Genomic DNA, 130000 nt, shown 5'->3' on the forward strand with positions numbered 1-130000 from the left:
ACTGAGGAATACCATTCTTAGGAAGATAATATTTTGGAAAGAAAAACCATTGGGTAGATGATCCACAATTTATGGTCACAGATGCAGTGAGAAAATACTCGAACTTAAATGGCCACCACTTGGAAAGCCCCTTTCCATAAAAAGGCACCAAGGCTGCCTACCCACATGCTTACTTCCTCATTCTCTGTCTCCTGGTAAGTGGGGTTGGGGGCCCGCCCTGCCCACTGGTCAGCTCCTCTCCGTCCGCTTGAACTGCTGACTCCCTCTCTGCTCATCCCTGGCTTCTGCTATTCCTCTCAGCATCTGTAGCTGGCTCTGCCTTCTTTTCTACCCCTCTTTACAGGAACCACCCCTCTTCCTTTGCTCCCCAAGACTTCAGGAATACAAGGTGGTTATGCCGAAGTTATGTGCAGCATAACAACATTTTAGGAAAGAACATACCACGTATGTGACTGGGAACCCCTAAGATTATAACAGCTGAAAAATTCCTGTTGCTCACTGTTTTTACGGGGCTTTTCCTGTGTTTAGATGCACAAATAGTTATTATTGCATTACGATTGCCTATGCCCAGTACAGTAGCATCCACATAGGTTTGCAGCTTGGGAGCAACAGACTTTGCCATGTAGCCTAGGGGTGCAGCAGGCTACACCGTCTAGCTTCATGGAAACATGATATAATCTATTGTAGTTATACCTTGACGAAGTCACCTTCCCACATATTTCTCAGACCACAGACCATCACTAATCACGTGACTGTACTAGAGTCTTACTGAGCACTTGGGGGAGGGCAGGGACCAGGAAAGTGGAGCATTAAAAATAACTCTGAAAACAGCATTGAAATGAATGTATGCTACTGTCTGTTGCTCTAACCGGTTGTCGCCTTCCCTCAGTGGGATTCTGGTGCCAACTATGAAGAAAGTCGGGTGTCTTTGCCCCGTCAGTGAACAGAATCATACCCATCTTCAAACTGAAGAAACGCCTCGCCAATGAGGCTGCTGGTGTCCGCCGCCGTAGGTGGGACCAAGAGCTTTGCCGTCTGTGGTCAGGCCCGGTTTGAGGGGTAGATTTCTGCTGTCCGCTGCGTCTAGGGGGTTCTCAGTTTGGGCCGTCTTAGTCAGGTCAGAGTTAACATCCTGAGACTAACTGGGGCTATGTCTTGAGCCCCTTTCCACAGGCCAGAGAGGAAGTCAGATTCTCCAGTCTCAGCTTCATGCTGTCCCAGGGCCGCATGAGGCCAAATGACCCAGAACTGTGCCTTTCCCAGCCGTGGTGCGGCCCTCACATCCAAGTGCCGGAAGAAAGACGAGTCATGTGGCTCTGTGCCCTGGTCAGCCATGTCCACAGGCTGTGGGCGGCACTCAGCAGAGGGCAGGAAGTGACCCCAAGTTGCCCACCACCATTCGCTAGTGGGGAGCAGAGCCGCGGTGTCTCCAGGGCATCTGAGGGGGCAATCTTATTAAGCCTCTTAATAAGCACGGCTTCCTTATTTGTCAGGGTAATGTATTCTGGCCTTAGAGAGAGAAAGTAGCTTTTATTTTTCGGGACTATTTTTATAACTTATGATTTTTCCATCTGACCTCACAGCTGCGGACCTAGGAGTAACCACCTTGCTGTCACAGGCCTGACCTTCACTGTGTGGCAATAAGTTCATTTCCCGGTGTTCATTTGGCCCAGTCCTTGGTTTTTAAAGTTGTTTCTGAATGATGGCTAAGGAAATTGTAGTTGGAAATTGCAAACTCCCTTCCCAAATACTGCCAAGGTACTTTGGAGAAGACAAATTCCAACCTCATTTTCCTTCTGAGCATCTCTTCTTGGGTTTTATAGATGAGCTGTGAATTGAGGTCATCAAAATTTTTATTTTTTTCTAGAATGAACTTTATCCCTTCAGGTAGAAAAACTGGCAGGATTGACTCCTTCTCTAAAAATCCCTTGGTATTCCATGCCCTGGCCTGTTGCGGGCTGGGTGTAGTTCAGAGAGAGTCTCTCTCTGCCACAGGTGCCAGGCCCCCACAGAAGTGTGCACCAGGGAAGCTAAAGTCACCGTTGAGTACACATGGAAGAGGTCAGAGGTCACACATCATCACTTGGTTACCAGTTCGGCATTTGCACCTGGGGAGAGAAAGCAGACTGACAGAGTAGAAGAGTCAAATAGAGTGGACTCAAGCCCTCTGGGCTGCAGGACGGAACTCTGGATTCAGGTGTGAGGCCAGCACCGTGTTGGTGTCTTGTTAGGGAAAGCTGGTGCCCGGCACTCTTCTGTGCCAAGCAGTTGGGTGGTGAAACATCCGAGATTGGACTGAGCTTTCCTTTTAGCTAAGCTTGGCTGAGGAGGTATATTTTCAAGTCTTACTATTATATTGAAGTGGTTTAAGAATCAATGGTCTGTTGGCAATGAATAGGGCCAGCTGAGTCAAAGATCTCCTTGGCACTCAGGTCCCTGTGAGGATTTCTCAGGACTTCAGACTGTGGAACATCTCTCATCTGGGAGCCTCTGTGAGGTTGCAGAGACCAGCTGTATCCTCACTACTTGAGGAAGCCCCCAATAATGGAAACACAGGTAAGCAAGCAATCAAGATGTGTGCTAAGCAGTATGCTGGGTGCTAAAAGTTTGTAGAATAATACTTAACATGTGTTAAGCATTCAGAAAGACTCAAGGGACCATTGCTATTCCCACTGTCCTGTGCAGAGAAATAGGCAGAGTGAGTGATGTGAAACAATCTCCCAGGACATGTAGCCTGGGAGCAGAGACCTGGTTACAGATGCTGGGGCCCAGCAGGAGGAAGATGTGGGAGGTCCTTCACTCACCCCTCTAGAGTTTCCTCTAAGATCCTGAATCTTGTGGCAGATGGGGACTTGCCTTTCATAAATTAGAAGGGAAAGTGTGGATTCATAGAAACCATGTCCTGTTTGATTCAGAATTCAGATATTTAGGTTTGGTTTTGTAACAATGCCGCTATTATGACTATAAGGAGTTTCTGAAGGCATTTACACTTCACTGTTCCTAGCGGCACTCAAAATGTACTTTTATTTACTTCATTATCTGTTTGTTCATCTAGCACCTGCTGTGTTATCTGGATCAGGTTTATCTGAGAACTCCAGAGTGCTTTTTTTCCACCCCTACATGCTCCAAATCCCTGACGCCAGGAGTTTGATGTTTCTGTCACCTGGTCCTTGTCTCAGTTTCTCAGAACTTGGTTTCTCACTGTGAGAGTGACTCAGGCCATGCTTAGTCAGCAAGCCACCTGGGGAGAGAGGGATGCAGTCAACCCTGGAGCTGATCCTGTAAGGGAAGATGGCTCTGAAGAGAACGGAGCCAGACACACAGTATGTTGGTGACCACCATTGAAGAGCAAGAGAGGTCAGGCAGTAGACTATAGAATGAAGAGAGTTGTCACAGAGAGAGGTGTACATCATTCCCTGTGACGCCCTCTGTCCTTCCTCTCACGCTCAGTGCAATGTGTCAGGGATCGCCAAATATCCACCCTTACATCGTACATGGGTGATGTAGGCTCATCCCAACTGACTCCATGCATCCAGGAAGACAGAGCCTGGTCTTCTTCACTCACTGCTGCATCTCCACAGGCACAGTACTGTGTCTCACCCAGGGAAGTATGTAGTAAGTGTTCATTGAATAAATGAACACATGGCGGCCGTTTCTTCCTGTAAGGAACCAAGGTTTGCATCTCACAAGCTGTGCAGAGCCTGATGTGGGGTGCATAGGGATATGGAGGAGAGAGACTCAGTAATGAGTTACAGGCAAAGTACCCATGGGTGACTTCTGAATTTGGTGTGGTGCATTCCTATTTTTTAAGAAAGCCTTTCCAATAACATACTGAAATAAAGTATCTTAGTTACTTTTCTACTCCAGTCGTATTATACAATGACCAAAGCAACTTAGAAGACATCGTTTACTTGGGCTTACAATTTCAGTGGGTTAGAGTCTATGACCATCATGGTGGGGAGCATGGCAGCAGGCCAGCAGGCATGGCACTGGAGCAGTGGCTGAGAGTTCACATCCTGAGACACAACCATGAGGCAGAGAGAGAGAGAGAGAGAGAGAGAGAGAGAGAGAGAGAGAGAGAGAGAGAGAGAGAGAGAGAGAGAGAGAGAGAAACTGAGACCATCATGAGTCTTTGACATCTCAAAACTCACACTCAGTGTCATACCTCCTTCTCTAAGACCATACCTCTCAATCCTTCTGGAGTGGTTTGAAAGAAAATGGTCCCCCAAAGGAGTGGCACTGTTAGGAGCTATGGCCTTGTTGGAGGGAGTGTGTCACTGTGAGAGTGGGCTTTGAGGTCTCCTATGCTCAAGCTACTCCCAGTGGGACAGAGCATTTCCTGTTGCCTGCAAAATGTAGGGATTCTCAGCTCCTTCTCCAGCACTATGTCTACCTGTATACATACCACCATGTCACAAGATGTTGATAATAGACTAAACCTCTGAAGCTGTAAGGGAGCCACCCCAATTAAATGTTTTCCTTTATAAGAGCTGCCGTGGTCCTGGTATTGTTTCACAGTTAGGATTTAGAAATCCTAACTGAGACACCTTCCCAAAGAGTTCTACTAACTGGAGACTAAGAATTCAAACATATGAGCCTATGAGAGGCATGCTCATTCAAACCACCACTATAAGTAAGAGAAACATTGATAAATTTGACAACACTGAAAATAATTAAAACCCGAGAATGTTATACAGTGCCATAAACAGAGCTAAAAGGCAACAACACGAAAGAAAGCAATTACAGCACATACAACAGGCAACTGATTTAGGGCATATATAAGTAAGAGTAATTCTTAGAAGTTAGTGAGTAAAAGAAAGTTAACTAGGAAAAAAAATGGGAGGTAGAAGTAATATCAGGGTTCCCCGACATGAAAATGGAGCTGGAATTCACTGGCCACCAGAGATGTGCACATTCAAGCAACATCCTTTTCTATTGTGTGCATTGCGAAATGATTGTTAGTGTCTAGCTGCTGGGGGTCCAAGAAAAGAGCTGGTGTCATATGGTACTTAGAAAAGTGTAAGTTGGATGAGCTTATGTGGGAGAGCTGGAACTTTAAGAGGCGGGGCTTTGTTGGAGATTTGTGATCACTGGGGGGATGTTCTCCAATCAGGTAGCAGGACTCCATCCCCTCTTCTGACTCTCTTTTTCAATTCCTGGCCATGAGTTGAGCAGCTTGGCCTCACATTTTCTTATTATGCTCTTCGGCCGCACCTCAGGCCCAAAGCCACAGGGACAAGCAGCCATAGACTGAATCTCTGAGAATATGATCTGAAATAAACCTTTCTTCTCCTGAAGTTGATTATTTCAGGCGTTTTGTTAGAGCAGTAGAAAGCTGATTAACACAGAAGGCAATTTGGCAATATCCATTAAAAAACTCATTCAGTCTTATCTAGTAATTCTCCTTATCAATACTGTAGTGAAAAACTTGCTTGCAGGCCAAGGAGGCACACTCAAGGACAGCCATTAATAGTGCTTTCAATGCATTTCAATATTGATTTAAAGTCTTTGTGTATTTTTTAAATGGAAACATGAAGTAAATAAAACCAAATTTATTCCATCACTTGAACCATAAGCTAAAAAATAGGCATGCCTATTTATGTGGACAAAAAAAATAATGTTAATGCCAATGGCATGGTCTGGGCCTCTGTGGAAGTAGCTCATATTCAACAGGTGTGTTTCTGCTCCTTCAAAACAAACTTTAAAAAGAAAAAGGAGCCAATTACTGGAAAAGACAGATGGTGTGGGGAGGGTCGAGGTGACTTCTAAAAACATAGGGGCACGTCTAATCCCCCATATGTGTGGACTGGGTCCCATCTGGGAAATGTTTGTAAGCACACTGGAGAGGTGCAAGCCTCTGGAGAAGAGATAGTTCTGCATTATTGTAGGAGGCACAGGTCGCAGGACCAGAGTCTTAGCAAGTGATAGAAGGCAAGAAGTCAGACATAGCAGACTGGATGTCAAGTGATGGAGCCGCAAGGGAGCGCCCGGAGCCACCAGAAGCTGGAAAGGACATGGAAGGATTGGTTCTTAGAGCCTTTACCAGGAGCATGGCCCTGCTGCCAAGTTGTCCTCCGACTCCACATATGTGCCATGGCACATGTGGATACACACACACACACACACACACACACACACACACACACACACACACACACCAAATAAATCTTTAAAAAAATTAGAAAGACTTCTGCCCTCCAGAAATGTCAGAGAGTAAATTTCTGCTGTATTAAGCCATCAATTTTGTGAAAATTAATATAATAGTTAATACAAAAATGTGGCATTTGCATTTAGTAAAGGGTAAACTTGCTTTCCTTTTTAAATAAAGGCATTGTCCTTCTAGAGGCTGATTCATCTTTTCCTCAGGAGTCCTGAAAAGACCTTCGTTGTATGTGTAAGAAGTGAATTAAGACTTTCAGGACCCAGAGACAGCACTGAGTTCTACATTCCTAGATGCTAAGTACTCTGTCGATGTCCCAGAGACATTGTCTGTTGAGTGACAGATAAACTGGGGATGAGAATACATGGTTACTTCTTCAGTTTACTCAGATTTGAACAGAAAGCCAAACAATAACACAGGGGAAATGTGCAGGTGAAACTTTGAGTGTTATCTCCTTGGGGACGAGGAGAATCAGAAATGACCCAGCTCCAGCAGGCTGATGCAGCTGGAGCTTCCACCCCTTGGGTCAGCCATGTACCTCTACCTGTGATCTTGGCTTCCTGTAGTCCATGTGAGAACCCTCTCCATTCCAGAAGAAGGCATTTTCATTCTAATCTGTAAGTATTTCTATAAAATCAGGAATGATGAGCCTGCCAACAAAGACAGCCATGTGCAAAGAGGAAGTGAGATTCACGGACATATTTACCAGGATTTGGGACAACTGTCACTATAAAGCAACCATGTCTGAATACACATTGATTTTTGTGCCACTCCCTTTTATAGGCTGATAATCTCTGGAGCAGTAATATTTAAGGGGGACTTTGGAAGGTGACTATGCTGTGAAGAAAGAGCCCTCATGAAGAAGATTCTGTGTCCTCACAGAGGCGAGCTTAGAGAAACCCCTTGCTCTTCCAACTGTGAAGACAGAGTGAGAAGGTGGTCATTTATGAACAGGAAGCAGGAAGCAGGCTGTCATCAGATGCTGCATTGCCGGAACCTTGCTCTTGGGTGTCCTAGCCTCCGGAAAGGTGAAGGATACACTTCTGTTGTTTGCAAGCCATCTTGTTTATGGTATTTTGTTACAGTACTTCAAATGAACTATGAAACATCAACAGGGAACAGGAAGCTCCAAGTATGAGAAAGGAACTTGTAGAGCTTATAAAATGCAAAGCTTATAGAGAGAATTGAAAACTGGGTGGGAATTTTTAGTAGTAGGTGGACACAGGCAACAGTAGATAGTGAATTAAAAGATAGGACAGAAAAAAGTCTAAAGAAAAACCTGGAAAATATACATGAGATTTAAAAGAAAATTAAGAGGGTCAGCCAGAGGGCTCAGTGGTAGAGACACATGCAGCCAAGCCTGATGATTTGAGTGCGATCCCCAGAACCCACATGATGGAAAGAGAGAGCCAACTTCCACAAGATGTCCCCTGATCTCCACACTCTTCCATGTGGGGACGCAGGGACAAACACACACACACACACACACACACACACACACACACACACACACACACACACACACATACTACCACCACCACCACACCAGATAAATATTTAAAAACAATTATAAAGAAGGTTAACACAGGAAGTTCTAAGTAATTTGAACTGTTTTAGTAGAAAGAGAAGTAATATCTAAGAGACACTGGAAATTGCTTACTAAGAATGGAAAAGAGACACCATATATTAACTCAAGAAGGTCGGTGTACTGTGTGCATCATAAACAAAGAGAAATCTACACAGAGACACACAATAGGGAAAAGGTTAGGACTCCAAAGACAAAGAAAAGATTTGAAAAGAAGCCAGAGAGAGAAAAAGTAAGTTTGCTTTAAAAAAAAAAAAAAATGTCAGTGGATTCCAGGTATCACGGGAAGCTAAAGGACAGTGGAATATTTTGAATATGGGGGAAATATTTGCAAACATGAAATTTTCTTATCTACAGTAAAATAGAGGGAGCTTTCCCATACCTGACCTTCATCAGACAAAATTACTCTGCATATGCTCCAGATAGAAGTGATGTCAGAGGAGAGTCTACGTGCAGAAAGAAACAGGGAGGTGGAAACTGCTAATATGTGGGCAAGTCCAAAGGCATGGATGTGTTAAAACTGAAATATATGGTAAAAGAGTATGAGAGTCTTTGGGCTGGGTGTTTTATAAAAAGACACAGTAATAAAGTTTAACTTTGCATATGCTAATGTGTACAGCAGCCTTTAATAGAGACAGCATATTTTACTTTACCTGTAATTGAGGACAAATCTTGAATGCTGGAAAACAATCCTGAAGAAGGCAAGAAGGAAGAGAAAAATACACATACAACATGTGGGACCAATGAACACTAAATAAAATGATAGAGTTAGACATAAACATGCTAGTAATTACAATGAATATAGCAAATTGATCATCAGAGATATAAAAACTAAGAATATGTTGTTGTTTGAAACATCTAAAACATAAAGATACTGGTAAGCTAAAAGTAAAAGTCTAAAAAAAAAATAAGAAAGACATAGCATCCAAATGCTTTTCAATTAAAAATTTTCAAACAGTATATTTGATCGTATTCTCCCTCCCACTCCTTTCAGATCCTCTCCACCTCTGTACCCCGCAACTTCAAAAAGCTAAAAATAAATTTATGGTACCATCTAGCTGTGCCATTCCTGGTCATATGCCCAAGGGACTTGCCATCTTACTCTACAGATAGCTGCTCAGTCACGGTCTTTCCCACTGTATTCACTGTAGCCACAACCTAAGGTCCATTAACTGACAAGTGGATAGTAAAAGTGCGGTCTGTGTGCCCTATGGAACACTCTTCAGCTGTCAGGAAAGATGAAATCATGGGATTTGCAGGTAAATAGATGGAACTAGAAAATACCATATTGTGTGAGGCAATCCAGCCACAGAAAGACAAATATCTCTCTCCCTGAGGACTAGCTTTCATGGCACCATGGAGTGCCATGCGAATTTCCAAGGGAGAGAAGCAACCAATACTTATACCCAGTTATGACACCTATGAACTGAAAGGACCAGCCCAGCACAGCACAGCATCCCTAAGGTTGTCATAGTGGCACACATATCTTGGTTGTACCCAACAGCTCTCTAATCGGACTTAAAGCTTGCTTAACAAGAAGGAAATCATATCTGGTACCAGAAAACCTAGCCAACTATTCAGGGCTAGTGAAATCATGGATGTTAGACAAGAACATACAACCACTACTTTACTAAAACAGCATAATTCCTCTTTTTTTTTTTTTTTTTTTAAAGATTTATTTACTTATGTATACAGTGTTCTGTCTGCATGTATCCCTACACACCAGAAGAGGGCACCAGTCTCATTATAGATGGTTGTGAGCCACCATGTGGTTGCTGGGAATTGAACTCAGGACCTCTGGAAGAGCAGCCAGTGCTCTTAACCTCTGAGCCATCTCTCCAGCCCCCAAATTCCTCTTTATATTCCAAATATTTATTCTTTTTTTTTTTTTTCAAGACAGGTTTTCTCTGTGTAGCTTTGCGCCTTTCCTGGAACTCACTTGGTAGTCCAGGCTGGCCTCGAACTCACAGAGATCCACCTGCCTCTGCCTCCCGAGTGCTGGGATTAAAGGCATGCGCCACCACCGCCCGGCCCAAATATTTATTCTTATACCCACAGATAAGAATCTGTCTCACCCCTCATCAAAGAAATGTCTCCCTACCACAGAGAGAGACCATTAAGAGAAAACCACAACTGATTCAAAGGAAGGAAATAAGTGACCTTGTGGTGCCCAGCCCCAACTGATTCATCTATGATACAATTCCTGTAGCTGAGTCTCAGGGGTCATAGTGGAAGAGGGGATGGAAAAATTGTAACAACCAGAGGAACAGGAAGCCTGCTATGAGATTATATTTCCTAGAAATGACAGGGAACTTTCCCCCATGATACCCCAACAATATGGCTGCCGAAATAAGACCTGAGTAAGTACAACACCAATAGATACGCTAACACGGAAGGGCGAAATCTCATGGGGCCCCACCATAGGAAAAGAGCTGCATGGAGCTAAGGAATATTGAGGGTGGGAGAAACAATCTTCCCCAGGCAAGAGCTCTTAAATTTGTGTATCCACTATCAAATGGCCAGCCCTGAAATCATATATATATATATATATATATATATATATATATATATATATATATATATACACACACACACACACACACATATATACATATATACACACACATATATATATACATATATAATACATACATATATCTCACATATACATATATCTCACACATATATACATATATATCACATATATACATATATATACAAGTAACATATGAACTGAGCAGGTTATATTTATATCTTTAGGAATGAGTGTGTGTGTGTGTGTGTGTGTGTGTGTGTAACAACAATTAAAGAAACAGAGGCCCTGAGTTTGACAAAGAGCAAAGGGGTAGGGTATAGGCGAAGGTTGTAGGAAGAAAAAGGAAGGGAGAAATGATGTAATTACATTTTAATTAAAAATACTGCTTACTAAAGAAACTTCTCCTAGTAATGGATAGAATAATAATACCAAAACCCGATAATAATGCAAACATCTACTGATACAATTACTGTATGGCACAGTGGACACTTGGAAAGCACAATTTTCAATGACTGTAGTGCTCACTTCTTTTCAAGACCCTAAGAAATATACTAAAACTTTTCATCATCTATTGAACTGCAAAGAAGTCAGAACAGAACCAAAGACTGGAATTCATGCAAATCATGTCTTCCGACCACAGTGAAGTTAAGCTGGGCCTTGGAAAACTAGAGACAACACGTCTGAAATCTCTAAATGTTTACACACACAAAATACAGTTCTAAAGATCCCATGGGTAATTCAGGAACTCACAAGGGAACTCAGAAAATAGTTTGAAGTGAGTGACAGAGAAAATGGTGCATTATACACCTTTTGGGTACTGTCGAGGCAGTTTTTTTCTGGGGGAGGCAGACGACAGCCTTAAGTAGAACAGTAAAGAATGTCTGGAAATAAATAGATTCATCAATGTTAAGATGTTAGACAGAGAAGTGGAAGGAAAGAGGTGGTACTAAGTGAGGCTGTTGCTGTGATGAACGTGACGATGAGGTTCTTAGGCCTTTGGAAAGGTTTTCTCGGGAAGGATTGTGTGGAAGAGTTTGGAACTTCAGTCTAGAAAAGACTTAGCATGTTGTAAGCAGAGCTTCATAAATCATTCTGGTGGGAGGTGAGAAGACAAGAATTCAGAGAGGAAAATGCCTAAAAAAGAGGTCTAGCTCCTAAGGTTTCAGAGAGGCCCGTTGGGTGGGGGTAACTCGAGCTATATTCTGCCGAGGGCTCCGGCTGCGTCCTGCCCATCTCCTAGGAACTTGAGTGGGCTAGTTCGTGTGGAAAAGGACAGACATATCTAGACGGAATGACACTAAGGTTGTGTCGCGGCTTCTGCTCATTGTTTTTGGTTTATAGTGAGAGGAGTAATATGAATGGCGCAGAAAGAGGAAAAATGTGCAATTTTTGGGTTGGGGGTAGTGAGTTCAAAGTTTCAGATAATGCAGAAACTGAGAAAGAAGCTGCAGTTTCTCAAGAAATGGGGCCCCAGTGAAGGAAACTGCACGCGCTTTGCGCGGTTTGCATGGTTTGAGCGGTTTGCGCCGTTTGCGCGCTTTAGAAAAGGAATCTTGAGGGCAAGACCAGATCTTTGTGCCAAGGTTCCTGAAGGCCACTGGGGCCAGGTAATGTGTGTCAGGTTCAGAGTCTCTGTAAGGAGGCTCTGAGGGGACGTTTTGTAGAGTTGTGAAGATGAGGTTTAAGCTTAAATAGAGAGCCCAGGATGTCAGAGATGCCAGGGACACCGGACATCTGCTGCAGAAAGCTGTGGGCATGCAGCAGAGCCAGCCCAAGACAGGGGTTATATATGCAGGAGACAGGGCTAGAGGGGCAGGGCTCCCCAGACGCTTTGGATTCCAGATGATCTCATCACAAGTCCCAGACCACAAACATGGGCCTGCAGGATTTGGTGTTTTTGTCCTGCTGGAGTTCTGGCTCACTGTTTCTTGCTGTGTCCCTATTTTACTTTCTGGAATTGGGATTTTTTTCATGCCATGCCAGGGTACATTGGATGTGTGTGGCTTCTTTTTTATTTCATAGGAGATTGCAATTAAGAGTTTGCCTTGAGTCTCAGATGAGAATTGGACTTTGGACTGTTAAACATTGCTGGAACTGTTAAAGACTGTGGGAACTTTTGAAGTTGGGCAGAATACATTTTTGCATTATGAGACAGGCCCTTAGCCTGTGGAGACAAGGGATGGATGGTCATGGTTTAAAAGTGATGTATTTGAGCATCCAGTTGGCAAGAGATAGATTTGTGATGGTTAATGTTGATTCTCAGCTTGCTAAGATCTAGCATCACCTAGGTGACAAAATTCTATAGATGTCCATGACAGAGTTTCTAAATTGGATCAATTGATCCATCCTAAATGGGTGGCACCGTCCCATTTGTTAGAGACTCAGACTGAATAAAGCAGAGAAAGCATGTGGAGCACCAGGATCCATCACTCTCTGCTTCCTGATTACAGATGCAATGCAACCAGCCGCCTCGGGTTCCTGCTACCACATCTACCTGTAATGATAGACTGTATCCTCAAACTCTGAGCCTCCTCCCCCTTCCTCCTCCCTCCTTCCCTCCCTTCCTCCCTCCCTCTTTCCCTCTTTCTGTTACCTTTGTGAGGTTATTTTGTCCCAGCGATGAGAAAGTAACCAATATAGAGAGAAATAATAAATACACAAGCAGAAATTAATGAAGTGGGAAACAGATACATAGTGGAGAGAGAGCAACAAAACCAAAGGATCATAATTTGAAAAGACCAATAAATTGAGAAAGTGTTGCTAGGATTAAGGGCATGCGTGACAGAGAGATTAAGGAGAGAGGAAAGAAAGGTAAAAATAACTAATATCGTGCATGAAAAGGGAGCTATTACTACAGATCTTGCCTGTATTAAAATAAGAGGATTGTGTGAACAATTTTATGTCAATATACTTGAAAATTCAGATAAAATAGAAACATTCCTAGAAAAACACAACAACTAAAATTATTCAAAAAGAAAAAAAAACCCCTTGAATAGCCTTATGCTACTAAAGAAATTTAATCAACATCCAAAAACTCTCCTAACAAGAAAACCCTATGTGGAGACAGCTTCATCAGAAGTCTACCAACTGGTCAGTGCAGAATCCAGAATGACTCCAAGTCTTCCTGAAAGTGCAAAGTGCATGTCAATGTCCACAACTCACTACCAGAAGCAAATGCATTGTTGATATCAAAACTGGACCAATACAGAACAGAGGAAGAGAAATTACCAAATAATCTCTCTTGAAATGGATGCAAAAACCTGAAACCAAGTCCAAAAACATAGAAAAAAGGTAAATACCAAGTTGACTTTCACAAAGTTGAAGAGCTTCAGGAATGCAGTATGATTGATCACATTTTCAGAATAACATAAAAGTCATATTTAAAAATACAGAAAACATGTTCACATTTAATATGGATGTATAACAATGACATAAAACTCTTCAACTAGGAATAGAATAAACTGAATATGATAAATACCATCTGTAAGGATCCCTACCCCGGGCAATATGGTGAACATGAGAAATATTTCTTTTGAAAGCAAAGAGAAGCCAATGTCTCGTCTTTTTTAGGCAGCACTGTGGTGGAAATTCTAGGAAATGGAGTAAGCAAGGATTAGAAAAGAAGAAATAAAGCTGTCACTGTCTTCTGTGACATGTGCACATACACACAGCCACACAGCCACACAGCCACACACACACACACACACACACACACACACACACACACACACACCCCCAGACATATCTCACACAAGTAAATAAAATAAAATAAAACACAAATTCAAAACAACAATCATTAAACCAGGAGCAGAACTCCCTTAGTATAGGGGCCATTGGCCACTGTGTCAGATGGTTTGACAAGGTAAGATGCAGATGCACACAGTCTGAAGAAGCTATGCAACGTATCTCACGCCATCATCTTTAGTCTGTGAGGAAGTGGGAAAACGTATGATCTGACTCGGTTTATATAGGATTGGAAACTGGGCAGATTAAACTACTGTTTAGAGTAGGTGCACAAGCTGTAAAAAAAATTAAACAAACCAGGTGGCAGTGGTGCACACCTTTAATCCCAGCACTTGGGAGGCAGAGCCAGGCAGATCTCTGTGCGTTGAGGCCAGCCTAGTCTACAGAGTGAGATCCAGGACAGGCACCAAAACTACACAGAGAAGCCCTGTCTCAAAAAAGCAAAACAACCAACCAACCAACCAAACAAACAAACAAACAAGGAGTATCATAAAAACAAGATGAAGGTAACTAGGCAGGCTTCTTACACGTCACCCAATTTTCTTTGCTCCTATTCTTGCCCCTCCCCATGAGTATATATTTTAAACAGGATTCTGATAGCTGCCCATTTCCTTACTCATAGAAACACCATGCTCTGTGAGATTGTTCAAAGCTGCTGCCCATCTCACTGATTAGGCCATTTCTGGTGCTCAGGGGCTACCTCTGCCCCTGGTATCCCAGGATCCTGTTATTCCCTTGACATTGAAAGAGCCATCTGTCAATCACGTGTAAAGAGCAGAAATCCCTGGACTTTCAACAATGCTTATTTCCCCCTCACCAGCTTATTTCTCATCAGCTTGGTTAGTGACCCATCTTCCCTCTAGAGAATGCTGGGTCATCAGAGCATTCCCTCATTCCAGTCCCTCTAATTCTTCTTTGCTGAGTTCACTGTATCATGATGGGCCCTCTAATTCACTTACTATGGGCCATTCTTCTATTCTAGGCCTCCAAGAGTTATGGCAACAGTGTCCTGGAATTGTCACTTAGGGCCCTTGCTGGGGTACATCCCTCATCCAGACATTCACTGTGCCTGTTTTGATCCAGCAGTCCCAGGATTTCCTTCCAGGGATGTGAACCAGGGCTTGCATATCTCCTCTTTCCTTAGCAAGCCTCATACTTTCCCAGTCAGATTCTTCTGACATTGACCCTGCAAAGCACCTAGTAGCCAGATAGGAGCTGGGGGGAGCCCCTGAAGAGGGTAAGCATATGAAGTTGCCAGATCCACAAATGAAAATTCAGTATATGGGGCTGGAGAGATGGCTCAGTGGTTAAGAGCACTGGCTGTTCTTCCAGAGGACCCAGGTTCAATCCCCAGCACCCACATGGCAGCTCACAACTGTCTGTAACTCCAGTTCCAGGGGATCTGACACCCTCACCCAGATGGACATGCAGGCAAAACACCAAAGCACATAAAAGAAAAATAAACAAATAATTAAAAAATACAGTATATAAAAGTCTAGGGCACTAAACTTTATTCATTGTTAATTTAGAATTAAAATTTAACAGGGTGTTCTGCATTATATATGGCAAGAGTATTTGCAGAGCACTGGCTCACTGACTCCTCCTTAGAGCCCTCAAGCCACGGACAGGTCCTATTTCCAATAAGAAGTTTGCCCCATCTACAGACCCAGAGAATTCCAGATTCCCATCAGTTTCTCAGCTCTGTCTTCCAGGGTGCATGCTCTCCCACCTCAGGGAACCAGTGTCCCTATAACGCCATGAAAGCACTCAGGCTCTCCCATTACTCTTCTGTGATGTTTTCCCTCTCTACACAGAGTCAGTGGTAATGACTGACAGCTATCCAGTTCTGTGGTCCTTCTTTCCAGTCCCTTTCCCCTCCAGCTCCTCAAATATGCCTCGACTAGATCATAGCTCCTAAACCTATCAACGCAGAGCAACTACCTAGGAGCTCCCCCAGTGCTCATACCTGAGTCCTGCTCCAGGAAAGGTGATGTAATTAGCCTCAGGTGTGGTTGGGCTTAGGCAGTACCCTGAGCCAGTGGTCCAGAGGACTCTCCTTAAAGGGTGCCGCACCAATTACAGCATCCCATCACAGCTCACTGCAGGTAAACGTCTCAGAGACCCACTACCCTGGTGTCATAGTCTGTCACTGTTGCTACCACAAAAATCACCTTAGAAGGAGTAACTTGTGAAGGACAGCGATCCATTGCTTACTGCTCAAGAGACTGGCACATTGCAGGTCTGGTGAAAGCTTGCTCTGTTTCCTGGCACAGAGCTTTCTTGTTTTGTCCCCACATGGGAGAAGGCACAAAGATAAAGGAACTATGGCCCTCCCTTCAACCTCCTTTATAGAGGCCTAACTCTGTTCCCCAGGGCAGAGCACCTATGCATTGATCACGTCCCCCAGATCCCCACCCCTAACAGAGTTACTGTGGATGGCAGGTTTCAGCATATGTGTTTGGGAGGATACATGCATTAAAAGCAAGGGGCATCCAGGTCATATCAACACCCAGTTGTTCTGGTCTGCCATCTAGTTCAAAAGCCAAAGACCCAATCCCACCCTTAGCGTCTCTTTCGTAGGATGCCAGCGGGCATCGGCTTCTTTAGGTCAATCTCTCCTAGACGCAGAGCTTCAGGGGATGTTATCCATGTGATGTCTGTGGAGTTAGCTAAGGAAAGGGGAATAAGGGAGGCAGCCATAATTCAGGGATAAAGTCATCAAGAATGTGATCCCAGCTGGAGACCAGCATTAGAGCCTCATTGCCTGTGTGTGTGTGTGTGTGTGTGTGTGTGTGTGTGTGTGTGTGTGTAGCTACAGCACAGCAATTCTACCACAGTCAGCCCTACCTTGAGGCAGAAGGGGTGACCTTTCGTACCCCTACATTAGTTAATCATTGACTGAAGTCTGTCCTTCAAGGTGTGATGGAAGCCTGGAGCACAGCTCCTTAACCAGGTCCAGGCCTTGGGGAGGAGAACAGGATAACATTTGAGTGAGTTCCCCACACCCCAGTAATCAAGATGATGTTATTTTAATGTAATATTTTGAATAAATCAAATCAATCCAAAAAAGTCATCATGAACAAAATCGAATTTTAAAGCCGGACTAAAGGCCTAAGGTAGAAGCTTCCTGTTTGACCAAGGTCAGTTCTCAGAGGGGAGGGAGCCGTGGGTTATCCGTGAACATTCTGCCTCTGGGGGACCGCTGCCCTGGCCAAGTGAAGTGAGCCTGGGTGAGAACCAGTAGCATCCATTTTTGTACTTTCCCCCAATTCCATCGTCTGAGTTTGGCTTGAACCCATTCCCCCAGGATTCTTTGGAGACAGCCGGGGAGAACAACACCCCAGCCCAAGTAATAATGCTAAAAATCTCTGGCTCTGGAGACTGCCTCCAGAACTCGTGATCCAAGCAAGCTCAAACAGCTCTCTCTTAAGGAGAGCTGCCTTGGAACAAACACAAAAAGTGCTTAGGGAAACAGAAGCAGGGCTTTGGGGTCATCTTCCCTAGCTGGTGACAGATACTAGTTTCCTAAAAATCCTCTCCCCCTTGACAACAGTTTCTGATTCCTAAGTCAAACTCCTGTACACAACAATCCCTTCCCTTAGGGGAATTCTTTCCAAGACCCTAACCACTCAACATTCATCTGACATCACCTCTATGCAGGCAAGTTTTATGCTAACTTGACACGGATAGAGACATTTGAAAGGAGGGAACCTCAATTGAGAAAAATGCCTTCATAAGATCCAGCTGAAGGGCATTTTCTTAATTAGTGATTGAGCGGGGGAGGGCCCAGCCAACTCCATATCCAATAGAGGACTGATCTCTAATATATACATAAAGAACTCAAGAAACTAGACACCAACAAACCAAATAATCCAATTAAAAAAATGGGGTACAGATGTAAACAGAGAATTCTCAACAGAGGAATTGTTAAACCGTCAAGAAACATTTAAAGAAATGTTCAACATCCTTAGTCATCAGGGAAAGGGAAATCAAAATGACTCTGAGATTCCATCTTACACCTGTCAGAATGGTTAAGCTCAAAACCACAAGTGACAGCTCATGCTGGAGAGGATGTGGAGCAAGAGGGACCCTCCTCCACTGCTGGTGGCAATGCAAACGTGTACAGCCACTTTGGAAGTCAGTGTGGCGGTTTCTCAGAAATCTGGAAATCAATCTTCCACAAGACCCCAGTTATACTACTCCTGTGCACATACCCAAAGAATGTTCAATTCTATCACAAGGACATTTACTCAACTATGTTCACAGCAGCTTTATTTGTAATAGCCAGAATCTGGAAACAACCTAGATGTCCCTCAACCAAGGAATGAATAAAGAAAATGTGGTACATTTACACAATGGAGTATTATTCAGCTGTTAAAAACAATGACACCGTGCCGGGCGGTGGTGGCGCATGCCTTTAATCCCAGCACTCAGGAGGCAGAGCCAGGCGGATCTCTGTGAGTTCGAGGCCAGCCTGGGCTACCAAGTGAGTTCCAGGAAAGGCGCAAAGCTACACAGAGAAACCCTGTCTCGAAAAACCAAAAAAAAAAAAAAAAAAAAAAAAAAAGCAATGACACCGTGACATTTGAAGACAAACGGATGGAACTAGAAAAAAATCTTCCTGAGTGAGGTAACCCAGACCCAGGAAGAGAAACATGGTATGTACTCACTCATAAGTAGATATTAGCTGTAAAATAAAGGCTAACTATGCTACAATCCACAGGCCTGAGAGACTAGGTAACAAGGAGGGTTCATGGCGGGGGTGGGGATGGGGGTGGAGGGGAACCCCTGGATCTCCCTGGGAAGGGTAAATAGAAGAGATTTCTTGCATGTACTGAGGGCAGGTGGAGATGGGAACATGAGCAACCAGGTTTTGGGATGGGGAGGAGAGTGCTAAAAGAGACTGTTGGAAGGGGGGCATTTCAGGGTCAGGTAAAATCTGGTGCAAGGGAATTTCCCAGGAATCTACAAGGATGACCCCAGCTAAGACTTCTAGCACTAGCAGATATGTAGCCTGAACTGGCCATCTCCTGTGACCAGGCAAGACTTCAAGTGGAGGGAGTGGGACACCAACCTTCCACCTACAGTCTGTCCTGCCTGTGGGCTGTGCTGGGATAAGGCTTCCCTAGGAATTGAGGGAGTGGTCAACCAATGACTGGTCTAGCATAAAACCCATTCCAGCAGAGTTAGCCCACCCCTGAGACTGTCTGGAGCACCAGGATCCACAGGCTGGATGACCCAGAGACCTAGGATAGCACCAAATAGGACTGGAGGGGGAAATGTCAACGCAATGATGTCTGATGAGATTCTGATGTACTCATAGGTTGATGCCTAGCCCAATTGTCATCAGAGAGGTTTCACTCAGCAGCTGATGGAAACAGATGCAGACCCACAGTCAAACATTTGGTGAAGCTCCGAGAATCCTGCAGAAAAGGTGGGGGAAGAATTGTTGGAGCTCGAGGGGTCAGGGACAGCACAAGAAAACCCACAGATTCAACTAACCTGGACTCATAGGTGTTCACAGAGATTGGACTGACAGCCAGGGAACCTGCATGGGACTGACCTCGGCACTCTGCTTATATGCTACAGTTTTGTAGCTTGATCTTCTTGTGGGTCTCCTAACAGTGGGAGCAGGGACTGTCTCTGGCTCTTTTACTGGCTTTTGGAACCCTATTCCTCATACTGAGTCAAGTTACCCAGACCTAATACATGGGGAGGTGCTTCTCTTACTGCAACTTGATAGGCCATGTTTTGTTGATATCCATGGGAGACCTTCCCTTTCCTGAATAGGAATGGAGGAGTAGTAGATTGGGAGGGAACAGAGGAAAGGTGGTGGGGAGGGATTGGGAGGTGAAAAGGGAGGGGAAACTGGGCTGGGCTTGAAAAAAAAAAGATCTGGCTGTAGAGCATTTTCTTAATTAGTGATGGAAGGGGGAGGGCCCAACCCATTGTGGGTGGGACCACCCCTGGGTTGATGGTCCTAGGTTCTATAAGCAGGTTGAGCAAGCCATGGAGAACAAGCCAGTAAGCAGCATCCCTCCATGACTTCTGTTCCTGCCTCCAGGTTCCTGTCTCCAGGTTCCTGTCCTGCTTGAGTTCCTGCCCTCACTGCTTTTGATGATGAACTGTTATGTGCAACTGTGAGCTAAACCAACCCTTTCTTCCCCAAGTTGCTTGTGATCCTGGTGTTTTATTACAGCAATAGTAACCTTAACCAAGACATCCCCTCGCCTCATAATCACTTACAACTCTCTTTTTGTAGAACCAATTGGTACCTCCTCACCGGAGCCCTAGACAACTAACACAACAAACACTGCCCCCATGTTCTGCTGCACCCTTAAGTTCCTTCTGTTCAGAGTTAAACAAACAAACAAACAAACAAACATACAAAAAACCTTTCCATGTAGTGTCAGATTTAGGACTGGATACAAGCCAGGCAAATGTGGTATCACTGAGCCACACCACCGTCTTCCTTATGTCCTTCTACTAGCTGACGTCTATTACTTCTTTTGGCTTCCCTTGCTTGTGCCGGCTCGCTTTATGTCATCTTGACACAAGCTTGAGTCATTTGGGGAGAGGAAATCTCATTTGAGAAAATGTCCTCACCAAATTAGCCTGCAGGCAAGTCTGGGGTAGACTTCCTTGATTGATGATTGAGGGTCCAGCTCACTGTAGGGGGTACCACCCTGGGGCTGGTGGTCCTGGATGCCAGAAGAAGGCAGGCTGAGCAAGCCATGAGGAGCAAGCCAGCAAGCAGCATTCTTCTGTGGCCTCTGCATCAGTTTCTGTCCTGAGTTCCCTCAGGTGTGGAACGTGACCTGAAAGTTGTAAAGTGAAATACACCCTTTCCTCCCCAGTGCTTTTGGTCACAGCAGCAGGAGAACCCTCGCGGAGACACCTAGTCTTCTTAAATGACTTTGGAAGATTCTGAAGGTCACTTCAAGCTTTCTTTTTTTTTCTCACCAAGACAATGTCTATAGATCTAAGATTTATGTAGTTTTATTTATATGTATTTGTAAGAGTATATGAGCACCACATGCATGCAGGAGCCCATGGAGTCCAGAAGAGGGCATTGGATCCCCAGGAACTGGAGTTACAGGTGGTTGTGAGCTGCTATGTGGGTGCTGGGAACAAACCCAGGTCCACTGCAAGAGCTGTAGGTGTGGTTAGTGGCTAGGAAACTGCCCTTTCTCTACCTTCCTGTGAAGCTGATTCCACACACAGGGCCCAGCTCTGTGCTCCGTCCTGCTGCTGCTGGAAATGATGGTGATGGACAGTGACAATGATACTGCCATTACTTGACTCAGATTTGGAAAGAGGTGTTTCCATTGCTTCACCCCAAAGATCAAGATTTTCCTTACATATATTTCTTACATGTATTTCCTGCTGCAAAGAAACCATTTTAATACTCAGGGAGATGCAAATTCTCAAGACTCACTGATCTGCCCTCTGTTTAATAATTCTTACAACGCTCTTTTCCCCCTTCTCTTTCCAACCAGAACACTTTAAGCCCTGGGGACATTCATGCATTTTAATATGCATGGCTGGTTTGGACAGGGATTATTTTTAACATTAAAGGTGGCATTCCTCCCCCACCCTTCTTTGTAATTTGCTAGCAAGAGTCTTACATATAACCCTTAGACTTAAGAGTCTTGGAGTCCAACAACTACATTGAAGATTGGAGAAAAGAAGGAGTGAATCAATACAAAGAGAAAATGTGAGAGAACTCATTTGTTGGGGTTACTCCTCCTCCCTTTCTTTTGGTAGGATGGACCTGATGTTTTCCTGTCAAATGGATGCAGCTTGACTATTGATGAGGTTGGAAGGTCTGAAGCCTGGGGGCAAATATTTGAAGTGTGTGGTTAAAAAGTGCCAGGTAGACTGGTGGAAACAGCATGGAACTAGTTTGTATTGCAGTGAGCACAGGACCCATACCCCGACACGTTCCAATAATAAGCTTCAGGTGTACGTCTGGTTGGCAGTGATCTGAAGAAACAGGGCCTGATGGCCTGCTCTGTGCTGTGTGTCTGATGGTCCATGACTGATACTAACCCCTGCCCTAGTTCTGGGCTGCCTCTGTGACGGACAAAACATCTTTTTCATCTTGGTGACTAAACCCAAGAGTATGGTTTCTTACTCTTTGTCCAGTTTGCCGACTCCACCTGGATCACCCAGTTTCCACTGCTCTCTCTTCACATCTTTGGTCATGGAGTCCATCTGGCCCCTTCCCAGGTCGGACAAGCTTAGGTATCTGGATCCATGTGGAAGTGTCATGGTGCTTTTCCTAGTTCATTAACAGGAATTCTGTTCTTGTTAGGCTAATTGAGCCAGCTTCCTAACTGGCTTCCCTGCCCCCAAACATGGCTTCCCTCTAGATAATGGTCTTCTAAAATCATCCCCAAGAGCTTCTGCCCTTGGGATGGGATGCTACTCCTTTTCCCTCAGCCACTTAAGTTACTAAATATAAATTAATGTTACATTTAGTAAGGACAGAGCCTCCTGTCACTTTAACAGAAAGTAGATACTCTTAGAGGTCAGTGGGGGAGGGGGGGGAGGAAATTGACAAACGGAAGCTAAAGAGATCCTGGGAAGGTTGCCTCTGTCAGTGGGGGCGGGAAAGTCTGGAGTATGTGGTAAATTCGTGAGTCATCTCTGGTGGAGGGGCTGAGAGACAGACTTCACGTGAGACTGATGTGGGAGAGATGATGGGAGTATTTCTGGCGTTCAGAAGGGAGGCCAGGAGCTTCAGGGCTTTGGGTAACGTGAACGAATCCACACTATGTATGGGCGTCTTCTCATTTTCGGTATGCTGGTACTCACCCACCATCCCCAGCCCCACCCTGCGGAAACAATGATCTAACTGCTCTTGGATGAGACTCTTTCCCTTTCCCTTTCTGTACCCTCCTCTCCCTTCCTTTCTTTTCTCCCTATTTAAACTATAGTCCTCATTTATTGTTGCTGTTCCCTAGCAGCCATGGGGATCGAACCCAGGGTTCTTGCACATGCTAGGAAAGCACTCTATCACTTAGCTACTTGATTATCACATCTTCAGGATTACCCCCGATTTCATGAGGTAAGCAGGCGTTATTACCTACAATACAAACAAGGAAACAAGAGTCAGAGGGGCGCAGTTCACAGCCAGGTCACATGACGCTGTCATGTCTGACTGACTTCTTGATGCTCATTCTCCAGCTCTCCTAGCTAATAGGAAGAGGGGAGGGACGGACATCATGGCGGTGATAAGGACCGAGTTCTGCTCATGTCTTTCTCTGCTATCTGGTGACCTGTTTCAGAAAATAGGAGGGCTGTTTGGACACTCTGCACATTGTTCCCCTTTCTGATAGACTGTAGGGAGAACTTCATATTTTTCCTTCTAGTCTGGCCATCTAAGGACTTCATAAATTCACAGTGTATGATTGTGGAATCAGTGGCACACACACAATCCAATCATAAAGGGAAATCACAGCTACACACAGTGAGTCGAGCCAAGCTGACAGCATAGATAGGGTGGAGGACCGTTTTCTCAACCAAGATCATGTCTGTTTTTCAAAGGAGTGTTTTCATAATCATAATGCAATACTTTTATCATGTCACACTTGTTTACAAAACAATCCATTGTGTTTGTGTATATATAAATAGGGAAGACAGGGGTTCTAGAATAAGGAACATTTTGTTTGTCCTGGAAACATTATTAGTAGTCAGTATCTATGGTTGTCTCAACCTTACCCTTCTGAAGTTGACACTTCATGTATTCTTAAAAAATCCTTAAAAATACTAAAAGACATGTCAGGTGTGACTCTTCACAGGCCCTGGTAAGAATTTATTAGTTACTGTAATTTAAATTATAGATGAATAGGAAAGAATTTGAAAAGTGGGAACTCTGAAGTGCTGATTCATAACATGCAAAAGCTACTGATTTGGGTCTCTTCACTGTCTCCTTCATCATCCACACCTTTTACCTTTAATGTTATAAGAAAATGTCTTCTTAAAGAATAAGTAGCCAACATTCAGAAGCGACTGTGTCCACAGGACTGTAAACTCATGCAGTCAGGTCCAGAAATCTTGCCGTAAATGGGTCTTTTTCCTTTCTGTTTCACCCTGCCAGACCTCACACATCCTGGCACATGCCTATCTACGAATATTTGTTCTTCGTTTCTTTCCTCTTCAAACCCTGCTTCCCAGTCCCTGTGGTACCTAGCCTTCATCTCCTAGGAGGACAAAGGACTGTCAGGACCATTCTTTGACTTCTAAAAGTACATGACACCATGAAACAGAAGCTTTTTTCTTTAATTAAGGATTTTATTAAAATGGAGCAGTAGGTACATGATACAGTTTTCCCCTCTGAGTAGAGGGCTACCTAATCTAGTATCCCCCTGCTGCTGGCTGGGAAGAAAAGATCTGGTGGGAACACTCATCCCTTTAGAGGCCAAATGACTGTCCTGTTTGTTCAGAGCAGTTTTCCTGGGTGAGTAAATCCAGGTCATATTTAGAAAGACGGCTGCATGTGAGCAGCATTCCTCCATGCTCCGCTTCAGTTCCTGCCTCCAGATTCCTGTGTTGAGTTTGTACCTGCCCTTCCCTCGATGGTGACCTGTAACCTGTAAGCCAAATACACCATTTCCTTCCCCAAGTGCTTTGGTCAGCATTTAATTATACTGTAGAGATGTTCTATGATCCAAGGGCATGGGGTCAACTACATGTTGACCAGTTTTGCCAGTAGAGTGGTATGTGGTCTGATAGGATTTGTTGTGTTTTAGCTTTTTTTTTAAATAGAGGGCTGGGGAGATAGCTCAGTCGGTAAGTAAAGTGCTTGCCATGTAAGCTGAGGACCTGAGTTTGGATCCCCTGAACCTACATATAAAAATGGTAAGAGGGTCCTCGCAGCCAGGTGCTTATAATCTAAGGACTGATAAGGTGGAGACAGGAAGTCCCCCGGGGCTCTCTGGATCGACAGCTGAGCCAAATGAGTGAACCCCAAGTCCTAGTGAGAGAGGCCTTGTCTACACACACACACACACACACACACACACACACACACACACACACACACACACCAAATGAAGAAGACTGCAATAAACAGCGGCAAATGGTGAGAAGTATTTCAGAACTAAGGAATAACACAAGTGGTTGGCAACTCAGATAACAGAGGCCAATTAAACCCAGGGGTAGCACGGTTTCCTAACAGAAAGAGAGGGGAAAATAAGCTTGGTAAAACATTCGGTTTAAAGTCATATTGTTGATGACACTGGATATAAACCTGAAGGCTTGGAAGTGTGTCTAGGGACAGCATGGGACTCTGTATTTGTATCTCCTGGAGTGAATACGTGGACACTGAGAAAACTCACTGTTCTAATCTGACACAAGGAAAATTAGAGGAGGAGGGGCTACTTTATCTTTCAATACTAGGCTACAGTTCATCATTGTGGGATGGTTAAGGCAGAGGCTTCAAACACTCGTATCACATTCCCCACCAAGAACAGAGAGAAGTGAATGCATGAACACTTACTCACTTGTTTGTGCTCAGCTAGCTCAGTTTCTCCACTCATACAGTCCAGGAGCTCCTGCCTAGGGATTAGTGCTGCCCACAGTGGGCTGGATCTTCACATATCAATTAATTTAAGACAGTCCCCCACAGACGCACCCCCAGGCCAACCCCGTGTAGGCAATCTCTTATTTAGACTCTTCCCAGGTGATTCTAGGCCACATTAAGTTGATAACTGAAGCTAACTATCACACTAACAGTATGGATAGAACCGAAAACTGATGCAGTAAAAGAGTATGGGGTTTTGCCATTATTCCATTTTAGAGATGAACAAATTAAGTAATTTATCCAGGGTAATTTAGATTTGAACCCAGATCTGTTTGAATCAGGAAAATATATTAACATGGCCATTTCTTTTTTGTTGTCATGTGTCTTTTTGATTTTATTTGTTTGTACATTTATTTTTAATATCCTGAGTCCAATTAATGCTGTCTATACACACATGGGTGTGGAATCATCCACTGGGACATGGCCACCTCCCACAAGGACTTTTTCTTCTCCAGCAACCAGCAGCTGCCCATAGCTCTTCAACTAGGGATAGGACCTCAGTAGGCCCTCCCCTTACGTGCTGGAATTGTGTGCAGGTAACCATGCCACTGCTGCTGTGAGGTCACATTTGAGACTGGTCCTTTTCTCAGTCATCTTAGCAAGAACCTTCTGGCTTCTTTTGAGTGTAGTATATAACCAAATCTGCCTGAATAAAGGGTGCATGTGCGCGTGTGCATGTGCAGACACACACACATACACACACACACACACACACACACGAATTATAAGGTTGAGTGTGTCTATGGAAAGGCTTGTAATATCAGAGTGGCATGGCTAAGGAGAAAGGAATGAGAGAGATAACTTTATTCCTTTGGGAATTTTGGTTGGAGTCCAGTGGGAGAGCCAGACTGATCAGTTGTGTGGCTCTTGGGATGAGTCGACAAGGGGCCCCCCTGGGGGAGCGCTTTCCTGACCTGGTGGTGAGCAGGAGGGTAGGTTTGGAAGTGGCTTCCGAGGGAAAGGTCAGAGGGTTGGTGTCAAAGATGACTCTTGGCTTTCAAACTTGGATTAGGAAACACGAGGACAGGACGCTGCGTGGGTGAAAGCCGCTTCAGAATGGCGGAGGAGGAGAGGGGGAGATTTCAAAAGAATACCAGCAAAAGGCAGGCTACAGGCCGCAGTGAGGGGGCAGCAAAGACATTTCATTTTCCCTGTGACCAAATCTCCTTTTACTCATCACATCATGTGCTCCCTTCACCACAACTTCTGACTTCTGGAGTCACCACCTCCGGGGGCTGAGGTTGCGTCGCGCAGGATGTGGGCTAGGCCGTCAAGCCGGGACAAGCAAAATGCTGTCCCTTCTACAGCCAGGGCAAATAGAAAGTGGGGTGTCTGAGTGTGGGGTGGGGGACTAAACAAGAAAGGGCTAACAACAGATGACTCTGACACCTCTGTGATTAGATGCATTCACGAGCAAAATGGGCACAATATCCCGTGAGCTATGTCTCAGAGTCCCCGTGAGGATTGGGTGGAGCATTAATTTAGAAGGTTTAGAAGAACCGAGTACCTGATAAACAGGCAGTGTTAACTAGTACGTCGTTACCTAATGGCCTCCTCCAACTCTTGCTTGCTTTCCCCCTTCACCCCCAGACTTGGAGCACAAGTCTAGAAAATTTAATACACAAAGGAGAGATGTTTTCACTAAAGGGTGTGCTAATGTTCCATTTAGACTTCAGACAACTGTGTTTTGAGGCACTGTCTTCAGCCTGGGCTCCCCTGATGAGGGAGCCAGACACAGCCCTGCCCCCCATAGTCCAGACACTTTTCCCAGTTCTGGAGTATTGTTGGCTTTTCTCACATTATTTTTGTGTGACACATATTTTTATATTATTGTTTTATAATCCAGGTGTTTTCAGGAAACCTTTTTACATTAAGCTTTTGCTTAACATGCACAGACGATCATAATTTAAAAATTGCTCAGTATGAAAGGTTACAAACTAAAAAGTAAGTACTGTTTCCTTATTCTGAGGTTCCCTAGTGGCAGTCAGGAAGTCGATCTTACTCAATTTTTAAAGATGTCTCATTATGGAGAGATATATTTAGGCAAACACAAGCCTCATTTCTTGTCCAATGGGTAGAGAAGAAGGAAGAAAAAGAGGGTGTGGGAGGAGTCCGGGACTTTTAACCACAGAATTATGAAGGGTGAGTAGGAACATTAGCCCATAATGATACTACTGACATGGAAGGGGGAAAAAAGTGAGCCTGGATAAATGCAAGAAAACTTTATTGGAATCTACTATGTACAGAACATGTTAGTAACCAGCCAAATCCTAACAGTCTGCACAGGCAGGGGCGAGATGTATGAATGGAAACATTACAGCCTGAGCCTTACTAGCAGAACAGTCTACAACCCTCCAGGGCCCTTATATAGATTATAAAGAGCGATTTTTGCTGCTCGGTCTTCCCAAAGTCCTCCTTTGAAGGGCCAATCCGTGCCCGCTGGGACATCTGCAGACTAAGGTAGCCTCGGAGTGTTGTTGTTTCCTGCTTTTCCTAATTCCACTAACCCATGAGCTGAAAGAGTCCTAGACTTCCTCCCTCATGCCGTCATAGCGACTGCTTTTCTCCTAAACTCTGTGTCCAGCTGGATGAAACATGGAGATCAAGACACCTGTTGACCACCAAGACAATTGCTGTCTGCATCCATTGGGACATATCGTCCATCTCTGGCTTCTTGACTTGGCCAAGGATTGGGAGATCAGTCCATCCTTCTCTGAGAATTGTTGGTTGGACTCTATTGATTGCCCCTTGTTTTGAGTGTTTTACTGTCTTATCCTTGTACAGCTGTCTGCAGACCATCGCCAGCATTCCATTTTTCTCAAGAGGAGAAATAGGCCTCAGGGCTTCTAAAATGTCTTGTTTTCTTCAGTGCTGCCTGCAAAAGCTTGTTAATTGCTGCCTGATTAGGTGGATTCTCCCAGTGTCAGCAGCAGCCCAGATGGAAGTGGCTCCTGGATCCATCACTGTGTTTCTCCATCTCCCAGCATTGAGAATTCGGTGCTAACTCTTACCTGTGCATTACTTTGGTCATCGTATTCATTACTGATCCGGACAGAGGGGCAAGTGTTCCTTATAAGTGGCGGGCCTTTCTCTAGAGCATAGTAATTATGCTACTATAGTATATGCTCTTTTCTATTTTAAGATATTAACACGACCACATCAGACAACATCATCAAATACACCACTCCCATCCTGACTGAAGAGGTAGTTGTTCAGGCCCAAGGATACAGGATGGAGTGAGCCATCACTTTAGAATTCAAGACAGATAAAAAAAGCCAGTATTCCTACAACAAGGAGTTCCATATAAAAACACACTATGACAAATTAGGAGAGGGATCCGATCTAAAGTAGGAGAGGTTGATCCAAAGTATTATTTCCCATCAAGGAGCCATTTCAGTGCCCTAGACCTGAATGTGAACTGAGTCACACAAAGCAGACAGAGAATTAGTGTCTGCTTCTGCATAGGGGACAGAGCTGGCAGGGTAAGGAACTGTTTTTACCTAGAGGGAGTCGTAGAGCACCACCTACCCTAATAATTACATTATCTTGTCTTCTAGGAAATCAGAGAGGTTGCCCAAAAGCTTGGAAAGGAAAGGGGATGAGATATGCACACCATTCAGAATTTTGTTCTTTAATCAAGTGTAGTTCTCTGGTCATCTGAGGATGTTTTTGGATTGTGAACAATGCCGAACTTCTTACTTCAGGCACCAAGATTTTTATTCTGGGAAAACACAACAAAACAAAACAGAAAAGAGACTGGGTGAGATTTCACAACAGGACCACTTTCTTTCGGTAGATTTCAAACATGAGACATATGCAGGCGACCATTATAATGTCAATGGATAGAAACAAAGTATTGAAACAGAGGATGGGAAAGCAGAAGGGAGGAAAACTAGGCTACACTGTCAGCCAAGCTTCTACCTCAACAACTACCCTTCGATGTCCCCTGGCCCGGGTCCTTACCTTGCCGCTGTGCGGACACTTGATGCCTTCCTTCTGCACGCCCTTCCAGAACATTTCTGAACCCAGTCTTAGGGGGCCAGCAGCACCTCAATGACCTTGGCTCTCTACCACAAATTGCTGGAGTGAGTCTTGTTGCTAGTGCCTGGTCAGTTCTGAGCTCCATGTGGCCTCTGCATTCTGGGGTTACCGTAATTGTCTCTTCAACCAGGCTCTTTTTAAATTTTTTTTATTCATTTTACATACCAACCACAGATCCCACTCTCATCCCTCTTCCTGCTCCCCCCCACCACTCCCACCTCCCCATCCCTATCCCCTCCTCCAAAAGGATAAGGCCTCCCATGGGGAGTCAGCAAAGCCTCAAACAGGCTCTTTTATAGGAAACTTTGATCCCATGGCCAGGCACTCAGGGCCTTGGCATTCTTGAGCTCTCAGCTCCTCAATGGGCATGGAGGAACAGACAACCCAATTGTGTCATGTTATCAGAGGACTGGTCACCAGAAACTTTCAGGTGCTGGTGCTGGGTATTAGGGTCGGCAGCACAACAGTGCTCAGTCGTGACGGTGTCTGCCTTCTGTAGAGTTCAAGCAATAGTGTTTTCTAAGGTCATTTCAGAATAGAAAGCAAGGAGCCACATGATACTGTAGCAGGTGGACAAGATTAAGTTTAGGGAAAGGTTTTTTTTTTTTAAGAAAGGGCTGATGGAGACAAGAGCTGAAGAACGAGGGAGAAGAAATGGTAGAAGATGCTTCCAAGTGGTGGGTACAGCAGGCACAAAGGTACTGAGATGCTGAGACTGAAGAGAGCATGCTACTTTTGTTTGTCTGTTTGTTTGTTTTGTTTTTCGAGACAGGGTTTCTCTGTGTAGCTTTGGCACCTTTCCTGGAACTCACTCTGTAGCCCAGGCTGGCCTCAAACTCACAGAGATCTGCCTGCCTCTTGTCTCCTGCATGTGCTGGGATTAAAGGCGTGCACCACCCCCCCCACCCCACCCCTGGCCGGGAGCATGCTAGTTTTTGCCTGCTTCTTTATTTATTCATTCTGTATAGCAAAGAGGCTCACTAGTGCAGCCACTGTTAGGTGCTGAGGTTGCCATGGTGAATGAGATGTGGGCTATGTCTGCCCCATCACACCCTGTGCTTTGCTTAGTCCTTGACCTTGACTGACTCGGCATGTCCGCGGGACATTGCGGTGGATACTGCCCTCTGTTTACGGCCGCTTTCCTCCACGCGCTCCCTTGTCTTGCAGTCTTTCCTGTCCCCATTAGCTTTTTTGTGAGTCCCAGCATGCTTCAGGTTAAAGCCTGTGCAAGTTGCAGGCAGGCACTGGGGGATCAAACCTCCCTCCTTCAACAGTGCTGCCGCTGGGACTCACCTTTCTCCAATCTCTCACTCTCTTCACTCTCCATTTTGATTTCTGAAAGAGATCGAAAACAGTTTCAGAAGCTGCATCCCTCGTAAGCATGGAAAAGAGGGGACGTGAAGAGGCTTCAAAATCCTGGGTCTCGGAGAGGAATTATGACTAGGGGCTGGGAGGACTTCTTTGCATCCCCAAGGTAAAAGCCTTTTTTTGATGTTGGACATAATCCCACCCCCATGTAGCAGTATCCTCACTGAAATGAAGGGGTGTGGGGGTAACGCACTCAGTTTCACTGGTCTTTTAATGACCAGAGAAGAGTTTCTAAAATTTGAAATCTAAGTAGGTTCAGAAGGTGGATGAACGGCATTCAGTCCCAACGATGCTGATGTCTAGACGGTTAGCCGGATGGGGCTGCCAAGTAATACCACATGTGTATCGTTGCATGGACAGGCTAAAGTAGGAAATCTCCAGTCAGCTAGGTCTCCAAAGGCCCAATTACTCCCTGAATGGACTTACTGTTGATGCAATTTGGGGTTCAAATTTCTCCAAGTTGATGGATGGGTTGTTAGTAATGCCCTCCCACGAAGAGACTCATGGTTTGTTCTCCTGGACATCCATGGAAAACATAGGGACCACGCAACAATACCCTGATGGTTTTGTGACTCAGCCTGTCCTGGAGTCTTCCTGAACACTTCCGGTAACTTCTTTTTAGTGTGCGTGCGTGTGTGCGTATTTAAAAATGGCCATCTTCATGGAGGGATATCCATGGACAAGATTTATACTTTTTGAGTAGAAAGATTGTTAAGTTTCTTTTTTGAGATAGGGTCTTACTACATAGCCCAGGCTGGTCTCGAACTCAAGCCTCCTGCTCCCACCTCCTGAGTGCTAGGAATATAGTACTTTATCATCATACCTGGCTCCGCCTCTGTTCCTCATTTTCAAAATCATTCTGCCAGCTATGGATTATTTTTTATAGAGTCAGCCTTTTAATTTTTACTAATGAGTCCTCTAGCCATTTGATTGAGATTGCTTTGATGCACTGATCAATCTGGAGAAGGTAGTGACAATATTTTGTCTTCTAATCCTTGAACACAGTATTTGCTTCCATTTATTTAGGTCTATTTCAATTTCTACCCATAGTCATGTTGTATAGTTTTAGGTGTTGCATTTGTTTTGTGAAATGTCTTGCCGACACCTTATTATTACGTGATGGTCCTAGAAACTGTATTGAAACATTTTCTCAGTCTTTGTTTATTGTTGTCTATGGAATATAATGGACCTTGATTTTTTTTTGACCTTGCATTTCGAGACTTAGTTCCTCTTGCTTATTAGTTCTAGCAGCCTTTTAATAGTTTTAAAGGCTTTCTACAAACATGATCATGTTTTCTGCCTCAAAGATGGAGTTTTTTTGTCCTTTCTTTCCGGTCTGTAAGCCCTTCTCTTTTGAGTCTTTTCGCACTGGCTAAGACTTCCAGCACAATGCTGAAGAAAAGCAGTAACCATGGGCATTCTGGTCTCCTTCCCATCTTAGGGGAAGAACAGTTTGTCCTTTATCACTATGATGCTATCAGAATGGTTTTGGTAGACGTCCCTTGTGGGCTTGAGATATTCCCCTTGAATTCCTGGTTTTTGAACATTTTTCTTTCTCTTTTAAAATTATGAATGGGTGATAATTTCATCAAAAGCCTTTTCTGTATCCATTGACATGACCACATGGGGTTTCTTTCAGTCTATTTGTTAATGACTATCACTCCTTGGGTTTTGAATGTTCAACTCTCCTACCTTTCCGGAATATGCTCTATTTTATCACAGTGTAACATACTTGTAATATATTACTAGATTTTAATTTCTTATTTTGTTAAGATTGTTGGCATCAGTGTTCATATGGGATTCTTTTTAGGATTCTTTTCTTGGTTTGTTTTTCTAGTTTGGGGTACCAGGAATCTCCCTCCTTCAGAGTAGCCTGACTATTGACTACAGGCAGTAGCTGTGAGCAACCACAATGCCACCTTTTCTCAGCTCTTAGTTACAGTTGCATTTTTCTGTTGCTGATGCCCAACATCTTGAAATAATGGTTTCACTCTCATTTTGTCTGGTTTCCAGTTGTCTGTGGCAGGAAGCAATTCATGAAGCAGTTGGGAGGAAGCAGAAGTCATTTTTTCCCCCATACAATTTCAAGAGAGCTTTAGCTTTAGACAGGCTACTCACATTTCTTCATATTTTATAATCTTCCTTTGCTGAGATGCATTTTGGATTACAATCTGGAGTCTGACCTTTGCAGTTGGAGACAGCTACTCCTTTGAATATTTGAGAGCAGGCTCTCTGTCCTCCTTAGGCCTATTCTCAGGTTAAGCATTCTTGGTTTATTTGATGCCCTGGTTTCAATGTGGTCTAGCCCTAAGGTCCATGTGCTTGGAAGCACAATGTGGTGGCAAGGACAAACAGAGTAACCTTGTTGGAGGGAATTTGGTCATGGGAGCCACACTTGGGAGAATTAGTATGTACCCCTTGGGAGTGAGTTGGATCTCACTGGTGACTGGCACTGTATAAGCAGGTTGTTATATAAGAAGCCCAACTCCTTCCTTTGGTCTTTCTCCTGCACACATGTGCATCTACACACACTCCTCTTACATGTGTTCCCACCGCACTGTGCAATCTGCACGTCATGATGCAGTGTGATGTGACTGCCTGACCTTGAGCTTTTCAAACCATAAACCATGACAAACGTTTCCTTTAAGCATCCAGCCTTTGGTATCTTGTTATAGCAATGCAAAGGGACTGAGGCATTTGAGTGCTTTCTTATTCAAGTTTCCAGATACTTTCTAAATCGGATTAGATTTTATTACTGCCCCAAGTCCTCTCAAAAATCATGGTGCTTTATAGCTGGATATATTATCCCAGACAAATACAGAACACAAAGTAATCAAATGATCTTTTCATACCCATGACAAAGTCAGCACAGTTACAAGAAAGCCCCTGTTTAAAAATGAAAGCCGACAATGGGGAGACACCTCGTGTGACCCACACTTTTGGAATGGATGGTAACTTCAGTATTTTGAAGTGGAAACGGGGTTAGATCACCAACTTTCAGTTTTTAAACACTGTGGAGGTTCCTGTTTAAATGCTGGTGAAAAACCAGTCACTTTGGAAAAGACACTTGTCCTTGAAGGAATTATAACTAGCTAGGTATGGTAGCACACACCTTTAGTCTCAGCACTCAAGAGGCAGAGGTAAGCAGATCTCTGTGAGTTTAAGTCCAGCCTGATCTACACAGCAAGGCCTGTGCTAGCTAGAGCTACATAATGAGAACTTGTCTCAAAAAAAAAAATTGTGACTGTGAGAACCAAGACTCTTCTACCTTTGCTGTTGGGGGACAAACTGTAAAACCTGTTGGCTTTCTGAACACTATTATATCCATTTTTATATACAAACAAATCCTCAAATGGACAAACTGATAGGGTTACTTCAGATTGGATGAAAACAATAATTCAGAATTACACATTCTCCTGCCTTTTCTTTCTTATTAATTCGGGGGAGGGGCAGGGTAGAAATCACCTATGTAAATTTGATATTTCCTTCTTATTCATTTAAATGGCCTAAATAGGATAAATTTACGTAACTGAGACACAATAGACTTTGGCCAGAACTTTTAATGCCAAGTTAGTTACTTAGAAGACTGTCTCCTCTGAGAAGTAGATTAATGTCATGTTGGAAGGAGTCCCATTTGGGGATATACTCCTACTAGTTGTCAATGAGGATGGGTCAAAACTGCTCAAGTATCTGTCTGGTGGCAGAATTCAGTTCCTTGAGGTTGTAGAACTGAAATCCTCATTTCTTAGCTGGCTGGCTGTCAAGTGAGGACCCTTTCTAGCCTCTAGAAGTGATCCAAATTTCTTGGTTCATGGCTTTCTTTTCCCAATTTCAAAGCCAACAATGATGGACTGAGCTTTTCCCAAATCTCGTATACCTCCTCCATCTTCTAACGGAGCTCTCTAACCTAGCTGAGTAAATTTCTGTGGCTCACGTAAATTTTTTTTCTATAAAAGATAACCCATGGAGGGTCTGGAGTGGTGACTCAGTGGTTAAGAGCACTTGATGCTTTTCCAGAGGACCCCGATTCAGTTCCCAGCACCCACATGGCAGCTTACCTGTAACACTAGTTCCAGGGGAGATGGCACTCTCTTCTGGCTTCTAAGGGAATGAGGCAAGTATGTAGTACACATACACACATGTGTGCAAAATGCTCATACATATAAAATAAAAATAAATAAATCTTCTTTTCAAGATAATATAAAATTTTAGGTATAGGAAGTAGAAGTTTTGAAAGGGGCAGTATTTTACTTATTGCAGCCAAGACCAGAAGAATGCACAAAGCAAGGATCGTTACTACAGAACTCAAGTTCATGAGCATCTTGTAACCACAAGGTTTGATTTTCCATGGTATGTCCCTCTCCTGGGGATGTCAAGGATCCTTTCTTGGACCAAACTCATTGTCATGTATAACTGACCACACAACTTTTGCTATCAATACTTTTATCACATTCTTTTGGTGCTATCCTCTTCTGTTTGCTGCCTTTTGGTGACATAGTTTAATGTGACCATCTTACACACTCATTTAGCTTCTCTAAATCCCCTTCTGACTCCTTTCTTACATGTACATGTGTCATCCTTGACTTCCTTATCTAGTCTCAAATATTTCTGGTTGCTTTATGGGGAAAGAAACTTTCTTTTCTTTTTTACTCCATCTCTCCTTTGTTTCAGTTGCAAGTTGATCATTTCATTGTAAAAACAAACCCAGGAAACAGCTCATTCCCTTCTAGAAATTGCTTTTACTTCTATGGCTCATTCTCTTTCTAAGTGCTATTGGAGACTAAGCTTTCTAAGTGCTATTGGAGATTAAGCCCCCAAGGAAAGGCCGCTCACTAATCAAACGCCTAAATAAAGTCAGAAGTGATGCATATCCCAACAGATATTAGTTACACCACAACATGGAAGCACAAGAAATTTGGAAAAACAAGGTAACATGACTCCTCCAAACGACTACAACTCCTTAACTTGTGAGCACAAAGATATTGAAATGGCTAGGCAAATAATCGAAAAGTCTACTCATAAAAATGATTAATGACCTCAAAGAAGGCATAAACAAACAGATGATGTAAGGAAATCAACTCAGGATGTGACTGAGAAAGTCAACACAAACAGATTTTGAAGGAAAAAATGAACAGAAATGCTGGACATGAAAATCCAATAAATCAAATAAACAATCCTGCGGAAAGCCACTGTACTAGACAAGGCAGATAAGGCATAAGGAGGAACATCAGGGGCGTGGGAGATGGCTAAGTGTGTAAAAGTGTTTCCTGTGCAAGCACCAGGATCAGAGTTCAAATCCCTAGAAGCCATGTAAACCACAGATGTGCAGCAGGAGCGTCTGTAGCCCCGATGCTTCTGTGGGGTGATGGGAGCTGGAGATGGGAGACTCCCCAGAGGCTCATGGGCCAGCTAGCCAAGAGTACATGGTGGAAAAGCAACAAAGAGGTACTGTCTAGCCAGGCGGTGGTGGCTCAGGCCTTTAATCCCAGCACTTGGGAGGCAGAGGCAGGTGGATCTCTGTGAGTTTGAGGCCAGCCTGGTCTACATATTGAGTTTAACTGGCAATAGCAATAAACAAACAAAAAACAAACCAAACATCAACAAGCCTAGGAGAAAATCTAATTCAGAGGATGAAGGACCTCTAAAATGAGAACTTTAAAGCACTGAAGAAAAAAAGCAATGAAAAGAGATATTAGAAGAAGGATTTTCCATGCTTACATGTGGGCAGAAAAAAACATGAAAAATTGATGTATTACCAAAAACACTGTGCAGATTCAATTCAGTCTTACTAAAATTCCAATGACATTCTGCACGTAAATAGAGAAAACAATCATAAAATTAATATAGAAGCAAAGAAAGACCCCAAAATAGTTGAACCATATTACAATATCTGATCTCAAGTTGTACTGTCTAGCCACAGTTACAGAAACAGCATGATACAGGCACAAAGATAGACATGTAGCCCAGTGGGAGAGAACAGAGAGCTCAGAATTAGCCCCATAAATACAGCTGTTGGTGTCTATTTTTTTTTTTTACAAAGGTGCCAAAAATATATATTAGAGAAAAAGAGAAAAAAACGGTGCCTCGAGAACTAGATATCCACATACAGATGACCACAACTATAATCTCTATTTCTTACCTGGTAAAGAAAAATCTATTTAAAACGGGTGAAAACCTTAGTTAAGACAAACTGCCTTCTTTGATGCTTTGGAGGAAAACATAGGGGAAAACCGGAGCTAAGGCCCCGACAAGGACTTTTGGAGAAGGACTCCTCTAACTCGGGAAATAATAGCATGACGTGACAAATGGAACTGCACAGAACCCAAGGACTGCGGAACAGCGAGGCTGACAACAGAATGAGGAGATAGCCTACGTGACAGAGAAAATCTTCGCCACTGAACGTGTAACAGAAAATGCATATCTAAAACACAAAGAACCTCCTCTCTTGTTTTTGTTTTTGTTTTCCTTCAGGAGCACAGGTTTCATAGCCACCTGAACCAAGGAGGGGACCTTGGCCTCACCTGAACATTGTAAACACCTCCACTGAAAGAGAAAGGTGGCCAGAACAAAAGGGAGAGAGAGAGAGAGAGAGAGAGAGAGAGAGAGAGAGAGAGAGAGAGAGAGAGAAAGGGCAGGAGGTATAAACCAACAAGCCACTTCAGATATATAAGTCCCAGTGCAGAATAAAAGCAACACACACACACACACACACACACACACACACACACACACACACACATACATACACACACACATACATACACACATACACACACATATACACATACATACATCATACATACACACATACACACACCACACACATACACACACACATACATACACACATACACACACCACATACATACACACACACACACATACACACACACACCCCAAAAACAAAAAACAAAAACAAGACAGCATATCTTATCCACAACTTGCTAATCTCTCTATATGGTATGCCTCTAATGAAAACAGCCCGAAAGAACTTCCAGACAAAGGATTCCAATGATTATAGCTATGTTAGACAACACATAGCAGATGTGAATAAACTCCAGGAGAAACAAACCCCAAAGTTGAGTGAAATAAGGAAACTCATCAGAGAGGCCCAGAAGTATCCAAAACAGTACAGGCTATGGCTGTTGCTCATAGTTGCTATCAGAACTGGATGGTTTAAGACTCTACTGCTGAAGACACCACATACTTGAGTTGTAAGACACACAGAAATCCATTCTGAACTGCCCAGGAAACTGTCTCTCTGCCACATAGCTTCCATAGTGCTGGAAGGTGCTATGAAGGCTACTGGGGGAGAAAAGCCATCAATGGTCTTATCTAGTGCTGGTCCCTGCCTGCTACAACACCCACTTTCCAGACCAAATATGCCCACTAGCGCAAACGGTGGTAAGACTCTTTATGGAGATTACCAACTGATCTCTTGATTGGATTTGAGGTCTGCTCTACAGGAGGAAATTCATGCCTAGTACTGTAAACAGGATGAAGGAAATCACAGACCTTAGGGGAGAATCTATTGATGTTGTCCTTTTAAATGGCTATGTTATCAAACTGCCTTCTAAATATTTATATTGATATCCACAGATTTATGTTGCTCCCAACTTTGGCCAGAGACGTTTCTTATTGCAGCGGGTGGTGGTTAATGCAGAGACACATCATTGTTCAAAGTGCTGAGAATAAGTGACTTTGAATGTTCAGCCATCAATGAGACCTCTATATCCAAACCCAACCCCCAAGGCTCAGGGAACTTCACAGAAGATGGAGGAGAAAGAATGTAAGAGTCAGAGGATGGACAGCAGGGCTGTGAGATGCTGTCTTCTGAACATGACATGACTGTTGTACTCATGATCCCCCAGCAGCTGGGGTGACCTGCACAAGATTTGTGCAAGGTCAAGCCAATCAAAATTTTCATCATCGATTGATGAGGGAGGGGCTTGTGAGGCCCCAGCCCTACTTGAGAAGCTATTGGCAGTTGATGATTCCTTGGAGGGAGAGTCACTTGTTTTTAGGAGTATGGCAGTGGAAGGCTGTCTGTGCACCTGTGGATGACCCCATGCCTATGTGTACACGGGCAGCTCTAATTGGACTCAATGGGTTAAATAGGTAAATAAATTATAAAAGGGACAGACTTTGGGGGAGCTGATGGGAGGAGTTCTAGGAAAATTGAAGTTAGGGAATGAGGAGTGAATATGATCAGGAAACATTGTCTTTCATACATGTAGGGGATTTTCCAAAAAATAAATACAAATTTAAAAATATAACACAAAAGAAACCCCCAAAGTACCCAATTAATAAATAAATTGAATAGTCACTTCTCAAAGTATTAATGGCCAATAAATAAACACACACACACACACACACACACACACACACACACACACTTATGTAACATCCTTAGCCATTAAGGAGATACAAGTCAAAACTACAGTGAGATTCCATGGCACCTCAGTCAGAGAGGCTGTCATCAGGAAAACAAAGGACAGAAAGAGTGCAAGGAAAAAGAAGGTCTGCACACTGCTTGTGAAAATGCAAATTAGGGTGGCCACTACTTTGGAGGTTCCTCAAAAGGCTAAAAATAGAACTAACACGTGACACATCTACACTATTCCTGTGTATATAACCTAAGAACTCTAAGTCTGCACATCACAAAGATATCGACACATAAACCATGTTTATTATGTCACTATTCACAGTAGCCAAATACAGAACCATCAACAGATAAAAGAGTAAACATGAGTTATACACACACATATATATGTACTATAAAAACACTTTTCCTTTTCAGTATTGGAGACTGAACTTGGCTTGCATGTGCTATGTACCATTGCGCCGTCGGGCTGCCTCCTCGTCTGGTGTGCTCATTAAAAACAAACTTTAACTGGTTATCTTCAGACAGGACAAAGACACTTGTCACCTTTCTAAGAGATGCCAGGCTGTTCCTGCTTCCTCAGGCATTTTTTTACCAGGAGCAGCAGCAGAAATCCAAGGAAGACCGCAATAACGACAATGGCACCTGCAATCCAGGACGAAGTTTCCTTTTGACCACTTTGGGGCTCTGGAAGAACTAGAAATGGCAAATTTTCTGTCAGTAAGAAACTCATTTATGAAAGGCTTACATTTGCTGCCTGCCTGCCTACCTGTCTGCCTCCCTCCCTCCCTCTCTTTCTTTCCATCATCCCCTTGGGTTCTAGGGCCATAGGAAACTGAAATCAACAACAGGGGGCTTGGAAAGTCCCTGGGTGATGGTTCCTCCATCCACCATCATCTAGAAGTCAGTCTCTAGATCACCTCTCATCTGGGCAAAAAGAACATCCTCCTCATGGGCAGCTACTTTGACGTGTTCGGTTATTATTTCCACTGAGGTAGCCCAGGATTCCTCAGCTTGCTTTTTGGCATGCCTCCTCTGTTAGAAAACCTTTGATATTTCCTCCTTCTCTTGAAAATCCAATCCTCAAAGGCCAGAATTACTTCCTAGAAGAGGAGTGCCTAACTGCAGTCTGGGAAGTTGATGGGAAGTTGAGTGGCTCACTTTATAGACATTTAAAGGAATAGTTCTTTTATTTAATCCTAAATTATAGGAAAATTAGGGTAAAAATCTCCCATAGTTTAGCTACAATTTGTAAGCATGTTTTCTGTCCCTAGAATAATAAGGTAAAGAATTAAATAAATCATGGACCATATTTAATATCTTTTGAGTGTGTCCCTGTTTGTCTCACTTGAACCTATTTGGAATTTCTAATAGAGGAGGGTTATACTTTCTATTGGAAGACTTCCACTTTTTGATACTCAAAGAGATTCAGTAGCTAACCGATGTCTGATCAAGGCATAGATTAGGGACAGAGAGATACAAGCCCTTTTGCTTGTATCTAAGGTAGCTAGAGCTGAAGCTTTTCTGAAGGTGGTACCTGGGGAAGTTCTAATCTAGTTGACAAGTTGAGGTGATGAGTGTATGGTGTTGATCAGTCCCTGCTCATTTGTAGACAAGGGTGGCGCGGGGGTGGGGGTCATGATGTTGGTGGCTACATGACGGTGCTGAGCTTCAGGAACTACTTAGGGTGTCTTCTGTGTGGCTAGGAGATGTTGCAGTAGAAGCTACTGGGACAGCTGGGTAACTCCATCTTTCACTAAATTCTCAGTGACTGAGACATTTGAGTAAAAGGAAATGAGTACCAGGAGAGGGAGTGTGGGTTTAGTTGTAAAACTGGCTGTGTGCACTAGCCGTAGGGATGTTTCTAAGAGTATGTCCATAGGCCAAGTTACTGAGGGAGGCACCAGGAGCAAGGAGGAGGCAAAGTCAGGGGGATGCAGAAAGAGATGGATGGAGCGATGCCATCAGAAGGGGTAAATCATAGGGAGAGGGCTGGAGAAGGGGCCGTAGAAACAGAAGGCAGATGGCTGGGGGATGGGATTAGGTTCAGAATAAATGGGGGTCAAGTGGGTACAGGGTGCCTTTATTCTAGGAGGAATGGTTGCCTCTCAAAAGTTGAGTACAGGTGTAGATTAGCTCTCAACGGGACAGAACTGGCACTGAGTTTCAACTTTTTCTTTCATCAGCATGGAAGCCAGAAATGCATCAAGAATGTGCTACAAACACTCCTTCACTGGGTCTGCCTTGAACATACTTCCTGCTTCTTACTAGGTACAGCAGACTCTCATCTGCCGAGCATAGTTGCTACCTCACAGTTTTTCTGTGTGGAAAGTCACTGCAAATTTGAGGGCCTTTCATTTAGAACTCTGTCCCCTTTTTCACCATATTTACCGAGCCCAATAATCCATTTTACAGTATGATAAAACCCTAGTACCTTTAGGAAAGTTGACTTTCAAAGCTCTTGCCTGCCTCTGAATGCTCACACAGCTGATCATCAGCTTGTTTTAAATGTAGGCAATTGTTTCCACGAACTATAATTTAGACTTGAATTTCATCTTAAAAAATTCAGTTTATCATCTAAGTATGTCATAGAGTTCTTATTTTCCGGGAAGAAACTCAAGAATTAGAAGACATCTTTTACCTTTGAGTTTTCAGCCTTATAATCAACAATGCCTAGAACGATTCCATATGCACAATAAGTACTGTTGGGAGCCAGGTATAAACATAGTACATATGTATGTATGTGCATGTTATGCATTTTATTCAATTGACGGCTTCTTGCTAGGAGATATCGTCTATTTTCTGACTACAACACCTCATCATCCTCCATCCAAGAGTAGCTCCAAAGTCTGGGTCAGTTTCGGGGCTAAGACCATGTTTCTTCAAGTGTAGCCCAGATTCATAGACTCTTGGGCCTTGGATCATGCAGATGTAGCAGGAGCCTTCTATTTGGGTCCTTCCTACCGGCCTGCTGGCAGGTTTCCCCGCAAGCAGTGAACGTTGGATGGTTGGGCTAAAAGGTCTGCATGTAACTCCCAGTGAAGTAAGTAGTCTTGGGAAGCAGGCTTACCTACATAGTGAGGTCTGGAGACAATGTTCACAGACGCAGTTTCCAGAACACACAAGACAGTCACATTGAACACGTCTTCGGGGAACGGCATAGATAGGCTAACGGAAATGCTGAACAGTTCTGTGACATTGTCTTGCGATATCTGCATGTCCTCATCATGCTCATTAGTTGAGTTAGCTATCCAAAAATACATCTTTATAGGTTTTGGATAACCTTGCTTAGACGAGCAGGTCAAATTTATGCCAGAATGTCTTGTTATATTCGGAACCGACTCTATTTCAGGTTCACTGAAGTTAGCTGGAAGCAGAGTAGAGAGGGAAATGGTCAGTCTAAACGTAGATGTGTTTACAAAGGAGTGGTAAGTAGCTAACGGCAAATTCCCTGATTGGGGGACACCTGACATTCTCAAGGTGTAAAAAGTGTGGGTCTCAGCCCGTAGGGAAGGCTACATGATAAGCCTACATTTATCTATCAAGAAATTCACTTAACTCCTTATCTAAGTCAAGAGAGTGCTTTCTGACAGACAAGCTAGCTGAAATGGTCTCACCAAGGTCTGTAGTGAAGCAACTATTCCAGGAAGTGGAGTCTGGGTGGAAACCTGCTCTGACTATTGGGCCCACATTCCCACAGGGAAGCATTTCAACTCTCCACCCAGGGGGTGGAGCTAAAATTCCACCAGGAACTCACAGGGTTTACAGACCTTACATGCTCTGGGTCTCATCTTTAAGAACCTAAGAATAAGAACAAGAAGTGGGAGTCTTGTCTTTGTGTTTACAAACTCAGAATACTGTTTTTTGACACGATTAACATGGTCTCATCATCATGCATTATAACAGTGGTTCTCAACCTGTGGGTTGAGACCCCTTTGGGGATTGCACATCTGATATCCTGCATATCAGATACTTACATTATGATTCATAACAGTAGAAAAATCACAGTTATCAAGTAGTAATGAAATAACTTTTCATTATTGAAAAATTATGTGGGGTCATCACAACATGAGGGACTGTATTAAAGGGTCACATGAGGAAGGTTGAGAACCACTGTGCTCTAAGAATTCATCCATCTGGGGGCAAATTCTCTCACCTTTGTTTCCCACTTCGTTTTCAGGGCTGAAGTGCACTGGCCCATAGAACTTGGACCTGACAAATGTCCCTTGCTGTTCTTCTATAGCTACTAGGGTGTTTGCAGATTCTATATATTAATTGATAATTCAGTATGGGGCTGGAGAGATGGCTCAGCCATTAAAGGCTAGACTTATAACCAAAAAGTTAATGCAATGTATTGTTTCTAAAACGGAAGTCACAAACATGTCATCTTCTTTGAGTTTGGCAATATTAACAATGTTCCTTGACCATCCTGCTGATGCTTGCTGAGGGCTACCAGATTCTATTTAGCTTCATCAACAATGCCTTTGCAGTCGCGGGTTAAGTTGTAGCAGTAATACACATTATAACAAATAGACAACCAGTTTTAAAAGTTTGTCTGTGCCCCGCCTGAAACATACTGTTTCTCCAAAGGTGCCTGCCATGCACAGAGAACACTGACTTAGCACTTGGTTAAATGAAAGCCTGGTAGTCTTGTTTGAATCATGTTGCACTCAAGGGGAGTAGCACTCCATTCTATGGCTGTTTTTGCCTGTTCGATTGTGTGGTTTTAGAAAAAGTTCCTTCTAGGAGGAAAGGCTGCTTCTCCAAAGTTGTTGGTCTGCCTTTTCCAAGTTCATTAAGAACTCATCTGGATCCAGCAGTAGCATGTCTAGGTATCTACCCCAGAGAAATACAACTTAGGTCCACACAGAAGCTGACACTTGAATGTTTACAGCGACTCCATTTGTAACAGCTTTCCAACTGGCAACAACCCAGTGCCTTTCAGTGGTTGAATGGATAAAGAGTATAATGTAATTCATCAATTAAGAAAAAAATAACAACTTCCAAATTGTTGATACACTCAACTTAGGTGAAACACACGAGGCATTTTGCTGAATAAAAGAAGTCAGCCTTGAAGATTAAATACACGATTGGCTCTGTGTCTACAATATTCTTAAAATTGACAAAAATCTAAGATCCCAAAGCAAGAGCTATGGATGAAAAGAGAATGACTCCGAAAGGAACTATCCCCAAGGGAATTTTCCACTGTGATGGAAGCGCCCTGAATTTTATCTATACAGAGTCTACAAAATTAATAAAAATTTTGCACTTAAATGATAGATAGGTTTCCCTGTATGCTGGTTTCGAAAGTCTGTAGTGACATGCAGGCCTTCCTAAGCCCGGTGAAACAGAAGCTGGCTTATTGGTTTGTGGGTTCTGTTCAGTGGGTTGTTTCCCTTCTGTCTGCTGGGCTCATGGTTGGGGCAGCAAAAACTCAAACGATCTATGGAGAGTTGGAGGGAAAGTCTGAATCTGTTAGCTGCCACCCTTGGTAGGCCTTCCAGACCACAGGCTGTGTGTGTGCATGTGTGTGCCTTCATGTGGTGTTTGAGTGTGCGTGCGTGCGTGCATGTGTGTGTGTGTGTGTGTGTGTGTGTGTGTGTGCGTGCATGCTTGGGTGTGTGTTTTGTACACACGTGGAGGTAAATGTCAGATGCATTTCCTCAACCATCTCCATCTTCTGCCTTCCTGTCCAGTTCTTTCAAATTCCCAGCCTTAATGTTTCCCTGTTCATTTATAGTCTCATGTGAGCAGGCCAACTATCTGAACACAACATTGACCACATACCGGTCACTGACAGCTCCGTATCTGTCTGCTGGAGGATAACCGAACCTTTGGGTGTTTTCTCTTGTATGAAACAATCATATGAGCCCGTGTCCTTGATCTGAACATTGTGAAGTCGTAGAGTCCATTTATCTCCGTCAAAACTTGTGCGGCCCAGATACTTGTCAGCCACGCTGTCGAGTTTCTCTTTGCCCAAATAGTGCTCATACAGAACCGACTTTTTCTGGTCCTGCCAAAATATGACCAGCTCACTCAGGCTTCTATTTTGAGCCTTTGTAAATGGGCATGGCAGGTACGCAGTCCTATTGAAATAAGCTTGTCTCTTCAGGAGAGCAGCATCTAAAATAGAAAAACTGAGAATTAGGGAAGAGGAAACAGGAAGGAAGAAATTCCATTCCCCCAACACAACACCCAGCCTCCGGCTTTCCAGCGAGCGATGATCCTGGAGAGCCGAATGTTAAGATCTAGAACTGGACGTCCATGCTGGACATCTGGGTCAGACCCTTGTTCTTGCTCCACTGTTCCCTTGTGCAGACTACAACCTTTATGAGTCTCGGTTTTCTCACCTCCTTAAGGAAGTGGTCTGAAATAATGTTCTAGGATTCTTTCCAGCACTACGGTTCTGTGGATTTCTAAACCAGAGTATTGACCATCATCATGTGGTTATTATAGGCTTCCATAACTGCTATGCCACCACCCTAACCCCTCCCTGTCCCGTGCCATCCTCTTATTCTTTGGTTTGCTATTGTAAAAAAAAAAATGTAGTGACTCTTGGGAGATTGTGTGGTCAGAGTATTTAAGGAACATGAGTAGAATGTTGGGAGTGAACTGTAGGTGGGAAGGTGAGGAGGTGCTTTATCATATTGGAGAAACCCCAGAGAAACTGACTTGCTACTCCCAGGCTTCATTGCCTCTGCAAACTTTTATAACCCCAAAGGAGCATGCTGGCAAAGTTCGGAGATAGGACATTCTGGCATAAGCCAACTTGTAGGACCTTTTGCTGGGCCACAGAGCTCCTTGAGAGAGGAAAGTAAATAGAGGGAGCTGAGAGGTGAAAGGCGAGGTGAGTGGGTTGTTACTGGTTCATGCGAAGTTGGATGCTGCCATGGGGAGAAGATTGGAGAAGGTTCTGCATAAAGAGCCGTTCATCCTTCAGGATTTCAGGAAGGGAGGAAAGGGAGGATGAGAGGGGGTGGGAGATGAGATGAGTCGCACTCAAAGTGTTGGTGGTGCAGGAAAGCATAAATTGACCTCATCAGTGGGCCTCCCTTCAAACAGGACCTAAGTAGACTGGGAGCAAGAGAGTGTACTTGGCAGAGCTGAACTACTGCAGACCACCCCACGAGAACCTATGGCCAAGAGGTTGCCAGTGATCTCAGGGGGTACTCCACACACCAGTGAAGCATAGCATGCGTGTCTGGGCTGGAGGGAAGAGGGAAAACACTGGGTTCCCACAACAGTGAAAATGGGATCTAAGGACAATTTACTCCATCCGGCTTTCTGTTACACCTTTGGTAATCTCTTAAGTGAGAGGCAAGAGTGCCACCTACTGTAAATGTTCCCAGTGCTGTGACGGTTGGTGTGGGCAGGACTCTGGGGAGGGCAGGACACATTCTTGTTTAGGTCTAATTTGTTGTGTGATCCTGGGCAGATGATCTAATAGAGAAGGCGAACAGGCAGCTAAAGCGTTGACCAGCTATCGATTGGTGTGACATTACTGCTCAGCTGTCAGTCACATTTTCTCGAACTGAAAGTGAATTCACCCTGAGTTTCTTACATCTTCTTGACACCCAGGTTTTCTTTTCCTCTGTGGAGACTCACAGTACCTACTTTCCTTTCTATCCACTCTCTCTACTAACAGACAAGTGCAACGTCTCCTACCCAGGCCCCTTCTCGAAAAGATAACCGAGACTTCCTCTTCACCTCAGCTCCCTCTTTACCTGCAAATACAAAGCAGACCAAAGCCATTGGCCTCATCTGGGGGCTGGTCAGAAACTTAGACTCTCTGGTTCCAACCAAGATCTCAATCAGACTCTGCATTTTTACCAAGAACCCCTATTTGGAAAACTAAGGAGATCAGAGACAACGGCCTGGACACATTCATTTCTACCTTTTCCAAACCTCTCCTCCTCTCCATGGGGGTGGAAATCACTCTGTAGCCATTCTAAGTGGAACTGAAAGTATTTCACAGTCTACATGCTTTGGCTCATCCCCAGACCCGGGTTTTCTTGATGTCACTCTGAATCAGGAAGGTCCATGTTCTTAACTGTGACCATATGGGGAAGATGTGACACAAGGTCTGTTCTTTCCCCGTGGCTTCAGGCCTCCCCTGTTCTGGCCCCCAGAACTTGGGGCCTCTAAACAAGTGAATTCCCTGGGATTCCGTTGGTGGTGGAAAGCACAGAGGATCCCTCCCTCCTCTAACACTTGGGCAAGAGAAATGGTTTGATGATGTCAGGAGGCAGGCACATAGGAATTTAGCCATACATCTCCCCGACTGGGAATAGAGATCAAGAATACTAAAGGACTTCTGTAGGAAAACAAACATCTGAGTGCCACCTGGAGCCCATGGTCTGAGAACTCTGCGAGTCTACGACCCACCAGAGCATCAGTCTTCCCTGGTCATTACCCCAAACTCGGGCAATGCTTTAATCATCTCTTCCTCGTTTTACTATGCCATTATGCTCCAAGTTTCTTCTTCTTTTTGTGAACTTCCTCCAAAGCTTTTCTAGGCTTGCTGGAAGTCCTGTTCCATTGTACTAGACTCCATGATAGCTGAACATCTTCAATAAATATACATTTAAATGTTCTTTCCATGATATCTGGTTCTACTCAAAGGACTCTGTGTGGCCCCCAGACACTGCTGGCTTCATCAACAAGGACCTGGAGCAGCCCCTCTTCATTTAGAGGGATCTCTACTAGTCTATGTAACCTATCTCCCTGTTGCGAACCATTAATTATTAGTCACTACCTCGTCATTCAAGGAGGATTTTGGCATTATATTCAAGGCTGTTCTTTCTAACCAACTTTCAACATAACTGTCAAGATAATCTAACAGTTTATCCACCACCGAGTCTACCAGCAACCTTATATCAAAGCTGCTTGACTTCATCAGCCACAAAGACCAATTCAGAAGCCTTCTATCTTCCATGACATGATCCCAAGCAGAGTCACCTGAGGCTGAGGACCTCAGATCTTAGCCTCAAGACACTCATCTCTACCCATAACCCGTGATTCCTCCAGGTTTCACTCTTACTTTCTCTATATCTAGTCTTCAATTTCATTGAGACCTCAATCTTGTCCCCACACTGCATTATTTCCCCCAACGGATGCTTTGAGATGAGAAAATTCTTATGTGGTTTTGAATAATGTGGTTCTCGAATCCTTGATAATTGGTAAATGTGACTGAGAAACCGGATTATTTTTACAGTGCTGGAGAGAAAAATTGAATTTTTTCATCTCATTTAATTTCAATTCATTCAAGCTTAGTAAGTCACATATGGCTAGTGGCGAATACACTGAACAGCACAGAAATAATACAGCTTTTTAACCATTTCTCGCCAGTAAGGCCAGTAAATATGCCTCTTTGCCTTAGTAGAAGGCATACTGAAGAAACCACTTCGGGTCTACAGATCTGATCTTATAACCGGACGTATGAGCACTCTTAGAGGAAGTGATTCCATTGAACAGACAGGTAACATTTGAAATTTGTGATGTTCTATTTCTCAGAATGTGGCCTTCCATCTTACCACCCTGTCTCAAAATGATCCCTCTGCCCTTGCTTTTCATTTTAGTTAGAGTCCCCTAGTGAGCAGAAACAGCTCCCCGCTCTCCACTGCTCACCCCCATCTCTCCTGAGACTTTCCCGATAAGAGATGTTAACAGCTCCCACCAGGGCAGCCAAGTGCTCTTTCTGACCTCACCCCATCGGACCATACCATCCAAAGTCGCTCAGTTTTGACATCTTGTCTTCTTGGAATGAACTTCCTCGGTCTGACTCCCTGGTTCATGTGCTATTCTCACTGGGATTTATTCTGGATGCCCATTGGTTCAACCGCTAACAGAGTGATCCAATCTGTTATCGATTCAATGACCTAACAGATGCTTATCTGCAGTCCACAGCCTTCACTGGAGTCCCAGATACCATACCCAGTGGCCCTCTGGGTGCTTTCCTGTAGACCCTCTTCTGCCTCTTAAATCTTCCTCCCCTATCTCTAAGAGTGGCTCTCCTACTCACTGCCATCCCATCCATCACCTTTTGATTATCTGCAGGAAATGCCCAAGAAAGCAGCCACAGACATTGCCCCGGATACCCAGAGGTACTACAGCCAAGGGCAGTGAGTGACTATGAAGCAAAAAAAACGAGGACTATCAGAAAAAGAATCTGGGTTTGCCCGGAGACTTTGGGGACATTATCTTTTATGTTCCCCATTACAAGGCAAGGGTGGTCCATACAGGAAGGGTTTGTAAGTTTCATGTCCGTGACTAGAAAAATCAAACCAGGGTCACCGATGCTAGCCCTCCACACCACCAAATCCAAACCAGCTTGTTATCTGACCTTGCAAGAGATTCCGAGAATGAGACACCCAAACTTCCCAAACTGGCTGATCAGCACAACAGCGAGACTCCCTTAATGTATGCACCACACATCCTTACACGAAACAATAAGGTATTACCCAGTACAGACTGGTTTCTACTGTTCTGCCTCTACCTTACGGGAAAGTATCACTGAAATGACCAACCCCTTTTTTTGGTTTCTGCTTTTTTTTTTTCAGCCTTTCTCTCTCCATGAAACCAACCTCTTCTGCTCAGCCCTTGAGGGGTACTTTTTCTATTTCACAGGATGGAGTGATGTGTAATGCTAGAATTATCAAATAAAGCCTATTAAGATCTTCAAATTAGTGTGAAGTTGGCCTTTGATGCCACAAACATATTTGATACTGAGGGGGGGTCAAATTCCAGCTTATATTTAAAAAACAAAATTAAGGTTCCCTTGCTCAGAAAGAAAAAAATAAACCAGTCTCAACGTCCTGTTTGTTCGCAAAGGAGCTGGTCCACCAGGAAGGCCTTGCTCTTTCTTACCAATTTCCATATTACTCCTCAACAACTCCCCTCCTCATCCCGGATCTCTCTGGGATCCGCTAAAAATGAGTGACTAACTGGGGTAAGACATGCCCTACTGAGAAAGATCCCTGCATTTGAAAAGGCTGAGCAAAGCGACTCTTTGGGCACAATAGGTTTGAATTGTTGTTTACCCCAAGTACTTGTTTCAGTGACCAGTCAACAGCGGCAAGAAATAGGAGCCCAAGGCAAACACATAAATGCTATTTCATCCAGCCATCCAGGCCAGAACCTACAGAAATCTGGGGGCAGACGGTGGGCTTTTTCCACAGAGCACGGAATCAGTCTGAGCTGTGTTGTACACATCAAGTAAGGAAGACTGGACCACTGCAGGGTTGTTGAGTCAGATGCTGTTGGGGTGACAAGAGAATTCCAGAACCTGGAGAACCCTCAGACAAAAGGAGAACAACAGTCAAGGGTCCAACCGGACCAGGCACGGTGCAGGCACCTGCGGCCATAGCCACCTGAAGGCCGGGCTGGAGGCTCCCTGGAGGGAAGGGACAGTGGGAAGGCTCAGAAGGTGGCTGCGCATGTCTGGTATCCTGAGCTTGACCCCCAGAACCCACATAAAGGTGGAAAAAGAGAAGCCATACCACAAGGTTGTCCTTTGCTGCCACACCAATTAATTAGGGGCAGCAACAAAGGTATCTAATTTCTAGGCAGAGAGAAGATGTGGAAGGTGTGGGAAGAGGGACAGAATTGTTTTGCTCTGTGTCTTATCTATCTTCATAAATTACCCAACTTTGCACCCCCCCACCACCACCCCCGTGGATTATTAGTGCCGATTTCATCTCGTTTCTCTCTTGGGATGTCTGACCCGTGATAGGTCTCTACTCCCTAGCTCAGGGAGCAGAGGTATGCCCTAAAAGGAGAGACAGACTAATTTCGAATAGGTTTTTTCTACATTAATTATGGCTGGCTTTTAATTTAACGACACATTCTAAACCCGTTTAGTGCTGTGCATATGCACGTGTATGTGGGTCACCCACTGGAGCCATAGATATCAATGTCCCCCCCCTAAGAATAGTGACTCTCTCAGTGGCCATCAACTCCCGTTAGCTCTTCAGCTAGGGGTGGGGCTGAGCTCCTCCCTGCTCCTTGCCGGAACTTTTAACTTTCTTGATCTTGTGGTTGTCTTGTGCAGATGACCACGGCTTCTGCCAATCCACATGTCTAGCAGCTGCGTCATGTCCAGAGACCAGCGGTTCACAACTCTCCTCTCTTACATTCTTCCCACCTCTCCGCTCTCTGGCTGTACTCAACGAGCCTTGGGGACTAGGGTTGTCGATGCAACTGTCCCATGGACGCATAGTCAAAGTTGAGAGGGAGACGGAGGTATTTTAGGGGGGCTCAGGGAAGGAGTGGGGTGGATATGACCAAGACACACTGTGTACATGTTTGCAATTTTCAAAAACATTTAAAAAAAGAAGTACACTTATAAATGATTAACACAGTGAAAAAAAATGAAAGGTTGGAAAACGGATTGCAACTATCTTGTCATTACTTTTAGTGATGAGTGAAATACTGGCGAGTTTGTTTTCTAATGGTTGATGCTGTTTTCCTACCTTCTTTAAATCTGTTCTTCCCTAACATATATCTTCTTCGCATACATCCCCTCACTACCACGAAGCACAATCAGTTAACATTCAAGAGTTTTTCTTTTCTTTTTTTTTTCTTCTTATGGTTTCAACATCATCACCTTCCTTTTCAGGAGCTAGGAGTTTCCACAGTTTCAAAGCAGGTCAAAAGCAAAGTAACACCTGCCCTTGGTTTTGGTGGGTTTCTCAACTTTGCTTGCTCACTTTCAAAGGGCAGAGCCAGGAAGTCTGGGGACAGGGAAGGTGTCTCCATTAAGTTGATACTGAATATTTGCTTCCAGGACGTTTCTTTCCCAGACCCTAAAAGCTAGGCTTGCCACCATGACAGGCAGGGCTAAGATCTAAGCCACAAGGCCATCTGAGGTATGGTTCAAGACAAGAGGAGGATGGGAAGGAGGCGACTTGCGAGCAAGAAAGGACTAAGTTGAAGCAGTATCCTCCACCAAAGCTATTTGAGTCACCAAGAAACAGAGCCGGTGCCTCAGGAGCAGGAGTTGGGAGAAACAGCCTGACGTCACACGTCAGTGACGTTCAACCTGCACCACTGGGTATGCATCTGGACTCTCCCATTAGGAGCTGAGTTGCTCTTCAGTCAATTACTTAAGCTTCTCTGCACTTTAGGGACCTTGTCTTAAAATGGGGAAGAATGACAAGGTCTAATGAGACAAGTCATTGGGATTTTTAAATGAATTGCTATTTACAAAGTGCTCAGAGAAGTACCTGAACACATACACACACACACACACACACACACACACACACACACACACACACACACACACACACAGACATATATGAATGTACACACACACACAGAGAGAGAGAGAGAGATATGAGCACCTGTGCGCACACTCACACATGTATACACATGCACAGTCTATCTTTACCTCCCCCACCTCTGATATCATTGCCTTTCTACCTCCCCAGGAACTGAGACTCCAGGTCATCGGCCCTGGCGGGTGAAAGCTGCTCTTCTCGCCCACACTGCTGCTGATGGGTGGATAGGTGAGCATCTGTAGATTTCACCCTGGTAGCCTTGGCAAGCTTTGGTGCTAAGCAGAAAACACAAATCACAAAAGGCCTGTCTCCACCCGCTGAGGTCTGAAAGAATACCTCTCCACAGTGCCCAGCTCCTCCTTACCCAGCCAGGGCTGGGAACAGTGGCCAAGGGCCTGTTGTGTGACCATAATGGAGGAGGTGGTTTTGTGGTTGAACTGGTTAGTCAGAGGCCAGGTGGTCAGGGGTGGCCTGCAGATGCTTCTGGCACACCGCCAGCTCAGCTACCCTGCCTGCTTGTCACCAAGGCTGAGGTGGCTTCTCTGACAGCTGAGGTGGAGAAATGAGTAACAGGAAAGGGTGGGCCAGCAGAAATAAAGCAGTGTTCAGTTGCAGGATTCACGGTAGGGCCTCCAGCCAGCTGCTTAGAGAGGCATCCCAGAGAAGAGCAATGGACTGGGAGAGGCTGAGTTCTGGGAAGCCTTACAAATCTAAACTTTGGGGCACTATTAAGAAAAAGATCAGCCGGGCGGTGGTGGCGCACGCCTTTAATCCCAGCACTCGGGAGGCAGAGGCAGGCGGATCTCTGTGAGTTCGAGGCCAGCCTGGTCTACAGCGCGAGATCCAGGAAAGGCGCAAAGCTACACAGAGAAACCCTGTCTCGAAAAACCAAAAAAAAAAAAAAAAAAAAAAAAAAAAGAAAAAGATCACACAATTCAAACGCAAAAATGTCACCCAGCAGGAGGAGACTGGATGGGGGAACATCATTCGTGTGTGTGTGTGTGTGTGTGTGTGTGTGTGTGTGTGTGAATCTTAATTAATTGTGGTTATCTAATCCATATCTTACTAGGTCACAAGACATCCATTGTAGTGCTAGGGGCCTCCTGGGGTCTTTATAGGTTCAGAAAGGGGGAATCTGTGCAAGGGGAACCTGTAGCATCAGCTTCCTTGGCTTCAAGATACATTGGCTGGCATGATTAATTGGAGGTCCAGAGTCACAGGTCTAACGTTTGAACTAGGGCACAGGTGAAGGAAGAAGGGTGTGGGCAGGAATCAGTGCTGCAAGAAGCTTTGGGAAGCCCACCAGCTGTTTCCCAAGGGCCTGAGAATACTGGAAATGAGGGCAGGAAAGACCAGAGCGTGTATGTGTGGAGCCAAGTCAGAGGTTTCTCTGCAGTGGCCTTCTGTAGCCCTTCAGAAGCCTTGGATGGGACACTCCACCTTGTGCTGTGTGTCTGGATCCTGGGAGTTTGATGGAAGAGCAGGGAGATGTCCAGACTACACCTGGTCTTGGTCCTGACCCTTCCTTGGTCTCTAGGAAAGTTATTTGCTATGGAGTCTAAGGCAACTCGAATCAATCCTGAGCAAACCCCACCAACTCTCAAGCCTGGGCTTGCAGTGGTTCAACTCCCTGAGGGACAGCAGAAGGACTCCAAGACTTTACACAGGAAAAAAGGTTCTTACCTGAGAGCACGAAGACCATTACAAAGAGGATTCCCAATCCCATGGTGCTAGAGTGTAAAAAGACAAGATAAAACGTAGTTAGAAAGTGAAATTGAAAACATTTGTTCCCCAAAACACGACCTGGAAATGGTATTTGGAATTCATGTGGGTCCCAGGGGTGGCAGAGTCAATGCATACATTCACTGAGGCCATTTTTTTCCCCCTTAGCTCCACACACAGGCTGTATTACCCAGCCTCCTCTGCAGTGAGGCAGGTCAAGCAACTGAGCTCTGACCAGTGGAACTGTGGGCAGAAAAGATGGCTGCTAATTCCAAACATGGTAACAGAGGCCGCCTTCCTCCTCCCTCCTCTCTCCTCTTCCTTCCTAGACTCAGGAAATTCCAAGGAAAAGTCCAAAGGTAGATAAGATGGCCAAGTCTCACAAAGGCAGAGACCTGGTTTCCAGAATGAAGTAGTAAAACAGTGATCTCTATCCCTCCACACCCTCCCCACAACTGATCTGGACTGTGGCCTTAGCAGGAGGCATTTCATGTCAGTGGAGGAGGCTCGGGGACACTCTGCAGCAGAGCACAGCGTTCTTTTTTCTCCAGCAGCGCTGGGGGTGCGAGGGAACACAGTCATTTGAGTAAAATCAAACTGCCTTTGATTTTTCCTGTGGTTTTCAAACTTCAGTGTGCACACAAGTCACCCGGAGAGCATGGGAAACACTTCCCTGGGCTGGGCACAGAGAATTTCACAAGAGGTTGAGATGAATCTTTTGTCTAACAATCCCCAGGGCCACACTTTGAGAATAACTGCCCCACCTACCCACTTCGTCTGCAACATGATCCAAAGAAAGCGTCACACAGGGCTTTACAATCTCTAGCCTTCCCTTCCTCTATTTTCTCTGTGTTTCTCCACTCACCCACTCACCGTAGACCCCAGTGACCATGGGGCTTAGTGGAAACACAGGGTAAGGGCCAACATCAGAAGATGGTGGAAAAAGAAACCAATTACAGCAGTTTGGAGCAGATCCCAAGACAAGGCCAATGCTAAAGACTTACCATGGAAATATGCCACCTTGTGTTGGGTGGCACACAAGTTTGGCTTGTAGCTTTTTAACGGCCCATGTGAGAAGGAAAACCTAGCAGGTGGATTAATACCCGGCTTTGCACATGAAAGGAAACGAGTGCTTAGGGAAGACACACTATTATTTACTGGATAGCAAAAATTTCTTCCTTGGAAGGTGGATTGTCTAAAGCTGTTCTCCACCCTTCAGGTGGTATATGTGGACACTCCCTCTGCTCTTACAGTGCTTAGCACAGAGCAATGGGCTAAAGCGTGTTTGTGTGTGTGTTTCAATCCTTCTAGACTGCAGTGTTTTAATTAAGAATTTTTAGAGATTATACCTGCACATAACACAAAAATTTAAAAGGCCGGGCGGTGGTGGCGCATGCCTTTAATCCCAGCACTCGGGAGGCAGAGGCAGGCGGATCTCTGTGAGTTCGAGGCCAGCCTGGGCTACAGAGTGAGTTCCAGGAAAGGCGCAAAGCTTCACAGAGAAACCCTGTCTCGAAAAACAAAACAAAACAAAATTTAAAAGTAAAGATGAGTGGACTTGTGGCTGTGGAGCCCCCATGGGACTGGACTAGGCCCTCTGGACACGGAAGATGGTTGTTTGGCTTGAACTGTTTGGGGGGTACCCAGGCAGGGGAATCGGGATTGGTACCTGGTCTATGGGCAGGCTTCTGGAATCCGGGGCCTGTGGTGTGACACCTTGCACAGCCTTGGTGCAGTGGGAAGGGGCTTGGACCTGCCTAGGCTCAGTGTACTGGGCTCTGCTGACTCCCCACGGGAGACCTCGATTTGGGGGACGTGGGGATGCGGGGTGGCTTGGGAAAGAGGGCTGAGGGGTAGGAGGAGGGAGGAGAGGGAGGTCTGTGGATAACATGTGGAGTGAGTAGAAGATTTCTTAATAAAGAAAAATGAAAAAAAAGAGAAAAGAAAAGAAAATTAAGGCACAGAACTTCCCACAGTGAAGAAAAAAATGGCATAGAAATTACTTCCTTTCTTATGAACTTAAAATTCATATGTCACATGAGCCATCTCAAAGACAATATGCAAAAACTTGAACTGTTATTTATGTGGAAAATATCATGTAAAATTTATTTATAAATGACTATTGCACACCTAATAAATATTTATCTCAATAAAAAAAGTAAAGATGATTCTTGGACACGGTAATCCATGCATTTAATCCCAGCACTTGGGAGTCGGAAGTAGATATCCACCTATCTCAGCAAGCCCTAGGCCAGGGTGGTCTAAATGGTGAGTTTTAGGCCAATAGGGGTCCATAGTGAGACCTTGTCTTTTTTTTTTTTTTTTTTTTTAAGTAGAGGTGATGTATTTAGTTAATTCTCTTGTTGTACAACAACAAATCTGATAAAAAGCCCACAGTTTTGGGGCACAGTCCATCATAGCAGGGAGGGCATGGGGGTGCGAGCTTGAGGCCCCTGGTCACATTGGACCCTCTGTCAGGAAGCCGAGAGAGGCTGGTATTCATGCTGCCTTGTCCTCCCTATTCAGTCCAAGACTCCAGCCCATGGAATGGTACAGCCTACATTTAAGATGGGGTGCCCTACTTTAATTAGCCCAGTCAGAATACTCACTCACAGACATACTCAGACATGTCTCCTAGGGGACTCTAGATCCTGTCAAGTCGTCAGCCGTTATTAGCTATCACGGCGACAAACGGTAGAAAGTAAGTCTCTCTCTCTCTCAGCTCTGGTCCCTGGCCATCTAACTTTCTTCCAAAGATGTGCCTGGAATGACCAATATTACCTGTTACCAGTTTCTTGCCTTTGCTTAGGTTTATTTTAGACACACACAAAAATAATAATAACAACACAGATCCATATGTATTCTTATTTCATTTTAAAACACAAATAATAGTACTCAGTACATGGTGTTTCACTTGCACTACCAAATGGGGGATAATTTTATAGCTGTATTAATTAGCACCCTCATATTAATAGTTGCATATTATTCTACTGTAGTCTACTTGATACAAATAGCCATTTGACTGATACTTAAGTTGTTCCCGATCTTTTATTGTAATGAAAAACCCAAAGTATCTCATACCTGTAGGAGCTGGCTGTTTCCCAGAAGCAGAATTACTTGACCAAGGGTTGAAGGGTAATGCAATTTTAGCTTTCACAAATACAGAATGATTGTCTTCCCCATTATACACTAAAACTTCCATCAACAGGTGACTGCTTATTTTCTCATACTTTTTTGTATGTTTTCTAATTTCTGATCTGTATCATTTAAAGGTTAAAATGACATATCATACATTTTTGACAGTGCTTGGAATTGAACCCAGGGCCTTGTGCATGCCAGGCAAGTGTTTCACTAATTGAGCCTCTCATTGTAATTTTTTTAAAAATTACGTTTAGTTGTGGTAAAAAATACACACAAAATTGACTAGACTGATCATTTCCAAATGTGCAGTGGCATGTAATAGACTCACATTGTGTAATCACCAACACCATTATCTTCTGAAGTCTTTTCATTTTGCAAGATGGAAACTCTGGAGTCAGTAAACAGTGATTGTCCCATCTGTCACCCTCTCAAAGAGCACCTTCTGCCTCCATGGATCTGACTTCTTTAGAGTGACTGGAATCTTACACTATTTAGCCTCTGTGGAGGATTTGCTTCACTTAGCGCGGTGCCGTAGGGGCCCCTCCATCAGGGCCCATCTGTACTGTTGCACCTGCCAGAGTCTCCATCTTCTAAAGATGCTCACCCTGCGCCTAGCTTATCTGCTCATCTGCAGGTGGCCGCTTGAACCACGTTCACCTTCTGAGTACCGTGAAGGACGCTGCTGTGAACGTGGCCATACAAACTTCTCCCCCGTTTTCTGCTCTCACTTCTTCAGACGCAAACCGAGAAGTGGAAGAGGAGGTCATATGGAACTTCTATTTTAAACTCCCCGAGGAACCGCTGTACACCAGTAGTTCTTTACATTCCCATCGAAGGCACACAGTGGCTGATTTCTCCACATCCTTGCCAACACTTTTCTGACTTGGTTTTCAAAGTCTAAGCCATCCTTATGGCTGTGAGGTGATTTCCACTGTCATTTCAAAACACAATTTTCTCAAGAATCTGAGTATCTTGTCAAATGACTAAGACTTTCACATTTCTTATTCCATGTACTCGTCACACATTATTATTATTATTATTATTATTATTATTATTATTAATATTTGCCCTGTTTTGAGTCTGGCTTTCTTTTGTTGAACTGTAGGAGCTTTTTTACATATATATATATATATATATATATATATATATATATATATATTACATATATAGAAAGCTAGCAGTTTGTGATAATGTTACAAGTAAGTTCAGTTGCTAAAATATTAGATGTTCGATGTATGAACCAATGTCTGGTGTCCAGTAACTTTCTTCTCTCCTTCTCTCTCACTCCCATCTGCCCCTCCCCCATCCACTCTTCTCTGTTTCTGTTCAGAAAGCGGCTGGCCTCCCATGGGTGTCAACAAAGCATGGCGTACTAAGTTGAGGCAGGTCTAAGCTCCTCCCTTTGTATCAAGGCTGGGCGAGGCAACCCAGCATGGGGAACAGGTTTAGCATTGTCTGTTGAACTCAGGCTGTCATGGCACGAGGGCGGAGCCTGGGAACGCTTTTCCATCTTTTCACTCTAAGTCACTCAGCATCCTACTTAGCACAGCTCTGAAGGCTGGGGCCTCTTTAGGTCTGAATTCTTACCTAAATACAAGAGTCTGTTTTAGGACCTGAAAAATCGGTACGTTTAACCTACTCAAAGAAGTTTTCCCCACCCGACATGTCGAACAAACAGGGACACAAAATCAAATTATGCTTTTTTATAAACGAAACAGATTAGTTTAACTCAAATCATTGCATAAAACCATTACGGCAGTGGTTCTCAATTTGTGGGTCGCAACCCCTTTGGGGGTCAAATGACTCTTTCATGGGGTCACCTAAGATCATTGAAAATATCAGGTATTTATATTATGATTCTTAACAGTAGCAAAATTACAGTTATGAAGTAGCAACAAAAATAATTTTATGGTTGAGGGGCATCACAACATGAGGAACTGTATTAAAGTGTCACAGCGTTAGGAAGGTTGAGAACCACTGCATTATGGCTTTGGGAAATCTTGAACAAATAGTCCCTGTAACTCACTGGGTGGGGTGAAGCTCTGGCCCTATCCAGGAAGTCCACACTGATGCAAATTTCTCCATTTGGAAGCCTTTTCTTTCCCTGAGCAGAAGCAGCAGCCTCCTGCACTTCCTTGCATTGATAACCAGTTTTGTGAGTGGTTTTTGTTTTTGTTTTGTTTTGTTTTTTTGCAGGGTGGGGATTTGAGACAGGGTCTTGCTCTATGGCTCAGGGTTGCCTCAAACTCAGGATCCTCCTGCCTCAGTCTCCCAAGTACTGGGATTATAGACTTGCACAACCACACCCAGCTCAGTACTGGCTTTATCCTCTGAAACTACCTATGATAAGCCCCGCCCCCATGCCAGCAAAAGCCCTTTAGGGGCTCCAGGACAGCAATCTTCTCTCTCCTCATACCCTGGCCTAACAGGCAGCCATGGTTCTTCAGGGATGCATCCCTAATGCTCACGTGGAGACTTCACACCAGCTTGGCAAATGCTACAGACATCTCCAGTGTCCATTTCTTTTTTTTTTTTTTTTTTTGGTTTTTCGAGACAGGGTTTCTCTGTGTAGCTTTGCGCCTTTCCTGGGACTCACTTGGTAGCCCAGGCTGGCCTCGAACTCACAGAGATCCGCCTGGCTCTGCCTCCCGAGTGCTGGGATTAAAGGCGTGTGCCACCACTGCCCGGCTCCAGTGTCCATTTCTAAAACACTGACACAACCTTCCTTTTAGAAAGAGTGTGTGAGAATGTGTGTGTGTGTGTGTATGTGTGTGTGTGTGTGTGTGTGTGTGTGTGTGTGTGTGCCTAGGTTAGGAAGCCAGTTCCTCTACTCTCATTGGCTCAGAAGAGCAGAAATGTCACTTCCCCAGAACTGAACCGCCCCCCCCAACTTCAAACACAGTTAAGACTTTTACCAGGTGGCGTAAGAAATGGAAAGTCTTACTTTCCGAGGGAGCGCTCGGCAGTGGCAGTGGGAAAGGAAAGAACCTAAGAATTTTTTTGGGGGGGGGTTCTCTGACAGATTTCTGTCTCTAGAAGCAGAATAAGAATAAGGTCTGAGAGGTGGGTGAGCTGGTGATGAACCTAAAAAGCAATAGCGTTCACATAAGAAGAGTGACATTCTAGAAACCAGAGCGCCATTGTCACTGGCTTTGCGTACCTGTGCCCTCACAAAACGGAAGTAACAGTGGCCAGGTGAATGACTCATTACCCTGCTGTGTTTCATGGCGAGGTGACATTGTTCACCCCCATAATACAGATAGAGAACCAGTTTCAGGGCCTGAAGATACATGGTTCAAGGCCATGTACTCAGTAACAGCAGAATTGAGATTTAAACCGATCCAACTTGACTGACTTTTCTTGAACACAGCTTGGCTCCTTTAAAAGTGCCAGTCAGATTCAGTAGTGCATAGGTAGCAAGCAAAAAACAATTCTGAATCTGGTGGGGTGAGAGGAGGCATCACACTCCCAGAACATATCCTAAAACCACTATGTGACTCTTGGGGAAATCCTGGGATGGGGTAGGATGGGGTCAAAGCATCCATTTGCATCATGGGGGTTTTGTCTTAATAGACCAATCATTGCATAGACTCTGCTTGAGCATCCCCTCTGCCAGGCAGTGAGCAGTACTGTGCTCTGCCCCTCACAGGCAGTGGGCTGAACACAGGCACACCGCAGGGATTCTGGGGGAAAAGAGGAGATGGGCAGAAAAGGGAGAGGTAAAAAAAAAAAAAAAAAACCAGACCTCCTCATGTCTGAAGGAGTGTATGAGTCTAGTTGAGGCAGAAGAGAGGAGATGAGGTTGACACAGAGGACTCCACTCGTGGGAAAGAGGAAGTAGGAGAAGGGTTCCCTGGGAGAAATGGAAAAGACGTTGTCTTGAACATAGTGGTAACTGGGGGTACTAGGGAAATGCGGGTACATGGGCTATTGTCTCCGCAAGGTTGTTCATTCCCACAGTCCTTCGGGCAAATATTTACAGAATATCTTCATCATTAGAGTGCTTGTAAAGGTTTGGGGAGATGTAAAGATGTGCAGGTCTGGGTCCCTCATATAACATTGGAAAGGAAGACAGAGTGTCCACGAATAAGGCAAGCTGAAAACCATTGCAGAGCGTGGCTGCATTTAGCTTCTCCAGAGTGTGCAGCATTCTTGCTCCAAACAGAAGCAGATGCCACAACCACTGCAGGAAGGACCAGGTCTGATAGTTCAAGTGCACCAGGGCCCAGCCACTGTTCTATGACCATGTACGCTTATGGCTGGACAAGCCGACTGCTGGGCGGGTCCACCTGCTGCCTGAAGGACACAGATCCCGAGGCCGCCCATTGCTGGAGCCTCTGTCGGCCTCTAGTGGGACATCATGTCCTGAGGTGCTTCAGAGAGTCCCAAAAGCTGAAGTCACATGCTTACAGCAGCTAGCATGGTCTTTGATATGAAGTTTCTGAACTATGAAGAATGGACATTGCTGGAGGTCATGTGCTTTCATTCTTAACAAGGCTCTGGCACAGTGACATGTTTTGAGAGCAGTATGGAATCACTGCCATCAAGATTCAGGTGCTTGTTAAAGCATTCATGTGTTTCAACAAATATTCATTGAGCCTCACACTGTGCTCAGTGCTGGGGGCTGAGTGGTGGGTGAAGTCAGAAATGGCTCTCCTTCCTGCAGTTTGGGGAAGGAGCAAGATAATTATCAACTGAACATAAATAAATATTTACAAAATTTTTACTATGACAAGTGCTACAGAAGAGAGGTTCCTGGTGCTTGAGAAACTTTCCATGAAACTCGTTTAAACTGAGATGTGAAGGATGGTGTGGTGGACTCAATATGGTCACCTGTCCTCAGATATTCTCACACAAAGACGTGGCGTCTAATCACTCCTCCTGCCTCCAAGGCTGGCTCGCAATGGACTTGCTTTGACTATTAGAACTCGGTATAAAAAAATGTGTCGGGGCTTCTGAAACTAGGTCAGGAAAAGCCTTGAAACTCCTACATGTCCTTTTAAGAAGGTATTTTCTAAGGATCTGAGCCCACCATGTAAGATGCTCCATTATCCTGACACTGCAGTGGCAGAGAGCCCATGTCTAAGTTTGGGTCAACTGTCCTAGCAGAGTGCAGCCTTCCGGTCGGATCTGCCAAGCTACCAGATAGATGACTAAAATGCCCTCCGTTTACTTCTGTCAAATGAATGCACTGATACTGTGGAGAACCCCCTGAGGCCTAATTCCTGGCCCCCATAACTATAGGAGTAAAGTGGTCGCTGTTTTCAGCTGTGCCTCTGGGAAAAGTTTATAATGTAGTACGTAGTACGTATAAAGACAACAGACCCAGATTCACTAATTAGGCGGAGAGTTGGGTGGGGGTGGGAAGAGAGAAAGGATTCTGAACAAAAGCAATATCATGCACAAAGGCACTGAGGCAGCGAGACCCTTGAGAAAAGAGTCTAGAACGTCCGTGTGGTTCAAGTGCAGGCAGGTGGGAGACAAGGCCGAAAAGCTCAGCATGGACCAGACAGAACACACTCGCTTCACAGGCCAGTTAAAGATTTTGTTCTTCATCTTGACAGAAATGTCCACCCCTAAAGAGACTACACCAGAGTGACATAAGCAAAATTTTATACTAAAAAAGATTTTTTTTTTTTTTGGTATAACAAATGGACAGCAGAGGAGCCTGAGAGAGGCAAGAAGCCTACAACGTTGGTCGATATTATTGTTTAAGTTAAAATGGTAGCTATTTGGTGTAGCTGGAGTTATCTCTAGTCTTGACTGGGGCCCACAGCCACTCAGACCCAAATAAACACACAGACACTTACATTATTTAAACTGTTTGGCCTAATGGCTCAGGCTTCTTGCTATCTAGTTCCTACATCTTAAATTAACCCATTTCTATTAATCTATAAGTTGTCACATGGCTCGTGGCTGACCAGTATTTTACACCTTGCTTTTCACAGCCACAGCTGGCAGCGTCTGCTGACTCAGCCTTCCACTTCCCAGAATTCTCTTCTCTGTTTATCCCGCCTATACTATACTTCCTGCCTGGCTACTGGCCAATCAGTGTTTTTTTTATCAATCAATCATAGCAACACATTTTCACATCATACAGAAAGACATCTACAGCAATTTGGGTCTGGGATGCTTAAAAAAAAATAGAGAAGTGGGTTGATCAAGATATAGTTAGGACTACAATAAATTGGGTATGTTGATGGCTTGAGGTGGAGGATGAGAAAGGATTATTCATTGATGATAATTATTATTCATTCATTCATTCAACAGTTGACTCATTCTTAACTAGCTCAGATCTCTCTGGGTGTCTTAGTGTGCTTTCTATTGCTGTGAGAAAGACCACGAGCAAAAGCAACTGGGGAGGAAAGGGTTTATTTGGCTTCCATGTCACAGTCACAGCCCACCACAGAGGGAAGTAAGGGCAGAAACAGGAACCCAGAGGCAAAACCTGAAGTAGAGGGCTTGGAGGACACGGCTTCCTGGCTCGCTCCTCAAGCTCACATTTCTTACTTCTCAGCATCATCTCCCACAGTTGGCTGGGCCCCTCCCACATCAACAATTAGTCAAGAAACTTGCCTACAGGCCAATTTGATGGACCCACTTTCTCAACTGAGGGAACCTCTTCCCAGATGTCCTACTTTGCATCAAGTTGACAAAATACTAACAGCACTCTGGGTACTGTAGGGCTCTTTTTCTTTTTCAGCTTTATTTTCACATATTCGTTAAAACTATGAATAAAAGCAATAGAAATCATGATTCTTTTGAAATATGCAAATGACACAAAATTAACCAAAAGTCAGCCAACTGAATATTCGTGAAACCTAAAAAGAGAGGCATGAACACAGTGAGCCCTGTAGGGGTTAGCATAAAGATCTAAACTTGGGTTTTAGGTTATCCACTGTGTAAGCAGAATAGTGGGCACTAGAGAAATACCTTACACACACAAAAAAAAACTATACAATGTTAGTGTGATATAATACATACATCATCATTAAGTAGGTCCCTTTCGTTGGAGGGAGAGGGGGATGGAGATGGCACTCGGGGCCCGAGGCATGCTAGTCAAGTGTCCCACCACTGAGCCACACCCTGAGCCGAATTAATCCTGTCTTAACTAGCATCCGATCGATGTCATCTGTGATAATCAGACCACATCACTGTGGTATCTTGTGCAGCGAGGCCAGGGTTGCACTTGAGTGACCCTGACAGAAGTAGAGTTTATCTACTGAAAAGGCAGCACGATTCACTGGGGCTTATTGTGATGATATCAAATGAGGAACAATTAAAAGGCCCGGGTTAGTGGACCTGAAGAGGACAAGGTTCTGCAGATGCGTGACGGCCAAGGGCAAATAGTGAAGGGCCTCCAGTGGGAAGGCCGACACACTGCTGTTGAAAGACTAGCAGTGCCAGTGGCCAGGTGTCACAGGGGGGCAGGTTTCAGCTCCGGGGTGGGGGGGGGTGAAGAACTTTTAACAGCCACAACCAAAGTCTAGACTTCCTTTTGAGGTGTGTGCACTCCATCACCAGAACAGCTCCAGCAAAAAATAGGCTACTAATACAGCAGAGACTCTTCCAGGGGATTCTTCAATCACTATGTGCTTGAGCTCTGTGACTTTAAAACCCACAACCAAGGTTCTCATTACATTCCCAGGAAAAAGAAAATACAAGATGTCCCTGGCATCCCATCTCCCTGTATCCCACCTGAGTCCTTTCCTTCCATTTTAACATAGTGAGCAGTACAGTGCCCTCTGAGGATGTCCCTGACGAGAGAGAGGCCACAGCTGACTACCAGTGATCCACCAGGAGACCTGGGCAAGAGCAAGCACTCCTCCTATAGCCCAGAAAAGACAGGAGAAAGGGGGTGGTGTCAGAACTGGGCCTGCGGTGGCTCTGCCTTGGTCTCAGAGCCAGGCAAGTGAGTGGCTGCTGGAGCCCATTTCTGTTCCGGCAGGTGAAACCCTACCTAGCGGACGATCTGGCCACCAACACTGACACTTCTGCAGGCTTCAGGCTGAGCCACCGCATCGTTCAGGAGTCCTCCTCTGAGAGTAGGTCTCCTGTCCCACCAACAACTGTTCATTTTCAAGAACTGGATGTCATTGCCACCTGCTTTGTCCTTGAAAGGCTTTGCAAGCTTCCAACTAACTCTTTCCAGGACATTCTGTGAAACAGTCCTCACACCAGGCATCCTACCCATCTGCTTAACGTAAATTAAAGAAGCATGGTCAGCTGTTAGCAAGCTACCCTTGAATGCTGATGACTTCACCTGGCTAAACATCACACACAGTCTTCTTTTTTGTTTTTGTTTTTCAAGACAGGGTTTCTCTTTGTAGCTTTGCGCCTTTCCTGGAACTTGCTTTGGAGACCAGGCTGGCCTCGAACTCACAGAGATCCGCCTGCCTCTGCCTCCCGAGTGCTAGGATTAAAGGCGTGCACCACCACCGCCCGGGCATCACACACAGTCTTGATGCACGCACACACACACACACACACACACACACACACACACACACACACCCCACACATACACAGACATGCACACACATACACACCACACACACACACACCACACACACACACCACACACATACACACACACACATGAACGCACACACATCACACACACACACACACACACACACACACACACACACACACACACACACCATACTCACACCCCTGTGTTCAATGTATTTTTTTTTCTTGGCATAATAGTCTTTGAGATTTTTTTTTCTCAAATTGTTGTTTCTGCAGGTGCTGGGCATGGCTCCCAGGACTTGTACAGCACACTCTCATTGAGCTACATCCCCAGCCCAGGCTTACACTTTTAACAGTGGTTGTACATATCTTCAGGGCACAACGTGATATTTTAAAACATTTAAACAACAAACAGTGATCAGATCAGGGTAAGTAGTGTAACTATCCCCACTAATCTTCATCATTTCTTTGTCTTGGGAACATTCATATCTGATGCTCTATTGCTTTGATAAGGTTCTGTGACACAAACAAACAGAATTACTTGGGTTTTTAAAAAATAATTGCTTTCTATTTTATGTATTTGGGGTTTTGCCTGCATGTATGTCTGTGCGGCCCATGTATGCAGCACCTTCAAAGGCCAGAAGAGGTCATCAGATTGCCTGAAATTGCAGTTACAGGCAGTTGTGAGCCACCATGTTGGTGCTGGGAATAGAACCAGGGTCCTCTAGAAGAGCAAACAGTACTCTTAACCCCAGCTCCCCCGATAAATCTTTTCAGCCCCTGGAATAATTTTAAGGACATTTGGACATGGAAGAATGACCATATTCTTTATAGCAAGTTTGTTTGTTTTAAAGCTGACTAGACTTAGGGAGACACTGGAAAAATAATGGGAAATTCATTTCTGTGAATAGTGCAGGAGAGCTTAACAAGGCTGGGAAGTCAGATAAGGAATTTGTATCTGATTCAATAGGAAATTGGAAGTTTGGGATTAATAGCTCAGGAAGGAAGAAAAGAAGGAAGGAAGGAAAATAGGAAGGAAGTAAAAAAGGAGAAAGAAAAAAACAACAACAATAACGAAACAACGCGTGAAAGCTTATAGACAACAGCCTATCAGCAGCCTGGGAAAAGAGGGATGCTATCAGAGTGGCGGAGAAGGCCAAGACGAAAAGGCTCACGGACTGAATGAAGTGTAGCAGTGTAGGGGCTGCGGGCGTAACAGGGAGGGGCTGAGTGTACAGGATGCTCACTGAGAACTCAAATGCTTCCTGGTGTCTTGAGGGCACCGGAGACTGGAGACGGAGACAATTGGCCATGAACATGCATCACTCAGCCTGAGCCTGCACTTCCTCCCAGCTCCCTCCTCAGCCATGCCTCCTTCTAGCTCAGGTGGCACCATCTGTCCAGCTCGGTGTCTCGTATCCCCTTGGAGAAAATCCCCTCTGGCCTCTTGTTTGTAGAGAACCGCCTCACGTAGTTTTTTTTCCTTTCTTTAATCGTTCTTTCCATTACTTATTCAGGAGCAGAGTATGTCCACACATTAAGAACATTATCAGATTCACAAATAATAAAAGGATACTTGGACTCACCTCTCATAAAACTAAGCTACTAAATTGTAGGTTCCTTCCTCCTCCCTTGCCCGGAAGGAGCATGGCAATATCATTTAGCGTTTCCTGTCCCCTAACAGTTAAGTTTTGGTATAAGACAGATGCCTAGTTCCCTTAGCTCTAGTCAGCCTTCTCTGAGTCAGGGATTATCCCCTTTTCAAAGCATTAATGGATTTTCAAAACCGGTTTTCCCTTTTTACCAAAAAGTACCCAAAGGTGAACTCAGGACAGCTACCTCCCTAGGTCTGTGCCCAGACAACTCAAGAACTTCACCTGCCAGGAATCAGAGCCGCAAGACTGAACCATAGGCAACTGCCCATCCTGGTGCCGAGGGGAGCCCCTTTCTCCTTGCCTCAGAATGAAAACCACGGTCAAATAGAAAAACCAATGTTGTCAGGGCACAATCTATGGGACAGTCCCCTCTCCCAATGCTATGCACCATGATATTATCCAGTCCTTGGGATTTCCTCTTACTCATTCCTTAGGGCAAGGCCGTTTTTGAAAGCCCCCATAAAATGCAAGTGCCATGCGGAAGAGGAAAAAAACCAATCTGCTTTTAGCCATCAGGAATTAAGTTCAAGTTAATTTCTCTAGATGGGACATGGAACTCAGACAAGGAATGAATGGGACACTTGGCATGGTTCAGGTCTCTAAACCTTGACAGGGAGATATAATGTACCGAACGCACACTTTGTCTTCCTCTACTCGCGTTCAAAATGGCGTCTATTTCCCAGCCGGATTCTAAGAGTGCCCAGCATTCAGAAATAACTTCCCACAAGAGAGTAAAGAGGAGGGCAACGGTCTAATTAAAGCTGGTGTGCCCGAGCTGTGGTCCTGCTGTTCCTCCCTCTTCCTCTGGTACTCATATCTGCCTGGCTCTGAAAGGTGCAGGGCCAACCCTTGCCGCCTTCTGGAAGACTTCCCAGGAGTTTCCCCTCTCCTGCTGGCCCATGTCAAATCCATTTCCATGGTGCTTATGTGAGTTCTCAGCTGCAATCCCCTGGCCCAGAGACTCCCCGCCCCCGACTCCCACTTCCACCTCATTTTGAAACACTTGGCCTCTGAACTTTTGATTTCTCCACTGAAGACGCTGGTGTGTTTTGGTGGTTTACCTTTCAGGATTTTTCCCTCTTCCCATCCATGTCAAATTCATGAAATCAAATTCTCCTCCCCACGCAGGGATGCTAAAACAACTGAAAGCACTAAACACAGTTTCAGTTAGCAGCCACACAGAAAGAACCATCTCCTTGTCACCCAGTGGCTGTGTCCCTGTGGTTAATACTGCCTTCCTGTTAGGAGATTCAGGACTGTAACGTCCCTAGATTCCTTTGATACTCCCCGGACCTAGGGCATTTTGTGAAGTCAGCAAACATAGGCTCAACGCATAAATGAACTGATATTCAAAAATAGATTTCTTTGAAGCTTCTGCGAATCACATCCACAGTGTGTTCAGCAGCAACAGCAGACTCAACAGAGACCCACTTCCTGAGCATGTGCAGACTTGTTTTAGTCCTGAGATGAGAGTTTGCTCTAAGAAGAATGGCCGACCCCTTAATGATTATAGTTTGAGGAGCGGGAAGTTCCCTTAGCTAAACGTTGTTTCACCTGTCTCTCCAGAAGCTCACACTGCTATTAATGGAAGCAATATTTTAAACCTATTTGCAAATGCAAATGTGTACACAACTTGAAGAACGCATCAAACCACTGCCTGAGCTCCTTTTCGACCTAGGAGTATGCCCCCCGCCCCCAAATGAGCTAATGGCCTGTAATATTGAGATGAATCAGTTAGATAGGATGGAAGAAGGGAAAGGATTTCTGGGCCTGTCAAAGAAAAACCGAACAAGCAATCAGAAACCACTGCAGAGAACTGTGGGAATTTCCTCCCTCCTCGTTGCCCGGTCTAGGAGCTCCGGCAGTACCAGGGTCCACCGAAAACTTTTTCTATAGCAGAGCCTCTGGGAACCCCCAGAACCCCCAAACCAAGAGCAGCTGCCAACTGTTTGGTAAGTGGCCCGTTCTATTTTCTGCCTGTCCTGTCTCTTGGCTCACTACAGCAGATAGTCTGGACCGAGGAGACTCATTTCGGTAATGTCCCATATCTGATGGAGACAGTCAGAAACACGCACGTGTGACAGGCAAGAGGTTTAAGCCTATACCCTCTCCCCTCTCTCACCCGGCCCCTCTCCAGCTGACTGCCCACCTCTGCACATCTGCCCCAGAGGTAGCTTCTGCCTCCCCTGCTCACCAGGCTGCACATGTCTTGAGGACATACATGTCACCAGCGTCTCTCCACCGCGGCTCTCAAGGACCACACACACAAGCACGGTAGCATTCCCGAGGACTACAGGAGCTTGAAAAAAAAGTGGAAGCTTAAAAAAAACCCAAAAAAGTAGAAGTAAAAAAAAAAAAAATTCAACTAGAGAAAAAAGTAAAAGGAGCCTTCTCAGCTCGCGAGGCCTCCGGGCCTCTGTGCACGGAGAGAAATAATCTGAGGACTGAGGAAGAGCTCAGGTACAGAAAGGGGAACTGACTAGAGGGACTGACGGCGCCGGCAGGGGCTGTGTCCGTGCTTGGTTCCAGATAACTTCTGCTGGCAAGTGGGCATTTCCACTGACGAGAATGACTACGAGTGTGCCTTCGGACCGCCAGCAAGTGTAAAGCCCTGAGGAAAACCCCAAAGACAGCCCCTTTCACAAACACAACAGACACCTCCCTGATGCACCCAGAGTCCCAGGAGTAAAATCCGTGAAGTCCGCGGCTAGCGATGAAGCTCTGTGCGGTATCACTCCCTTTCAGATAGCAGAGGAGTACTTTCAGGAAGGATGTCTCCATAGATCCTTCTAGAAGCCAGTTTCCACACACTACTCTCATTGCTAGACTAGTCTAATCTAGTCCTAACTGCCTGACTCTAGAATGTTTCTATTACTTTTGTTCACCATGCCTGGGCAGGGGAAGGGGACTCTTCTGAGTGTGTGTGTGTTTGGGGGGTGGGGTGGGAATGGCAAGCAGAAATGTGGGAGGTGTGTCAATGCCCAGTGAGCTCTCTGAATCTGGTTCTTTCATAGATTTTACACACCTGGATATATAACCAACACCCCACACCCCAGGTACTCAGATCCTTTTTCTGATATGCACTTGCTCTCTAGTCAGTTGGGTTGGATGGGGCACTTAAGTGCCTCTGAGGTGAACTCGGGACAGAGGCAGCCCTATAGAATGTACCTCACCAGCTTTCTTAGGGGTTGGCTGTGGCCCCCTGAAGGACTGAAGAAACAGTTGTTTCTTGTCTGCTAGTTGAGGATCATAAATCAGGGAAGGAGTGTGGGGTTTGGGGTTGGTGGTCCCCCATCGAATCCTGGCTTGACGACTGGACTCTGGGCAAGTCGTTGGATATCCTGGAGTCAGACTTCCGGCCTGTGAAATGCAGCCCATAATTGATTTCCCTGTTGCATGGTCATGAAAAACAAATGAGATTTTGGTGGTAAGACTTGCAGGTATTCACCTGGTACAGGGTTTACCACAAAGTTAAGGAGTCTTCATTATCACTTTCTTATTTCCTTCTGAGTCTTTCCAATTTTTATTTTGACCTTTCCACAGAGATCTTCCTTCTATTCTTAGAGTTCATGATGGCTCTTCCCAGACAGATCTGAAAACCCAGTTACCTTCAGTCCAGGACTGCTCAAACCAAGGGCTCCTTCTGGGTCCTGGGTCCTGACTCACCAGGTCCTTATTTCCCTCCAGTAACTCTATATACTTACCATAGAAACATTCTTTATTGGGTGGGCTCTACAGGGATTGGGGGTGCCCTCTGGATTTTACAATAGTAATTTTCTTTGGTTTGAAAAGGTCCATGTGGTTTCTTTATTGGAGCACATAAAAATCACCCGCTTATTCCAGTTCAGGGGAATTCTTTAATATTTCACTTAATTTTCAAATGTTCTTCTTTTCCGTGAACTCACCAGTCAAAATACAAGATGGGGACTGGAGAGATGGCTCAGCGGTCGAGGGCACTTCTCTGTTGGAGGACTGGATTTTGTACTCCACCACTCATTTTAGGCAGCTCACAAATGCATGCAACTCCACAACTCCAAGGGATCTGACATTTCCTTCTGGCCTCCATGGGCAGCCATACACACACACACACACACACACACACACACACACACACACACACACACACACACACAAATAAATAAAATCTTTAGAGACACATATCAAAAGGCAAGGTAGGTTACATTGAATATGCTGCTATCAAAATTGATTTTTCTGGGCATCAAATCCAGGGCCTTGCCCATTCTAAGCTGGCTTGTGTCCACTGAGTTATATCACCAGCTCCATCAAAATATTTTGAATGCCAGACTTCTGCCATTGTAGCTGTTCCTACCACTTGCCATTATGTGTGTTTTTCTTTTAACTTATTTTAAGAATGTTTATTTTAAGTCTTTTTGTTAAGGTTAAATTTGTTTTTTTAGAAAGCAATATCATTTGTTAGAAACAAAAGATGGATAAAAATAACACATCACACTGGGTTTGGGAACGCCAGAGACCCAGGTTTGTATCCTGGCTGAGCTGCTAATGTGTGTTCTCACTAGAGTTTTAACCTCTCTAGGCCTTGCCTTTCTCACGGAGGTAATATTGCGTTAACTATGCTTGCCTTGAGGGTTAAACTGGATGGCATACACTGGCACTCAACACAGATGCTGGCGTGGAGTGGGTGCTTGTTCTCTTTTGAGAGGTTGCTTCACTGTTTCCCTCTTTCCACATCTCTTCAGTTCCTGCTAGGACCGGCTTCCTCCCATGGGTATGTTGCAGGGAATAAAAGGGCATGCTTGAGTGATGAGGCGGGCAGCTGCCCGAGGGCCACGGTAGCATCACAGGATTCTCTGGCTTTAAGATTTAGAGTTGCGAGGCTATGAAGGACCCTAGGGACAGCTCCAGTCTCTCAAGTCGTGACTTTTCTATGTCACCTCTATAGACATGTGTCTAGCCTTTGCCTTCTCACCAGTCATACTAGGAAAGGTAACACCTGTTAAGAAATGAGAATGTCATTTTGATAACGATCTCAGGTTTACCACTCCTCAGCCCTGCCTCCATAAAGCACCATTTAGATGCCTGTCCTTATCCTAGAATATACTATTGGACTCTTTTAGATGAGCTGAAAACAGATACAAAATCTCTCAGCCAATGACCAGAACTCTGGCTTAACGGCTCTCCATGGGTTATGTGGTCTTTAGGACCACAGTCAACAGCATCCTTCCTACCAGCCCCCTCTCGCAGAGAGAGTAACATGCACTCTAGCAGAGTAAAGTTCAGCAGTGTAGAACTAGCATTAATAGTTAGAACTAGATTAGTCAAAGCTCGCCCATCTGGACACAGTGACGGGGCTGGCTGACTATGATTTTCTTTGAACACACTGGGTCAAGTCTCTGCCCCCTCTTGTCTATGTGTCAGTGTTTAGGGCCAGCTCTCAGCCAATCAAAAGTCTTCCCTGACTCCCATCCCCGTCATCAGAGGCGAGGGTGAACAGGGTGGCACAGGGGTGGTGGCTAATCATGCAGAACACTGACAGGGGCTGATCTGAATGGTCAGTTCCTTGCATTTGGCGGGGAAGAAGTTACTGGAACCTTGGGAAGCTGCTTTCTGCCTGGTTGCTCCACTTCCTTCTTCATTCCCAGATGTTCGCAGCTCAAGCCAAGGCTGCAAGGAAAAGCTGTGGAAGGAGAGGAGCCAGAGATGGCATTCGACAGGGGCAGGGAGCCTGCCTTCCACAGGTCCTCACCCAATCACTGCCCAAGAGACGGCCTCTGGGGAGTACCTACTTGAGACCTATTCTGTGTGACAGAGCCAGAAACCTGAAAACACTTAGAACTTCCAAACAAATATTTAGGTCCGATTTCCCAAGTTAGCCGTATGTTTGCTAAATGGCCCACCGTGGCCTATGGTGGAAAATTGTCTAAAAGGATTCTTGATGGTGCTAGAAATGGTTTTAATACAGAACAAAGTAGTTCCCATAAACATTTATAACAGCATTATTTATTGAGATTGTTTATTAGTGTTTGTTTTCTAAGCATCCTTGATACAGAGATGTGCGCTGGGGCAAGGGGGCATGAGCGATGAAGACCCATGGGATAGGTGATTCTTGTAGGTGGCCCTGCATCTCTTTTCCTCCTTTTAAACCGCAAGGGAAAGAGAAGACAAGGGAGAGGTGTGTGGGCCTTAGGAGCAGTGGGCAGCCAAGTACTTTGTGCTCCCATGGTGATGACTTCCTGAGCAGTGGATGACTCACACCTAGAGAGGCAATATTTCCTGCTCAGGGTTGCAGTCTCAGCAAATATTCTTTTTCTTCTTTTTTCCTCTGTGTAGTTCTGGTGCCTGTCCTGGATCTCGCTCTGTAGACCAGGCTGACCTTGAACTCACAGAGATCCGCCTGGCTCTGCCTCCTGAGTGCTGGGATTAAAGGTGTGCGCCACCACTACCTGACCCTCAGCAGACATTCTTACCATCAATGTGGGAGAGCTTAGGGAGCTGCCAGACTCATCAGACCACTGTGGGCTCTGCAAGTGCAGGGTCTCACATTCCCATAGCAACCAGCACAAACTAGGATGCAAGGCCCTTCATCACACACCAAGCAAACTTTCTTGGATTCTGCCTGGGCTGAAAAAAAAAAGGGAAAGAAATCCCTGGGGTGACCAGTAGAGTGGAAGGAACTGGGCTTCTATACTTTGGAGGCAGGAAGACACTCACTTCAAGGCCTCTCTGGGCTACAGAGCGAGGTCAAGATCAGTATGAGCAACTTAGGGAGACTATCTATCTCAAAACAAAAAGTGAAAATAAAGTTTGAGGATTTAGTGTAGTGACAAAGTGCTTGTCCAGAAAGTGAAAAACCTTGGGTTCAATCCTAGTAACACACACACACACACACACACACACACACACACACACACTTGCCCAGAATATGCAAAACCCTGGGTTCAATCCCATTAACACACACAGGCATCCGCACACACACATACTGAATAAGGAAAGTGACTGCTTCACGTGTACTCATAATCCTGAACAGAGTTCAAACCCTGTATAAAATACCACCCATGCAAGGGCAATAAAATGTGTCTGTGGGCAGAATTCCCGAACTGTTCTTTTTTTCAAAAGTAAGAAGATTTATTCATTTTTATTTTATGTATGTGAATATTTTGCCAGAATGTATGTCTGTGCACCATGTGTTCAGTGCTTGCCGAAGCCAGAAGACAGTGTAGAGTTGATTCCCTGGGACTGGAGTTGAAGATGGTTGTGACCACCATGTGGGTGCTGGAATTGAACCTGGGTCCTCTGGAAGAGCAGCCAGTGTTCTTCACTGCTGAGATGTCTCTTCAGCTCCTCCTGAACTCTTCTTAATTGAGACTCAGTGCAGCTCAGTGGTGAGTTGTTCTCTAACTCTTATCCCTGCTATACAAGCTCTAATAAAGTAGAGCAGCTGTCACCATCCCGAGGACCTAACCGCCCTTTTAATGAAACTTAGAGGAGTTAACATGCCCCTCCTATCCTCTGGGACGACACACAAAACATTACAGTGAATTCTCCTTTTACTGCTACTGTAACTGTACATGCAGAAGCCTTCCTCGTTAAAGCATAAGCACGCACTATTAAGAGTGGGGATAAATACAAGCCACAGACTGGGAGGAAAATATCAGCAAAACACCTATATGATGAAGAGGCTCTGATCCAAAATATACAAAGAGCACTTAAAATACAATGACAAGGAAACAAACAACAAATGTAAAAATGGGAAAAAGATTTGATAATGTACCTGGCCAAAGAAGGTATACAGGTGGTAAATAATAGGTGCAAAGAAGGCCAGCACCACGCCATTACAGAACTGCAAAGTCAAAACGACGACAGCATAAAAACCAGAGACTACTAAGTGCTGGTGACTGTGTGGACAAACAGGAATGCTCACTCGTTTCCAGCAGGGACAACAGCGATAGAGATGGCTGGGAAGACTGTTCAGCAAGTTCTTAAAAAAACTGCACACGCTTTTGTTGTATGAGCTAGCAACCGCACTGACAGCACCCACACAAATACCCACACACAAAGGCTTATGCCAACCTTGTTTATAACTGCTTCAGAACTGGAAACAAGGGGGCCCAAGTTTGGTTCCTAGCACTGGTGCCAGGCAGTTCACAACTGCCCAGAACTCCAGCTCTAAGGGGCAGCTGAGATTTCTGGTGGCACCTGTACTCATATGCACATGCTCACAACACACACCATCGCATACATGGAATTAAAAATTAAAATAAATCTTAAAATTAAAAAAATACTTAAATAGCTTACTTCAAAGAAGGTGTTCAAGTGAGCTACATGAAAAAAAATGCCCTTTAATAGGTGAGCAGATAACTTCTACATCCATGTAATTGAATGTAGTTTAATGATGAAAGTTAGCAAGCCACCAGGACATGAGATACATGATGAAAAGTTAAATGATTTCAACTTAAGTAAAGAAGCCAGTCTGAACAGACTACGCACTGTACAATTCCAATAACATGACATTCTGAAAAAGATAACACGTGGAGACTGTAAAATGAGATGGGTGGTTGCCAGAGCAACCATCAAGGTAGGGCAAAGGTAGGGCAATAAACAGATGGCACACGCTGTCGTGTATGATAGCGTAATGGTGGTCATGGTAGTACACATTTGCCCAAACCATGTAAAACACAAAGAGAGAAACTTAGTCTTCTAAAGCGTGTGCTTGGTTACTACTAAAGTGTTAGCATCTATGTACCGGGTCCTAACAAAGGTATTACCAGAAGATGGTAACAACAGGGGAAGCTGGATGCCTGGCAGATAGAGGAGGGTGGGAATTCTCTGTACTATCTTCTCAATTAAAAAAATTAAACTGTTCTAAAAATAAAGTCCATTAATGTAAAGATATACACACACTAACCACACACACCGATTCCTGGCAAAGCAACTAAATTAATGATGTGACATTTTCGAGGCTCCCACACTGGTGGGAAAGTCAATTAGCATTCATTTCACAGTCCAAAGGTTCACTTCCCCATGGTCCACGCTGGTCACCGAAATGCCATGCATGCAGGAGTGCTGAGAAAAATCTCCAATGTTGTATTTATAGCTCTTCTCTTGATAATTTATGCATACCTCTGGTGCAGAAACAGAATTTTTTTATGTCAATTCCTTAAGTAAGTGAAAGAAAAAAAAATCCACTGTTTTCCATAGGCCAGATAAATTTAAGAAAAATGAAGGTTTCCAGTTTCTTTTTTTCTTTTTCTTTTTTGGTCTGGAGGAACATTCTTAGAAACACAGTGAGTTTCTTTTCTCTTTAAGGGGGGATGGGATTCAGTCTTGGTCTATACCATGAGTATGTTTTATATAATTAAAAGCATTGAGGTTTCCTTTCCTTTTTCTTTTCCAATATTTCTCATCCGTGGTATTTTTGTCATACAAGTGAGTCCTTGAAGCAGGAAGGGGTCCCCTGTCTCACAAGCTCCAACAGAGGCCACTTTCCTCCCAAGCTTTTCTACTTTCTTAGCTGCACTGGGGTGTCCTTTATTCACTTTCTCGTGATGCAAATTTATACCCATCATTCATGCATGCTAGGAAAGAGCCAAGGTCTATTATCTCTTCAGGGGTAGTCTATTAGTTTCTGAACATAAAACCTAGGACCCAGGGGCGCACTTCACCTGGATGTTCTCAAGGGAGAAGTCAGAAAGAAAGAGACATGGGATATTTACAGGGTGCTTGCAGATGAGTTCAAAGACTATTTTCTTCTCAGCACCACATGATAAAAAAAAAAAAGTCTAAACTTTAGCAGCAACCTATATTGATGTGAATTGAAGACATCATCCCCTTATATTAACGGGGGATTATATGAAAACATTCTCGAGTGGATAAAAGTTGCTGTGGGGGTGTGTACATTCTACACAGGGTGCCGCTGAGCTAGGAGTTGGCCTATCTGCAGAGATGTAGTTATAGACAACAGAGAACACGAAGAAGCTCAGCCTGGGTGGATCTCGGGCTAGTGATAACAGCTGCCGCAGATGAGGAGCCCATGAGCCCATCACCCAGGGACTGATGGAGGGCTACAGTCCAGCGAAGACACAGCGGAATGGAATCAAGGGTTTCTGAGAAGTGTGTGGAAACTAGGTAGACTATGGGTCAGGGAAGCAGGCTAAGGTGGAGAAGAACCATGAAAGGGAGAGAAGAGGGGATCATCACTCACTCCAGGGGCACTGGAGACCAGGGTGTTGGAAGAAGACATCCAGAGGACCCTTCCTATCTTGCCTGCCTACTGGGCACCCGGACACCCTGTAGAAGGAGCAGGCCAGTTATCAGTATTACATAGGAACTGGGGTTAACTGCAGACTCTAGAGACACAGATGTACACATGTATGATTTCTCTTTACTCCTTTGTATTTCAGCAATATTTTCCATTTCCCAACAATACTTGAAATTATGGATGCCATTGCACCATTGGAAATTTCTGGTCTTGGGCTCAAGGGGAGCTGGAGAAGGAAGATCCCTACCCTCTTGGGGCCTCTTGAATGCAGGAGACCTGTGCCCATCCAGCAGGATCAGGTGCTGACCACCATGAGATTGTCAACATGCTCAGCTTCAGTCAGGCATACCACCCTAGAGACTAAACACCATATTGAGAGCACAAAGTGGATTCTAACTAGGCTGTTCGGGTCACAACCTAAAGTTTCCCCTCCTTCAAGACCTGGCTTCTGCAGGAGCTGCTGGCTTCCCTTCATAGCACATCTGAAATAGCTAGGGTCCATGCATTGCAAAGCAGAGAGACTCTGCAGGGCCAAGATGGATGGAGGGATACTCAACTTGCCCTCCGTTTTAACAATTCTACATCCTGACCCTGCTGTACAGTAGCATCCACTATCTTTCCATACCAGGACTTCCCCAGTTAGGAGAGCCTGTCGTTGGCAAAGAGCATACAGCCTTTCTGTGACAAATGAAACATGTGCAGCCAGTTTAAACATCAATACCAATGCACCACCAGCATCTGTGAGGTCACTTTCTAGAACTCAAACTAAGTACCTGATCCCACACTCATGTTCCTGTCAACCTTAACTGAGAACATTAAATGGGAACTCAGGAACTCAGGCTCTGAATGCCAAGTGCTCTGTTTGTTGGCTTATACATTCTGAGAAATTGCCATTTTCTTTGGACCCTCTTTTAGGATGCTCTGAATGAGGTAATATTCTAAATGTCAAAGTTGCTGGAAGACATTGGTCCATGTTTTTTCTGCCTTTTCAGAGGAGGGCAGAGCATACATAACAGAAGTAACACATTTTAACAAATGATGGTGTATTTCAAATTTGAGGAAGCCAAGGATTTATGAAAGTACCTTATGCAAAATGTTTGTGCAAAATAAGATGTGCACAGCAAAGTAAAATAAAATAGATTTGGCACATAGAGCACAGTCTATATGACTAACCTTGTTTTTAAAAAAAAGTAGATTTTTTTTTAAAGCTTCCACTTCACTACAGGGCTGGGAGAAGGACCTCTGCGTATCCAAAAGCTCACTTCACTGTGATGTCTTTGGAACCAGAAGTAATGCACAAGACATTGGTGAACCCTTGAGACATGTACTCACACACTCACACACCTGGGTTTAGTTTTCAAGTCAGTGGTACAGGACCACTGAGGTGTTTTCATTTATTTATTTGTTTGTTTGTTTGTCTATTTATTTATTGATCGTAGCTCCTTTCTATTCCCTCCCTCTCCTCTATCTAGAATATCCTAACAGATGATGCTACTTGGAAGAGATTTGCTCAGTAAAATCAAACGTCACCCTACCTGATGCTCACTTCTGAAAAGGGCCTCACTTGGAGCTTTCTTTAGACTGAACACAATCTGAAATGAGTCTTGCACTGGATGGTGTGGTTGGAATGTGAAGAGCTGAGATATCGAAGGACCATTTATAAACCAACATGACCATTGTGTGTCCCGGACTGGAGACAAACACAGCATCTAGGTCGCACTTTCACTGTGTCTGGCCCATTTGCATGCAAACAAAAGAGGTTATTTTTAAAAGAGGTGCCCTCTTGTTTTTGTTTTGGTCCCTTGGGATGGCTGTGGTCAGAAAGAAGCGTGTGGGCCATTTTCATACGTCGGCTCGCATGCATTGTGTTCCGTTGCTCTTCCTTCTCTTCCTCATTGTCTGCTTCTAGTTCATTAGTGGCCAGTTTCGGATTCCTCATCACTTCTTGCTGGACTGTGACATCAGTCTCCTGACTATGCAACTTCCTTGCTTAAATCACCTGTTCCTTGTTCCTCACGAGTGAGGTCATACTTCTGAGCGAGACGTTCAATGCTGGTCACTGTCTAAATCCAATTTTTCTTTTCTGTTTTCATTAATCATCCTGTACAAGTTATCTGCTGGTTATACTCCATATTTACTGTTTTCTTACCTCCAGGCCCTGTGAAGACCTTTTGCCCTTGTTAATGTCGCCTAAGCTGTTCCTCATGCCTGGAACCCCTTCCGCACCTCAATGGCTAGTTTCTACTTGCCCTCATAATGAAGGATATTTTACCACGGAAGCCTTTCTGTCAACCTTATCCACTCTTTTCAGGATGTCTGTGTCTTCCCCACACTCAGTCAATGCTATTTCTTCACCTGTTACAACAGTTTCTCATTGTGTTCAATTTCCTTGTTCTGGAAGCCCCAGGGGTGGGGACCATATTTCTCTCCCCTTTGCATTCACGGTACTTGATACTTAGTAACAGGTTGGGAGTGTGGTTCAATGTATTTACTCGGAGTGAGGTTCAGTGTATCTACTCGGAGTGTGGCTCAGTGTATCTACTCGGAGTGTGGCTCCGTGTATCTACTCAGAGTGTGGCTCAGTGTATCTATTCGAGTGTTCCTCAGTGTATCTACTTGGAGTGTGGCTCCGTGTATCTACTCGGAGTGTGGCTCAGTGTACCTACTGATTAAACCAGTATCTGTCAACCAATGAGGCAGGCCTTCTGCTGTTACTTTATGCCTACAGTTCTTTACCAAATCTTCACAATGAGTGTGAAATGTTTGACATGGGAGGAAACTGAGTTTCAAGGATGTTAGCCCCTTTGCCAGCGCGACACGGCCCGTGACTTCAAATATTCAGTAGGGTATGGAATTGAATCTATTTTAACTTCTAGCAGATTGTGCTGTATGATGGGTGTCAGGTGGATGCCAGCGTACTTTTTTTTTTAATGTTATGTGAATGCTGAATGGCTTGACACTTGGTGAATGAGTGCCTTTACTCTGCTTCCTATTTGTGTCACCTGAGCTGGGAGCTGAATCACGGTTTTCTTCTTCTTTTCCACTGGTGGAAAAGATCTAACCCATTAGGTGGCTGCCAGGATTTGGGGGCGACAAGCATAGAAAGTTCTCGGCACGCACCCTGGGCGTCACGGGAACAAGGGGCTCCATCTCACTGCTCCCCACACCTGACACTCCCCCTTCTGCTCGCTTTCTCCTTATCCCCTGAAAGTTTGAAACCATTCAGTGTTCTAACAGACAAAGAAACTGTAGCTCAGAGAAGTTAACCACCTGTACAAAGTTCCTTTGATCTGAGGAAATATTTTCCTGAGGCCCCCTAGAACTGAATAAGACCCTCCAAAAATACCCAAATAAAGAAAGAAAGAAATGTAAGCTCATGTAAAAGTACATTTGCAGGCATTTAGGAGGCTGAGTTTTGGATCTGCCACTCCATTCCTCTTTTCTGACTTTTATTTTCCCCGACAGTCATGAACGTTTAAGCCAGAGAGCCCTGGAAACAGAACCAGGGGTCAGCTAGGGGACGGGCGTGTTCCCTGTTCTGTTCTGTGCTCTCTGCACTCTCCATTTCTCTCAAGTTCTCATCTCCTCCATTGATTTCTCAATCTAGTCCCCTTCCAACCCCAAATCACTTCCTTCTTCCCTTTCCTCTTTCCAGGGCAGAGATCTCAGATGAGAAGAACCTGGCTGGCTTCCTGGAGGAGGTGGGCTGACAAGATCCTGCCGTGTGTGCGGCGGCTGCCTCTGACAGACTTCCTGCTTGCTTTGCCCTGGTTAGTGGCTATTTCTGCTCTCTACACGAAGGCTCTTAGATGCGGGTATGGGAAAGTCTGGGTCATACAGTCATGTGGGAGGAGGAGGAGGAGGAGTCCTGGTCTCTACTGAAAGCGGGCTGCCTCTGCTGATTGGCTGCAGTCTCCATGGGAAATGTGGCCTGAGGCTACAGGTACTCAGGAGTTCTTCAGGAAAAAAACAGGATTCAGGCTTATGCAGGCTCTCCAGATCACAAAGAATACTGGCCATTAATTTTGATGAAGGCTTTTGTTTTGTTTTGCTATTTTGATGATTGTTTGGGGAATCACTCTTAGGCTGTGGCCTTTACTTTCTAACCTCTTTCTAATTTTCTTCCTGTCCAAGACTACTGGCTCTCTCTGGGCTCCTGCCTTTAACACTTGGTCATCAGCGCATGTTGCACATCACTTACTCCATAGTGTGGGTGAGTGTACCTGTGTACATGAGCATTCATGTTTGTGTGTGCATGTGTGTGTGTGTGTGTGTGTGTGTGTGTGTGTGTGTGTGTGTGTGTGTGTAAGGCTGAGGCCAACCTCAGCGTCTCCCTAAACTGATCTCTGCATTCATTTTGGGGACAGGGTCTCTTACTGAACCTGGGAGTCATTGGCCCCACTAGACTGACAGCCATGCTTTTGCTTCCTGAGCACTGGGAATGCAGATGTGCAGCGCGACTGGCTTCACATGGTCACTGGGAATCACAGCCAGGTCCTCATGCTTGCACACAGCAGGAATTTTACCCACGAAGCCGTTTCCTGAGCCCTGAGTTCAAATCTCTGCACATAATCCCAATCTTTTGTGCTGTTAGAAGTAACCTCCCCAACACACACAGACACACAGACATAGACACAGACACAGACAGACACACAGGCACACAGATATAGATATAGACACACAGACATAGACACACACACACACACACACACACACACACACAGACACACACACACCCCAATCTTCCACAACACGTGGGTGGGTAGATAGTTGTTCAGAGCCGAGGTCTAGAGTCAGACTGGCTCTGTTAGTTTTGTGATGATGAAGACTAAATTTTTGCCCGTGAAGTATTTAGAACAACACCATCTGCAGTTATGAAGGGGAAACAAGACAGCATGGGCTAATATCCTGTGACGTTATTCCTGCCAGAGACTAAGGGCTGTCGGCTCCGGCAATTTGCCGCTCCCCCACCCTGAGTGGCAGTAGCTTTCCTGCTTTCTTCATTTCTCCACCATTCCTGAGTAAATGAATAAGCAAAGAGTCCCAGTCTCCTCCTTTCCGACTCGGGCTCACCACAGCCTTTGCTCACCCGTTGTAATATCTTTCTAACCCATGCCCCTCACACTTGCCTGGTTCTCCCTCGATCCCCGGGTGCCCCAACAGAGGTCAGGAGGTCAAAGTGAAACTGGAATCAGAGGCCAAACCAAGCCCTTCCAGACACCGAGTGAGCCATTATGTAAAAGTCAGGGCATTTCGTCAAATGTTTACAAAGTTCACCTTTCTGACTCCCGAAAAGCATGACCAGGCAGGCTGTCCCGCCTCATCCTTACACGCAGGACAATAGTGTAGAGACTAGATTGGAGAGGGGTGGGCTGGGCTGGCAGGTGTAAAGCAGATTCCACCCTTCATACCTCATGGGCTAAACAGACACCACAGACCCACACACTCACTTCCAGCACCTCAGGGTCTCGGACAGCCATCCTGTGTAGATGCTCGGTTTCATCATAGGATACAGATAGGATAAAAGGGTAGACTGTTGATCCTACTTTTAAAGAGCAACAGCTTGTTTAAAAGTGAGATGTAAGATACCGGTAAGCCACGAGCCATGTGGCAACTTATAGACAATAGAAATGGGTTAATTTGAGATATAGGAACCAGATAACAAGAAGCCTGAGCCATTAGGCCAAAGAGTTTAAATAAGATAAGCGTCTGTGTGTTTATTTTATAAGTGGGCTGCAGGACTGACGGGGCTTGGCGGAAGCTGGAGAGAAACTCTCCTGCTACAACTCTACATTAAAATTTTTATTTTATTTTATATGTGTGGGTGTGTTGTTTGCATGGCTGTCTGTATACCACTTGTGCCTGGTGCCTGGGGCCAGAGGGGGTGTTTGATCTGCTAGAACTGCAGTCATAGATGGCTATGAGCCACTTTGTGGGTGCTGCAAATTGGATCCAGGTCCTTTGGAAGAGCAGCTAGTGCTCTTAATTGATGAGCCACCTCTCCTGTCTGACCACAAGACTGCTTTAAACTCCATTGTACTGGGTTTAGCTGGATGATGTCAGCTTACTGTGGATTTGACAATTGCTGTCCAAGAATCCTTTTCTCATAACCGCACAGTCTAGAAGCAACCACTGAGTTGTGACATACTTGCTGCTTCTGTACGTGCATCACAAAAGTCTTGTGTCATCTCCTGTTACTAAAATGTTACTTCAGCTTCATGACTAATTTACCCATCATCAAACACTACTAGCCACTTAGGTTGATTCTTAGTTTTTATTATATTTAAGTAATGATGTGATATTCACTTCTGTGCATAAATCTGTTTCTTTGTTTCTCATGACTTAATGAGCTTCCACTGAAGTGAAGTTATAATAAGATACATAAGCATTTCTATAGTAAATAAAATGGTTGTTCATGTATCTTCTGGAATTAGAAGTAGAAATGTGAGTATAGTCAACCATAGAAACTAATGCTCATACCAGTCACTACAAGGTAGAAGCAGAGAACTGAACACAGGGCACATACCTGTAAGCCTGTAATCTCAGATACCTGAAGCCCTAAGGCAGGAAGGTTACAAGTTCAAGACTTGCCTGGGTTAGAGGCCAGTCTTAGCAAGACCTTGTCTTAAAATTTATAAAAGGAGTTAGAGGTGTTAGCTCAACAGCAGAGTGATTACCTAGCATGCATAGAACCTTAGGTTCAACCCTAATATAACACTCAAAGAAACCGAGAGGCGGATGTAAATTTGAAGTTTGAAGTCCCAAAGGCATAAAAGCATATTTTCATAAGCAATTCTTGAAAAGATACTTACAGGGTCACCAATGATGGGGCAGGATTTTATTTCAATGTTTTGGGCACTCTATCTTACATAAAATGCAGTTTAGGTGACTTTGTGGTTTGGCTCAGCATATTCACCTGCATTTAGCCTTCCCTCATGTCTACAACTAGGAGGTCAACTGTCGTGACTTCTAGGTTACAGGTAGAATTCCATTTCCTCGAACTCATCAGGAAAGACAGAGCTGGGTTCTGGGGAGATGGCTCAGTTGGTAAAAACTCTTGCTGCCCTTCTAGAGGAACAACATCTTTTGGTCTCCTCAGTGACGCGCAGCGCGCACACATGCACACACACACACACACACACACACACACACACAAATAAACACAAAACAAAAAATAAAAGGGAAGCTAGAGAAGTGACTCCATGGTTGAGAACACTTGCTGCTCTTGCTGAGGGCCTGGGTTCAATTTGTAGATCCAGAAGGGCTTTGCACAGCTGTCTGACTCTATCTAATATCAGGGGATCTGACACCTTCTTCTGGTTTCTGCAGGTACCAGACATGCATGCGCACAGACATACATGCCAAAAAAAAAAAAAAAAAACCACTCATACATGTAAAACAAAATGAAGATAGAAATAATTATTAATTAAGAAGAATGGAGCTAAAGAAAACTTAATTTTCTTAAATTAAATTAATGGCTTAAATGTAAAATGTAGGACAAAACAGATGTTAAAGACTATGCTTCTTAAGATCTTTCAAAAGTCATAAATTATTAACAGCCCTCGTGATGCTAAGTACTATGAGCCTCCTTGTACAGAGGAGGACCCCCAAGGGAGTTGGGTGCTTCTCCAAGGTGATGCCACCAGGATTTTAGCAGAGGACTGCCTGTGGCTGTTCTACAGCAGCCTAATTGAGTTCATGTCCGACATGATACTGCCCACAGACAAATGCAAAACAGCCACCTTCAGACTCCTGTGAAAACCTGCAGGATTCACTCTTCTAAAAAGAGCACGGGGTTTCATCTATTCGCCACCCAAGAGACTGGGGAGGAAACACCAGATTTGCTCATCTTCAGTGTCTTTTCAGTGTGCTCCAAAGTGCCTGGACCAAGGCAACTCTTACAAAAGAAAGCGTTGAATTGGGGGCTCACTTATAGTTTCAGAGGCTTAGTTCATTATCATCATGGCAGGGAGCATGGCGGCAGCAGGCAAGCATAGTGCTGGAAAAGTAGCTGAGAGCGACAAGGAGCTGAAGAGATAGCTCAGTAGTTAAGGTGTGTACTGCTCTTGCAGGGAATCTGAGTTAGGTTCCCAGCACCCATGTCAGGAGGCTCCTAACTGCCTGTAACTCCAGCTCCGGGGGATCCAACTCTATCTTCTGGCCTCCTCGGGCACCTGCACTCATGTCCACGTACCCACACACAGACAGACACACACACACACACACACACACACACACCCACTTAAAATAATAATAATAAAATATTTTAATAGATTCAGAATGATGCTACTACCCCCGTGAGTATCCCGTGTTGACCTTTGATAACTGGGTATCCCAGTAGCCCCACACTTGAACTTTCCACATCACCATAACCATAGCAACTACCAATCTGGTCTCTGTCTCTGTCGCAATGGCAGGTAAGTGGAACAAGAAGCTTGTAACGTTTGGGGACTGGCATTTTCACTTAGGGTAATTCCTTAGAGATTCATTGGAGTTTTTGTATGTAAAAATAGTTCATCCCTTTTTATAACTTAGTGTTATTCCATGGTGTACGTGTACCAAAGTTGGTTTAACTACTCACGCTGAGAGTTGTTTCTTTGCCTTGTTTCCTTGTTTCCTTTCTTCTTTCCTTTCCTTTTCTTTTCTTCTTTCTTTCTTTCTTTCTTTCTTTCTTTCTTTCTTTCTTTCTTTCTTTCTTTCTTTCTTTCTTTCTTTCCTTCCTTCCTTCCTTCCTTCCTTCCTTCCTTCCTTCCTTCTTTCTTTCTTTCTTTCTTTCTTTCTTTCCTTCCTTCCTTCCTTCCTTCCTTCCTTCCTTCCTTCTTTCTTTCTTTCTTTCTTTCTTTCTTTCTTTCTTTCTTCCTTCCTTTTTGTATTTGACTACTATAAACAAAGCTGGTGTCAATATTTATGTACCAGTTTTGTGGGAACACAGGTTTTCCTTTCTTTGAGATAAATGGCAATTACCGCAATCACACAGTTATACGGTAGGAGTATGTTTATTTTTGTGAGAAACCACCAAAGATATTTCCAGAGGGCCTGTAGCATTTTAACACTCCCCAAAACAGAATGATCCTGTTTCTCTGCATGCTACCAGCACTGGTAGGGCCATTGGTTTTACTATTTTTTTTTTTAATTTTTGGACATACTCATAGGAATGTGGTAATAGTTGGCTGTGATTCCAACTTTCATTTCAACAACAGTTAATAATACTGATCATCCTGTTATGTGGTAAATTGTCATTTATTCTCTTCTTTGGAGGAATCTCCTTTTACATGGTTTGGATTATTTGTTTTACTGTTCTGGCTGACAAATGAAAATGTGTTCATAGTGTTTGATTGCTAATTATTTAATTTTTGGTAAGATGAACTTTCTGTCTTTTTTTTTTTTTTTGGAAAAATGAGTGAGTAGAGGCAGCCATAGTAACACAGGCCTGGAATTCCAGCCCTTGAGAGGTAGAGGGAGGAGGATCTAAGCCTAGGCTCCCTACCTAAAACACACACACACACACACACACACACACACACACACACACAGAGAGAGAGAGAGAGAGACAGAGAGAGACAGAGACAGAGAGAGAGACAGAGAGAGAGAGAGAGAGAGAGAGACAGAGAGAGAGAGAGAGCAAGAGAGCGCTTGCCTACTGAATAATTAACTACATTGGGTTTCTTTAGCCATTTTATAATTGTTGTTTCTATTTCCAATTAGACTATAGAATAAAACACCATCCATTTAGTCTGTATTTCCTCTGGTGCTTTCAGACTCTCAGATTCTTGATAAACATTTGTTTAGTTGGTTGAAAATCACTGTAAGGTGGGGATGACAAACTAGGTTTACCTTCTGGTTAGTTGAGTGTTATAGGTTTCCCCAGTTTTACCAGTTTCAGGCTATCATTTACTAACTAGTTCACGTAACTAAATGTTCACTCATTTTTATTTTTGTTAGATCTTTATTCTCATTAAACCTGATTACTTTGAATCTGAATTGTGTGGATCTATGATAATCAGGTTGCTTATACAATGGTTTCCTATTATACAGACTCTTCCCTCTTAAAAGGTTTATTTTAGCTTACTTATGTGTAAGTATGTGTATAGCTGCCTGTGTGTGTCACTACTTTTAAGGAAGCCAGAAGAGGCTGTTATATTCCCTGGAACTGTAGTTACAGGGAGTTATGAGCTGCCTGATGTGGAAGCTGGGAACTGAACTCAGTTCTCTTGAAAGAGCAGCAAGTAGTCTTAACCCCGGAGCCACCTCTCCATCCTAAATTTTGGACTTTCGTTGAAATGGTCTTACTCACTACGTAGACTTGTTTGGCCTAGAACTCACAATGTAGAGTCAAGCGTCCAGCAACTCACAGAGATCCACCTGCTCTGCCTCCAAGTGTTTAGGCTAAGGCATGTGCCACCACATCCGGCCATGGATTATTTTTGATTCAAAGCTTTCCAAGCACACAATTTCATACTTCTGTCTCCAGTTCTATTGTGATTTTTCTGTCTGCCTATTGATACAAACTATGAACACTCCCTGAGGTTCCAATTAGACTTGAGCACCGAAATCTTTCTCCAAGAAGCCTCAGATAAGCAGGTTTCTTTAAACTCCATAATGCAAACCGAAATCTGTGTTGGTACAAAATCTACCATGTGAAACGGTAGCTGCATACATTCTTTTGTTTCTGAAATCCTTTTTCAGATCAGTTTTCGGTTAAAAAAGAAGTATCAATTTCACTCTTTGTCTAGCTTGTAAATGTGGGAAGAGGGTCCTTCAGGCCCAGCTGATGACTTTCTGTCATTTCTATGAAGATCTATTTTAAATCGTGTTTATCTGTGTGTGGCTATGGGTACATGAGTACTCAGAGGCCAGAGGTGGATCCCCTTGGAGGTGGAGTTCTAGGTGGTTGTGAGCTGCCTGGCATGGGGGCTGGGAAGGTCCTCTGCAAGCGTGTACTCCGGACTGCTGGTCATCTCTCGAGCTCCCAACCATGTGTCAACTCTGTGCAGAAGGCAGTGTACTCGGGGGTCAGGCATTATTTTTGTATCAAAATTTCTTTGGAAGGCGTCCCTCTGGGCCGCCTCCCTGTTCTAGGCTCCCTGGAGCCAGGTCCCTCTATTCAACTGAGAGTGTTGGAAAGGCCACCGAGAGTCTCTGGATAGTCCTGGTCATCTTACTTCACCTTTCTGTGGAATGTGACACCGAGACTCCCTTCTCCTTTGTGCTCCTAGATGACCTAACCCTTCTAAGTTTCTCTCCCATCTCTCCGAAGTGCCTTCTTAGGTTCTCAGGCTGCATTCTGTACTCTAACCACATACATTCCTTTTCTAGGGTTGTGGTAACAGAGTGCTAAAGACCAAATGAAGAAACAATCTCTCAAGAAACAATCTCTCTCTCTCTCTCTCTCTCTCTCTCTCTCTCTCTCTCTCTCTCTCTCCCCCCCCCTCCTCCTCCTCCTCCTCCTCCTCCTCCTCCTCCTCCTCCTCCTCCTCCTCCTCCTCCTCCTCCTCCTCCTCCTCTTCTTCTTCTTCTTCTTCTTCTTCTTCTTCTTCTTCTTCTTCTTCCTTCTTCTGGAAGCCGAATGTATCAGATGAAGGTATCAACTGTGTTGGCTCCTTCTGAGACTGTCAGGGAGGTCTCTGATCCTGGCCTCTCTTCTTGACTAGCTGGACTATTTTCTTCCTCTGTGTATGTTTCTCTACCCAAATTTCCTGGCCCTATTTACAAGCTTAGATGAAGACACACTCTAATAACCCCATTTTACCTTATCTCTGTAAAAAGCCCCAACTACAAATATGGTTCCATTCTGAGATCGTGAAGGATTAGACTTCAGCATATGATTTGAGAGATAGGAGAAGGACCCTTAACATAATCATTGGAATCATCTTCTCCATGCTAGCTCATGTGCATATTTCTCAGTGCAGAATTTTGGTCAAGATGTTTTGTCCCTCCATGAACACACCCTTGTCCTTCTTGCATTTTGGTTTCCACAATGTCTACCACTTTTGCCCTGGTTTACTCCAACTCCCCAGCCCCTCTTCCGTGTTCATTCTAGACTGCTCTTTCTCATCCTCTGTCCCGTCAAGGTTTTCCAGGTTCCATCCTGGACTTCTAAACCCACTAGTTTGCTCCCTGAGACTCACCCACATGAGAATTTCAGCTACCATAATACATCAGCTACCAGATGTATTTATGCTGAGGACTCTCAATGTCTACCCTGGTCCAAACCTTTCTTGGGCTAGGCACTGGCATGTGTACTACGTAGGCATCTCCATCTAGCTGCTCAAATTCCCGGTGAGCAAATGAACTCACCATATATCCCCCCTCTCCATTTGCCCCAAACTCACTCCATCCCTATGTCCTCCATTAGGAAGGATGCTACCACACACTTATATCTTCTCCCTTCTGCAGCCTCCACACACGTTAAAAAAAAAATCCAAACAAATAAGAAAACCAAAACCAAAGCCTGGCATGGTGGCACCCACCTTTAATCCCAGCACTCAGGAGGCAGAGGCAGGTCAATCTCTGTGAGTTTGAGGCCAGCCTGGTCTCCATAGTCAGTTCCAGGACATTGAGGGCTATGTAAAGAGACCCTGTCTCAAAAAACAAAACAAAACAAAACGAAACAAAAATAACAACAACAAGACAAAACAAAAACAAGCAAATCCTGTGGATTTCAGTGCTCCTTCGTCCTTTCCTCCCTGATGCCACCATGACGAGTTTCTGAGTCGTTTCCTGTCTTCCATTAATCCTTTGCTCACGCTTTCTCTCCGGGTCTGACTTAGCCCTCTGCTCTCTTTCCTAGTGTTTAGCTTCCCACTGGAACCAGCCACTCAACGGGGCTGCTGCTGTCTTTGGGCACAGCTTGCCTCAGCTTAGCCCTCTAGAAATTTAGCTGGGGTTGTCCTACCAAGCTCCAAGGACACTGAACGCTTCTGGGGAGGGAAGACAGGACTTAGAACATCAAGCTTCCTGAATTCTATTCCTAAGAATGTCATTATATGGTTACTTAATCTTTGAGAAGTAATTTCCCCCTCTGTTTCTTAACCATAACAGTAACAATAAAAATGACTAATAATAGTAATTACTGAGTTCTTACGAAAGCAGATTCTAAGTACTTTATATAGACCATCACATTTAAACCTCACAACCACATGTGACTTCACTGTCAATCAGCCACATTTGACAGGCAAGCAACTGAAGAACAGAATGGTTAAGCAATGTGTCCAAGGCCCACAGCCAGAAGATGTGTCTATGTGGGGGCTGGGTATTCAAATACACAGCAACCACCAAAACCAAGAAAACATAATTCAAAACAAAAGCCTGGAGCCCTAGCAGGCACTCCCACAAATTTCGAGTGATCACAAATAGAGACACAGGAAAGTCAGTGTAGTTATTGGTTTCTTTTTTTAAAATCGACTTTTCATTTTCTTCCCACAGACATACTTCAGGGTTAAAAGCGTACAGTAAAAAGTAAAGCCACGCATGCTTCTGATGAATATTGTGCATATGCAAGTATCATTTGCAAAGGGGTTTGACAGCACCATACATTTCTGCTTTTCCCCATAAGCTAAGCACATTAGAGATTGCTCTTTAATAGAGTTTTTTTAAATAAATGATTTCATGATATTCCATTATGGGGGTTTCATAAATAACCAGTCATTTCTTTTTAAACAATTGTTTCTAAGGTTTTCCTCATTATAAACAGTGGCATGAACAATATTCATGTCAACAAACCTTTAGTAATATTATTACATCCTAAAAGGTGGACCGTTTTTGTTAGACAGCATATAACTTAAAGAACAGCTAGTGTGTCTCATCAGATTATTACCCAGGAGTACATAGCCATCAGGGGGCAATATAGGTATGTATCCCTCTCTCCTTAGTAGCAGGGGGAATTCTTGATTTTGAAATGTAACATTTACCACCTTGACAGAGGAAAACTGATAATTTACTCTTACGATTTGCCTCACTTTTATTTCTGCTAAGATTCAACACTGTTTATTGCTCATAACTGGTTTGGAGCATTGAAACAAAGAACAGCTTCAACACAAACATATAGACCACGGCCTGGGATCCTATAGACATCTGCAGACAGTGCCAGCACAATCCAGTAGGATCACTGCTGCAGCTCCACAAAAACTCTCAATTCTGAAAGTTTTTCATGTATATATGAAACCTAAAAATTATTCTAGAGAGGAAAGTAATTTTTCCTTGGAAATTCATCTCTACTCTTCTGAAACCAAAGCAACAAAGGCCCTTCTAAAACCAGTAAATGCCGGGTCCACGAGCGAATCTCAAAGCACAGTAACAAATTACAAAGGGTAGCAAATGATGATGCTTCCGGCCGCCCCAGCAACGGAAGGGTAGGCATGGCTCCCTCCAGGATGTCTGTGCCCTGGGAAGCTGCCACAGTAAATCAGGCAAGAAGGATTCTACTTCCATCCTCAGGAGCTCTGCAGCCTTGGGTGAGTTATCACCTACCTTCCCTCAGCTCAGCTATTAGTTAATATACTGATACTGTCTGTCTGGACACCACCGTGAAGTGTAGCACTAATAAAATGACACACCAGTGAAGTGCACAGCGTACCAGGCATCCAGCAGACACTGGGTAACTGAATTACTCCCATCGCCTGTTTGTGTCTTAGGTTTTTTGTTTTGTTTTCCTTTTTTTTTCTGGTATACAGTCACCCCCGCCCCCAATATTCTTCATAAATACCAAAGGCTTAGATGCTCAAGTCCCCAATAAAAAGAGAGGCAGTAAGTAATTTGCATATTCCCACATACTTTAAATTATCCCTAGATTACATACAATGCTTATACAATGTAAATGACCGACCACAGAAGCCCTGTGCCTGTTCAGTATAAGCACAGCTGTAGGCTAGCTACATCTCTGTCTTAGATGGAAAGATGCTCACAGTTGGCCCCCTGAGTCCGTGGATGTGGAACCCACACATTCACAGAACTGCCTTTTTTTTTTTTTTTTTTTTTTTTTTTTTTTTTTTTGGCGTCTCTTCTTTTGCCTGGTCTCTATTTGACCAAACTAACTCTGATGTACCGGAAAAAAAAAATTCTGCCTCCTCTCATTTCTCACACTTATGTAGACATTAAAAAACCCATTCCAGACTTAAGCAAAAGGAGCCATTGTAGGAAAAAGAGAAAAGGAAAGCTTTCCTGATGTGGGAACCAGTTACCCTTCTCACATCAATCGCTCTTTCCCTTCTGGGGCTCTCACTTTGCGCCCTTACACAGACTCCTTGCCAATGAGAGCGGTCTAGGGCAGCTGGCAGGAAGGACAGAGATGAGCGCACCGCACCGTCTGCAGACCCAGCCTCCCGCTGAGGTCATAATCCAGAAGCCACACTGCAAAGGGCAGAAGCCACCGCTTACCATCTGGGATCCATCTTGGGTGCGTCTGAAAGTTGTGGAACAAGCCCACCGCGAGTTCGGTTGTTCACGTCTGAGCGGCCCCCAGAGAGCCGCTCTCAACACGTCCTGCTCCCTCCTCTGCCTCCCTCAGTGATGACTGTGCACCCGTTGACTTTTCTCTTAAGAGTTCTTCCTCTTTTCTTAGACTTGAGGAAGATCTTGTAACCCTTTCCTTGCTTTGTAGATTATTTGACTTGGGTCTAAATCTTGAGTTTTTAAAAACAGCTCAGTCATCTTGAGGTCCAGACATGTTGTGCCAATGAAACTAAGAAGCCCAAGACACTGTGAAGTCAATAGGTGCACAGGAAAAAGGAAAAAGCAGAAACCACATAAGATAAAATTGCCTTCTCTGAACAAAGAGAGGCACTGTCTAGAAACTCAGAATTCAATGTGTCGAAGCAAAATTTATGAGGTGAATTCTTCTCCTTCCTCTTCCTTCTCCTCCTCCTCCTCCTCCTCTTCTTCTTAGAACATAGAATTTAATTGGAATTATTTAAAGGAGCATGGATGAGGGGTTTTGTATAGGAACATGGGCAAGTTACAGGCAAGTGACTCCCTACTACCACAGAAGAGACCCGATGCAGCAACTGTTAGCTATTTATATCCCTGGGGGAAAAATAGCTTTGTGGAACTCATGAGCCCATAAGACCTCCCCCATCATCTCCATGAGAGAATGCTAGTGGGCCCAATCTTGTGAGAGTGTGGGGTGAGCTATCTCAGCTACTCTAACCAGATGACAGCAGCCATGCCATGCCCACAACATTCTGGCCTTTTCTGTGGCTCTTACATTCTTTCTTTCTACTCTTCTGCAATGTTCCCTGAGACTTTGATGGGGTGATACAGATGTTTGAGTGTGTGTGTGTGTGTGTGTGTGTGTGTGTGTATGTGCGCGTATGTGTGGTTTTTTTGGTTTTGGTTGTTTTTTTTTTTTTTTTTTTTTTTTTTTTTTGAGACAGGGTTTCTCTGTGTAGCCTTGGCTATCCTGGATCTTGCTCTGTAGACCAGGCTGGCCTCAAACTCAGAGATCCGCCTGCCTCTGCCTCCCAAGTGCTGGGATTAAAGGCACGCGCCACCACCACCTGGACAGATGTTTGATATTTTACTTCCATCTAGGGCTGAGCTGTATACTGCTTTGTTATTATAATAGTTGGATTCTTCTTTTTTTAATGGGTTCTAATTTTTTTCTTTTCTGTTTTTATTTATTCTTCTTTCATACAATACATCCTGACTGCAGCCTCTCCCCTCTCTACTTCCTCCAGGCCCCTCCCACCTCCCCTCCTTTCCCTTTAAAAAAGCAAGCCTCCCAGGGATATCAACTGAACGTGGCATAACAAAGTTACAATAAGACAAGGCACAAACCATCACATCAAGACTGGATGAGGCAACCCAGTCAGAGGAAAAGGGTCCTAAGAGCACAGAAGAGTCAGAGACCAGGGATGGTGATGCCTCCAGAGGTTGCTTTATTATACAGGATTCTCTTAGCTATCCTGGGTTTTTTTTGTTTTTCCATATGAAGTTGACTATTGTTCTTTCTGAACAGATGAAGATAGGTCTCTTCTGTATTCCAGAATCTAATCAATATTTATATGTATAATTCAGCTATCATTTGGCTGAAAAGGGCTTATTGGGAAATGTTATCATTTATACTATTTTCCACAGAGAAAATATTTTACTGTTTAAAATAACCCTGGACTTTTAAATTACAACCTGTTTTTATGTTCAGGAAAAAAAAGAGTCAGAGACCCCATCTCCCCCACCACTGTTAAGAATCCCACAAAACCCTCAAGCAACCACAACATATATGCAGAGGACATGGTGCAGACCAATGCATGCCCCATGATTGCCTCTTCAGTCTCTGCAAGCTCCTATGAGCCCTGCTTACTTGATTCTGTGGACCGTATTCTCCTGGTGTCCTCAACCCCTCTCGTCCTACAATCCTTTCTCCCCTTCTTCCGCAGGGTTCCCTAAGCTCCTTTGGGTGTGGGCCTCTGAATCTGCTCCCATTCAGCTACTGGAGGGACCCTCTCCCATCAGCTACTGGAGGGATCCTCTCTGATGGTGGCTGGACAAGGTACCAATCTATGAGTATAGAAGAATGTCATTAGCAATTCTTTTTTTTTTTTGTCAGTCGTGTTTGGTTCTACCCTAGGTCTCTGAGCCATTCAGCTTCTGGTTCCTGAGTGTCGGTCATGGGCTCCCTCTCATGGCGAGGGCCGCAAGTTAGACCAGTCATTGGTTGGCCATTCCCACAATCTCTGAGTCACCATTGCCCCAGCACATCTTGCAGGCAGGACAAATCATAGGTAGAAGGTTTTGTGGCTGGGTTGGTATCCCAGCCCTACCACTGGAAGCCTTACCTGGTTGCTGAAGACAGCCGGTTCAGGCTCCGTATCCTCCACTACTAAGAATTCTTGCTAGGGTCACCCTCATAGATTCCAGGAAGTTTCCACTGCACTAGGTTTCCACATCACCCTCTAAATGCATTCCAGTTGTCTCTCCCTGTACTATCCTTCTCCATCCCTCCCTCTCCAACCTGACCCCCTCCTGTTCATTCCCCTTCCCATCCCATCCCACCCCTAGTCCACCATCAAAATCTCTATTTCCCCTTCCCAAGAAGATATATATGTCCCCAGAACCCTCCTTGTTACGTAGCCTTTCTTGGTCTGTGGATTGTAGTATGATTATCATTTATTTAACAGCTAATATCCACTTGTAAGTGAGCACATACCATGCTTGTCTTTATGGGTCTGGGTTTGCCTTACTCAGGATGATTTTTTTCTAGTTTCGTCCATTTGCCTGTAAATTTCACGATGTCATTTTTTTATAACAGCTGAGTAATACTCCACTGAGTAAATGTAACACATTTTCTCTATCCATTCTTTGGTTGAGGGGACAACTAGGTTGTTTTCAGTTTCTGACTATTATAAAAAAAAAGCCACTATGAACATAGTTGAGCAAGTGTCCTTGTGGTAGGTGGAGGTCTTTTGAGTATATGCCCAAGAGTAGTATAGTTGGGTCTTGAGGTAGCTTGATCCCCAATTTTCTGAGGAAATGTCATATTGATTTCAATAGTGGCTATACAAGTTTGCATTCCCACCAGCAATGGTGGAGTGTTCCCCTTGCTCCACATCCTCAATAACATGAGCTGTCACTTGTGTTATTGATCTTAGCCATTCTGACAGATGTAAGATGGAATATCAGAGTTTTTTTGATTTGCATTTCCCTGATGGCTAAGGTTGTTTAAGTGTTTTCTCAGCCATTTGAGATTCCTCTATTGAGAATTCTATGAAGTGGATTCTTATCTAGACAAAGCTGGTCATTTGGCCATGTGGTCATTGTTGTGGTTCATAGGTATTACAGCTCTGTAAGACTATTGAATGCTTTCCTACTTGGAAGCATTCATAGCACCTCTGGTACCATGACAGCTAGTCCTCAGAGAACAGGTTTTCATGATTTAGTTAGGGTCTTCTAAGTCTTGTGTATGAAGCGTATGATGTTTTCAGCAATAGGGTTGAATACCTTTAACCTCTGGGAGGCAACTAAGAGCAACAGCAATAACCTGCATTGTTTTGGGTTTTCTTGGACTGTGCTGACCAAATAGGAAGGGGTTTCTCATGTCTGACATTGGGGTTTTTGTTAGGTTCTGTTTATGGTTCTTGTAGGGTGTATTGTTAATGCAACTGGAATAACTTCATTTCAAATGTATATGTATACATGTCCACTTACATGTATACAGTTATAGGTAAATAAGTAATAATATGGTTCCTTGATCTATTTGAAATGTATTTCACAATCTTCATATTTTTAAAAATATAGCCGGGGCAGTGGTGGCACACGCCTTTAATCCCAGCACTTGGGAGGCAGAGCCAGGCGGATCTCTGTGAGTTCGAGGCCAGCCTGGTCTCCAAAGCGAGTTCCAGGAAAGGCGCAAAGCTACACAGAGAAACCCTGTCTCGAAAAACCAAAAAAAAAAAAAATATGTTCAAATCTAGATGAAATTATCAAAGTTGAGATGATAACTTTCCCACATATTTATTTTAAGAAAATAAGATTTTGCTTCTTTGCTCTCCAGCTAACAGTGATATGTTGTTTTTAAACTTCATTAAAATAATATAGATAATTCACTTCTAACATTTTTCCTAGCATTCTAGATTAAATTTACAATACCCCCCCCCCCACTGGCTTTAAGATTTAGCACTGTTTTAGTTTTGTTTCTGTTCTACTTCAATTTCTTCATCCTAAGGCTTTCAATTTTAATTCACTTCCTATGGTTCTGGTGATGTAGAAGAGATGGGAAGTGATAGAGTTGATGTTATAAAGGAAATTAGCAGATTTGCTTAGAAGACATTAAGTCACACGAAGTAGAATTTAGCTTAAGGAGCACTGCTTCCAAAATACCACAAAAATAAGTGGTCTGCTAATCAGGCCTATTAGGGGCAAGTAAAATTTAAGATGCTGGGATGTAAGTGTTTGTTCACCAGGATTCACCAGCCATTAGGATCCATTCCCATAACAAAAGGAGACAGCCCTGACTTACCAACAGCCTTTATCCCCATTTCTCCATCTGAGAACAAGCGTCCAACAGGCAACTCAACTGGGCAGCACAGGGTGACAATTGTCATGGTCTGCCATAAAGCCCCAGTTCTCTTCTTGAGAAGAACATAATTCTGCCAAGTGGGCAAGATAAACCTGGAGAGCAACTATATGAAAAAGAGGAACACTGATGTACATAAAATCATTCCGGCAATATCCAATATCTTTCCTGTGTAATCTTCCATCTGCCCAAGTGATCAGACTTGCTGTCTCTTGTCTTTGTTTAAATTGTTCAAAGTATAAACTAGGGGCAGCACCAGAAAGAGATTTATGGATGCCAGCATATGTGGAATGCATAAGCTTCTTCCAAGATACCTCAACAATATGGCTGCCTAAACAAGACCTGAAGAAGTATACCGACAGACAAGCTAATGTGGAAGGAGGCAATCTCACAGAGCTTCACTCATAGACAAAGAACTACAGGTAGCTAAGGAATGCTAAAAGAAGGAGAAAGAGTCTTCCCCAAGGATGAGCTCCCCAACTCCGTTATCTGGTACTAAGTGGTCACTGCCCCCTTGGTGAGGGGGAGTACATATATCATAGATATACAACAATAGCAATGGCAAAAAAAAAAAAAAAGACCGTGATTTCAAGAGGGGCAGGGGGAGAAAGTATTGGAGAGGGAAGAGGTATGGGAGAGAAGAAAGGGAAGGGAGGAAATGATGTAATTATATTTTAATCTAAAAAATATCTTAAAATTTGCCTGAGGATAGTAGCATATGACTTTAATCCCAGGACTCTGGAGGCAGAGGCATTTCGATCACTGTGAGTTTGAGGCTAGCCTGGTCTACAGAGTGAGTTCCAGGACAGCGAGTGCCATGTAGAGAGACCCTGTCTCAGAAAAACAAATAAATAAATTTTAAAATAAATGAGAAGGTAGCAAAACACATTTCAAAATGATTATATACTTTCTAAATTATTACAGAAAAATAAATGAAAATGTATATATAACTAAATGATATTGACTATAAAATGACATACCATAAGAAAACAATCCCCCAAATTTATATAACTTTGTTATAAATACTAAAGGGGTGGAATACTTTTTTATTTCTTAGTATCAATCTGTAACTTTATTTAAGATTGAATGAACATCTTCTCTTACTATTACCTCTTGGTAATTTTGAAGCAGTGTATTAATAGTTGTGGTTATAACAGGAAATGTCCCCCATAAACTCATGTATCTGAAGATTGGGGACATTTAGGAAGAACAACCTTGACGCAGGAAACAGGTCACTGGGGGACCAGCTTTGAGAGTTCACATTCTGGCCCCACTTCTAGCTCACTCTCTCTGTTTGTGGTCCAGGATATCCCAACATCCTCCTCCTGCTGCCACGTTTTCCTCTAGACCTGTGCTTGCTGCCATGATGGATTCTTACCCATCTGGAACCACAGCCAGAACAAACGTTTTTTGTTTTTTGTTGTTTTCCTGTAAGTTGCCTTGGTCATGGTGTTTTATCAGAGCAGCGGAAAAGTAACTAATACAATAAATAGTGTATCAAATAGAAATATTATAATAAATTATTCTCCATATGTCAGACAATAAGTACATAGCTTTTAATATTTTTATAAGTTGACAATTTTGTATTAAGATATTCGTAGATGAACTTCCAGTATTTATTTGTCATCCATTGCTACATAAGTAGTTTATCCTAAAACTAAATTACTCAAAATCAGCCATGTTTAGGGATTGATATCCAGAACAAATTCAGCTTTAAAACAGATCAAAGAAACAGATGTTTCTCCAAGACGGTATACAAATAGCTAATAAGCATGTGGAAAATATGCTTCAAAAGTACTAGTCACTGGGGGAATGTAAATCATAAACCACATCGAACGTCAGCAAAATGGCAGAATAGGAAACCTCCGTCCCTCCCTCCTCCCACGACGATGTCCGTTCGAGAACAGTGCACACGGTCTGCCTGAGATGGCTCAGAAAGTAAAAGGGATTCCGTGTGGAAGGCAGAAGCAACTCAGGAAAGCTGTCTTGTGACTCCACCCAGATGCCAAGCACATTCATCACACACACACACACACACACACACCACCACCACCACCACCACCACCACCACCACCACCACTACTACCACCGCTACCACCACCACCAAAAACAACAACCACTACTACTACTACTACTACTACTACTACTACTACTACTACTACTACTAAATTAAAATGTAAATGATAAACAATGTTCACAGTTCTCTGTGTGAGAAATCTGGAAGCCAGTTAAGAGACCCCTTCATACCAGGTGAGCGCAAACCCAGCTACATCAAAGCCAGAGGGAACCTTTGCAGCACACTGGCGCAGGAATCTGTTCCCTTGGTCCAGCACCACACAGGTGGAAAGAATTCCTAATACTTGGATAGTCCCTGGGGAGAGACAGAGATGGACCGTGTATGCAAAGCTCTAATTCAGGAGAAGGGGTACATGAGGAAATTCTTCTGTCTTGTGTGTCTCACAGAACTGAGGGGACCTAGAGTTGTCTAAATGACTGGAAACAGCGCATGAAAGAGCAGAGCTGTACCCCACTGCTCCAGAGTGCCTTCAGCATACCAGACACAGGCAGATATTGCCATAGACTTGCCCTCCGGGACTGGAGCATGCATCTAATGTTCCTATCTTGTGGGGAGGGGTGTATATGAGGTCTTGGTGTCTTTCATGTATGCCTTAGTGCACTGACAGGACCTAGCATACTGTAGATACTTGAGGGCTTCTGAAAAGAAATAAATGGGCGGGATGCTGCTCCAGCAGGCTCAGGAGTATAGCAGGGGACAGTCCAGTTTGGTGACCTCCCATTGGGGAATAAAAGAGAAGAGTGTGTTCAGTATTCTGACTTTTTAAGAGTCTGGCCAAAGCCAGGCAGTGGTGGCGCACACCGTTAATCCTAGCACTCGGGAGGCAGAGCTAGGAGGATCTCTGTGAGTTCAAGGCCAACCTGGTCTACAGAGCAAGATCCAGGACAGGCACCAAAAGTACACAGAGAAACCCTGTCTCATAAAACCAAAAACCAAACAAAAAGAGTTGGTCGAGGAACTCTAATTGTTTTTACCAAAATGCCAGAGGGAAAAACTTCAAGGAAGAACCCATTTATTTTTGACACATGCTTCAGTCTATGATTCCTTAGCCTTGTGCACTTGAGTAGAACAGTATCCAATGGGGGAGCAAGTGGGTAAATTGTTCGTTTTACAAGGGATGATACAGGACAAGGCCAGGGCAAGATATATCCCTAAAACATGAGACCAGTGGCGACTTACATTCTCCAACTAAGTCACACCTCCTACTTTCCACCCCCTCCCAACAATAAAAACATTAACCCATCTATTAGGTCATGACCCTCATGACCCTCATGAACTAACCCTCTCTGGAAGTACCCTTCCAGACATAATCTCTCTTTTTTTTTTTTTTTTTTTTTTTTTTTTTTTTTTTTTTTTTTTTTGGTTTTTTCGAGACAGGGTTTCTCTGTGTAGCTTTGCGCCTCTCCTGGAACTCACTTGGTAGCCCAGGCTGGCCTCGAACTCACAGAGATCCGCCTGGCTCTGCCTCCCGAGTGCTGGGATTAAAGGCGTGCGCCACCACCGCCCGGCCAGACATAATCTCAATCCAATCAAGTTGATGGTTAATATTAACCATCCAAAACTTGTTTGTGTAATCAAAAATCAGACAGTGACCAGGCACTACATACTCCAGATGACCAAAGCCTGCTGTGGGCCAAAATTCTGCACTCTGTGTTATTATTCTACTGGACATACGATACAGCCAATAGGCAGAGGGACTGTGTTCTTCAGACTTGTCATCACTGGGGTGAACTCCTGAAAGGAAGAATTTAAAGGGGAAAAGATTTATTTGGGCTCAGTCTTCCGGAGATGTCAGGACAGGCTTGGCTGGATCACATTTGGGTTGTGAATTAAGGCAGGACATAGGGGCAGCTAGGAAACACAGACAGAGGGAAGGGAGGGGACAAGATGTCTTCTCACTAAGTAGGCCTACTTCCTTTAACTAGACTCTACCTCTTACTTCTTACAACCCCCTGCCATTATATTATGAATCCAGCAAGTGGTCAAAGCCCTTAGGATCCAACCAGTCACTGTTCAAAACCTCATCAGCTGGCAACAAGCCCCCAGCGTGAGGGTCTGTAGATGACATTTCATTTTCAAACTGTAATACTCCAATCTCTGACCCCAAAGGCTCATGTTCATTTCATAATGCGAAAATGTATGGTTTCTCCAGGTGAATCTCCATAAACACACAGCTCCATCTTTTCTCGAAATTCCAAGTTCAAAGTCTCCTCAGAGCTTCAAAACCAATGTTCAGCTGTGATCCTCTGTTAAAAAAAGAAAGAAAGAAAAAGATTACATACTTCAACATACAGGGAAGACACGGTCATTGTAAAGGAAGGGTGAGAGGAGAGAAGGAGCTGATGGGACAAAAATATCATCAAGTAGTTGAAGCAGCCACCCTGAGGGAAACCCCCGACGCAACACACCAACACACCGGCTCTTTCCTTACTTCTCAGTTTCTTACTTTCTACTCTTTCACTTTTTCTTTCAGTTCCCCCCTCCCCCAAAAGGGTTCAGCTGAAACAAAGGACAGGCCGCTTCAAAGGTGAGTTAACATTTTCCCTAAAGATGTCTGCCTCCCTTAGCAACCAACAAATGATCAGCCCCGCCCCCCCCCCCCCCCCCCCCCCCCCGACGTTTTATTCCTCAGCTTTGAGGGCTTCTGGAATAGAGATCCTTTTTCTGAAATTTCTTACGTTCTGACTGGGGTTGCGGGTAGGTGTGCTGTATCCTCCTAACATAGAGGAATGAAGCTGTTAGAGTCTTCAAGTGAAGTTTTAGGATGGGCAAGAGCAGCCTGCAGCACCGTAGCCAGAGTTCCCTTGGCGATTGTTTCTGCTCTAACAACCGTTCTCTGGTAACAGTTTTTCTGTGTTAGTTATATCTCTGTATGAACCACATGAGGAAACAATTGAAACGTGGGGACACTTATTTAGGGTCCCGGTTTCTGGGGGGGCCAATCCATGTTCTTTGGTGTCGTGGAGCATTGTGGGAGTGGGGACCGTGTCAGGGAGTTTTCTTCAAGTCATGCCAGCAGGAAACGGGGCCAGCAAGGGAGAGGAACCTGGGAAAAAGATACAGTCCCTCAGCATACGCCCCCGTGAGCTGCTTCTCCAGCCAGACCCCACCTCCTAAAGTTCCTAGTACTTAAAAAGTGGGTGATGCTGTAATCTATTTATCTTTATACATTGGTTTTCCAAGTTTGTTGGCATTAAAATTCAGACATTTTTTTTTCCAACCCCTTTTAATCAGACAGGGTATTATTTCTCTGTAGAAGTGTAACTGTTTTTATTTCTAGTCTCTGAGATTGCTCTCATGACATTTGACTTCACTAAGTTGTCTGAGATGAAAACTCTAAGAGATAACTAACTTCTCAGGAAGTCCTTCCAATATCCTCCGTTTACTTCTGGCTTTCTCTTCCACGGATTTAAAATACTTCCTAGTAATGGACCAGAGTCTCTCCATCAGACAGTAGCGGAGGGATTTCTGTTAATTCTCACACTCACGTTGGAGTCTAAGTTTGCTGTTGCTGTGGTTAACCCAGTGAATGATGAGCCTCGGATCTTTCTGGGAATACCTGGGTTGGGGTAAAGGTTACTTGCCCAAGCTGTTCTCTGAATGTCTGTTTGGCTTTGGGTTCCTCTGCACGTTTTTGTTTTTTTTTTATTGAGTCCCCCACTTTGTAGTGCTCCCCAGAAAGAATCTGAATCCCATAATTCTAGCTGCATCCCATTCTTACTTGACATATTGGGGTGTTTCTATGCCTCAGGTTATTTCAAAGAACTAATCTTAGGGCTCAGAAACCCTTCTGGTTGAGCGAGGCTTTTGTTGAGGTTGTCAGCTGTACTTTCATTTTTAAATATGATCTTCTGAAGTAAATTTAAGATTACTCAACCTTGTGCTACCAAATTTTAACATATAATCCTCTAGTGATTGACATGTTTATATGCAAAATGAGCAGAACTCTGAAGCAAAAGTAAAGGGAGCTACCTAAAACAAAAGTACAGATACCAGACTTTATCTTTTTTACAGTAGAACACATTTTGGGCACCTGAAAGTATAAGTGAAGATTCAATGTATTTAGCAAAAAGCCACCTCTATATCCCTGTTATAACAGCATGACAAAATATAAATTAAATTTACAAAATGAGATAAAAAAAAAATATGATCTTCTGAATTCTTCAGCTCCGAGATTTCAATCTGGTTCTTTTTCTTTTTTTTAATGATCTCATCTCTGTGATTAATTTTTAATTTGGATCATCAATTGTTTTCCTGATGTTGTTTGAATGGTCTATTCCTTTGAATCCTGAAATGTTTCCTTAGACATCTTACTTGGAATGATTTCCAGGCATCTTAGCAATGTTCTTTTCCTTTTGTTACTTCCTGGAGTTACTGTGTTCCTTTTGAGGCACCCTGCTAATGGCTTTTTGGTGGTTTCTAGAGTCAATGAATTTGCATGTGGACAGCTGATCTGGTATCTCTGTGGGTTTTAGAGGGTGGCCTTTGTAGTAAAAGGCTTTCTCCTGAAGATGCATCTTAGGGTATCATTTTCCAGTGGTCAGCCTGACTTTGGCTTTAACTGGACACAGTAGTGTCATTTCTATATAGCTTCTTTCACTGCAATTTCTGGCTTTGGGCACAGTGCATGTAGTAATAGGGCAAAGGAGGCCTTCAGTCTCCACAGGCCACCCTGGGAGAGGATCACTCCAACAGAGCAGTACACAGTACCAGGAACAGGACACCCACTGACCAGTCACTGCAGGGGGGCCCAGACAGGTGCAATGCAACACCCATAACAGCGAGAACAAATTCTCATTGGCTATGTAGTGTTAGGGGCCGCAGTGTTAGGGCAGAGCTTTTCTGTCCAAAGGCCACTTGGATGCCTTTGCAAGGCATTATGGGTGATGACCTGACTAGATACAGGCTTCCCAGCTCCTTCCCTTGGCTGAGTTTGGTGAGCAGGGTCACCTAGCTGCTTCTGAGAGGCCGAGATCCTCAGGGTGAGAGGGCTTCCTAACTGCTCCTCAGAGGTAAGGGGTCGGCAAGGTTCAGCTAGGTAGTAGACAGGCTGACTGAGCCTCTGGGACAGCTTTCCCCACTCAGAGGACTTTGAGTAGGCAGGCTCTCAAGATGACACTGCAGCAGGGGCCTGGGGTAGGGTGGGCACCACGTAGCTCATTCTCCATCCCTAGCAGCTCCCCATACTTGGCAAGTGGCCTATGAGGGGGCGAGCCTCTCCTAAAGCGGTTTCCTTCGGGTGTCTATAAGCAGGTCCCTTCTGATTCAGACTTAGTCCCTGCCTTGCAAAGTGAAACAGTGACTACATGCCCTTCTTTGTGAGGCCATGGTGCAGTTCTGTGCTCTATAGCATCTCTGCCTCATCTTCACCATATGCAGGTGCTCTGCTTCAGAGCCTGCTGTAGCTTGAGTTTTCCTGACTGGCCCCACAGTCAGGGCAAATCTCTCCTCACCCCGCCAGTCCCACAGCCACTCAGACCCAACCAAGTAAACACAGAGACTTATATTGGTTACAAACTGTATGGCCGTGGCAGGCTTCTTGCTAACTGTTCTTACAGCTTAAATTAATCCATTTCTATTAATCTATACCTTGCCACATGGCTCGTGGCTTACCGGCATCTTCACATGCAGCTTGTCATGGTGGCGGCTGGCAGTGTCTCTCCGACTCAGCCTTCCACTTCCCAGCTCTATTCTCCTCCTTGTCCCACCTATACTTCCTGCCTGGCCACTGACCAATCAGTGATTTATTTATTGACCAATCAGCAACACATTTGACATACAGACCATCCCACAGCACTTCCCCTTTTCTTTTCTTAAAAAGGAAGGTTTTAACCTTTACACATCTCCAAAGTCCAGCTTGGTATATTTGGGAATTTTGGGCGTAGCTTCTCTTACTACTTCCTGCTGGAGGGGGGCGCTGTATCTTCTGGGGAAACAAAGAAAATTTTAGGATCATGGAGTAGTCCATGAGGCTGTATTGTCTGAGCCAGTTGCTTTGAAAACGGTTCTGGATGTTGGATCATCTGGGCCATGGTGTCATCGGAGACCTTTCAGGGGGTCTTGGCTGCTCAAACCTGATATATCTTAATCTGGAACAAATCCATAGCCTCTGGCTTTCTGTAGAAACAAAAGCAGAATCTCCTTTCCAAAGCAACATATCCTTACATCCAAATTTTGAAGTCAAGGTACCTTTAAAATATACATTTTGGCATAACTCAACAGCTTTTGTAATCAAATGTTTTTCTTTAGTTACGAATATCAAAGAGAACATAATCCAGATTCTCTGTGTGGTAGCCATCTTTACGTGGCTCAAACACGCAGGCTGCCGCTATCTTAAAAGAGACAACTAGGAGCTGTTTTTAGCTCCGTTTTAGAATCTTTTTACTCAGGTTTTAGGTGGAAACTCTTGCCACCACGTTGGTCAATAAATAAATCACTGACTGGTCAGTGGCCAGGCAGGAAGTATAGGTGGGACAAGGAGGAGAATAAAGCTGGGAAGTGGAAGGCTGAGTCAGAGAGACACTGCCAGCCGCCACCATGACAAGCTGCATGTGAAGATGCCGGTAAGCCACGAGCCACATGGCAAGGTATAGATTAATAGAAATGGATTAATTTAAGCTGTAAGAACAGTTAGCAAGAAGCCTGCCACAGCCATACAGTTTGTAACCAATATAAGTCTCTGTGTTTACTTGGTTGGGTCTGAGTGGCTGTGGGACTGGCGGGTGAGAGAGATTTGCCCTGACTGTGGGCCAGGCAGGAGAACTCTAGCTACAGCCTGCAGCAGAATGGGTCTTCTTTGTTTTGGCCCTTCCTCATAGAGACTATAATGCTTAATCTTGATTGCCAACTTGATTGGATCTAGACTCACCTAGCAGGCATGTCCCCAGATACACGTGTGAGGGGTTATTTAGATTAGGTTTGCTTTTGGGTTTGGCTGTAAGGGATTATCTTGATTGGTTTAATGGAGGTGGGAGGAACCACCTTAACTTTGTATAGCACCGTTCCTTGGGCGGGAGTCCTGGACTAAGCAGCAAAGATAAAGCAAGCTGAGCACCAGCATCCATGTCCCTCTGCTTCCTGACTGCTGATTAATGTGAGCAGCTGCTCAAGCTCCTGCCGTCATGCCCTCATCACCACGATGGACCATATCCCTTCAAACTGTAAGCTCCAATACCTTTCCTCGAGTTGCTGTTGTGAGGGATTTTGCACCAGAAAACAGAAAATGAAGCTAACACATAGAGGAATACACCCACCACTTCTAGTCATCCATTCTGCTGCAGCTGGACCCCCTTAGAGTAGTCATGATGGGAAGGGGAGGGTCTCTGATGTTCTAATTAGGTTTCCATTTTAATCAGACAGTAGTTCTTAGAAGTCTCCACTGGTGTTCCCACCCATCCTCCACATTCACTGCTGATTCTAGATTCTGTTCTTGCCTTTCTCCCAGGGACACTTTTTCCCTTTTCCTCCTCCCAGGAGCAGTGAGTGTCTAAACTGTCAGAGGATATAACGTTCCCACTTGTCTTTGCCGTATACAGGACTCTGGCCTAGAGGGATAGGATAAGACAGGGCAGATAGAACAGATGGATTCTTGGCAGAGGATGGTGGCTACTATTCTCATCCAACCAAGGAAATTTAATGTACTTAATAAGGAAAAACTTCCTCACAATTTCCTACAATTTCCTTGTGAGCTCCTACTAGGGTTCTTAGAGCAAAACCCTGCAAGGGGTAAATATCAGTGAGTTCACTATATCACCAGCCATTTAGCAGTTAATTATAAAATTATAGGTGAGGAGCTGGAGAGGTAGTCCGGTGGTTAAGGGCATTCACTGGCTGCTTTTACAGAAGACCCAGGGTTCAATTTTCAGCACTCATATGGAGGCTCACAGTCATCTATAACTCCAGTTCTAGGGGATTGGATGACCACTTCTGGCAAAATAAGCCCCCACACACAAATAAATAAGAAATCATTAAAAATAAATATATTTCCAGGCAATGATTGTTGCTGGTTTAGATGGCATCTGAAGGAGCCCACACTGTTTCCCAGATATGAACCAGTGACTTCCCAGATTTTGTTAATTTTTTTTTTACTGTGACCTCAGTTCTCTTAAAAGCTCAAACAGTTTCATTAGCTTGCATTTTGTCCAACACTTTTTCTTTTTCATAAGGGTGGGAGCAACTCTTTCTAGCTCTCTACATCTTTAAGATAAAGCTAGAATTAATCTCCATACTTTTCCATATATTTTTTTTTCTAAAATCTGACCAGGCATGGTGTATACCCTTAAATCCCAGCAGAGGCAAGTGGATCTCTGTGAGTTCAAAGACCAATCTGGTCTACATATTGAGTCTAGCCAGTGAGACTATGCCCCCCGCCAAAAAAAAACCAATGAAAGTATATTCTGACATGAGTTCTTTGGATATAAGGACAATATATAAACAAGATGTTTCCACACATACAAGAAAAACTGTTAAATGTCATTAAAATAAACAAAAACTGTCAGTTCATCAACCAGTATTGGTTAGAGAACAAAAAGGCAAGTCACAAACCAGAAGGTCTTTCAAAAATGGTTTATTTTTATTTTTATGTGTATGGATGTCCTACAAACCCTTATAGGAAGATAGAAAACTGAATAGAAAAGACTGGAGCAAATGGTATCTATCTAAAAGTTCAAAAGTCCAGTTTCTACACAAAAAGCACTCAGCTTCCTTAGTCATCAGGGAAATGCAAACTAAACCACAGTGCAATCAACTCACCCACTCAGTAGAGCTAAAATTGAAAATTCTGTTCATTCTGAATGTTGCCCAAGTATTCGGAACAAATACAAATCTCAAACACACTGGTTTGAGGGGAAAAAAAAGATTGGTATGTCCACTCAGGTTGAACATGTGCATGATAAGTATCTGGGTAATGGACTATTCCACCACTTAGGGACTGGGAACAATACACATATATGTGTTCTTGCTTTTTCTGTGTCAGGACTGTGAAAGAGCCTCAGCTGTATGATTTGGGCCTGAAGGTCTCTCGTGAGTTATTAGTAGATATCAGCTCTTCTGCAGACTTGAGTAGTTGCAGACTTTGCTTTCACGATGACTCAGTCACATGACTATCCACACAAGGCCTTGGCTTCTCCTCATATAATATTCATCTTTACGTGGCTTATTTTTTATATTAATTTTATTGTCTCTTTAAAGACTTTATTTTTTAAAACTATGTATTTGTTTCTATAACTGTATATATCACCTTTTTTGTCTCTTTCAAGCCTACGTATATTTTACACACACTGTAAACTATTACATCTGAATCTGTCTTATTGTGAATCTATTGCTTTAAACTGCAGCATTTGTAAGACTGAAACGGCGCTATGACTGATGACTCCGCCCACCTCAGCTTCCCAACATGGCAGTGGTTTACCACCGGCTCTGGGAGCTATCGTGGGTCTATGCTTTTATCCAAGCAGCGTGTAGCCCAGAAACCTCTTTTTTTGTTTTGTACTAGCAAAGGCTAAATTCACCATGCAGTTTAATGTGCCACTTGCAGAGGCCTCATTCCCGCCATACGGCGGCGGCAGGTCAAGCTCGCAGGCTAGGAACCCGTCAGTAGCTCAAACCGGCAGCTGCCGCTCATTTGAGAGAGACAATTAGGAACTGTTTTTAGCTCCATTTTAGAATCTTTTTTTCTCAGTTTTTAGGTGGAAACTCTTGCCACCACGTTGGACGCCATTTGTAGCTAGAGTTTTCCTGCCTGGCCCACAGTCAGGACAAATCTCTCTCACCTGCCAGTCCCACAGCCGCTCAGACCCGACCAAGTAAACACAGAGACTTATATTGGTTACAAACTGTATGGCCATGGCAGGCTTCTTGCTAACTGTTCTTACAGCTTAAATTAATCCATTTCCATTAATCTATACCTTGCCACGTGGCTCGTGGCTTACCAGCATCTTCAAATGCTGTTTGTCATTGTGGTGGCTGACAGTGTCTCCCTCTCAGCCTTCCACTTCCCAGAATTCTTCTCCTTGTCCCACCTATACTTCCTGCCTAGCCAATGGCCAATCAGTGATTTATTTATTGACCAATCAGCAACACATTTGCCATACAGAACATCCCACAGCAGATCTCTCTATAGACCAGCTCAAATGTTCTCCTGAAATGACGGCTGGTTTCTCACAGCTACAAAGCCTATTTGATTTACTCTTGGACACAACACACCCTGACTTCTCCTATTCTGTTCATTAGACATGAGCCATTGTAGCTCACATGTGAGGGTTATGGATTTATCCTCTTTCTTCTGAAGGGAGGAGGATTGAAGAATTTATGGACTGATCTTAAAATTGCAGCACGTACCCAATAACACATCTTTTTAACCTTTAGCTTCAGAAGCAAAAATAGCTAGGTGTGTACCTAGAAAGATGTACGAAGTAGTATACCATCATTCACATAGCCAAATAGTAGAAACAACACCAATGTCTGTCAAAAATAGCATGGCTAAATTTTTTAGCATATTCTAATATAATGGATCACTATTCAGAAATGAAGATGAACTATATAAATACATCTTAAACATAGATGAATCTCATGAATATATAATTAAGCAAAAGAGACACACCCAGAATGTGAACTAGATTATTTTTATATAAACATTTTATATAAACACTTATATAAAAGGAGGCAAAATTAATCTATAATGTAAGAAGTCAAGATGGCATTTCCCTTCAGAATAGGGAGAAGGAACTGGTTTTTACATCATGACAGTCCATTGAGCCATACATCTCTTATTTATGTATAGCACAGACTTATCATACATCCCAATTTACAAAAAAATCTTTAAAAGATGTCAAAGGAACAAAAAAAATAGTCATCAGGTAATGAAAACAGGTGCACACATGTTGAATTTGGCTTCTGAATAATCAATTTGTAATATCTGCTTTTGACCAGGGCTCACGTCTTAGTCTGCTCACGTTATTATAAAAACCTATTGTAGGGCTGGTGATAGGGCTTGGCAGGTAAAGGCACTTATCATCAAGCCTGGTGGTATGAGGTCAACACTGAGACCCACATGGTACAATAGAGCAAATTCCCTTAAGTTGTCCTCGGCATGTGACCCCCATCAGTAAATAAATAAATGTTGAAAAGACTTTTTAAATCTATTATAGAGCAGGTAGTTTATAAACACCAAAAACTTATTTCTCAAAATTTTGAGGGCTAGGAAATCCAAGGTCAAGGGCCTGGCAGATCTGGCATCTGGTAAAGGCTCTAGTGTTGGTATGTGGGTGCCCATCTTTTTGATGACTCTTCACATGGCAGAACATGAAAAGGAGCTCTCTGGGGTGTTTCTTAAAAAGGTACTAATCTCATTTGTGAGGCTGTCATCTCATGATCTAATCAGCTCTCCCACAAACTCATCTTCAAGACCTCATCTCCAAGGACTACCACATTGGGGAGTAAGTTCTAATCTTAAAAAATGTTTTGGAGACATAAACATCCTGTTAACAGCAGTAAGTAAATAGTCTTTAGTAGACAGAGAAACATATGACTTACCGCAAACTCTGGTGGAATTAATCTGTCCCCCTAGAATTTAGAACTGTAGTATGCTGGGTCCAGAAAAGAGCACTGAATCATTTGGTCCAGTGATTTTTCAGAACAATCTGTCTGCAAGAATTCAGAACTGCCCGGGACATAGTGTGAAAACCACTGATGTACCTACTCACCCAATGTTACAAACTAAGGAGCCGGGGTTTGAAAGACTCTGTTAGTTGTGTTGGATTATACAAGTACTTGATGGAAACAGCCTGAGAGTCGCTTCTGTTTGAGTGTATGAGGAGTATGTCACGTTGTCCTGGTAGAGGAGCAAGAAAGGGGAGAGAATTACATATCACAAGTCTTGATCTTTGGAGTAGAAATTCTCCCATTCTGTCAGCATAGAAGTTGGCAGCATGGTTACTAGTGAGAGCTGATATGAAAAGTGATGGTTGGGAAGTGTTCCATCTAGGGACTGCCCTGGGGAATGCCCTATTTGGATGCAGCTAGGTGGGACATTCTCTCCTTCAGTTTACTCTTCACTTAGATTCTGACTACACATTGGAACACTTGCCTGGGCCTTCCCGTAGACTGAATGAATCATACATTCTCTAGCTATTCTGACTCGCCTCACACCTTACAGAAAACACATGCGCAGTGGCTGCTTCTTATCAAAATGGCCCTGCCAGAGAAGCAAGAAGCACGGAGTGGGGTGAGGTGGGGTGGGGTGGTAGGGTGATGGTGGTGATGATGGTGATGGTAGGCATCAATTTATGAGTATAGCAGAATATCATCAGACATCATTACATTGACATTTTTCCCCCTCCAGTTCTATTTGGTGCTATCCTAGGTCTCTGGGTCATCCAGCCTGTGGATCCGGGTGCTCCAGACAGTCTCAGGGGTGGGCTAACTCCCCTGGCATGGGTTTTAGGCTAGGCCAATTATTGGCTGGCCTCTCCCTCAATCCCTAGGCAAGCCTTATCCCAGCACAGCCCACAGGCAGGACAGACTGTAGGTGGAAGGTTGGTGTCCTACTCCCTCCACTTGCAGTATGCCTGGTCACAGGAGATGGCCAGTTCAGGATACACATCCGCTATTGCTAGAAGTCTTAGCTGGGGTCATCCTTGTAGATTCCTGGGAAATTCCCTTGCACCAGATTTTACCTGACCCTGAAATGCCCCGCTTCTAGTAGTCTCTTTTAGTACTCTCCCCCCATACCCCCGCCACCCCCGACCCCAAAACCTCGTTGCTCATATTCCCATCCCCACCTGCCCTCAGTACATGCAAGAAATCTCTTCTATTTCCCCTTCCCAGGGAGATCCAGGTGCCCCCCCATGAACCTTCCTTGTTACCTAGTCTCTCAGGGCCTGTGGATTATAGCATAATTAGCCTTTATTTTACAGCTAATATCTACTTATGAGTGAGTACATACCATGTTTCTCTTCCTGGGTCTGGGTTACCTCACTCAGGATGATTTTTTTTTCTAGTTCCATCCATTTGTCTTCAAATGCCACGTTGTCATTGTTTTTAACAGCTGAATAATACTCCATTGTGTAAATGTACCACATTTTCTTTATTCATTCCTTGGTTGAGGGACATCTAGGTTGTTTCCAGATTCTGGCTATTACAAATAAAGCTGCTGTGAACATAGTTGAGCAAGTGTCCTTGTGGTAGGAGTAAACGTTCTTTGGGTACAGGCACAGGAGTAGTATAACTGGGGTCTTGTGGAGGATTGATGTCCAGTTTTCTGAGAAACCGCCACACAGACTTCCAAAGTGGCTGTACCCATTTGCATTGCCACCAGAAATGGAGGAGTGTTCCCCTTGCTCCACATCCTCTCCAGCATGAGGTATCACTTGTGATTTTGAGCTTAGCCATTCTGACAGGTGTAAGATGGAATCTCAGAGTCATTTTGATTTGCATTTCTGATGGCTAAGGCTGTTGAACATTTCTTTAAATGTTTCTTGGCCATTTACAATTCCTCTGTTGAGAATTCTCTGTTTACATCTGTACCCCATTTTTCAATTGGATTATTTGGTTTGTTGGTGTCTAGTTTCTTGAAGTCTTTATGTATATATTGGAGATCAGACCTCTATTGGATGTGGAGTTGGCTGGGCCCTTCCCCCCTCAATCACTAATTAAGAAAATGCCCTTCAGCTGGATCTTATGGAGGCATTTTTCTCAATTGAGGTTCCCTCCTTTCAAATGTCTCTAGCTGTGTCAAGTTGGCATAAAACTTACCTGCATAGAGGTGATGTCAGATGAATGTTGAGTGGTTAGGGGCTTGGAAAGAATTTCCTTAAAAGGAAGGGATTGTTGTGTATAGGTGTTTGACTTAGGAATCGGAAACTGTTGTCAATGGGGAGTGGATTTTTAGGAAACTAGTATCTGTCACCCAGCTAGGGAAGATGGCCCCAAAGCCCTGCTTCTGTTTCCCTGAGCGTTTTTTTTTTTTGTGTGTGTGTGTGTGTTTGCTCCAAGGCAGCTCTCCTTAAGAGAGAGCTGTTTGAGCTTGCTTGGATCACGAGTTCTGGAGGCAGTCTCCAGAGCCAGAGATATTTAGCATTATTACATGGGCTGGGGTGTTGTTCTCCCCGGCTGTCTCCAAAGAATCCTGGGGGAATGGGTTCAAGCCAAACTCAGACAGATGGAATTGGGGGAAAGTACAAAAATGGATGCTGCTGGTTCTCACCCAGGCTCCCTTCACTTGGCCAGGGCAGCGGTCCCCCAGAGGCAGAATGTTCACAGATAACCCACGGCTCCCTCCCCTCTGAGAACTTGGTCAAACAGGAAGCTTCTACCTTAGGCCTTTAGTCCAGCTTTAAAATTCGATTTTGTTCATGATGACTTTTTTGGATTGATTTGATTTATTCAAAATATTACATTAAAATAACATCCTCTTGATTACTGGGGTGTGGGGAACTCACTCAAATGTTATCCTTTTCTCCTCCCCCAGGCCTGGACCTGGTTAAGGAGCTGTGCTCCAGGCTTCCATCACAACTCAAAGGACAGACTTCAGCCAATGATTAACTAATGTAGGGGTACGAAAGGTCACCCCTTCTGCCTCAAGGTAGGGCTGACTGTGGTAGAATTACTGTGCTGTAGCTACACACACATACACACACACACACACACACACACACACACACACACACACACACACACACACAGGCAATGAGGCTCTAATGCTGGTCTCCAGCTGGGATCACATTCTTGATGACTTTATCCCTGAATTATGGCTGCCTCTCTTATTCCCCTTTCCTTAGCTAACTCCACAGACATCACATGGATAACATCCCCTGAAGCTCTGCATCTAGGAGAGATTGACCTAAGAAAGCCAATGCCCGCTGGCATCCTACGAAAGAGACGCTAAGGGTGGGATTGGGTCTTTGGCTTTTGAGCTAGATGGCAGACCAGAACAACTGGGTGTTGATATGACCTGGATGCCCCTTGCTTTGAATGCATGTATCCTCCCAAACACATATGCTGAAACCTGCCATCCACAGTAACTCTGTTAGGGGTGGGGATCTGGGGGACATGATCAATGCATAGGTGCTCTGCCCTGGGGAACAGAGTTAGGCCTCTATAAAGGAGGTTGAAGGGAGGGCCATAGTTCCTTTATCTTTCTGCCTTCTCCCATGTGGGGACAAAACAAGAAAGCTCTGTGCCAGGAAACAGAGCAAGCTTTCACCAGACCTGCAATGTGCCAGTCTCTTGAGTAGTAAGCAATGGATCGCTGTCATTCACAAGTTACTCATTCTAAGGTGTTATCTGTGGTAGCAACAGTGACAGATGATGACACCAGGGTAGTGGGTCTCTGAGACATTTACCTGCAGTGAGCTGTGATGGGATGCTGTAATTGGTGCGGCACCCTTTAAGGAGAGTCCTCTGGACCACTGGCCCAGGGTACTGCCTAAGCCCAACCACACCTGAGGCTAATTGCATCACCTTTCCTGGAGCGGACTCGGGTATCAGCACTGGGGGAGCTCCTAGGGAGTTGCTCTGCGTTGTAGGTTTAGGATCTATGATTTGGTCGAGGCATATTTGAGGAGCTGGAGGGGAAAGGGACTGGAAAGAAGGACCACAGAACTGGATAGCTGTCAGTCATTACCACTGACTCTGTGTAGAGAGGGAAAACATCACAGAAGAGTAATGGGAGAGCCTGAGTGCTTTCACGGCGTTATAGGGACACTGGTTCCCTGAGGTGGGAGAGCACGCACCCTGGAAGACAGAGCTGAGAAAATGATGGGAATCTGGAATTCTCTGGGTCTGCAGATGGGGCAAACTTCTTGTTGGAAATAGGACCTGTCCGTGGCTTGAGGGCTCTAAGGAGGAGTCAGTGAGCCAGTGCTCTGCAAATACTCTTGCCATATATGATGCAGAACACCCTGTTAAATTTTAATTCTAAATTAACAATGAATAAAGTTTAGTGCCCTAGACTTTTATATACTGTATTTTTTAGTTATTTGTTTATTTTTCTTTTATGTGCTTTGGTGTTTTGCCTGCATGTCCAAATGGGTGAGGGTGTCAGATCCCCTGGAACTGGAGTTACAGACAGTTGTGAGCTGCCATGTGGGTGCTGGGGATTGAACCTGGGTCCTCTGAAAGAACAGCCAGTGCTCTTAACCACTGAGCCATCTCTCCAGCCCCATATACTGAATTTTCATTTGTGGATCTGGCAACTTCATATGCTTACCCTCTTCAGGGGCTTCCCCCAGTTCCTATCTGTCTACTAGGTGCTTTTCGGGGTCTATGTCAGAAGAATCTGACTGGGAAAGTATGAGGCTTGCTAAGGAAAGAGGAGATATGCAAGCCCTGGTTCACATCCCGGGAAGGGAATCCTGGGACTGCTGGATCAAAACAGGCACAGTGAATGTCTGGATGAGGGATGTACCCCGGCAAGGGCCCTAAGTGACAATTCCAGGACACTGTTGCCATAACTCTTGGAGGCCTAGAATAGAAGAATGGCCCATAGTAAGTGAATTAGAGGGCCCATCATGGTACAGTGAACTCAGCAAAGAAGAATTAGAGGGACTGGAATGAGGGAATGCTCTGATGACCCAGCATTCTCTAGAGGGAAGATGGGTCACTAACCAAGCTGTTGAGAAATAAGCTGGTGAGGGGGAAATAAGCATTGTTGAAAGTCCAGGGATTTCTGCTCTTTACACGTGATTGACAGATGGCTCTTTCAATGTCAAGGGAATAACAGGATCCTGGGATACCAGGGGCAGAGGTAGCCCCTGAGCACCAGAAATGGCCTAATCGGTGAGATGAGCAGCAGCTTTGAACAATCTCACAGAGCATGGTATTTCTATGGGCAAGGAAATGGGCAGCTATCAGAATCCTGTTTAAAATATATACTCATGGGGGAAGGAGCAAGAATAGGAGCAAAGAAAATTAGGTGACGTTGTAAAAAGCCTGCCTAGTTACCTTCATCTTGTTTTTATGATAATCCTTATTTGTTTGTTTATTTTGGTTTTTCCAGACAGGGTTTCTCTGTGTAGTTTTGGTGCCTGTCCTGGATCTCACTCTGTAGACCAGGCTGGCCTCAGAGATCTGCCTGCCTCTGCCTCCCGAGTGCTGGGATTAAAGGCATGCACCACTGCCACCTGGCTTGTTTAATTTTTTTTTTTTACAGCTTGTGCACCTACCCTAAACAGTAGTTTAATCTGCCCAGTTTCCAGTCCTATATAAACCGAGTCACTTCAAATGTTTTCCCACTTCCTCACAGACTAAAGATGGCATGAGATACGTTGTGTAGCTTCTTCAGACTGTGTGCATCTACATCTTACCTTGTCAAACCATCTGACACAGTGGCCAATGGCCCCTATACTAAGGGAGTTCTGCTCCTGGTTTAATGATTGTTGTTTGTTTTTTTTATGATCGTTGTTTTGAATGTGTGTTTTCTTTTATTTTATTTACTTGTGTGAGATATGTCTGTGTGTGTGTGTGTGTGTGTGTGTGTGTGTGTGTGTGTGTGTGTGTGTGTGTGTGGCTGTGTGTGTGTGCACATGTCATAGAAGACAGTGACAGCTTTATTTCTTCTTTTCTAATCCTTGCTTACTCCATTTCCTAGAATTTCCACCACAGTGCTGCCTAAAAAAGACGAGACATTGGCTTCTCTTTGCTTTGAAAAGAAAAGCTTTTCATGTTCAAATGACATCATGCATGGGTTAGGGGTCCTTATAGATGGTATTTATCATATTCAGTTTATTCTATTCCTAGTTGAAGAGTTTTATGTCATTGTTATACATCCATATTAAATGTGAACATGTTTTCTGTATTTTTAAATACGACTTTTATGTTATTCTGAAAATGTGATAAATCATACTGCATTCCTGAAGTTCTTCAACTTTGTGAAAGTCAACTTGGTATTTATCCTTTTTCTATGTTTTTGGACTTGGTTTCAGGTTTTTGCATCCATTTCAGGAGAGATTATTTGGTAATTTCTCTTCCTCTGTTCTGTATTGGTCCAGTTTTGATATCAACAATGCATTTGCTTCTGGTAGTGAGTTGTGGATATTGACATCTCAGTGCACTTTCAGGAAGACTTGGAGTCATTCTGGATTCTGCACTGACCAGTTGGTAGACTTCTGATGAAGCTGCCTCCACATAGGGTTTTCTTGTTAGAGTTTTTGAATGTTGATTAAATTTCTTTAGTAGCATAAGGCTATTCAAGTTTTTTTCTTTTTGAATAATTTTAGTTGTTGTGTTTTTCTAGGAATGTTTCTATTTTATCTGAATTTTCAAGTATATTGACATAAAATTGTTCACACAATTCCCTTATTTTAATACAGGCAAGATCTGTAGTAATAGCTCCCTTTTCATGCACGGTATTAGTTATTTTTACCTTTCTGTCCTCTCTCCTTAATCTCTCTGTCACGCATGCCCTTAATCCCAGCAAAACTTTCTCAGTTTATTGGTCTTTTCAAATTGTGATCCTTTGGTTTTGTTGCTCTCTCTCCACTATGTATCTGTTTCCCACTTCATTAATTTCTGCTTGTGTATTTATTTCTCTCTGTGTGGGTTACTTTCTCATCACTGGGACAAAATACCTCACAAAGGTAACAGAAGGAGGGAGAGAGGGAGAGATGGAGAGAGGGAGGGAGGGAGGGAGAGAGAGAGGGAGGGAGGGAGGTGGAGAAGGCTCAGAGTTTGAGGGTACAGTCTATCATTACAGGTAGATGTGGTAGCAGGAACCCGAGGCGGCTGGTTGCATTGCATCTGTAATCAGGAAGCAGAGAGTGATGGATCCTGGTGCTCCACATGCTTTCTCTGCTTTATTCAGTCCAGTCTCTAACAAATGGGGCGGTGCCACCCATTTAGGATGGATCAATTGATCCGATTTAGAAACTCCCTCATGGACATTCATAGAATTTGTCACCTAGGTGATGCTAGATCTTAGCAAGCTGAGAATCAACATTAACCATCACAAATCTATCTCTTGCCAACTGTATGCTCAAATACATCACTTTTAAACTATAACCATCCATCCCTTGTCTCCACAGGCTAATGGCCTTCTCATAATGCAAAAATGTATTCTGCCCAACTTCAAAAATTCCCACAGTCTTTAACAGTTCCAGCAATGTATAACAGTCCAAAGTCCAATTCTCATCTGAGACTCAAGGCAAACTCTTAATTGCAATCTCCTATGAAATAAAAAAGAAGCCACACACATCCAATGTACCCCTGGCATGGCATGGAATAAAATCCCAATTCCAAAATTGAAAAATAGGGACACAGCAAGACACAGTAAGCCAAAACTCCAGCAGGACAAAAACACCAAATCCTGCAGGTCCATGTTTGTGGTCTGGGACTTGTGATGAGATCATCTGGAATCCAAAGCGTCTGGGGAGCCCTGCCCCTCTAGCCCTGTCTCCTGCATATATAACCCCTGTCTTGTGCTGGCTCTGCTGCATGCCCACAGCTTTCTGCAGCAGATGTCCGGTGTCCCCGGCATCTCTGATACCCTGGGCTCTCTATTTAAGCTTAAACCTCATCTTCACACCTCTACAAAATGTCCCCTCAGAGCCTCCTTACAGAGACTCTGAACCTGACACACATTACCTGGCCCCAGTGGCCTTCAGGAACCTTGGCACAAACTGCCATGAGCCCCTCATCCTTCCATCTTTTATGCCTATGAAATTATGTGTACAATGCTTCCAAGTTCTGCTGCCAGCAGATGTAGTCCAACTCCTTCGGATTATACTGTCTCCATGTGCTGGTCCCAGAAAACTTTCCCAAGATTATGTTTTGTTTCTTGCTGGGTCTGTCCTTTCAAACGCATTTGCAGCTTCACAAGATGAAAACTTTGATGGGTGGGGTCTTGCCCTCAAGGTTCCTTTTCTATGACCCCAGCGCAAAGAGCGCAAATCGCACAAACCGCGCAAAGCGGGCAGCAAACTGCGCAAACCGTTCAGCAAACCGCGCAAACTGCACAGCAAACCGCACAAAGCGTGCAGCAAACCGCGCAGCAAACCGCGTAAACCGCGCAAATCTTTCAGTTCATAGTTGTCATAACTGGGTATAAGTATTGGTTGTTTCTCTCCCTTGGAAATTCGCATGGCACTCCATGGTGCCATGAAAGCTAATCCTCAGGGAGAGAGATATTTGTCTTTCTGTGGCTGGATTGCCTCACACAATATGGTATTTTCTAGTTCCATCTATTTACCTGCAAATCCCATGATTTCATTTTTCCTGACAGCTAAAGAGTGTTCCATAGGGCACACATACCACACTTTTACTATCCACTTGTCAGTTAATGGACCTTAGGTTGTGGCTACAGTGAATGCAGTGGGAATGACCGTGACTGAGCAACTATCTGTAGAGTAAGATGGCAAGTCCCTTGGGCATATGACCAGGAATGGCACAGCTAGATGGTACCATAAATTTATTTTTAGCTTTTTGAAGTTGCGGGGGTACAGAGGTGGAGAGGATCTGAAAGGAGTGTGTTGGGGGGGGGGGGAGAATATGATCAAATATACTGTTTGAAAATTTTTAATTAAAAAGCATTTGGATGCTATGTCTTTCTTTTTTTTTAGACTTTTACTTTTAGCTTACCAGTATTTATGTTTTAGATGTGTCAAACAACAACATATTCTTAGTTTTTATAACTCTGATGATCAATTTGCTATATTCTTTGTAATTACTAGCATGTTTATGTCTAACTCTATCATTTTATTTAGTGTTCATTGATCCCACATGTTGTATGTGTATTTTTCTCTTCCTTCTTGACTTCTTCAGGATTGTTTTCCAGCATTCAAGATTTGTCCTCAATTACAGGTAAAGTAAAATATGCTGTCTCTATTAAAGGCTGCTGTACACATTAGCATATGCAAAGTTAAACTTTATTACTGTGTCTTTTTATAAAACACCCAGCCCAAAGACTCTCATACTCTTTTACCATATATTTCAGTTTTAACACATCCCTGCCTTTGGACTTGCCCACATATTAGCAGTTTCCACCTCCCTGTTTCTTTCTGCACGTAGACTCTCCTCTGACATCACTTCTGTCTGGAGCATATGCAGAGTAATTTTGTCTGATGAAGGTCAGGTATGGGAAAGCTCCCTCTTTTTTACTGTAGATAAGAAAATTTCATGTTTGCAAATATTTCCCCCATAGTCAAAATATTCCACTGTCCTTTAGCTTCCCGTGATACCTGGGAATCCACTGGCATATTATTGCTTTTTTTAAAGCAAACTTACTTTATCTCTCTCTGGCTTCTTTTCAAATCTTCTCTTTGTCTTTGGAGTCCTAACCCTTTCACTACTGTGTGTCTCTGTGTAGATTTGTCTTTGTTTATGATGCACACAGTACACCAACCTTCTTGAGTTAATATATGGTGTCTCTTTTCCATTCTCAGTAAGCAATTTCCAGTGTCTCTTAGATATTACTTCTCTTTCTACTAAAACAGTTTAAATTACTTAGAACTTCCTGTGTTAACCTTCTTTATAATTGTTTTTAAATATTTATCTGGTGTGGTGTGGTATGTGTGTGTGTGTGTGTGTGTGTGTGTGTGTGTGTGTGTGTGTGTGTGTCCCTGCGTCCCCACATGGAAGAGTGTGGAGATCACAGGACATCTTATGGAAGTTGGCTCTCTCGTTTCGTCATGTGGGTTCTGGGGATCACACTCAAATCATCAGGCTTGGCTGCATGTGTCTCTACCACTGAGCCCTCTGGCTGACCCTCTTAATTTTCTTTTAAATTTCACGTATATTTCCCAGGTTTTTCTTTAGACTTTTTTTCTGTCCTATCTTTTAATTCACTTCCTACTGTTGCCTGTGTCCACCTACTACTAAAAATTTCCACCCAGTTTTCAGTTCTCACTATAAACTTTGCATTGTATAAGCTCTACAGGTTCCTTTCTCATACTTGGAGCTCCCTATTCCCTGTTGACATTTCATAGTCCATTTGAAATACTATAACAAAATACCATAAACAAGATGGCTTGCAAACAACAGAAGTGTATCCTTCACCTTTCCGGAGGCTAGGACACCCAAGAGCAAGGTTCCGGCAATGCAGCATATGATGACAGCCTGCTTCCTGCTTCCTAGTTCATAGATGACCAGCTTCTTACTCTGTCTTCACAGTGGGAAGAGCAAAGGGGTTTCTCTAAGCTCGCCTTTGTGAGGACACAGAATCTTCTTCATGAGGGTTCTTTCTTCACGGCAAAGTCACCTTCCAAAGTCTCCCTTAAATATTACTGCTCCAGAGATTATCAGCCTATAAAAGGGAGTGGCACAAAAATCAATGTGTGTTCAGACATGGTTGCTTTATAGTGACAGGTGGTAAATATGTCCGTGAATCTCACTTCCTCTTTGCACATGGCTGTCTTTGTTGGCGGGCTCATCATTCCTGATTTTATAGAAATACTTATAGATTAGAATGAAAATGCCTTCTTCTGGAATGGAGAGGGTTCTCACGTGGACTACAGGAAGCCAAGATCACAGGTAGAGCTACATGACTGACCCAAGGGGTGGGAGCTCCAGCTGCATCAGCCTCCTGGAGCTGGGTCGTTTCTGATTCTCCTCATCCCCAAGGAGATAACACTCAAAGTTTCACCTGCACATTTCCCCTGTGTTATTGTTTGGCTTTCTGTTCAAATCCGAGTAAACTGAAGAAGTAACCATGTATTCTCATCCCTAGCTTATCTGTCACTCAACAGACAATGTCTCTGGGACATCGACAGAGTACTTAGCATCTAGGAATGTAGAACTCAGTGCTGTCTCTGGGTCCTGAAAGTCTTAATTCACTTCTTACACATGCAACGAAGGTCTTTTCAGGACTCCTGAGGAAAAGATGAATCAGCCTCTAGAAGGGCAATGCCTTTATTTAAAAAGGGAAGCAAGTTTACCCTTTACTAAATACAAATGCCACATTTTTTGTATTAACTATTATATTAATTTTCACAAAATTGGTGGCTTAATATAACAGAAATTTATCCTCTGACATTTCTGGAGGGCAGAAGTCCTTTTAACTTTTTTTTAAAGATTTATTTGGTGTGTGTGTGTGTGTGTGTGTGTGTGTGTGTGTGTGTGTGTGTGTGTGTGTATCCACATGTGCCATGGCACATATGTGGAGTCGGAGGACAACTTGGCAGCAGGACCATGCTCCTGGTAAAGGCTCTAAGAGCCAATCCTTCCATGTCCCTTCCAGCTTCTGGTGGCTCCGGGCGCTCCTCAGCTTGCGGCTCCATCACTCGACATCTCCAGTCTGCTATGTCTGACTTCTTGCCTTCTATCACTTGCTAAGACTCTGGTCCTGGGACCTGTACCTTCCACAATAATGCAGAACTATCTCTTCTCCAGATGATTGCACCTCTCCAGTGTGCTTATAAACATTTCCCAGATGGGACCGAGTCCACACATATGGGCGATTAGACGTGCCTGTATGTTTTTAGAAGTCACCTCAACCCTCCCCACACCATCTGTCTTCTCCAGTAATTGACTCCTTTTTCTTTTTAAAGTTTGTTTTGAAGGAGCAGAAACACACCTGTTGAATATGAGCTACTTCCACAGAGGCCCTGACCATGTCATTGACATTAACATTGTTCTTTTGTCCACAGCGGCATGCCTATTTTCTATCTTATGGTCCAAATGATGGAATAAATTTGATTTTATTTACTTCATGTTTCCATTTTAAAAAAACACACAAAGACTTGAAGTCAATTATTGAAATATGTTTTTAATGACTGTCCTTGAGTGTGCCTCCTTGGCATGCAAGTTTTTCTCTACAGTATTGAAAAGGAGAATTACTAGATAAGACTTACTGGTTTTTCTTTTTTTAAATGGGTATTGCCAGATTGCCTTCTGTGTTAATCAGCTTTCTATTACTCTAACAAAACACCTGAAATAATCAACTTAAGGAGGCAGGGCTTAGTTGGAGATTTGTGATCACTAGGGAGTTGTTCTTGAAGGGGGTAGCAGGACTCCATCCCACAGTGACACACTTCCTCCAACAAGGCCACACCTCCTAATAGTTCCACTTCTTTTGGGGGCCATTTTCTTTCAAATCACTACAGAAGGATTGAGAGGTATGGTCTTATGGGAGGAGGTGTGTTACTGAGTGTGGGTTTTGAGATGTCAAAGACTCATGATGGTCTCAGTCTCTGTCTCTCTCTTTCTCTTTCTGTCTGTCTGTCTCATGGTTGTGTCTCAGGATGTGAACTCTCAGCCACTGCTCCAGTGCCATGCCTGGTGGACTGCTGCCATGCTCCCCTCTGTGATGATCATAGACTCTAACCCTCTGAAATTGTAAGCCCAAGTAAACAATGTCTTCTAAGTTGCCTTGGTCATTGTATCTTATGAAGAAAATAGAGAAGTAACCAGGATACCTTATTTCAGTATCTTATTGGAAAGGCTTTCCTTAAAAAATAGGAATGCACCACACCAAATTCAGAAGGCACCCATGCATGCTTTGCCTGTAACTCATTACTGAGTCTCTCCCCCCTCCATATCCCTATCCACCCTACATCAGGCTCTGCACAGCTTGTGAGATGCAAACCTTGGTTCCTTACAGGAAGAAACGGCCGCCATGTGTTCATTTATTCAATGAACACTTACTACGTACTTCCCTGGGTGAGACACAGTACTGTGCCTGTGGAGATGCAGCAGTGAGTGAAGAAGACCAGGCTCTGTCTTCCTGGACTCATGGAGTCAATTGGGATGAGCCTACATCACCCATGTACGATGTAAGGGTGGATATTTGGCGATCCCTGACACATTGCACTGAGCATGAGAGGAAGGACAGAGGGCGTCACAGGGAATGATGTACACCTCTCTCTGTGACAACTCTCTTCATTCTATAGTTTACTGCCTGCCCTCTCTTGCTCTTTAATGGTGGTTAACAACATACTGTGTGTCTGGCTCCGTTTCTTCAAAACCATCTTCCCTTACAGGGTCAGCTCCAGGGTTGACTGCATCCCTCTCTCCCCAGGTGGCTTGCTGACTAAGCATGGCCTGAGTCACTCTCACAGTAAGAAACCAAGTTCTGAGAAACTGAGACAAGGACCAGGTGACAGAAACATCAAACTCCTGGCGTCAGGGATTTGGAGCATGTAGGGGTGGAAAAAAAGCACTCTGGAGTTCTCAGATAAACCTGATCCAGATAACATAGCAGGTGCTAGATGAACAAACAGATAATGAAGTAAATAAAAGTACATTTTGAGTGCCGCTAGGAACAATGTGTAAATGCCTTCAAAAACTCCTTATAGTCATAATAGCGGCATTGTTACAAAACCAAACCTAAATATCTGAATTCTGAACCAAATAGGACATGGTTTCTATGAATCCACACTTTCCCTTCTAATTTATGAAAGGCAAGTCCCCATCTGCCACAACATTCAAGATCTTAGAAGAAACTCTAGAGGGGTGAGTGAAGGACCTCCCACATCTTCCTCCTGCTGGGCCCCAGCATCTGTAGCCAGCTCTCTGCTCCCAGGCTGCAAGTCTTGGGAGATTGTTTCACATCGCTCACTCTGCCTTTTTCTCTGCACAGGACAGTGGGAATAGCAATAGCTAAAAGGAAAGCTCAGTCCAGTCTCGGATATTTCACCACCCAACTGCTTGGCACAGAAGAGTGCCAGGCACCAGCTTTCCCTAACAAGACACCAACAGGGTGCTGGCCTCACACCCGAATCCAGAGTTCCGTCCTGCAGCCCAGAGCGCTTGAGTCCACTCTATTTGACACTTCTACTCTGTCAGTCTGCTTTCTCTCCCCAAGGTGCAAATGCCGACCTGGTAACTAAGTGATGATGTGTGACCTCTGACCTCTTCCCTGTGTACTCAGCGGTGACTTTAGCTTCCCTGGTGCACACTTCTGTGGGGGCCTGGCACCTGTGGCAGAGAGAGACTCTCTCTCTGAACTACACCCAGCCCCCAACAGGCCAGGGCATGGAATACCAAGGGATTCTTAGAGAAGGAGTCAATCCTGCAAGTTTTTCTGCCTGAAGGGATAAAGTTCGTTCCAGAAAAAAATAAAAATTTTGATGACCTCAATTCACAGCTCATCTATAAAACCCAAGGAGAGATGCTCAGAAGGAAAATGAGGTTGGAATTTGTCTTCTCTAAAGTACCTTGACAGTATTTGGAAAGGGAGTTTGCTATTTCCAACTACAATTTCCTTAGCCATCATTCAGAAACAACTTTAAAAACCAAGGACTGGGCCAAATGAACACCGGGAAATGAACTTATTGCCACACAGTGAAGGTCAGGCCTGTGACAGCAAGGTGGTTACTCCTAGGTCCGCAGCTGTGAGGTCAGATGGAAAAATCATAAGTTATAAAAATAGTCCCGAAAAATAAAAGCTACTTTCTCTCTCTAAGGCCAGAATACATTACCCTGACAAATAAGGAAGCCGTGCTTATTAAGAGGCTTAATAAGATTGCCCCCTCAGATGCCCTGGAGACACCGCTGCTCTCCTCCCCACTAGCGAATGGTGGTGGGCAACTTGGGGTCACTTCCTGCCCTCTGCTGAGTGCCGCCCACAGCCTGTGGACATGGCTGACCAGGGCACAGAGCCACATGACTCGTCTTTCTTCCGGCACTTGGATGTGAGGGCCGCGCCACGGCTGGGAAAGGCACAGTTCTGGGTCATTTGGCCTCATGCGGCCCTGGGACAGCATGAAGCTGAGACTGGAGAATCTGACTTCCTCTCCGGCCTGTGGAAAGGGGCGCAAGACATAGCCCCAGTTAGTCTCAGGATGTTAACTCTGACCTGACTAAGACAGCCCAAACTGAGAACCTCCTAGACACAGCGGACAGCAGAAATCTACCCCTCAAACCGGGCCTGACCACAGACGGCAAAGCTCTTGGTCCCACCTACGGCGGCGGACACCAGCAGCCTCATTGGCGAGGCGTTTCTTCAGTTTGAAGATGGGTATGATTCTGTTCACTGACGGGGCAAAGACACCCGACTTTCTTCATAGTTGGCACCAGAATCCCACTGAGGGAAGGCGACAACCGGTTAGAGCAACAGACAGCAGCATACATTCATTTCAATGCTGTTTTCAGAGTTATTTTTAATGCTCCCCTTTCCTGTGCCCCGCAAGTGCTCAGTAAGACTCTAGTACAGTCACGTGATTAGTGATGGTCTGTGGTCTGAGAAATATGTGGGAAGGTGACTTCGTCAAGGTATGAATACAATAGATTATATCATGTTTCCACGAACCTAGACGGTGTAGCCTGCTGCACCCCTAGGCTACACGGCAAAGTCTGTTGCTACCAAGCTCCAAACCTATGTGGATACTACTGTACTGGGCATAGGCAATCGTAATGCAATAATAACTATTTGTGCATCTAAACACAGGAAAAGCCCCGTAAAAACAGTGAGCAACAGGAATTTTTCAGCTCTGTTATAATCTCAGGGGTTCCCAGTCACATATGTGGTATGTTCTTGCCTAAAATGTTGCTATGCTGCACATAACTTTGGCATAACCACCTTGTATTCCTGAAGTCATGGGGAGCAAAGGAAGAGGGGTGGTTCCTGTAAAGAGGGGTAGAAAAGAAGGCAGAGCCAGCTACAGATGCTGAGAGGAATAGCAGAAGCCAGGGATGAGCGGAGAGGGAGTCAGCAGTTCAGGCGGACGGAGAGGAGCTGACCAGTGGGCAGGGCGGCCCCCAACCCCACTTACCAGGAGACAGAGAATGAGGAAGTAAGCATGTGGGTAGGCAGCCTTGGTGCCTTTTTATGGAAAGGGGCTTTCCAAGTGGTGGCCATTTGAGTTCGAGTATTTTCTCACTGCCTCTGTGACAATAACTCATGGATCATGTACCCAATGATTTTTCTTTCCAAAATATTATCTTCCTAAGAATGGTATTCCTCAGTGGTATGGTGGCAGTCTATTGGATAGCTTTTCCATGGTTTGGTGGACATTTACATTCTATTTGATAAATATATCAGTTTTGCTACTAAAGATAATGACCTGAGAACATTTCTAAGTAGGAAACTTTTCATCATTATTAGGGTAATTGTATCTCAATAATTTGGCAGGAAGAAATTTATGATATCAAAAGGAATGGAAGTTTTGAATCTTTAATAAATATTGATAAAGGAGTTTCCACTTTTATCAGCAGGAAAGTTCTCTATGAAATACCGTTTATCCTCTGCAGAAGAGGTTCTTATGGTTTAACTATTTTAGACATTACTTCTTAGAGGTGACATTACTAAGTCAAAAATATGCAAATTTGGACTTGGGGAAGATAGTGTCAGATTTCCTTCTGGTGGTTGATCTCCACTCTCAACTTGATGAGATCAAGAATCACCTGGGAATGAGCCTCAGGGCATGCCTGTGGGGGAAGATCTCAGCAAAGGGCCAAGAGAATCCAAGACATGCCAAGGAAGAAGACAATTAGATAATGTAGCTCACTAGATTTCAAGAGTCATTATAAGGTCACAAAAAATAAGTATGATATTTTTGTTAAGAAAAACAGACAGTAGATCAATGAAAAACAATAGAAAACAGTCCCCTGTGGATATGGGTGTCTCATAACAGAAGTGACACAAAACAGTAAGAAAAACAGCATTTTCAGTGACTGATACTGAGCCCACTGGATAGTCACTTGAGAGAAAAATGAAAGCTGACCCTACAAAAATCATTTCCAGGAGTATCACAGATCTTAACGGCGAAACAAAAGGTTCCTAGGAAATAATAGAAGAGAAAATACTCCTGACTTAGGTAGGCAGAGATCTCTTAATCAGAATCAAAACGGAGTGAGCATCAGGGATAGATGGACAAATTGAGCCACAGTAAAAATAGTAGATGCCCGTGAGAGGGCATCAGAGAGTGCTCAGGCCTGAGAGAGGTGGGACTGAGCACTTGGGGACCAAGGCATGAGGATTACCTCTGAGTCCAAAGCTAACCTACTGAGTGGGGACCTTGTGATCTAAGAGAGTTAGTGGTAACATTGCCTCTCAGGGAAGATGAGTCTCCTGGCAAAGTTTTTAGTGGAAAATTTTAGCATCTGATGATACCTACTTCCTAGAGATTTAGCTACAGACCTAGTGATCTGGGAAATAAACGAAGAGCCATTATCACTTTAAAGAGGTCTTGGGAGGTCAAATTGGGGGATAATTTTAATGGAGAAAATTGGGGTGTTGCAAGGTTAACAGTCAGGAAATTAAAAAGCCCATTACAGAGGAATTTACTGATTAAGGACTGAGTGCTCTCTGAGGCCTCCCTCAGATTGAAAAAAAATATTGATCATAGTTAGGAAAAGTCCTTTAACTTGATCCTAGCCAGAGCGGCTGTGACTGTCCTACCTGTCAAGTCAGTTAATGGATACACATGAGGACCGAATCACTTTCGTCCTTTTTGAAAACAGAGTCTAGCCATTTTGTTTGTTTTCTGTTATTCCCAGTTGCTTTACTCTACTCTGCTCTTTCCTGCTGGGTGGTGGTGACCATGTAGGTGGCCAAAATCCAACCTTTATTTTTACCGTTAAGGTCACTTGAGACACCTTGGGGTAACTTAGAAGGCTTAAGGCCCCCCGAGGTGCCTTTGGATTTTCCTTTACCAAGTGTACCACCTGTGGGGATGGGTCAGGACTTGCTGGGGTGTGGCTTCCTTTGGAAGAGCTGAGGACATTTTCCTCTGGGAGGAGCCTCCTCTCTGCAGAATGCACATGGGCTAGAGCTCGACTTCTTGGGCTGCCAGTGACCTCTCTAATCAAGAGAACTAGTGATGACCTGGAGCTTAGGATTCTTTTAAAAGTGTCACATCGTCCCCTGGGACCTGGCAAAGCTGAGATAAAGGCTAAAATACTGGCTGTCTCTTACTTCCTTATACCAGTGGGTCTCAACCTTCCTAACGCTGTGACCCTTTAATACAGTTCCTCATGTTGTAGTGATCCCAGCCATAAAATTATTTTTGTTGCTACTTCCTAACTGTAACTTTGCTACTGTTGCCATAATGTAAATATCTGATATGTGACTCCCGTGAAAGGGTCATCTGACCCCCAGGTTGAGAACCGATGCCTTACACTCCCTGAC

At 44.1% G+C, this 130000-nt stretch overlaps 1 protein-coding gene across 2 annotated transcripts; it reads right to left on the minus strand.

Moving 5' to 3' along the window:
• Positions 1-30949: 30949 nt before the first annotated feature.
• Positions 30950-93411, minus strand: Cd86 (CD86 molecule). 2 transcript variants are annotated; one of them, XM_052740618.1, is made up of 6 exons: positions 93293-93411; positions 54371-54417; positions 45195-45530; positions 42478-42774; positions 39954-40103; positions 30950-30991 (listed from the first exon to the last, which is right to left on the minus strand). In XM_052740618.1, exons 1-5 carry the CDS (start codon positions 93304-93306, stop codon positions 39958-39960), a joined length of 840 nt encoding a protein of 279 aa, XP_052596578.1. In that variant the 5' UTR covers positions 93307-93411; the 3' UTR covers positions 30950-30991; positions 39954-39957. The 2 variants fall into 2 exon arrangements, with proteins under 2 accessions (XP_052596578.1, XP_052596576.1); XM_052740616.1 differs by lacking the exon at positions 93293-93411 and adding an exon at positions 69875-70023.
• Positions 93412-130000: the final 36589 nt, after the last annotated feature.

This window comes from Peromyscus californicus, unplaced genomic scaffold (assembly GCF_007827085.1).
Source record: "Peromyscus californicus insignis strain IS unplaced genomic scaffold, ASM782708v3 Scaffold_16__1_contigs__length_79575227, whole genome shotgun sequence".
NCBI lineage: Eukaryota > Metazoa > Chordata > Mammalia > Rodentia > Cricetidae > Peromyscus > Peromyscus californicus.

Coding starts and splice junctions, on each gene's coding strand:
- Cd86 (XM_052740616.1), bottom strand. CDS start 69,903: ATGTATGTCCTCAAGACATGTGCAGCCTG. Junction 54,418..69,874: donor CTCAAGACATGTGCAGCCTG/GTGAGCAGGGGA, acceptor TTTACACTCTAG/CACCATGGGATTGGGAATCC. Junction 40,104..42,477: donor CTCCAGACCTCACTATGTAG/GTAAGCCTGCTT, acceptor TGCCATTTCTAG/TTCTTCCAGAGCCCCAAAGT.